At 41.2% G+C, this 144,179-nt stretch overlaps 1 protein-coding gene across 2 annotated transcripts; it reads right to left on the reverse strand.

The window, feature by feature from the left end:
- Positions 1-8,523: 8,523 nt before the first annotated feature.
- LOC134342832 (cadherin-like protein 26) lies at positions 8,524-121,216 on the reverse strand. Of its 2 annotated transcripts, none has more exons than XM_063041444.1 (18): positions 120,999-121,216; positions 81,035-81,160; positions 80,438-80,584; positions 79,392-79,539; positions 67,198-67,355; positions 66,131-66,262; positions 60,840-61,025; positions 58,091-58,359; positions 50,041-50,183; positions 48,118-48,351; positions 47,718-47,939; positions 45,775-45,890; positions 40,014-40,082; positions 37,529-37,606; positions 32,623-32,703; positions 27,326-27,397; positions 26,103-26,150; positions 8,524-18,906 (listed from the first exon to the last, which is right to left on the reverse strand). In XM_063041444.1, exons 1-18 carry the CDS (start codon positions 121,044-121,046, stop codon positions 18,706-18,708), a joined length of 2,478 nt encoding a protein of 825 aa, XP_062897514.1. In that variant the 5' UTR covers positions 121,047-121,216; the 3' UTR covers positions 8,524-18,705. The 2 variants fall into 2 exon arrangements, with proteins under 2 accessions (XP_062897514.1, XP_062897515.1); XM_063041445.1 differs by lacking the exon at positions 120,999-121,216 and adding an exon at positions 100,322-100,484.
- Positions 121,217-144,179: the final 22,963 nt, after the last annotated feature.

Here is a 144,179-nt window from a genome sequence, read left to right on the forward strand (position 1 = left end):
GTTGTGATCGTAGGTGATGATAATTTCCACATATTGACTGGGACTCCCATTATTGTGAAAAGGCTGGATGGCACTATTCCCTCTAAACTGCATGGGTATGCAACCATGCAGTAAATGTAATGCCCCACACACATAGCCTTTGTTGCCGCACAGCTGGAATTGTCTTAATATTTAAACATTTTTAAGTGCCGCGCTTTTTTCAGGCTGTGTAAAAATAAATAAATAAATAAATAAATTCCTGCTCAGGTTGATGGTTTGTCCATGCAGCTGTAAAAATAATTCGAGGCAACATTGATGGATGTGACAGAGTTTCTCAGATATGTTTGGGTAAATTTCCTTAATTGAAGTCCCAACTACAGAGTGCGATATAGGGCAGATGTAGCTTGTGTAGGGTGACACTTTGCATCTAGTGATCATAATTCCATTGGTTTCAAGATAATTATGGAGAAGGATAGGTTTGATGTTCGGGTTAAGATTCTAAGTTGGAGAAAGGCCAATTTTGACGGTATCAGAAAAGATCTAGATTGGAACAGATTGTTTTCTGGCAAAGGTGTACTTGGTAAGTGGAAGGCCTTCAAAAATGAAGTGTTCAAAGCACAAAGATTGTCTGTTCCTGTCAGAATAAAAGGATAGAATAACAGGTTTAGGGAACATTGGTTTTTGAGAGATATTAAGGGTCTGGTTAAGAAGAAGGGTGTGGCACGTGGCCAAGTGGATAGGACGTTGGACTAGCGATCTGAAGGTCATGGGTTCGAGCCTCGGCCAGGGCAGCATGTGTGTCCTTGAGCAAGGCACTTAACTACACAATGCTCCAGTCTACCCAGCTGAGAATGGGTACCGGCAAAAATGCTGGGGGTTAACCTCGCGATAGACTGGCATCTTATCGGGGGTCGGGGGAGTGGGGGGGGGAGTCTCGTACTTTCAGTCCCTTCACGCCACGGAATAGGCACCGGCCTGATGGCCACAAGGCTTGTGACAGACTTTAAGAAGAAGGAGGTGCATAGTAAGTTTTGGCAGGAAGGAGTAAATTAAGTACTTGAGGAGTATAAGAAATGCAAGAAGGAAATTAGGAAGGCAAGAGGTTGCTCTAGCAGACAAGGTGAAAGAGAAACCCAAAGGTTTTGACCAAAATATTAAGATCAAATGATATCAAGAGACAAAATTGGTCCTCTGGAAAATCAGAGTGATCATCTAAGCATGGAGCAGAAATAAATGGGAAGATCATAAAATAATTTTTTGCATTTTTATTTACTCAGAACAGACACAGTCTATAGAAGTGAAGCAAACCAGCAGTGAGGTCATGGTCCATATAGAATTTACAAAATTTTTTTAAAAATTTACAAAAAAATTTATTTGCTGGCTTAAGGCAAACTAAGATGAATAAATCCCCACAGCCAAACAAAGTTCTCCCTTGCATCTTGTGGCAGGCTAGTGCAGAAATTGCAAGGGCCCTAGCAGCGATATTTAAAACATCCTTCACTTTGGGTGAGGTCTGAATGATTGGAGGATAGCTGATGTTGTTTCAGAAAGGCTTTAAGAATAAACCTGTAAATTATTGGCCAATGAGCCTGACATCATTAGTGGGCAAATTATTAGCGATATTCTAAGGGAATGAATATATAAGTATTTGCACAGACAAGGACTTATTCAAGGAAGTTCCAGGAAAGTTGATGATGGTAAGGCAGTGGATGTTGTCTACACGGACTTCAGCAAGGCCTTTGATGAGGTCCCACATAGGGGTTGGTCAAGCAGGTTTGCTCATTTGGCATTCAAAATGAGGTACTAAATTAGATCAGACATTGGATTTGCAGGAGAAGCCAGATAGCGATAACAGATGGTTGTATCTCTGACTGGAGGTTTGTGACCAGTGGTGTGCTGCAGCAACGTTTGTCCATTGTTGGCTGTCATTTATATCAATGACCTGGATGATAATGTAGTAAACTGGATCAGCAAACTTGCAAGTGATACTAAGATTGGGGGGTAGAGTGGACAACGGGCAAGGCTAACAAAGCTTACAGTTCAATCTGGACCAACCTGACAACTGGGCTGAAAAACGTCGGATAGAATTTAATGTGGACAAGTATGAAGTGTTGCACTTTGGGAAGACCAACCAGGGTAGGACTTGCATGATGAATGGTAGGGTAGCGAGGTGTGTGCTAATAACAGGGATCTGCAAATATGGATATACAATTTCTTGAAAGTGGTGTTGCAGGGAGGTAGGGTGTTAAAGAATACTTTTGTCATATTGGCCTTCATAAATCAAAGTACTGGGTACAGGAATTGGGATGTTATGTTCAAGATGTATAAGACATTGATGGGGCCTAATTTGAAGTATTGTGTGCAGGTATTATCACATGTCTGTCTGTCTAGGGACCATATCCGATGCGAATTTTGGTGACCATGGTTTTCCATATAAATCTATCCTTCGTTTTTTGGATGACTTCCATTTCTTCGATGTGTAGCCACCTGGCTATGCTTTTGATGTACATAAGCCGAGGTCTTCCTCTAGGTTTACTCCCCTCAATCTTTCCAGAGAGTATGAGTTTTTCTAGTTTATCTTTCCACATGATGTGTCCTAGGAATCTAAGTTGTCTTTCTCTTATTGTTGGTATGAGTGATCGAACTGCTTGGGCTCTTCTGAGAACTTCTTCATTTGATGTGTGTGTGGTCACATACCTATAGGAAATATGTCAATAAGATTGAAAGAGTGCAGAAAAAAATGTATAAGGATGTTGCCAGGACTGGAGCAGCTGAGTTACAGGGAAAGGATGAATAGATCAGGACTTTATTTCTTAGTGCGGAAGGGAGAACTGATAGCATAATACAAAATTATGAGGGGTATAGACAGAGTAAATACAAGCAGGCTTTTCCACTGAAGTTTGGTGAGGTTAGAACTAGAGATCATTGGTTAAATATAGAAAACCTACAGCACCATACAGGCTCTTCAGCCCACAAAGCTGTGCCGAACATGTCCTTCCCTTAGAAATTACCTAAGGTTATGCATAGCCCTCTATTTTTCTAAGCTCCATGGTCCTATCCAGGAGCCTCTTAAAAGACCCTATCATATCCATCGTCGGCAGCCCATCCCATGCATTCACCACTCTCTGCGTTTATTAAAAAAAATCTTACCCTAACATCTCTTCTGTGCCTACTTAAAACTGTGCCCTCTCTTGCTAGCCATTTCAGCCTTGGGAAAAAGCCTCTGACTATCCACATGATCAATGCCTCTCATCATCTTGTACACCTCTATCAAGTCACCTCTCATCCCCCATCGCTCTAAGGAAAAAAGACCAAGTTCAATCAACCTATTCTCATAAGGCATACTCCCTAATTCAGGCAACATCCTTGTAAATCTCCTGTACACATTTTCTACGGTTTCCACATCCTTCCTATAGTGAGGCAACCAGAACTAAGCACAATATTCCAAGTGGGGTCTGACCAGGGTCCTATATAGCTGTAACATTACCTCTCGGCTCTTAAACTCAATCCCATGATTGGGATTGCCTTCTTAAACAAAGTCAACCTGCACAGAAGCTTTGAGTGTTCTATGGACTCTGACCCCAAGATCCCTCTGATCCTCCACACTGCCAAGTGTCTTACCATTAATACTATATTCTGCCATCATATTTGACCTATCAAAATGAACCACCTCACACTTATCTGGATTGAACTCCATCTGCCACTTCTCAGCACAGTTTTGCATTCTATCAATGTCCCACAGTAAACTCTGACAGCCCTCCACACTATCCACAACACCCCCAACCTTTGTGTCATCAGCAAATTTACTAATCCATCCCTCCACTTTGTCATCCAGGTTAGTTATAAAAATCACGAAGAGAAATGGTCCCAGAACAGATCCCTGAGGCACACCACTGGTCACCGACCACCATGCAGAATATGACCCGTCTACAACCACTCTTTGCCTTCTGTTGGCAAACCAGTTCTGAATCCACAAAGCAATGTCCCCTTGGATCACATGCCTCCTTACTCTCTCAATAAGTCTTGCATGGGGAACCTTATCAAATGCCTTGCTAAAATCCATATACACTACATCCACTGCTCTACCTTCTTCAATGTGTTTAGTCACATCCTCAAAAAAATCAATCAGGCTCGTGAGGCACGACCTGCCTTTGACAAAGCCATGCTGACTATTCCTAATTGTATTATGCCTCTCAAAATGTTCATAAATCCTGCCTCTCAGGATCTTCTCCATCAACTTACCAACCACTGAAGTAAGACTCACTGGTCTATAATTTCCTGGGCTATCTCTATTCCCTTTCTTGAATAAGGGAACAACATCCACAACCCTCCAATCCTCTGGAACCTCTCCCATCCCCACTGATGATGCAAAGATCATCGCCAGAGGCACAATAATCTCCTCCCTCGCCTCCCACAGTAGCCTGGGTTACATCTCATCCGGTCCCGGTGACTTATCCAACTAAAGCTTTCTAAAAGCTCCAGCACATTCTCTTCCTTAATATCTACATGCTGAAGCTTTTCAGTCCACTGTAAGTCATCCCTACAATCACCAAGATCCTTTTCCGTAGTTAAGATTGAAAGGTAAAATGTTTAAGTGGAACATGAGGAGGAGCTTCTTCACTCAAAGAGTGGTGAGAGTGTGGAATGAGCTGCTTTCAAAGGTGGTGGATGCAGGTTTGATTTGAACATTAAAAGACTTTTGGATAGGTATATGGGTGGGAAGGGTATGGAGGGCTATGGTTCAGGTGTAGGTTGCTAAGACTAGGCAGATTAATAGCTATTCATAGACTAGATGGGCCAAAGGGCCTGTTTCTGTGCGGTAGTGTTCTATGATTCTATGATTCTAGAATTTCAGATTTATTAAGTCCAGAGTTTATTTGCAATGTTCTGACCACATGATATATATAATTGATATAGAATCATAGAAGCATGCATGGAAGCTGGCTTTTTTTTACCCAAATCAACCATGCCAACTATAATGCTAGCCTGTGCTAATCCCATTTGTCCACACTGGGCCCATTTCTCTTTTCGCCTTTCCTATCCAAGTACTTGCCTAAGCACTTGTTAAATGTTGTAATTGTATACTTTTATTTGTGTATACAATTGCCTTCTCCTGCTTACTCTCTTTTCAGATATTGCCCATCCTCTCAGTGGTGGAAAACTTAACCCTCAGATCTCTTTTAAATTTTGCCCTCCTTTCCTTAATCTGTGCTCCTTAATGCTTGACTCCATTAATGTGGGAAAAGTTCTGACCATCCATGACCTTAACACATAGGAGCAGGATTAGGTCATTGATTCTGCTCCATTATTTCATCATGGATAACTTATTAGCCCTCTCAACCCTATTCTTCTACCTTCTCCCTGTAATCGTTGATGCCTTTATCAATCAATACCCTATCAACCTCTGTTTTAAATATACCAAATGACTTAGGCTCCACAGCAGTCTGCGGCAATGAATTTCACAGATGCACCACCCTCCAGCTAAAGAAATTCCTCTTCATCTCTGGTCTAAAGGGACATTCTTGTATTCTGAGGCTGTGCCCTCTGGTCCTAGCATGTGCCTCTATCAGAAACAACCTCCCAATGTCCACTCTAACAATGCCTTTCAATATCAATATTAAGATACCCCTGCCCCCCCATCCCATCATTCTTCCAAACTCCAGCAAGTACAGGCCCAGAGCTATCAAACCTCATTCTCGTAAATCTCCTCTGGATCCTCCCCAATGCCAGCACATTCTTTTTTAAAAATGGGGCCCAAGACTACTCAGAGTAGTGGTCAGCCCAATGCCTTATAAAGTCTCAACGTTATATCTTTGCTTTTATATTATGGTCGTCTTAAAATGAATGCAAACATAGTATTTGCCTTCCTCACACCGATTCAACCTGCAAGTTAACCTTTAGGGAATCCTGCAATGGGATTCCCAAGTCCCTTTGCATGTCTGATTTCTGAATTCACTCTCCTTCATTTCTTCTACCAAAATGCATAACCATACACTTCCCTACACTATTTTCCATCCACCGTTTCTTTGCAGATTCTCCTAATCTATCCAACTCCTGCAGACTTCTTGCTTCCACAGCCTGCCTGCCCATCCACCTATCTTTGTATCATCTGCAAACTTGACCACAAAGCCATCAATTCCATTATTTTGCATATACTGTGAAAATTAGTGGACCAAACACTGACCCTTCCTTAATGCCACTATTCACCAGCAACCAGCCAGAAAGGCCACATTTATCCCCGCTCTTTGCCTTCTGCCAGTCAGCCATGATAGTACCTTACTTTTAATACCATTAAGCAACTTCACGTGGCATCTTGTCAGAGGCCTTCTGAAAATCCAAGTAAACAACATCCACTGACTATTGTGACTGTCATTTTAGAAACATAGAAACATAGAAAATAGGTGCAGGAGTAGGCCATTCGGTCCTTCGAGCCTGCACCGCCATTTATTATGATCATGGCTGATCACCCAACTCAGAACCCCGCCCCAGCCTTCCCTCCATACCCCCTGACCCCCGTAGCCACAAGGGCCATATCTAACTCCCTCTTAAATATAGCCAATGAACTGGCCTCAACAGTTTCCTGTGGCAGAGAATTCCACAGATTCACCACTCTCTGTGTGAAGAAGTTTTTCCTCATCTCGGTCCTAAAAGGCTTCCCCTCTATCCTCAAACTGTGGCCCCTCGTTCTGGACTTCCCCAACATCGGGAACAATCTTCCTGCATCTAGCCTGTCCAATCCCTTTAGGATCTTGTACGTTTCAATCAGATCCCCCCTCAATCTTCTAAATTCCAACGAGTACAAGCCCAATTCATCCAGTCTTTCTTCATATGAAAGTCCTGCCATCCCAGGAATCAATCTGGTGAACCTTCTTTGTACTCCCTCTATGGCAAAGATGTCTTTCCTCAGATTAGGGGACCAAAACTGCACACAATACTCCAGGTGTGGTCTCACCAAGGCCTTGTACAACTGCAGTAGTACCTCCCTGCTCCTGTACTCGAATCCTCTCGCTATAAATGCCAGCATACCATTCGCCTTTTTCACCGCCTGCTGTACCTGCATGCCCACTTTCAATGACTGGTGTATAATGACACCTAGGTCTCGTTGCACCTCCCCTTTTCCTAATCGGCCACCATTCAGATAATAATCTGTTTTCCTATTTTTGCCAAAGTGGATAACTTCACATTTATCCACATTAATCACATTTATCACATTTTCTCAAAAGAATTCCAACAGATTTGCTAGACAAGATTTCCTCTTAAGGAAACTATGCTCCATTTTATTGTGTGCTTTCAAGTACCCTGAAAACTCGTCCTTAATAATGGATGCTAATATCTTACCAAACACTGAAGTCATGTTAAATGGCTTGTAATTTTCTATCTTTTGCCTCCCTCCCTTCTTAAAGAGCAAAGTGACATTTGTGATTTTCTGGTCACAGGAACCATTCCAAATTCTCGTAGTTCTGAAACTATGATTACCCCACCCTCCATAATCTCTGCAGCTACCTCTTTCAAAGCCCTGAGGTATAGTTCATCTATTCCGCGTGACTTACACTCAGTAGCCACTTAATTAGTTACACCAGTACACTTGCTTGCTAATGGCAATATCAACTCAGTCAATCATCTGGCAGCAACTCAATGCATAAAAGTATGCAGCATTTTCAACAGGTTCAGACCAAACATCAGAATGAGGAAATAAAGTGATCTAAGTGACCGTGGAATAATTATTGTTGCCATGGTGCCAGACAGGGTGGATTGAATTTCTCAGAAACTGCTGATCTCCTTGGAATTTCACATACAACAATCTCCAGAGTTTAGAGAAGGGTGCAGAAACAGCAAGTGAGTGGCTGTCCTGTGGGAAAAGATGCCTTGTTAATGAGAAAAGTCAAAGGAGCATGGCCAGACTGCTTCAAGCTGACAAAAAGGGGAAAGTAACTCAAATAACCACCTGTTACAACAGTGGTGTGCAGAAGTGGATGCACAACATGTCGAGCCTTGAAGTGGATGGGCTACAGCAGCAGAAGACAATGAACATACAGTCAATGCTCACTTTATTAGGTAGAGAAAGTCCCTAATAAAGTGGCAACTGCATGTATATTCTCATTCATTCCTCAAAGAGCAAAGGATATGGATAAAGGAATTTGAGCACTGGCAGGGTCCATGAAATTATGAACTTGTCTATTTTAAGTGAGTCCAACCTATGGACTCACTTAAAATAGATAAGTTCATAATTTCATGGACCCTGCCAGTGCTCAAATTCCTTTATCCATAGGTTGTGGGAACAGTTCAGTAATGGGGCAAGTCAAGTTGAATGAAGTTATCCCCTCTGGTTCAAGAGCCTGATAGTTCAAAGTTTTCAAAGGTACATTTCAGGTCAGGAAAATGTGTACAATATACATCCTGAAATGCTTTTACTTCACAACCATCCATGAAAACAGAGGAGTGCCCCAAAGAATGAATGACAGTTAAATGTTAGAATCCTGAAGTCCCCCTAACTCCCTTCCCTCCCACATGTGAGTAGCAGCAAGCAACAATCACCCCTCCCCCTTCCCGCAAAAAAAAATATCAGCACCCGCCACCAAGCACTCAAGCGTGAGCAAAGCAACGGCAAAGACACAGACTTGCAGTTACCCCAAAGACTACTTGTTCCGCCAGTATTCAGCATACTACAGTCTGTCTCTTTCTCCCTAATAAGCGAGAAAGAGATGTCTCTGTTTCACAGTGAGAGGGGAGACATAAACTCACTGATTTACGATGTTGGAAGTCCATTGCGTCACTTTTTCTGAGCTCTGTGCCCAAAGATCTCGGGTCTCTGAGCACACAGTCTGAGATCTTCCATCTCCAATGACACACCGATCTACTGCAGAGGCACCTACCTCCGATACCGCGTTCCACACCTCCACCCCCCCCCCCGCCTCCAGAGCCACAAAATCTCAGTCTTCCGAAAGTGAGCGGAGCTCTTAGGCTGAGCCCTTGGCGTGCTGAACAACGGCCATTCATGAAACCCTGAGAGCAGGTCCCATTCCCACAAAGAACCGTAGTTAGCATGTAACTCCAGGTCAGGGTCTTCAAAAGAACCCTGAAAGGGAAAAGTAGAGATATTAAAGATGGAGCTCTTTCCAAAGATGCAAGCAAAGGAGTCACAGTTAGGTGCCATTAATCCTCCTCAGCTCCTCCCTGTGTTGAGGGGTAATAACTGTTCCTGGTGTGAGTCCTGAGGCTCCTGTATTTGCTTCCTGATGGCAGGTCCCTGTTCTCTCTGTCCTACCAGGAGTACCTCACACCTGTCTGTATTAAAATCCTAAACTGAAATTCAACTGACATCTGTTGCCTCGTGGAAATCAGGAGCTAGTTGTATGATTCACTCTGTTTACCCGTTCTCTTAATAACTGGAAAATCAGAAACAATTGATGCAGTGAATCTCCTTTGTTTATTGCCCTGCTGGCACACTGACTGGCCGGAGGTGGCATTGCAGAAGCTGCAGCAAAGCAAGGGTCAAGGTAATGACCAGGCAGGACAGTTTACAGATAGTGTACAGTCAGCCCAATGCAGAGAGGCCTTTGAAGAGCATACCTTCCCTTTGGAGAACAGGGAACCAGAGCCATTTGGCATAATAAGATTCTGCAAATAAGGAATTTGAGCATACACAAGGTTACCAATTGATCAGTATCAGTATACAACTAATCAATTCTGTATAAGAATGGCATTTCTCTGTTCAGACTTCAGATCAGTGTGGTGATGCCGTCGATGCTTAACTGCACTCTGAAAGTCACCCAATCCTCAATCACACCTTATTTTACTTGTGCACAAGGGGAACAGCATGACCCCTGTCAAAACGCTGTTCGGAATTCTGAAGAGAGAAGCACACACAAAATGCTGGAGGAACTCAGAAAGCCAGGCAGCATCTATGGAAAAAAGCACAGCTGAAGTTTCAGGCAGAAACCCTTCGGCGGGACTGGAGAAACAAAGCTGAGGAGTAGATTTAAAAGATGGGGGAAGGGGAGAGACAACCACGAGGTGATAGGTGAAACCTGGAGGGGGAGGGAGAGGGATGAAGTAAAGAGCTGGGAAGTTGATTGGTGAAAGAGATGGAAAGCCATGGAAGTAAGAAAATGGAGGAGTACCAGAGGGAGGCAATGGGTGGGCAAGGAGATGGGAAATAGTGAAGGGGGTTGGGGGGTGTTACCAGAAGTTAGAGAAATTGATGTTCATGCCATCAGGTTGGAGGCTACCCAAATGGAATATAAGGTGTTGTTCCTCCAACCAAAGTGTGGCCTCATCATGACAAGTGAAAGAGGCCATGGATGGACGTATGGGAATGAGAATGGGAAATAGAATTAAACTGGGGCCACTGGGAGATCCCGCTTGTTCTGACGGACAGAGCATAGATGCTCGGCAAAGTGGTCTCCAAATCTACATTGGGTCTCACCGATGTACAGGAGACCACACCAGGAGCACCAGATACAGTATATGACCCCAACAGACTCCCAGATGAAATGTCGCCTCACCTAGAAAGACTGTTCAGAGCCCTAAATGGTAGTGAGAGAGGAGGTGTAGGGGCAGGTGTAGCACTTGTTCCGCTTGCAAGGGTAAGTGTCGTGAAGGAAATCAGTGGGGAGGGACAAGTGGACAAGGGAGTTGCCTAGGGAACAATCCCTGCACAAAGCAGAAAGTGAGGGAAAAAGGTACTTGGTGGTGGGATCACATTGGAGGTGGTAGAAGTTTTGGAGAATTATATGATGGACTTGGAGACTGGTGGGGTGGTAGATGAGGACAAGAGTAACCCTATCCCTGGTAGGGTGGTGGGAGGATGCGGTAAGAGCAGACATGCGTGAAATGGAAGAGATGTGGTTGAGGGCAGTGTTGATGGCAGAGGAAGGGAAGCCCCTTTCTTTGAAAAAGGAGGACATCGAAAAAAGTTGACTGTACTTTTTTCCATAGATGCTGCCTGGCCTGCTGAGTTCCTCCAGCATTTTGTGTGTGTTGCTCAGATTTCCAGCATCTGCATATTTTCTCTTGTTTGTGATCTGAACAGAGAAGTTCAATTTTCATACAGAATTGGCTAGCAGCTATGGATATTGATCACTTGATAAACTATGTATGTTAGAATTCTTTACTTGCAAGAACAAGTTAAAAGTCAGTGGAAACTACAAGCTGACAACTGCTGATACCTTGAAGTTAGTAAAGCAATTAATTTGTGTGTGTGCCTTGGATTACTTATCTCATCTTCAAACCCCTGGTGTGCAAGGGGAAGCAATGCTCTTCGAAGGCCTTTCTTGCCTGGACAATCTGCACTCTATCTGCAATCTAAGTGTGTTCAATTTTTTTTCTCTCAGGTATACATATCAGAGCCATTGGAGCATAAGTACATGTCATGTGTAGCAGTGACTTTGTGGCCATACTTACCAGGCAGGAGAGAGACTGAGATCAGAAAGACGGGAATCATAAAGGCCAATCTACTTAGGCTGATTCATAGGTGATCTCCGTACACTCAAATTTTGGAGCAGGAAGACAATATTGACTCTTCACGATCAAGTGGCTACCTAATGAGAGCTGCTGTCATGGGGCTGGATGATAATGTTGAAGGGGAAACCAACCTAACACTTCTTTTCAGTAATAATAACCAACCAGCTCCATCAAGATGGCTGCAGCAACAGTCGCCTTGGGAAGAGGACAAGGGAATTGCAATCCTGTTAGAATGACAGTGAATGTTCTCAATGAGGAGAATACTTTCACCTGAGACCTTTTCACTAAGAAAATCCTGTTGGATTGCTGCATGTCTGAGACAAAGGACACCTATTGCCTCTAGGATTTCTCAGATAATAAGAACTTGACTTCAAGCACCCAGTGGGATGGTAGAAGATGCTACAGGACTTTTGAAAGAAGCTCTGCTGCCAGTTGTCACCCTCCCCACTCAGAAGGAGCATGTTTAATCCACATGTGCCTTTTGTGGATGTCCTCACCTTCCTGGTTTCTTACATTGAGGGGGAGGAAGCTATGTGGGCAACAAGGGCCTGTTTGGGATCTGGATGAGCAGGTGCCAGGTGAAGATCAAGATCATCCATCCTCCCTCAGTGCTTGCTATTGGAGAGAACTGTGGATGCACTACAACCTAGACAGCGTCATAACTGCAACAAGCCTGGACATGTGGTGACCCAATGCAATGCAGTCATCTGCAAGAAATCTAAGCAGGAAGGCCACCAGACCAAGGACTGCAGAGAAAACAGAAATTGCAATCGATGTGAAGAGATGGGCCATCTCTACAAGTTCTGCCTAAAACTTGCCTGTACCCATGCACAGGCAATAAAAGGGGTCAGTCAACCCCAGAGGAACACCAACACACTACTAACCAGTGCAGGCAGTATCAACCAATACTGAGGAAAGGCCATCTGGCTCAAGCTCCCAATCCCCCAGACACCTCCTCAAGAGGAATAGTCAATGGAAGAGGGAATGTCAGGCGGACAAAAATGGGAATGGTTGGAGTTAAGAGGAAGAAGTCATAGGGACACTGAGAATAAGAGTAAGGGAAATAAAAGAGGCCGATGGCAGCAACCTCTTCTCTTTGCAGGACAAAGTAAAAGTGGGAAGTTGACAGAAAGAGGAAGCATAAAAATGAAAGGGACAATGAGAAGGAGGAAAGCCTTGAGATAAGCACAAGTGAAGGAAGAAATAAGCCCAATTCTCTCGGCTCTGGGATATCCAGATGCAATACAAAGGCTTTTGTCCTTTGCTCTTTGGCTACAGAACAGTCGAAGGCCGATACAAGAACACAGACTGATTTCTCCACGATGACACCAGCTGCATCACCACAAAGGACACCACTCCCTGGGGCAACCTTTCCAGTACCCGAGCTCACAAGCAATATTGTAGTTCACCAAACCTGTGGAGCTAGGGCTCAGGCTGATTGACAATGGACTGTATATTGTCAACATGTGCAGCGTGAAAACCACTGTGCAATACACTTATGTCTTGCAATGCATTATCAAGGTGAAGATGAATGTGACTTTCCTGCAAGAGTGTGGATTTCTCTACCTCTGTAACTATCAGAGAAAGACACAGTGGGTTGTCTATACAGTCAGGGGAGGGGCAGCAACAATTGCTACACTTCTGCCCCAGGGATTCTGCTGCAGGGAGGCTACTTTCCAATCACTCAAGTCAAATAGTACATATATAGACAACATGTACTATATAATACTCCACTTTGAAAGTCATGGAGCAAGTGGCTGGCCATCCTTTGACAGTCCCCACTACTGCTAAGGATGGCCCAACTCATCATTCTGGCCAATACCATCAACTGCATCTTCAAAGCAGCTGCACTATCCAACAGCGTCGGCAGGAGACCAGACAGCAGCTCCAGACTTCAGATGGAACTGGTAAAAGAATGCAAGGCACTACTACAGACAGAGCATAGCCAGACACAACACAAAGCTCAGTATGCTGAAGGCAGTCACGGTCTAATCCGCTGGCATCACACTAGAGTTCACTATCACTGCCTCCTTCATTCCTCCTGACATCTGCAGATTCCAGAAAGCAGCAAGACATGGAAGTTGAACATCAAGCTGCTGATCCCAGAGAGCATAGAGGACTAAAGAGAAGAGCAAAGATTCAGTCTTACACCTTTAACACCAGTCAAGTCTTTACTGGAACAGATGATCTATCCAGAGCAAACCTGTGATGTACCAGGCAGGAAAATTTTTGACAGCCTCGTGCTGCTCAGAGAATGTCATTGCTTACATGCAGGGCAGAGGGGTAGTGCGAGTAGGAAAGGGGTGATAACATGGATGAATGAGTAGCTGTGGAGATGGTGCAGGGGACAGGGTTTTGAGTTCTTGGAACATTGGAACTTTTGCTGGGGAAAGATTGACCAGTATACAATGTTCAGCTTTCACCTGAACTGGAGGGGAACCAATCTCCTGTCCAGGAGGTTTGCTGATGCAACTCAAGAGGGTTTAACTTGCTATGCAGGGGGCTGGGAAATGGAGCCCCAGGTCACTAAGGGAAGGATCGGACCAGAAAGTAGATATTAGGAAAAGTATTGAAAGGCAAAATCAAAATAACAGGTATGTTGGGTCGGATAGTTTGAAGTGTGTATATTTTAATGCTAGGAGTATCATGGCTCAAAGATGTTTGCAAGAGGGACATGAAGTCACTGAAAATGAACGTCAAGAGGTGGGAGGGCATCGCAAACGATCGCTCTCACTGGAGGCTGGAACTATGCAGAGGTCTAAAAAGAGAAGAGAAGCTGAGACTTGCTGCTGAAGAAAAGCGCACTCGTTGGAAAAACAGCACCAAGATAACACCAGAGGACAGCGCCTTCAAGTGCAGTTGATGCAACTGAGACTGTCACTCCCATGTGGGCCTCTACAGCCACAACAGACGCTGCTCTAACACAGATGGAAGCAAGACCTTCCAGGCGCAGATCCATAGTCTCACGAGACTAACGGATGCCACCACCACATTATGGGTAAGGGTGATGAACTTAGAGCATGGATCAGTACATGGAACTATGATATTGTGACCATTGCAGACACTTGGTTGAGAGAGGGGATTCATGTGCCAGGTTTTTGAAGTTTTAGAAAGATAGAGGAGGAGTTAAACGAGAGGTTGGATTTGTACAACTGATCAGGGGCAATATCACAGCTGCAGTCAGAGGAGACATAATGCAGAGGTTTGACACTGAATCCATTAGGGTGGAACTCAGGAATAGAAAGAGTGCAGTCACACTGAGGGAATTGTAGTACAGACCCCCCAATAGCCACCAGGACATTGAGGAACAAATTAAATTAATAATCAGATTAATATGTAAAAATAGGGCTGTTGTCATGATGGATTTCAATTTCAACTTCCCTAATATAAACTGGGACCTTTTTATTGTAAGGGGTTTAGATGGGGCTGAATTTGTTAAGTGTATCCAGGAAAGTTTCTTAAATCAGTATGTAGACAGTCAAATGAGGGGAGGGACCAGACTGGAGCTGGTGTTGGGTAACGAGCCTGGCTAGGTGACTGACCTTACAGTGGATGAACCGTTAGCAAACAGTGACCAAAACTCCTTATCTTTCAGACTAGCTATAGATAAGCATAGATATAGTTCTTGTGGGAGAGTTTTAAATTGGAGTAGGGCAAATTACAAAGGGCACTAGGCAGGAACTAAGTGTTAATTGGGAGCACCTTTTCTCTGGCAAGTCCACATCAGATATGTGGAGGGTATTTAAAGATGAACTGCACAGAGTACAGGAAAGGTATGTTCCTGTTAGAAGAAAGGATGGGGATGGAAAAATTAGAGAACCTTGGATGTCCAGAAAGGTTATGAATCTAGTCAAGAAGAAAAAGAAAAAATATGTAAAGCTCCGGAAGGCCAGATCAAACGAAGCACATGAGGAGTATAAATAAGCCAGAAAAAAACTAAAGGAGGGAATTGGGAAAGACAGGAGGAGCCATTAAAAATCCTTGGCAAGTAGGAATAAGGTGAATCCCAAGGCAATCTATATATACATACATAGGATAACTAGGGAGAAGGTGAGACCACTCAAGGATAAAGAGTGGAACATTTGCTTAGAAGAGAGTGAGGTACTTAATGAGTACTTTGCTTCAGTATTTACCAAGGAAAGGGATATGGAGGACCAGGAGATCAGTACTGAGTGGATAAATGTGTTAGGGCAATGAGAGGTCAAGGAGAGGGAAGAGCTGGGCCTTCTAAGGAGTAGAAAGGTGGATAAGTCCCCAGGGCCTGATGGGATATACCCCAAGTTATTGAAGGAATCTCACATCAGTTGTAGGGAAATTGGTGGAGAAAATTCTTAAGTATGGGATATATGAGCATTTGGAAACCCATGGCTTAATTAGGGAGAATCAGCATGGCTTTGTGTGTGGGAAGTCATGCCTTACTAACTTGATTGAGATCTTTGACAAGATAACAGGAGAGATTGCTGAGGGTAAGGCAGTGGATGTTGTCTACATGGATTTTAGTAAGGCATTTGACAAAGTCCCTCATGGGAGGATAATCCAAAGGATTTAATGCATGGGGTCCACGGGGAATTGGCTAGTTAGATTTAGAACTGGCTTGTGCATTGAAGACAGACGGTAGAGGTTGAAGGGACTTATTCGAGCTGGAGATCCGTAATTAGTGGAGTTCCGCAGTGATCTGTGCTGGGACCTGGGCTGTTTGTATATAAATGACCTGGATGAAATTGTAGATGGTTGGGTTGGTAAATGCCAAGACTGGTGGAGTTGTGGATACAGCACGATATATAGACCAGTTGCAGATGGAGTATAACCCAGACAACTGTGAGGTGTTGCACTCAGTATGGCAACTGCAAGGAGACGGTACTGCTGAGCAGAGAGATCATGGGATCCAAATTCATAGCTTCTTGAAAGTGGCTACACAGGTTGAAATGGGTGTAAGAAGGCTTATAGAATGCCTACTTTTATGAGTCAAGGCATTGAGTTTGAAAGTCAGGAGGTTATGTTCCTGCTTTATAAAACTCTGGTTAGGCCTCATCTGGAGTATTATGTACTGTTCTGGTTGCCCCACTATTGGAAGGATATTGAGGCTTTGGAGAAAGTGCAGATGAGATTCACCAGGATGCTGCCCGGTTTAGAGGGTGTGTGCTATCAGGAGAGGCTGGACAAACTTGGGTTGTTTTGTCTGGAGTGTCAGGCTGAGGGGAGATCTGATAGAGGTTTATAAGATTATGAGAGGCATAGATAGAGTGGACAGAGAGTATCAGTTTTCCAGGATAGAAATATCTAATACTAGAGGGCATGTGTTGATGATGAGAGGGGGTCGATTCAAGGAAAATGTAAGGGGTAAGTTTTTTTTACTGAGGGAGTCATGAATGCCTGGAATGTGCTGCCTGCTATGGTGGTAGAGGCAAATATAATAGAGGCTTTTAAGAGAGATTTGGGTAGGCACATAGATATAAGAAAGCTGGAGGGATATGGACATGATGTAGGTAGGAGAGATTAGTGTTTGGGTGTTTTTGCTTTGCCTTTAAACTGCGTCGGCGCAACATTGAGAGCCGAATAGCCTGTTCCTGTGCTGTACTCGTCTATGTTTTATGTTCTATGTTCAAACACCTTTAACAACAAGTCCATCAGACAACGGTCAGCAAAGGATATCCTACAGCCACCGCAGGACTGGTGCTCTATGGATACTGTGGGATGGTTCCCTGATTAAACCAACCAAATCACCTGAATGTCTCATTGTCAGAGTCTTCCAGTGAGCTCCAAGACCTTGCTTGGCTGGTGGTGGTTGGCGGTCGGGGTGTCCTCTGAAAATCAGATCCTTCCTGTATAGACTGTGAATTTGCTAGGAACATGTGAAGGCAGATGCAAGGGTCCTTGTCTCAGTTCATCCCAAACAGCTGTGGAACAGAGGTCTTCTCTGATCTACGGGCTGTTCCCAAGATCACACACCAAGGCAGACATCATGTGCTGCTGGAAGGTCATCAACTCAGTGAAAGATGCCCTTTGGTCTGCACAGAACTTCCAGCACATTGTGATGTCTGTCAGGAATGCTGCTGACAGGCACGTTCCAAGGTGCAGGAGTACATGCTTTTGGGATGCACTAAAGCTCAGTGCAGCCAATGATGTATCACCCCAGTGGCAATGGTGCTATGGTTTAAAAATAAATGTCAACACTACTAAAGATATTAACCATATGACATAAAGAATATAAAACATTTATCCTTTTGTAAATATTTTTCATTATGAACAAAATTTATTTTTGCAATTTAAAAAAAAACAATGGCTTTATCTTGTGAGAGGCATATAAGTGTTCTTTTTCCACATTAAATTGCAGGTTCCTGCCAATGGAAAGATTCAGTCTGTACTTGTCTCCACCTTTTACTAGCATAGTTACTTGACTCCTAGTCTGCCAATGACCTTTATACTTATGCCTGATAAAACATGCACTTTGTCTCAAGAACATATATACTGCCGGAGCCTTGAATCTTCTTCAAAATGATTTGTTTTACCAGAGGAATGCAGATGCAAATAAAACTGAAAATGTGGGAAATACGCAACAGTTCTAGCAACATCTGAATGGAGAGGAACAAATGTAATGGTGTATATTAACGGCTTTTTATCAGGACTGAGAAAAGTCAGAGATGAAATGTTTCAAACTGCAGATAAATAGGGAGAGGAAATAGAATGGAAGCTCTGTAACTGGGTGGATAGGACGGGGCAGCATGTTGTAAAGTGAGAAACGTGTGTTTCTGCCAACTTTATCGCTATACAGATCTGATTTACACTCCCTTTCACTCTTCTCATTAACTTGCAAACAATCCCTGTTGTTTTGGGAATACTAATTTCAAACTTTCTGATATCCAACGGTATTGGTAAGTGTGTCTCTCAATAGAAGGTACTAAGTCTCTAAACTGCTTTTTTTCCCCATGGTATTTGTATGCTAGGTCCTGTCAAGTTTCTGAGCAATGGTGATCCCTCAAACTGTTAATAACAGGAAATCAGCAATGGTAGTGTCATTAAATGTCAAAGATAGGTGGCTAGATTCTCTCTTTTTGAAGATGGTCACTGCACAATATTTATGTAGCATGAATGTAGTATGGAAATTGCTGCCAGAGGAACCTGCAGAGGTAGGTACAACGACATTGTTTAAAAGACATTCTAACAGCCATACAAAATGAAAATAGTAATTGAATTTCTTGAAATTGCTGGGTGAGTTTCTTAGCTGAGATTGAAGACATTTAAATCTGAGGAGTATCAGCTGCGTCATTTTTGACCATTTTTTTGACAAATTTTTGCCAGTGTTTTGAACCTGGAGTCCAAATTATCTAGAAAACTGTTTCCATATTCACTTCCAATAGTGATGGAATCTAAAGATCCTCTTCTGTTTTCTTCACCTTCATACTTGTAAGCACGGAGCAGATCATCTTCACACGTAGTTTGCATGTCATTGTAAGCATTCAGTTTCTGACAAATAAAGAAAAAAAATCAATGCTGAACAATTTTACCATTATGTGTGGTTTATTTAATAATTTCATTTTTCAGTAAGTTTGCTATTCCAATTGTAATTCTCGGTTCGCAAACAGCTTAATCTGGCCAAATTTAAGAGATCTCATTTGGGTAGATGCTTCACAATGTGTCCCCTGTTACAAATCAGTATCACCAAATAACAAACAGTACACAAAATGAGATTAAACGATTGAGCTTTATAATTCTTAATTTGACTATATGGTTAGTAAAAAAAAGGAAAGGTACGTTGCATCTGGAGTTTCTCCGGTTAGCGGACGATTTCCCTCTGCACTTCTCTGACGCAGTGGGGAACCGCGTATGAGGCAAGTTACAGCAGTGGTTTGCCATTGCCTTCTGCCAGGTGATTTTCCAAAGAGATCACCAGCTCATAACCCAGCACGGATGGAAAGCGTGCAGGGGAGCCGGTTGGATTCGAACTCAGGACCTTTCGTCCCGAAGTCCGACGCTGATGCCACTACGGCACCAGCCATAAAGAAACAAAAAAAAAAAGAAGAGGGCCCATTCTCATGAAATAGTCTAATGCGCAATGTTGGAGCTCACTAATAAAACTATTCGTCCACCATCGACCTCCTCCAATCGTCGCTGACCTTTGGACCCTCGCTCCAAGTCCACTCTGTCCAGCAGTCTACCAACTCTCTCCATTTATGTCTTCTCTCCTCATCTCTCCCCAGCAAGAAGACCACGAATTCCCGCTCCACACAAGAAAGAACAACATCCCACTCATTGGCTAACATGCCCCATTATCTCTAGTTGTAACCCAAACGTTGCTGCTACAGAGAAACCATTACCTTAGCAGTGAAACATTACAGAGAGGCCATTGCATTAGCAGTGAAACCTTACAGATTGTTACACTCTCACCCCACCAAACTTAATCATGTCCTCATGACATTGAGATAATTCACCAACCTTTGCTGCAAAACAAAGTCCAATCCAGGTGCACAAGGCAGTGACATAGCTCCCCAAAATGGTTGAGGTCACACTCTGCTTCCCTGGTGCTATATAGGCCAGCCTATCCAGTGGTCTCCTAATTCTCTGAGACCTCCGCACCCCCTCACCTAACTCCAGAGGGAGAAGGGCCGGGAGTCTCTTCCTCAATCGATGGGGAGTTAGCAAAAGGTGGCATATACCACACATCCAGGTCCTCATCCTCCAAATCAGTATTCCTCTCAGGGGTGGGGACCAGCCTAACTTCACATGCTATGGGCCCTGCACTCTCCCCACATTTCCGCAGAGTCTTCTTGCTAGGTGTAGGCTCCAAGTCAGTCTCTGGGACTACCTGCATCTCTTGTCCCAGGGGCAGCAGGTGGTTCTGATGGAGAATCTTGACAGGCCCCTTCCCATCCTCTGGTTTCATCCAGAAAACTGTTACATTTGGCATCTGACTCTCCACCACATAGGGTGTGGCCGCCTAGTGGTAAGCAAACTTATGCTTTCCGGGTAGCCCCAAATTCCTTATGAGGACTCGGTCTCCCAGCAGGAGTTGAGAGAACCTCACCTTTTGATCATACCCCCTCTTATTTCCTTGATTTTGCTTGGCAGCCGCGACCCCAGCTAATTCATAAGCCCTTTTCAGCTCTCCTCTCAGATCAGACACGTGCTTCAGATAAATCTTCGGTGGTAAGTCACCCTCGTCAGTCCCAAAACAAAGGTCAATAGGCAACTGTGCCTTGCGCCCAAACATCAAATAATATGGTGAGTACCCAGTAGCTTCATGTCATGTACAGTTGTAACTGTGAACCAGATGCCCAATATGTTGACTCCACTTGCTCTTCTTGTTGATCTCCAGGGTCCTGAGCATGTCTAGCAAGGTCCGACTAAACCTCTCTGGCTGGCGATCACCCTGAGGGTGACAGGGCGTGGTCCTCGACTTCACGACTCCAAACATGCCCAGTAACTCATGGATGAGTCTGCTCTCAAAATCCCGTCCCTGATCACTGTGTATCCACCTGGAAAGGCCATGATAGATGAACTACTTCTTCCGTGACATTTTTGCCACCGTAGACGCCCTCTGGTCCTTGGTAGGGAAAGCCTGAGCATATCTGGTGTAGTGGTCCATGATGACTAAGTCATTTGTCGTGTTACACACCAGATCCAGAGGCCTTGCACTCTCTGTGGGCAGTGTCTTCCGCCATATGCATCAAATACACGACTTGCAGTATTCTTCGATCTCTGATTTCATCCGGCGCCAGTAAAACCGGTCTCTGAGCAATCCATAGGTCTTTTCCACCCCCAAATATCCAGAATCATCATGAAGTGACTTCAACTCAATCCTCCTATACTTCTCAGGCAAAACCAGCTGGCAACGCCAAGGTCAGTCTGAGGGTGACGTGACCTGATATAAGATCTGGTTCTTCAACTCCAACCAAGGCCATTCTCGCGGTAATGGAGACACTGATTCGTGTTTCGTCTTCTCCGTCTGAGCAATGTCTCCCTTTTCAACCACTGCCCAAATGGTACCAATGCTGGGATCATCTTGCTGAGCAGCTGCCACTTCCCCAGAACTCAATTCCGGCAGCTGATTTGTCTTCAGAGCAGTCAGGTTACAGTAAACTTGGGGGATGGCGTCATCAGAAGCTCCCAATTGATCCACTGCTCAATCCTGCCTCCCCTTTTTCTCTGCCTTCACGGTGATGGCAAACTGACACAGGGCCTTCACCCCCCGGGGCAGGAACGCTCTCCCACTCCTCGTCCCTGACCAGTCCCTCATGCACCCGTTGGGACAAAGCATCAGCATCAACGTTCCTGCTTCCCGGCCGGTACTTCAGGCTGAAATCATAGGCAGACAACACCGCCAACCACCGATGGCCTGTTGCATCCAGTTTCACCAATGTCAGGATATAAGTTAAGGGTTGTTGTCTGTCCTCACCTCAGACTTGGCCCTCTAGAGGTAGTCACTCAGCTTATCCACCACTGCCCATTTCAACAGCAGAAATTCTGACTTGTGCGTCGGATGGTTTTTCTTGGAGGGCGACAGACTCCAACTGACAAACACAATGGGCCTCAACCCGGAGTCCTGATCCTGAAACAGGACACCCGCTAAGCCCTCTTGGCTGGCATCCATGTGTAGCATATACAGCAATCGGGGTTCCGCAAAAGCCAGCACCGGCGCTTGGGTCAGCAACTCCTTCAGCGACCGAAAGGCCTCCTCACATTTTGCATTCCACCTCAGTACAAAAGGCTCCGATGGGCTAAGATACTATCCACTCTCTTGTCCTTTTTTCTCCTCCCTTTCTTCCCTAAGGGAGGGTAACCACACAGAAGCTGATTCAACGGGTGACTCACTTCTGCGTAGCCTTTCACGAACCTCCAATAGTAACCACAGAATCCAAGGAACGCGCGCAAAGCGCTCACAGTCTAGGGTCTTGGCCAAGTGGTAACCGCCTCTATTTTAGCTGAATCTGTAGCTACTCCACCGTGAGACTATGTGCCCAACATAGCTAACAGACGTTTGGCAGAACTGACACTTGTCCAGGGAGAGTTTTAACCCTTCAGCTTTCAGGTGGCCCAGCACTTTCAGCAGCCTCATTTCATATTCTTCCAAGGTGGATCCAAACACTATGAGGTCATCCAGATATACCAATACCTCAATCCAGTTCATATCCCCCACCATCTTCTCCATGACCCGCTGGAAGGTTGCAGGAGCTTCCAAGATGCCCTGGGGCATCCTTTTGAACTGGAAAAACCCCAGAGGACATATAAATGCCATTTTCTCTTTGTCGGCCCCACTCATGGCAATCTGGTAATATCCACTCCCCAAATCCAGCACCCTGAACCATTTTGCACCACTCAGGCAGGCCAACGCATCTTCAATCCTCGGGACAGTATAACGGTCAGGGACAGTGTGCCTGTTCAGAGTCCTATAGTCCACACACATCCATACCTTCCCATTCTTCTTCCTGGCCACTACTATTGGGGACGCATAGGGGCTTCAGGACTCGGTGATGATCCCAGATTCCTTCAACTTACACAAATGCTGCTGAACGTCCTCCACCTCTACAGGGGCCAGTCGCCGCAACCTTCCTCTGAATGGGGTATCCTCGGTCACCCAGATAGTGTTACTCGTGCTCTTGGAACTACTCATCAGTGGAAAAGAAACCTTCAACATCTTCTCTACCCACCTCCTCTTCCAATGCGCAGGAACCAGGGAGTCCCCAAAGTTGAATGACTCAGCGGTCAACCTTCCCCCTTTTTCCAATAGTTTTTCCCCAATTTGTCTCACAGAGACACTAGACATTACCGTCAACAGGAACAAATTCGCTGGGGCATCCCCTGCTTGAAGGTGACCCCCCTCTTTGTAGTGTTCCTGACACTCACTACCATCCTGCTCGCCTGTACAACTGAGGGCTTCTGCAATTCAGGCCTCACCAGTACCCCAGCAGGAAATCCCAACTCCCCCTTGTGGTCTTCCGGAGCGTCCACTAAGAGGGCCTCGCCCTCAGGCACTTCGGGAAATTTGGGTGTCCCCATCACTCTTGCTACCTCCCGGGGCTGTACTACCATTGGCTTCGACTGGGTGAACCATACAGTCCCTCGTCTAAATTCGGTATCCAGCCTAATGCAGCCACTCACTTCCTCAAGAGCAGCTCGAAACACCGGGTGCACAGACAATGTTCCCAGAAAGCTCTCACCAGCCTTCTCCTTGCAGGCCCCCATGTGCCTCCTCACAAGAGGGGTGTTGGTCCCCACCAGAACTGAAACGCCGCTCTTCTCAACGGGGTCCGGACAAGCCAGCACTAGTTTATCAAGGACATCAGACACTCCCACATCGTCCCTCCGAGAACTCCAGCTTCACTGATAAATAACCGTCATACGGATAATCACTAGCACCAAGCCACCAGATCTCTAGTGCCCTGAATGGGGTCAAGGGTAAATCCCTTAGAAACTGGTTGTAAAACGAACAGTACAATGACAAGACCTGCAACCTGGTGTCGCGAATGGCTTTAGCATAAACACCCTCTATCCGTAGAGGGTTCCACGAAGCCTTCAGGAATTGGGCCTTTCACTTTCCGGGGTTCCTTGGTACATTGCTGTGAACATGTTCCCCCAAAAACACCAGGCCATTCCCTCACTGGGTCTCCTCTAAGTTTTCCCAACAACTCTCTCTGCTTAGGTACCCCGGGGCTCACTCTCCTTCTGGCGTGACATCCACTGCCAGCAGCCCTCCACATTGTCCGTCCCCTTAGGGGATCCGCACTCCCATCAGCTCTATCATATGGGGGGGGTCACACCCGTTGATAACAGCCGAAACATCTCCGTTCTCAACTACCACTCCTGGGGTAGGCTATCTGTGGTCACTTCACCTTACGGGACTACTACCGAGGACTGTACCCTGCTGTTGGAGCCCTCCCGCACATCTGACGCGTTCTCCTCTTCCCATACCTCTCTGATCAGCTCAACGAAAGATGGAGGGGGGAGCGCCTCTTACAAGACTGTCAGAGACCCCAAGCAATCGGGTCATGGGGCTGGGCACCCCTGGCTATCGGGTCCATTCTTAACTGATCCACCTCAGCCACCTGAATGGACCCTCTGCGCTGCAAGCAATTTAACTGCTTCTCTAGCCAAAAAATAGAAGCAGAAAGCTTTTCACCTTCTCCTGACGCATGTTCTGAAATCCCACCATGAACTCCACTGGGCTTCCTGTCGGGCTAAAAGCATTGTCCAGTGCTTGCATGTAATTGACAGCTGTCGCTACGGGACACTTTAACCTGACAGCTCTCACAATGTCAGCGGCCCGCCCATTCAAACTTTCAACCAATCTCTGTCACTTTACGTCATCAGAGCACTGCCACTCATCTAACAACTGAGCGGCCCGCTCCACCCAAGTCTCATACTCTTTCTCCCCTTTAGGGGTGAGTGTAATTCCAAAGAATAGGTGGAACCTACAATAGCTGGGACTTTGAACCTGATTTTTCCATTTATTCACCAGAGAAGTAAGGGTGGATACTACCTCAGAATTCTCACTCTTCACTGGGGGACGTGGACTAAATAAACTTTCCAAATCCAACCACTCCTTCCCCTCACTCCTCAGAAATGATAGAACCCTGTCTTTGAAATCTCCGCCCCCAGCTACCACTACATCAGCGTTGGTCTGCATTAACAGGAGAGCTGCGCCAGCCATTTTATCAAACCTCTGTCCACAATCACAACTTTAACAGTACTTGACAGACAAATTAACAATTCATCTGGAGTACGAATATCTACCCCACTGGTTTAAAGCTCAGGATAACCACCAGTGGAATCAATCATGAACGTAGCCCCCACAATTGTAACTCTTGGTTCGCTAGCGGCTTCATATAGGAGATGATAGCTCCCGGCCTAGCCAAACTTAAGAAATCTCGCTTGGGTGGATGCTGCGTGATGTGTCCCCTGTTACAAATCAGTACCACAAAATAACAAATAGTACACAATATGCGATTAAACGACTGAGCTTTATAATTCTTAATTTGACTATATGGTTAGTAAAGAAACAAAAAAAGAAAAGGGCCCATTCTCACGAAACAGTCTAATGTGCAAGCGTTGGAGCTCACAGTGTCATCCACTTGTTCCCATCAACCTCCTCCGAGCGTAGCCGACCCTCGGACCCACGCTTCTCAGTCCAGTCCATCCGGCAATCTACCAACTCTCTCCATTTGCGTCCTCTTTCTTCATTGCTCCCCGACAAAAGACTGCGAAATCCCTGCTTCCAGACCCACAAGAAAGAACAACATCCCGCTCATTGGCTAACATGCCCTGTTATCTCTAGTCATAACCGAAACATTGTTGCTACAGAGAAACCATTACATTAGCAGTGAAACCTTCCAGCACTTTTGGTTCAAAGAGCAATTGTCTTTGCCACGTGCAATAATAAAAAAAACAGCAGAGATATTATTATCCACACAGCAAGTCATTGATATCAGGATATAGGTGCTTCATCAATAGATCCTTCAAGAAGTACAATGAAGGGTCTACAGATTTCTCAGTTTGCAGGTTTGACACCTGCCCACCAAGCATGCCCCAAGTCTGACAGCAGCACTGTGATAATGAACAGAAATATTCAACTTCTCATCTGAAAGTTAAGTAGAACTTTGGATATGATGCATTTAAATTAAAAAAAAATTACCATTTCTCATAAAACCGAATAATTCTTCTCTTACCCTGTTTATGTAGTTTCCTGTGAAATCCATTAGAATTGTTAAGTTATCCTGAAAGAAAATAGCATTATTAAACAGCTCATTTATGTATTTTTAATTAAAATATTGCATATCTGGAATTCTCTGCCAACACATAATTAGTGTTAAACTTTGAACTCAGTGATCCATCTCTGACACTAGATCACATTTTCTCAGAATTTGAGAAACATGGCAAAAGCAATCAAAGTTAATATTGGAAAGACAACGAGATGCTCACCGTCAACAGTGCTGCTGTCTTGTAGATCTACACACACTCACTCACATGCTACCACTAACACAATTGGGTACTTCATTCATGACCCCATATGCCCTACCCTGCACTAACCACCCTTTATTCTTCCTCCACTGGCCAAGCTTCAAATTACATCATTTAATGAGCAGAGTGAAATTTCAGAGAGATGCCTCTGTTCCTCGAAGAGCAACTCCATCTTCTCCGGTCTGTCTATATACACGGACCTGGACCTGGACCTGGGAATCATGTTTACTGAATTCTATTCAAAACTTTTACATCTTTGCTAAAGTGTGGTGCTCAGAAATGGTTATAATACTCCAGTTGCAGCCAAATCAGGTGTTTTATATTGCTGAAAAAGCATCACCAGGCTTTGAATAAGAAAGTAGAGGAGGCAAGTACATTTCCAGTCTTTAAAATATATTTAAACAGGCGCATGGATTGAGAAGGTTTTGAGGGATGTGGGCTATACACAAGCAAATAGTCTGTGGGGTTTCACAATAATTAGGATGCTCCAGAGTTCAGAATTCAAATCCTGCACCATTCTGTAAGGAGTTTCCCTACATCCTCCCCGTAGAATGTGTGGCTTTTCCCTGGGTGCTCTGGATTCCTTCCACAGTCCAAAGGCGTACTGGGTGGGTTAATAGGTCTTTCTAAATTATCCCATGATTAGACTAGGATTAATTGGGGCTGTGGATATGCTGGGAGGGGTGGGACAGGCCTGAAGGGCCAATTCCGCATTGTATCAATAAATAAATAAATAGATAGATAGATAGATAGATAGATAGATAAATAAGTCTGTCTGGGTTAGGCAGCTTGGTCAATATGAATATGTTAGTCCAAAGAGCCTATTTCTGTGCTGCATACCATGATTATGACCTACAATTATGTGTTCCATAACATCCTATCAAAATGAACAGAAGACATCATTAACTAGAAATTAAAGATTTGTTCTTACTGAACTGAGCCGATAAGTCTGAGATCTGGAATCATCCATGAATCGTCCGAAAATCCCCTTCTTAGTCATCTCCTAAAGCGAAAGAAAGTCAAATGTATTTATCTATGTTCTTCAAATTGGTTTATTAAAACACTTCATAATCACAAAATAATCTGCAGATGCTGTTGTCAAAGGAACACTCACAATGCGCTGGAGGAACTCAGCAGGTCAGTCAGCATCAGTTGAAAAGATTAGTCGACGTTTCGGGCCGAAACGGTCGACTAATCTTTTCAACTCTTGCTGACTGACCTGCTGAGTTCCTCCAGCGCATTGTGAGTGTTCCTTATTAAAACACTTGTCATGGTTACATATACAAATGTGCTAACAGCTTTGAGAGTTTCTAAAATAAGAGGCAACCTATAAGTTTGAAATTTAATTAGTGAGGAAGTGGGATATTGAACTGTGTCATGAGTATGTAATGAATTCTTGTTATGTGTTGAGTAGTGTTCAATGCAGACTTGTAACGGAACAGCAATGACTGAAGGAAAAGAAGTCCTTTTATCCAAGGGTATTGATGATACTAAGATAATAGGTAGCCAGAACAGAGAGTGGAGGCATTAAAAAAAACTTGTAAAGGACTAGACATAGATGGCTGTCAGATTTGAACAGTTGTTTCACACATTTAAATATACTTCCATAGATTAAAAACAAATTTCTCAGAAGCGTTGGATTAGAAACATTAAAATTATTAGCATTAGTTGCAAAATGTTTCCAACTATATCAATAATACATTCCAGATTGCCAATTACATGAGGAGATATTTTTAAATAGAAGCAATTATGGTCTAAAGCATTGTCTAATTGCATAGGTTTATTGTAAACATAGTCAATGATAAGAAATGAACTCAAGGAAAATCTCAGAAGTTATTTCACTTGTCAAAAAAATGAATGCAATTTTGACCCCAACTTGTATCCTAACCAACTATTCTGCTCAGTTGAAAATTTTATCCTGGTGATCACAAATAACACCCTTTCTCAACTGACTGCTGGCTATACAATATTCTTGTAAACAACAGGAATTCTGCAGATGCTGGAAATTCAAGCAACACACATCAAAGTTGCTGGCGAACGCAGCGATGCTGCCTGGCCTGCTGCGTTCGCCAGCAACTTTGATGTGTGTTGCTTCAATATCCTTGTAGGCTGATTTCAAGATCAGTGGGGAGACCTGTCTCATGACCACTAAGCTTAAAATCCTCATCATTAGCTTCAGCCACTTTCAGTCATTGTGTATGAATGTATGAGCTTCTTTTAAGTGGTTGAAATCTATTCAGCAGTAAACATGCCATATTTAGGGTCAGTAGACCTTGATAAGAAAGGAAGAAAATCAACCAATAAACTCTGCTGCAAAATATGTTTTCATAGGTCTTGAAAATCAAAACCATGTGGTGTTCTGCACTGATAAACATATGACTGTCATTCAATGTCTAATTGAGGTATGAAGGATGATACCCAATTTAATGAAATGTTAGTGCTCTGTGAATTTTAATTCAATGTCAGCAAGCCCAAGGAGCTGATTATTGACTTCACGAAGTGGAAACCAGAAGTCCATGAGCCAGGCCTCATCAGAGGATCACAAATGGAGTTGGTCAGCAACTTTAAGTTCCTAGTGTTATTACTTTGGAGGACCTATCCTGTGCTCGCACGCAAGTGCAATTATGAAGAAAGCATGACAGCATCTCTACTACCTCAGGAGTTTGTAAGTTTCAGACAACATCTAAAACTTGGACAAACTTCTATAGATGTGTAGTGGCTGCATCATAGCTTGGAAAGGAAACACCAATGCCCTTGAATGGTAAATCCAATAAAAAAGTAGTGGATATGGTCCAGTCCATCACAGGTAAAGCCCTCCCCACCACAGAGCACATCTACATGGACTGCAGTAACCAGAAAGCAGCGTCCACCCTCATGGGCCCCCATCACCCTTTCTTCTTATTGCTCCCATCAGGAAGGTGGTACAGTAGTCTCAGGACTCACACCACCAGGTTCAGGAACAGTTATTACCTCTCAACCATTAGGCTCTTGAACCAAAGGGGATAACTTCACTCAAATTCACTTGTTCTATCACTGAAATGTTCCCACAACCTACAGATTCACTTTCAAGGGCTCTTCATCTCATGTTCTTGATATTTTTTGCTCATTTATTTATTATTATTGTTACATTTTATGGCTCGCATGAGAGGGCACAGTTTTAAAGTGCTTGGAGGTAGGTACAGAAGAGATGTCAGGGTTAAGTTTTTTTTATGCAGAGGGTGGTGAGTGTGTGGAAAGGACTACCAGCGATGGTGGTGGAGGGGGATATAATAGGGTCTTCTAAGAGACTCCTGGACAGGTATATGGAGCTCAGAAAAATAGAGGGCTATGGGTAACCCTAGGTAATTTCTCAGTTAACGACATGTTTGGCACAGCTTTGTGAGCGGAAGGGCCTGTATTGTGCTGTAGGTTTTCTATGTTTCTATGTTTGTGACGAAGGCTCGTCACTGATTACAGATGGCACATGGCACACTCGGTGAAACACTCATCCCCAGCAGTAATAGTGACTGGGTCTGAACCAGAGCTGTCTCATATAGAGGCAGCAGCAACCTGCACAGGTGTGCTGATGGTGGAGGATACCATCTTTAATTGGATAATTGAGTTAATTAGCTTTTGGTTGGTCTAGGGGGAGGGGCTTAGCAGTTATAAACCTCAGGTTACGAAGGCTTTGGGGTTAGTTTTCTTTTGTGTTTAGTCTGAGGGTGGCTATATATTTTGTCCTGTCCCTGTCCCTGTCCCTGTCCCTGTCCCTGTCCCTGTCCCTGTCCCTGTCCCTGTCCCTGTCCCTGTCCCTGTCCCTGTCCCTGTCCCTGTCCCTGTCCCTGTCCCTGTCCCTGTCCCTGTCCCTGTCCCGTTTTTGTCCTGTCTTGTCTTGTCTTGTCCAGTTTTTGTCTTGTTTTGAGGTAAGTAAAAGCACCTCAATCTAGTTTTGTGACTCAAGCCATCTTGTTATTTTTCTTAAACAATTAACCACAGTTTTTTGTGACAATGTTTATATATTACTTTTTGTATTTCCACAACTTTTTGCCTTTTCAATGCTGGTTGAACAGCCAAGTTGGAGGGGTTTTTCATTGATTCTATTATGGGTTAGTGAGTATGCCTGTAAGAAATGCATCTCAGAGTAAGTGACCTCATATAAGTGACTTTGGTAATAATGTTCTTTGAACTTTGAACTTCAAATGTTTGGAATTAAAGTGCAAATTCAAAACTTTTGACATGATTGATAGTTGGCTATTTGAAATGATGCTGCTTATCTAACTCACAATTATTTTTATGGGTACACCTGTACCAGTATTCTCCTCCTTCTCCTTCTCTCCAATTGTCAGTATGCCATTCTATTATGCAAGAACATGCCACAATAGGGTGTTGGCATTAAAAATTGGCACAGTTTAGAAACCAAGATCAGTAGAAAGGGTTATTCACAAACTCCCACTTATCACAGTAATCAGCTGTGAAAACAGATAGCTTTTCCAGGACGAAGGAGATGTTCTCCTTTTTTAAAGAAAGGGGCTTCCCTTCCTCCACAATCAACTCTGCTGTCAAATGTATCTTTCCCATTTCATGCACATCTACTCTCACCCCATCCTCCTGCCACCCCACTAGGAACAGGGTTCTCCTTGTCCTCGTCTACCACCCCAACAGCCTCCAGGTCCAACATATTATTCTCCGTAACTTCCACCACCTCCAATGGGATCCCACCACTAAGCATATCTTTCCCTCTCCCACCTCTCTGCTTTCCACAGGGATCGCTCCCTACGCGACTCCTTTGTCCATTTGTACCCCCCCCACCCCACCCCTTCCCACTGATCTCCCTCCCAGCACTTATCCTTGTAAGCCAAACAAGTGTTACACATTCCCTTACACTTCCTCCCTCACCACCACTCAGGGCCCCAGACAGTCCTTCCAGGTGAGGTGACACTTCACCTGTGAGTCGGCTGGGGTGATATACTGCAGCCGGTGCTCCCGATGTGGCCTTCTATATATTGGCGAGACCCGACGCAGACTGGGAGACCATTTCGCTGAACACCTACGCTCTGTCCGCCAGAGAAAGCAGAATCTCCCAGTGGCCACACACTTTAATTCCATGTCCCATTCCCATTCTGACCTGTCTATCCATGGCCTCCGCTACTGTAAAGATGAAGCCACACTCAGGTTGGAGGAACAACACCTTATATTCCGTCTGGGTAGCCTCCAACCTGATGGCATGAACATTGACTCCTCTAACTTCTGTTAATGCCCCACCTCTCCCTTGTACCCCATCTGTTATTTATTTATCTTATTATTATTAACAATCCCTCCCCCTCTCTCCCCCCTCCCTCTCACTATACTCCTTGCCCATCCTCTGGGCTTCCCCGCCCCCCCCCACTTCTTTCTGCCTAGGCCTCCCATCCGTCCCATGTCCCCCTCATATCCCTTTTGCCAAGCAACTTTCCAGCTCTTAGTTCCATCCCTCCCCCTCCTGTCTTCTCCTATCATTTTGGATCTCCCCCCTCCCACTTTCAAATCTCTTACTATCTCTACTTTCAGTTAGTCCTGACGAAGGGTCCCGGCCCAAAACGTCGACTGTACCTCTTCCTAGAGATGCTGCCTGGCCTGCTGCGTTCACCAGCAATTTTTATGTGTGTTGCTTGGAATTTCAGCATCTGCAGATTGCCTTGTGTTTGAGCTTTTGTTACTGGTAACCAAATAACCTCTGGATTTCATAGTGTGATCAGTAGCAGTGGCTTCTATAGAATCAGCAAAAGGTGCCACTGTGGTTGTATTTAGCTGACATTCTACATGGGCTTGTCATCTTGTATGTGTGAGCTCTGGGCCCGGGGTGGTCGGGGACATTGCACTCTTTCGGGGGCGGTGTGGAGCACCCCCCCCCCACCCCCGGCTCCCCACAGTGCTGCTCAGATGGAAACAGGATCTATTATGGTCAACCGTGGATTAATGGCACAAGTTTTGGTCTCTTTTACTGCGTGATTGTGATAACACTGTATTTGCTATCTTGTGTGTGCCTTGTGCTGTGTGTGACTGTTGGCATTGTGTTTTGCACCCTGACCCCAGACTAACACTGTTTCCTTTGACTGTATTCATGAGTATTTATGTATGACAATTAAACCAATTAAATTGTCCTTTGCGCTGTATGACTCCTTGTCTATTACCTACAACATTGTATTACCTGACACCCTACCAAAATGAAAAGAAAACATCATTAAGTAGCAATTAAAGATTTGTTCTTACCAAATCATGCCTATAAATCCAGTTTCCCGAATCATTCATGTTGTATTGTCCAAAAGTCCCTATCATAGTTCCTGTCATCTCCTAAAGTGAAAGAAAGTCAAATGTAAATGTATTTATCTAGGTTCTTCAAATTGGCTGATATAAACCACATGCATGATTACACACACAATGTGCTTTGAGCGTTTATGAAATAAGAGGCAACTTACTAAGTTTGAGATTAAAGGAGGTGGGAAAATGAATTGTGTCAATATTACGTAATCAATTCTTGTTATGTGTTGAGTGGTGTTCTTTTCCTTCACTTGTAATAAGTGAAGGAAAAGAAGGCCTTTTATCCAAGTTTATTGATGATACTAAGATAATAGGTGTCTAAAATATAGAGTGGAGATATTTTTAAAAACTTGTAAAGTACTGGTTATAGATGGCTGCCAGATCTGGACAGCTGTTTTGCACATTTAAAGATATTTCAATAGATTCAAAATCAAATTTCTCAAAAGCAGTGGATTAGAAGCATTAAAATTATTAATATTAGATGCAAAATATTTGCAACCATATCAATAAAACATTACAGATTGCCATTTACATGAGATATTTTTAATTTAAAGCAATTATGGTCTAAAACATTGTCTAATCACATAGGTTTATTGTAAACATAGTCAATGATAAGAAATGAACTCAAGGAAAATCTCAGAAGTTATTTCACTTGTCAAAAAATGAATGCAGTTTTGAGCCCAACTTGTATCCTAATCAACTATTCTGCTCAGTTGAAACTTTTACCCTGGTGTTCACAAATAACACCCTTTCTCAACTAACTGCTAGTTATACAATATCCCTGTAGGCTGGTTTCAAGATTAGTGGGGAGACCTGTTTCATGGCCACTAAGCTTAAAATCCTGATCATTAGCTTCAGCCACTTTCAGTCATTGTGTATAAATGAATGTGCTACTTTTAAAGATGCATCAAAACAGATATTTCTAGGGATTCGTCATTAATTTTTGAATTAACTGTGAATTGGCTCTGGATGGGGCAGCGAACAGTAGGCACACCATATTTAGGGTCAGTATACCTTAATAAGGAAGGAGGAAAACTAACCAATAAACTCTGATGCAAACTATGTTTTCATAGATCTTGAAAACCAATTTCCCTCTGGTGTTCTGCATCGAGGAACATCCAACTGACATTCAATGTCTAATTGAGGTATGGAGAATGATACCCAATTTAAAGAAATGTTAGTGAAACATAGTGTAGCAAGAATCAGTGCATTTGCGAAAAAAACGGGAGGAAAACCTGAATTCCGACAAATGGAAATGTCACAATTTCTGTATAGTATTGTTGCTATTTAAACTTACATTAAGATTGGTGTAACATCTAAAACTTAGACAAACTTCTATAGTTGTGTGCTGGAGAGTATATTGACTGATTGCATTATAGCCAGGAAAGGAAACATCAAAGCCCTTGAATGGAAAATACTACAAAATACTACTGACTGTCACCCAGGTCATGCTCTATTCACACTGCTGCTATCGTGGGCCCCTGTCACCCAGGTCATACTCTATTCGCGCTGCTGCCATCAAAAAGAAGGAACAAGAGCCTCAGGACTCTCACCACCGGGTTCAGGAACAGTTATTATCCCTCAACCATCAGGCTCTTGAACCAAAGTGTATAACTTCACTGAAATTCACTTGCTCTGCCATTGAAATGTTACCACAACATACAGACTTCAAGGATTCTTCATCTCAAGTTCTCAATATTTATTGCTTAATTGTTTATTATTATTATTTCTGCACACAGACTGGAGCATATTTGCTGCCCATACCACCACAGACTCTCAGGTTAACATCGATTTATATACCAACTCTGTCCTTGAGCACATCAACAAGTGTGTAGATAGAGTGACATCACAAAAACAAATAAAAGTTTTCCCCAATCAGAAACCATGGATGAACAGAGAGGTTCACCTCCTGCTCAAAGCCAAAGATTCAGCCTTCAGGTCTGGAGACCGGGAGGCTTACAGCTCAGCCAGGGCCAACCTGAGAAAGGGAATCTCTCAGGCTAAACACATATACAAACAGAGAATCGAGCAGCATTTCAACTCCTCGGACCCCCAGCGCATGTGGCATGGCATACAGGTCATTACAGACTTCAAACCTCCTGGTACTAAGCCCCCTCCCTGATGAGCTCAATTGCTTCTACGCTCGCTTTGACCGAGAGAACAAGGAGGCCACCCTCAAAGCGGATCTCCCACCTGGTGAACTGCCTCTCTCACTTTCTACCTCCGATGTTTGTGCCACCCTGAGCAGGTTGAATGTACAGAAGGCAGCTGGTCCGGATGGAATACCTGGTCGTGTGCTCAGAGCCTGTGCAGGGCAGTTGGCCGGGGTCTTCACGGACATTTTTAATCTGTCCCTGGCCCAGGCAATTGTCCCCACAAGCTTCAAGAACGCCACCATCATGCCAGTGCCGAAGCATTCCACTGCCACAGGCCTGAATGACTTCCGCCCAGTTGCACTCACCCTCATCATTGCAAAGTGCTTTGAGAGACTGGTTCTATCACATCTGAAATCCTGTCTGACCTCTACTCTGGACCCCCATCAATTTGCCTATCTCACCAACAGGTCAACAGAGGACACCATCTCCACTGCACTTCACTCTGCCTGACCCACCTGGACACTCTTACGTCAGAATGCTGTTCACTGACTTTAGCTCGGCATTCAATACTGTGATCCCCTCCAAGCTGATCACCAAACTTCACCAGCTTGGTATCAGCTCATCCCTCTGCAATTGGACCTTGGATTTTCTGACTAACAGACTCCAATCAGTTAAGTTAGACAACCTCTCCTCCTCCACTCTCACCCTGAACACCAGTGTGCCTCAAGGCTGTGTGCTGAGCCCTCTTCTGTACTCCCTTTTCATCAATGACTGCGTTCCTGTACATGGTTCTAACTCCATAATCAAGTTCACAGATGACACCACGGTGGTTAGTCTGATCAGAGGGGATGACGAGACGGCCTACAGGGATGAGGTCCAGTACCTGGCTGCGTAGTGTGCTGACAACAATCTGGCCCTTAACACCCAGAAGACCAAGGAGATCATTGTGGACTTCAGGCATGCTAGGAGTCACACTCACATCCCCATCTACATCAACGGAACTGTAGTGGAGTGTGTATCAAGCTTCAAATTCCTTGGTGTCCACATTTCCGAGGATCTCACCTGGTCCCTGAACTCCTCCATCCTGATCAAAAAGGTGCAACAGCGCCTTTATTTCCTGCCAAGCATGAAGAAAGCTCACCTCTGTCCCAGGATACTGACAGACTTTTACCGCTGTACCATTGAGAGCATACTCACCAACTGCATCTCAGTGTGGTATGGCAATTGTCCCATATCAGTCCGCAAAGCACTCCAGCGTGTGGTGAAAACTGCCCAGCGGATTATCGGCACCCAATTGCCCACCATTGAGAACATCTACCATAAACACTGCCTGGGCAGGGCGAAAAGCATTATCAGGGATGCATCTCATCCTAACCATGGACTTTTTACTCTCCTCCCATCCGGTAGGCGCTACAGGACCCTCCGCTCCCGCACCAGCAGGCACAGGAAGAGTTTCTTCCCTGAGGCTGTGACACTGCTGAACCTCACATCACAGTGCTAAGCAGTATTGCATCCGTATTGTACTGTCTCAGTACTTATACATTTGTGTGCTGTAGCACTTCTTTTATTCGCAGTTATTTTGTAAATAACACTATTCTTTGCATTGTTAGTCAGATGCTAAATGCATTTCATTGGCTTTGTATCTGTACTCGGCACAATGACAATAAAGTAGAATCTAATCTAATCTTCTTTCCTTTTGTACTTGCACCATTTGTTGTCGTTTCCACACTGGTTGAATGCCGAAGTTGGTACGGTCTTTCATTTATTCCACTGTGGTTATTATTCTATTATGGATTTATTGAATATGCTTGCAAAAAGGAATCTCAGAGTTTCATATCGTGACATCATATATGTAGGCACTTTGATAATAAATTTGCTTTGAACTTTAATTGATAGGAATTAAAGTGCAAATTCAAAACTTTTGACATGATGGACAGTTGGGTAATCGAAATGTTGCTGCTTACCTAACTCATAATTATTTTTTAAGGGTACACCTGTACCAGTATTCTCCTTGTCCTCCTCTCCAATTGTCAGTATATCATTCTATTATGCAAGAGTATACCACAACAGGGCATTGGCATTAAGAATTGGCACAGTTTAGAAACCCAGATGAGTAGAAAGGATTTTTCACAAGCTCCCACTTTTCACAGTAGTCAGCGGTGAAAACAGACAGCTTTTGTTGCTGGTAACCAAATAATTTCTGGTAACATAGTGTGATCAGTAGCAACGGCTTCTATGGAGGGTCAACAAAAGATGCCACTGTGGTTGTATTCTACATGGGCTTGTTATCTTGTATGTGTGAGCTCTGGGCCTGGCGGGGTGGGGGGTAGTGGTGGGTTGGGTGGACGTCGGGGCCATTGCACTCCTCTGGGGACAGATTGGTGCACCGTTTAGCCTGTAGCCTTCCACCCCCCCCACCCCACCCTTGCAGTGTTTGTTCAGATGGAGACAGCATCTATTGTGGTCAACTGTGGATTGATGGCCTGAGTTTTGTCTCATTTATTGCCTGATTGTGATAACATTGTGCTTGCTGCCTTGTGCTGTGTGTGACTGTTGGTACTGTCTTTTGCACCTTGATCCCAGAGTAACATTGTTTCCTTTGACTGTATCCGTGAGTATTTATGTATGACAATTAAACTTCAATTGAATTGCCCTTTGTGCTGTATGACTCCTTGACTATGACCTACAACAATGTGTCACCTGACACCCTACCAAAATGAAAAGAAAATATCATTCAGTAGCAATTAAAGATTTGTTCTTACCGAATCATGCCTATAAATCTGGATTCCTGAATCATTCACGTTGTATTGTCCAAAAGTCCTCATATTTCCTGTCATCCCCTAAAGTGAAAGAAAGTCAAATGTAAAGTGTATTCATCTATGTTCTTCAAATTGGCTTATACAAAGCACTTACATGATTAAACACAAATTGCTAATAGCTTTCACACACAAAAAATGCTGGTGAACGCAGCAGGCCAGGCAGCATCTATACGTTGACTGTACCTCTTCCTATAGATGCTGCCTGGCCTGCTGCGTTCACCAGCATTTTTTGTGTGTTGTTTGAATTTCCAGCATCTGTAGATTTCCTCGTGTTTGCTAACAGCTTTGAGAGTTTATAAATAAGAGGCAACCGATTAAGTTACAAATAAAATTAGTGAGGAGGTGGGATTTGGAGCTGTGTCATTAGTGCATAATCAATTATTGTTGTGTGTTGATTGGTGTTCTTCATGGACTTGTAATGGAACAACAATGAATGAAGAAAAAGAAGGCCTTATATCCAGGTTTATTGATAATACTAAGATACTAGGTAGCCAGAATATAGAGTGGAGGCATTAAAAAAACTTGTAAAGGACCAGATATAGATGGCTGTCAGATTTATACATATGTTTTGCACATTTAAAGATACTTCCATGGATTTAAAATCCAACTTCTCAGAAGTAGTTGATTAGAAACATTAAAGTTATAGCATTAGGTGCAAAATATTTCCAACTATATCTATACAACATTACAGGTTCCACTTACATGAGGAGATATTTTAATGGAAAGAAATTATGGTCTAAAATATTGTCCAATTACACAGGTTTATGGAAAATATAGTCAATAATAAGAAACTAAATCATGGAAAATCTTAAAATGTTTGGAAAAATGAATAAAATTTTGGCTCAATTTTTATCTTGAACATTTTTTCTCAACCAGTAATTTTATCCTGGAGTTCACAAGTAACATCTTTTTCCAAGTAACTGCAAAGCATAGTAAATCCTTGCAGGCTGATGTGATGATCAGTGGTGAGACCTGTCTCACAACCACTGAACTTAAAATCCTCATCAATAACTTCAATCATTTTTCACTCAGTGTGTATGAATGAATGTGTTTCTTTTAAAATTCCAGTAAAACAGAAATTTCTAGAGTTTGACTGTCAATTTTTAAATTAAGTATTTGAAAACTATGCAACAGTAGATGCACCACATTTATGCTCAGTATACCTTGATTAGGAAGAGGAAGATCAATCAATTGACTCTGCTTCAAAATATTTTTTCAATGACCTTGAAAATCAAATTCCTTGTGGTGTTCTGCATAGATGATCATCAATATATAACTGAGGTATGAAGAATACTACCCAAGTTAAAGAAATGTCAGTGAGGCATAGTGTAGCGAGAACCAATGGATATGAAAAAAAAGGGGGAAGAAACCCTGAATTCCAGCAAATGGAAATACCGTAATTTTGTACCAAATTGCTGCTGTTTAAGCTTAGACATGGTGCAATACTGAATGGAAAGTGGAGGAAAGATTGCAAGAAAATATGTATTAAATTATTTACTGATTGCTTTAATTTGTGCTTTGTGAATTTTAATCATTTGGAATTAAAGTGAAAGCTCAAAATCCTTGACACGATTGATGGTTGAATAATGGTACTGCTCAGATTACTTATGGGTAGATCTCTTCTACCATCCGCCTCCCCCTCTCCATTTGACTAAGGCTCTCCACTGAGAGGGTTCGATCACGGACGTTGTGTCTCAGCTGTCTACATGATACACCAGCCAGAGCACTACAATATGGAGGGCAAGCGATTGCCCATGGAGTGGCCTCCCAATCTCCATGTAGATGATGAATCCAAATGAATCGCGGAGACCAAAACAGTTTAGCACCAGCGGAGTCACAGGAGTTGCCAATCAGCATTGAGCTTGATGTAGGACTGCCTTAGGGACTCCAGCTCTGGATATTTCCCTTGGGGTTTACTCCCGAAGCCTTCCCCATGAGTGGCAATAGCTGCAAGGCAGCAGAGACTTGAGATCAGAGTTTTCCTTCTCTTAGATGAGTTGCCAACCACGGCTGATAGTCCTATCTGCCCAAAGTGACTGGTTTTAAGGTGCCAGTAAAAGGCCCTAAACCCTTCACTGGTCAGTAGAAACAGAAGACCAGGAACTGGACTTGGTTGTCAGAGGCTATTTCAGATGCACGCAATTGGAAGCCTTTAACAGGTAGTGGTAGCTTTTCCCTACTACCACCTCCAGCTATAACAACCTTATCAAACCACCATGTGACAAGTTGCCCATTTCCAGTACTGCCAAAGTGCATATATCTCATTATTTAGGCAGTACTGACCTTGTGAGAAGGGCTAAAAGGGTATTTTGAGCTTCAAATGTTTGCACTAACCAATTTATTACAACATCTCATCATTTTTCCTAATGCTAAATTTTCTATGTCAAAGACGATATCATTTACATTCTACAGAAATTATTTTACTTACGTTATCTTTTTCAGAACTATTGTAGTTCAAACTTGATTCTTCAGGCAAAGGCAGCTTATCTGACAATTTCTGAAATCAAACAAAACCTCTTAAGCACCCAAGACCTGTTTTGAACAATGTCCATTACAGTCCTATTAGTTTGACTTATTAATTACACCCATTCCTATAAAAAGTATGGCATCAACTTTAAATTATTAAGTAGGAACATTTTTCAGATCCTGGAAATCTGAAATAAAATTAACACTAATTCATCCTCTTTTATATTAAGTAATTATATTACTATGTAATCTATTGCAACAATTTTTTGCTTCACTTGGAGTTCATTATATTCCCCAATGAATGAGGATGAAGAAAATAACTGAAGAGAAGTTGTAAGCTTGTACATAAATGGCAAACCAAATTTGGAAGCCTGTTTTTTTTCATTGACAAGTAGGATTTTTTTAAAGGCATCGTTGGATCTGGCCCACTGCTCAGTCATCATCTGTGGTTCCTACCAGTCAACATGCACCTGCTGAAGATGCAGAAAATTGATCTCTCACACTTCTGCACCTTGCGGGGAGGGGGGCAGTGAACTTTGGAGACATCTAGATGTCATGGTCTGGTCTGTGAAGTCCGCATTCCGATTCACGGTCCGGTCCGTGGACTCAGGACTCCGGGTCTTCCAGCTGTCCCTTGTTTTGATTGAGTTAAGCATAGGCACCTGATTCCCATCTTGGGGCTTGGAATATAAGTAGCCTTGGGGTTGAGTGTGAGCTGCTGGTTTGTCTTGTCAGTCCTCCTTGGAGCAACCTGCTGATGGAAGGCTAGTGAAACAATTTATGATCTCTAGGCCTGGTTGGAGGACCACTGCTTCATGGAGCCTTGTTGCCATTTGTCAGAGCAGTCATCGTGGTATGGATTCGGCTGTTTCTGTAGCCAGCCAAGGTTGCTGGCTGCCCCGAGACTCAGAGCCACCCCGGATTTAGCTCCTTTCCTGTCCTTGCCTCCATTGGGTAGGCCAGGTTGTAATTGCCATTACCCTACGGTTGGTTCTGTCCCTTGCCTCTGTCGGGTAAACCAGGCTGATTGCCGTTACCCTGCGGTTGGTTCTGTCCCTTCCTGACACTTGCTTCCGTCAAGTAAGCAGGCCGTTTGCCGTTACATGACAAGGTGCAGAAGTGTGAGAGATCAATTTTCTGCATCTGCAGTTGGGTCTGTCCCTCCCTGTCCTTGCCTCTGTGGGGTGAAGTTCCGCATCCTGCCCAGGAGTTCCGCGTCCTGCCCAGAAGTAGCTCCAAGAACCCGAGCTCCGAGACCCCAGGCCAAGCTCCGAGACCCCAGTCTGCCGCACCAAGCCACTAGACCCCAGCCACGTCCTGTCCCCATTATGTTATGTCATGTCCATGCCTGGTTCTGGGGCCTGAGCCTGAGGCAAGACCCAGGTTCTGGGTCCTTGTCCAGTCTCTGGCTTGGAGCCCAAACCCAGGCTCCTAGTGCATACTTCCTTGTCCGGGTTCCCTGTCTTGTCCATGCCCTAGCCCAAGTCTGCGTTCTTGTCCCTGCTCCTTGTCTGTATCCTGTCACGTCCCTTCTCCAGTCAAGTCCTGTTCCTTGTACTTCAGTGTCTGTGCCTCGCATTTGGGTCCGTTCCCACCCCCCCATTGCGACATTAGATTCATGAGGTGTACTACAAAAGCTCTCTGTCCAGAAATGAACTTTAACAGAAAGCAGCGTTGAGGGCTGACTTTCATCTCCTGTCAAAGAACTGAAAATTTCCGACTGTTCTTAAATGCTTGAGATAGTCGGATAATTAAAAACTGTTCAAATTGAAGTAAATGATTTAAAATTTATGTTAAAAAATGCTTGTTAAAAACTCAAAGATCTTGGGAATATTGGGGATAAAAGTAAACTAATTTAACTTAACTAAAATATATATTTTCCCTTTATGTTCTAAACCACATATCTAAAATTTTTTTTGAAATCACTGGAATTCCCAAGAGTGTGACAGCTTACTTCCAAGCCTACACCCCTTCCCTGGACTCCAAATGAGGTTCAGTAATTAAGCACAGTGATTGACATGGCATTATTTGGCACTAAATAATATGATAATATGCACAACATACATCAAAGTTGCTGGTGAACGCAGCAGGCCAAGCAGCATCTATAGGAAGAGGCGCAGTCGACGGTTCAGGCCGAGACCCTTTGTCAGGACTAACTGAAGGAAGAGTGAGTAAGGGATTTGAAAGTTGGAGGGGGAGATGCAAAATGATAGGAGAAGACAGGAGGGGGAGGGATAGAGCCGAGAGCTGGACAGGTGATGGGCAAAAGGGGATATGAGAGGATAATGGGACAGGAGGTCCGGGAAGAAAGACAAGGAGGGGGGCGGTGACCCAGAGGATGGGCAAGAGGTATATTCAGAGGGACAGAGGGAGAAAAAGGAGAGTGAGAGAAAGAATGTGTGCATAAAAATGAGTAATAGATGGGGTACGAGGGGGAGGTGGGGCCTTAGCGGAAGTTAGAGAAGTCAATGTTCATGCCATCAGGTTGGAGGCTACCCAAACGGAATATAAGGTGTTGTTCCTCCAACCTGAGTGTGGCTTCATCTTTACAGTAGAGGAGGCCGTGGATAGACATGTCGGAATGGGAATGGGATGTGGAATTAAAATGTGTGGCCACTGGGAGATCCTGCTTTCTCTGGCGGACAGAGCGTAGATGTTCAGCAAAGCGGTCTCCCAGTCTGCGTCGGGTCTCACCAATATATAAAAGGCCACATCGGGAGCACCGGACGCAGTATATCACCCCAGTCGACTCACAGGTGAAGTGATGCCTCACCTGGAAGGACTGTTTGGGGCCCTGAATGGTGGTAAGGGAGGAAGTGTAAGGGCATGTGTAGCACTTGTTCCACTTACACGATTAAGTGCCAGGAGGGAGATCAGTGGGGAGGGATGGGGGGGACGAATGGACAAGGGAGTTGTGTAGGGAGCGATCCCTGCGGAATGCAGAGAGAGGCGGGGAGGGAAAGATGTGCTTAGTGGTGGGATCCCGTTGGAGGTGGCGGAAGTTACGGAGAATATTATGTTGGACTCGGAGGCTGGTGGGGTGGTAGGTGAGGACCAGGGGAACCCTATTCCTAGTGGGGTGGTGGGAGGATGGAGTGAGAGCAGATGTACGTGAAATGGGGGAGATGCGTTTAAGAGCAGAGTTGATAGTGGAGGAAGGGAAGCTTTCTTTAAAAAATGAAGACATCTCCCTCGTCCTAGAATGAAAAGCCTCATCCTGAGAGCAGATGCGGTGGAGACGGAGGAATTGCGAGAAGGGGATGGCGTTTTTGCAAGAGACAGGGTGAGAAGAGGAATAGTCCAGATAGCTGTGAGAGTCAGTAGGCTTATAGTAGACATCAGTACATAAGCTGTCTCCAGAGACAGAGACAGAAAGATCTAGAAAGGGGAGGGAGGTGTCGGAAATGGACCAGGTAAACTTGAGGGCAGGGTGAAAGTTGGAGGCAAAGTCAATAAAGTCAACGAGCTCTGCATGCGTGCAGGAAGCAGCGCCAATGCAGTCATCGATGTAGCGAAGGAAAAGTGGGGGACAGATACCAGAATAGGCACGGAACATAGATTGTTCCACAAACCCAACAAAAAGGCAGGCATAGCTAGGACCCATACGGGTGCCCATAGCTACACCTTTAGTTTGGAGGAAGTGGGAGGAGCAAAAGGAGAAATTATTAAGAGTAAGGACTAATTCCGCTAGACGGAGCAGAGTGGTGGTAGAGGGGAACTGATTAGGTCTGGAATCCAAAAAGAAGCGTAGAGCTTTGAGACCTTCCTGATGGGGGAATGGAAGTATACCATCCCTCATCAGGAAGGTCTCAAAGCTCTACGCTTTTTGGATTCCAGACCTAATCAGTTCCCCTCTACCATCACTCTGCTCCGTCTAGCGGAATTAGTCCTTACTCTTAATAATTTCTCCTTTTGCTCCTCCCATTTCCTCCAAACTAAAGGTGTAGCTATGGGCACCCATATAGGTCCTAGCTATGCCTGCCTTTTTGTTGGGTTTGTGGAACGATCTATGTTCCGTGCCTATTCTGGTATCTGTCCCCCACTTTTCCTTCGCTACATCGATGACTGCATTGGCGCTGCTTCCTGCACGCATGCAGAACTCGTTGACTTTATTAACTTTGCCTCCAACTTTCACCCTGCCCTCAAGTTTACCTGGTCCATTTCCGACACCTCCCTCCCCTTTCTAGATCTTTCTGTCTCTGTCTCTGGAGACAGCTTATCCACTGATGTCTACTATAAGCCTACTGACTCTCACAGCTATCTGGACTATTCCTCTTCTCACCCTGTCTCTTGCAAAAACGCCATCCACTTCTCGCAATTCCTCCGTCTCCGCCGCATCTGCTCTCAGGATGAGGCTTTTCATTCTAGGACGAGGGAGATGTCTTCATTTTTTAAAGAAAGGGGCTTCCCTTCCTCCACTATCAACTCTGCTCTTAAACGCATCTCCCCCATTTCATGTACATCTGCTCTCACTCCATCCTCCCACCACCCCACTAGGAATAGGGTTCCCCTGGTCCTCACCTACCACCCCACCAGCCTCCGGGTCCAACATATTATTCTCCGTAACTTCCGCCACCTCCAACGGGATCCCACCACTAAGCACATCTTTCCCTCCCCCCGCCTCTCTGCATTCCGCAGGGATCGCTCCCTACACAACTCCCTTGTCCATTCGTCCCCCCCATCCCTCCCCACTGATCTTCCTCCTGGCACTTATCCGTGTAAGCATAACAAGTGCTACACATGCCTTTACACTTCCTCCCTTACCACCATTCAGGGCCCCAAACAGTCCTTCCAGGTGAGGCATCACTTCACCTGTGAGTCGACTGGGGTGATATACTGCGTCCGGTGCTCCCGATGTGGCCTTTTATATATTGGTGAGACCCGACGCAGACTGGGAGACCGCTTTGCTGAACATCTACGCTCTGTCCGCCAGAGAAAGCAGGATCTCCCAGAGGCCACACATTTTAATTCCACATCCCATTCCCATTCTGACATGTCTATCCACGGCCTCCTCTACTGTAAAGATGAAGCCACACTCAGGTTGGAGGAACAACACCTTATATTCCGTCTGGGTAGCCTCCAACCTGATGGCATGAACATTGACTTCTCTAACTTCCGCTAAGGCCCCACCTCCCCCTCGTACCCCATCTGTTACTCATTTTTATACACACATTCTTTCTCTCACTCTCCTTTTTCTCCCTCTGTCCCTCTGAATATACTTCTTGCCCATCCTCTGGGTCACCCCCCCCCCTTGTCTTTCTTCCCAGACCTCCTGTCCCATTATCCTCTCGTATCCCCTTTTGCCTATCACCTGTCCAGCTCTCGGCTCTATCCCTCCCCCTCCTGTCTTCTCCTATCATTTTGCATCTCCCCCTCCCCCTCCAGCTTTCAAATCCCTTACTCACTCTTCCTTCAGTTAGTCCTGACGAAGGGTCTTGGCCTGAAACGTCGACTGCGCCTCTTCCTATAGATGCTGCTTGGCCTGCTGCGTTCACCAGCAACTTTGATGTATGTTGCTTGAATTTCCAGCATCTGCAGAATTCCTGTTGATTGATAATATGCACAGCAGGCTTGGTCCAAACAAGTGTTGTGGACTTACTAAACATGCAAAAGTCCAACATCAGAAGCTCCATTCAGAATCATCATCTCAAGGTTTACTTCAATATGTTAATGTATCTTATTGATACACAAAGATATTTAAATTGTAGCCCAGTTTTACTCACTTTAATGTCAATATGAGCTCCCTCCTGGTCACATTGCATAATTGATCCACAGGCATACTCAGTTCTGAACGGGAAGAGACTTCTCTTTTTCATGGAAATAATCAGACAAAGACCCACTATGAAAAAGAAAAGTATTTATTTAAGTCTGCAAGAATTAATAGATTAAAAATGTTCAGTGGGTCAAACAATGTTTTTGCCAAAACTTAATGAAATTGAAACTTTAATTCAAAAAGGGAAAATTAAAAAATTTATTTCTTGTATGTATAATTTGATTCAAAAACAGACAATTAAACAAGGAATCCAGAAGTCAAAACAAAAATGGGAAACAGATCTGAATATTAATATTGATGAAACAAATTGGTGAAAACTCTGTCTTGACAGTATGACAAATACAATAAATGTTTGACTTAGATTAGTACAATATAATTTTTTACACCAATTATATATTACACCACAAAAAATAAATAGATTAAATTCAAATATATCTGATAAATGTTTTCGGTGTAATCAAGAAATTGGTACTTTTTTACATTCTACTTGGTCTTGTTTTAAAATTCAACTCTTTTGGATAAATTTAAGAGTCTTATTGGAACAAATTACTGGAACTCAACTTCCACATAACCCTGTATTATTTCTATTAGGTGATATTGAAGGGATAAAGCTGAAACTTAAATTGAATAAATATCAGAAAGAATTTATAAAAATTGCATTGGCAGTAGCTAAAAAGACTATAGCAGTTACTTGGAAATCTGATTCGTATTTAAGTATGAATCGTTGGAATAATGAAATGGCTAGTTCTATTCCATTCGAAAAAATTACTTATAATTTAAGAGATAAATATGCAACATTTTTGAATATTTGGCGCCCTTATTTACGAAAGATAGGATGGCATATTTAAGTGCTCCGATAAAGATCTTGGTCCCTTGGGGAAAGTAACGAATAAGTATACCAAATTTATTTTGAATTCCATGGAGCATGTGGAAACCTTCCAATACCCAGGCAGCTCTTCTGTTTTCTTCTTTTCTTTTTTAGGTAGGACTTTATATGGGGGGGGGAGGGTTAAAGGGAGGGGAGAAGGTAGATATTATCTTTTCATGTATTCTTTTTGAAAACTCAATAAAAATTATATTTTAAAAAATGTTCAGTTAGCCAAAATAGTATCTAAATATTAAGTGCAAATAGTGATTGTAAAATTTTGATATCTACAGCACAATGGAAGGAAAACAAATTTAGGTAGGTTAGCTATATGAAGGAACATACTTTTTCGATCAAGTGCAAAACGAACTGAATAATTAATGAGATTTGTTTAAACAGTACATTTCACTAAATTTATTAACATTAAAGCCACTATAGAGGACCAATTCTTCCTGACGTGATTAATAGCTGAAATAATCACTCAAGATAATGGAAGTGAAAAATCTACTATCATTCAAAAGGCAATAGGGTGGTGTAGTAAATGAACCATGAAGCTCCAAATGGAAGTTTATCACCCACAGAAACACTTACATACAGGTTATCATCAATTATCAATCACCTTAAAATAGGTCAGATTATTTTTTTGTGATACTGATTCCTAATCAGAAATCCTTGTTCATTGGAAGACAGAACAAAAAATTAAATTCTGATGTCAGCAAATATTTGTTAAATTTAATCCATTAATGTGTAAAGCACACAATATGACTTAATCCTTATCTGGAATTAGAGAGAATTGAAAGTAAAACAAATGGAAATGCTTAGCAAGTCAAACATTGTCAGTGGATAGAGAACCAGGGTTTAATTGGTCGCAAACACCCCACCCTTCCCCTAGTCTCTCGGATCTGAGGCAATCATTTTGATAAATTAGATAATTAAAAAGCTTGACATGTATTATTAAGAAATCTTTCACATTGAGTTTTACTGAATCACAGTTTGAGTATGTGGTTACAGTGCAGCAATTTACTTACATAACAAAAGCAGCAAAGCTACAAACATAAGGAAAACAGCAACAACGCTCAGAGCAGCAGTTGGTGGCTTAGGAGCAGGGCATCTTTTTCCATCAGGACAGGAACAGACCCATACATGTAATGTGTTCCTTTCGACCAATCCCTGTCTATCTTGAATGGTCAAAGGTATGGTGTAGTTTCCAATTGGAATTTCCTTTCTTCTTAAGAGATTAACTGAATAACCTGCCATGAAAGTACCAACATTTATTGACACAAGATTAGTCAGTAAATACAACTATCAATGACTGAAAAAGCCCATTCCAAGTTAAGCGTCTGTCATTATATATTAATCAGAACTAAATGTCAATATTCTAAAAAGAATAAGGTGACTTTGGCTAGCAGCATCAAGTTTACCACCTACCAGTCAGTGTATCCAATTCCCACAGTTCCTTAACTTTTGGTTCATTATCCAGAAGTGAAAACTTAAATGGCCCTGCAAATGGACTCAAGTCGTCATCTTCTGCTTTAACAGTCACAAACTGAGTTTTGCTATTATAGCACAGTTTTTCATACGTTGAGAGCAAATAGGGCTTATTGTCATTGACATCATTCAACATAATATTCAAAGTAGCAGTGCCTGTTAAAGGTGGTGTTGCTGGAAAAAAAGCAAATCATAAATAATGAACTGTACTTATAATAAAATATATAAATTTATCTTAAGCAACACACAAAATGTTGAAGGAACCTAGCAGGTCAGGCAGCATCTATGGAAATGAATAAACAGTCAACATTTTAGGCTGAAACCCTCCTGCAGGACTAGAAAGGAAGGGGGAAGGCAAAAGAGGAAGTTTATCTTTCTTTTGAATAAATAGTCAAATATCATCTAAATTCACTTCCTTTCTTCTTTTCTTTTATCCTTGAGCAAGCCCATTGGTTTGGAATTACCAGTCAGCTGAGCTCTTGCTTTGGAAGCATTTCACTCAAAACTGGTACAAGTGCAATTTATATTGGAATCATAAGTAAAATTTACAATCAGTTCTGCTGTGTGTGTTTGTGCGTGCGTGCGAGAGAGAGAGATCACATGATGTAGTTAATATGAATGATCCATCATGATCTAACACCAGCATTCAGCCTGTTTTGACTGTTTTTGATATTGATATCTAGTATTAGAAGCAACAATGAACAATTCAAACTCAGCAGGGGCCCAGCCATGTAAACAAATACTCCACTCCTACCTCTAATGATGGCAGTATAGATCTGTGACGTAATTCATTCTAGAAACTAACCACAGTATTTATCCTGGCTGAAGGCTACGGTTACCTTATAAGGTAACTGGAGAATGCACCCTAACAGGTGTATGTAACAAGTAACAAGATACAGACCTCAGTGCCCTAACCATTCTCAATGGGGATTTCAGTACAGGAGAGCAGCAGTCCAATCAGTGGCAATCAGCTAGGGGAAAATTTTGGACTTTTGCCTTCATGTACAAGTCCTAAGTTCCCGCACAATTTTTTAAGTAAAAAAGCGAAAACCTCTGTGAAGTGGTTGGTCTTTTAGCAGAAGATCCAGTCCTATCATATTAGGACTTTCCCTATATTAAGACTAAACACTTTCCCCAAGATATTCATCCAAATTAGAGGCACCAACGAAATCCGAGGGTAAATTGCTATGGCACCTAGTTCCAAAACTCATCGGAGAAGAACCACATGTTGATTGAAAGAGGAATTCAAAAACAAAATGCAATGAAGTGGAAAATCCTGCACTGCATGAGATCAGATTCGAATAATTGTAAGAGCTAATATAAGTCTCAAAGAGCAGATTCAGAAAGACAAAATTAACACATCTTGAAATGTACCAGATCTAATAATAGATTTTAAGAGAATAAGTTGAAATCCATCGAAATTCTCTTCTTTTATCTTTAAAGTCAATGAAAAATGTTTAGGGAAATAATGCAAATTGCAGGTGTGGAGAAAAATTAGTTGTAATTGAGTTACTGTGGGTTGCTTAGAAGATAGAAATTTCTAATGCGTCATATTAGAAATTTTAACTTCAATGGGCAAAATACTGAAGTAACTGCCACCAACCACAATCAATTAAACCAAATAAGTGCCCATTGTGGAAAATAATAAATTATTGTGTTTAAAATTCTTCTTAGATTAAAATAGATTTCCAAAGCAATGAGGCTTTAAAGATCTGAAAGTAATCTCATTATCATTGATTTTTACAGCAAGATCATCATTAAAATTCATCTGGAAGTTAAATAAGAGGAAAAGATTGCTAGTATGGAGAACACAAACAAATCTTCTAGTAAAAATATAAAGGCAATTGGTATATACTGACTTACCATCATCAACAGCATGAATAATAACTCTGTAAATACTTCCATTAACATAAGGAGACTCACGATCCATTTCATGTAAAGCTCTAACAACACCAGTCTTTTCATTTATCGTAACCCAATCTTCTGGATCGTATGCCTTAGTGAACCTTTTAAACAAACATCATAAGTTTGTTCTTCAATACTACAGAAAATTATAACTGCATACAAAATGATACAAATATCCCATTTCCTACAGTGTCATTTTAAGCAACTCCCATTTGATCTCCAATAATATTCGTAATAGATTTGGAAGATTGTCTGGGTTGATGAAATGAAGAACTAAAACATGTGTTTTCATACTCAGCCAACAAGAAATGTGGCAAATATTTATCACTTCAAATTTTTGAGCAGGAAAGGTGAATAAAATTTGCTCTTGCTTCTGAGATATATTCAGCGGTTTTATGGCCTTGCCAATTACATCATGCTCCAAGATTTTCTCATGCACTACAGACATGCAACATTTTTGTATGTACAAATATTTCAAATTGTTAAGCTCAAAAGTGAAGTAATCTCATTAAGTATTTTGGCCCCGAGACAAGGCATGTGTGATAAGATGTTCAATCAACAAGTTGACTCTCCAAAGTTCCCTAAAACGGCAAAGGGAAGTTGTGGGATAATGGTGACTAGGGAATTGAGGTAATATACCTGATGAGTTTTTGACAAGCATCACAGACAGAAGGGGGCAGTTTAGTTTTCTCTATACCTCTGTCTATAAACTGGAGATCCAATAACTCATAGCAGTCTCTCTCCCTGCACGATGGAAATGTTGAAGAGCATTCAATAGATCATCACAAATTTGGATGTTCACTCTGCTGAATTATGCCAGGAGTGCCCCAGGAGGATACATCCAATAGAAGCTTCACTTCGCACCCAGTACTCTAACCTTACAGATATTATATCCCTCAATGGCATGGCTTTCATTGTACATATGTTGCACCTGTCTTACAGCTTGTTCTTGTTGCCCATCAGATAGTCAATAAGGCCCAAGTACAGCCGGCACAACATTGCCATAGAAAGAAGCCATTTTGCCTGGCTCCAGGAAACTAGGCACTGACTTATTACCTTTCATTGGCCAAGTGGAATCTGTTTTTTGTCAAGAAGGACAAAAGTTGACAGTCAGCACACACAGCAACAACAAATGTCCAAAAAAATATTTCCAATCAGGATAGTGAGTGGATTGGAGGGAAACCTGTAGGTGATGGTGCTCCGACACTCCCCTTTCCCTCCCTTGTGGTAGAGTTTATGGGTTTTGAGGTGATTTCAGAGTGGCCTGGCCAAGTAATCACATTGCACATTGTAGAAGGCACTCATTGCAATCACCACTTGCTGATAATGGAGCAAATGTATGTTTAAAATGGTTAATCCTGGCTGACGTGGAACATAGAGGTGCTGCACTGGCTAACAGAGTGTATCACGTTGTGTCTTATAGATGGTGGAAAGGACTTTAAGGTCACATTCCATAGGATACCCCTCCTCTGATCTGCACATAGAGCCAATATATTTATGTAGCTGGTCAGGTTGAGCTTCTGATCACTGATAATTCCCAGGACTTCAGTAGAAAGCCTACTGCGCAATCAACTGTAACAGAAGTTGATTTGCAGAGAAGCCTTGAAATCAGCAAATTGCCCTCTAGCACTTTACACAATCCAGATTCCAGCAACTTGAAACAATACTGGAGATGAAGAACTGTAGCAAAGGCCAGACATAAACTGTCAGTAACTAACCTGTAATTAGCTAATCATCCTTCTAATTAAGGGTGTGACATTCGTAATTTGCTGCTGAATAATTGCTTAGTTATGCAAGTTTAAGATTGAACTCCAAACAGACAATTTTGGAACCTATCAGATTTGTACAAAATTTACCCTGACCTTTCTACTGCATATTTCCAGGAAATAATTTAGCTTCTGTTGCTATTTATCCTATAATTATGGATAAACAGTGGATGCCTTTACGAATTCCTAAGGGTCACCTTAGCACTATTATACAAAGAACATCACCATGCCTTAAATCTTATCAATGACATCTACATACTTTCCCCAACAATTTGACCTTGTTTATCACATACAGTATATTCCTTCAAATGATTACAAATCTTTAATTTCCTTCTTCCCAGCATGGTAAAACTTCTGTGGGTTCAACTCAGCAGAGGTAGAGACAGGATATTCAGAAGTTAACTGCTGAGATGCTAGTGTCCCTGTTTGTATTTGGGCCTCATGAGGGCTATATAATGGATTCTTCACCAGATTCATGCAAGGACAGACACTGAGACATGAGACAACGTGTAGAGTACTACAGGGAGAAACAATATGCTGGAAGTAATTTGTGATTCACCACGACAATTGACTCATAGTTATCTTAAGAAACATCCACACTCCTCAATAGCAATGATGTGGAGAACACATGACTGCAATTGAACAGGATGATTGACAGACAAGGCTAAATATCTTCCATTTTAAGTGGTGCATATAGTTTGCAGATGGTTGAAGAAATGACTATACTTGTTTGACGGCATATTGGATAGTCTATGTAGGGACAACGACATCACTGCAAACACACGCCACATATATTATAAATAGACTCCCCCAAACTCATCGGGAGCAGTTGCCACATCAGCTGGTGCCTCACACTTTCTCTACTACAGTTCCACAGGTTTGCAGTGGTCCCGGTACAGCACCCAGCCCCAGATGAGCACAGCTTGCAATGCTGGCTTCCTCAAGATTTCACTGCTTGTTGTCTATCTGTGCCACTTTCTACGATTCAGTTATGGTATGTTAGTTGTTAGGGGAAACCAAAGTAGTTCATTAAAGCAACATACATCAAAGTTGCTGGTGAACGCAGCAGGCCAAGCAGCATCTATAGGAAGAGGCGCAGTCGACGTTTCAGGCCGAGACCCTTCGTCAGGACCCTTCGTCTAGTCCTGACGAAGGGTCTCGGCCTGAAACGTCGACTGCGCCTCTTCCTATAGATGCTGCTTGGCCTGCTGCGTTCACCAGCAACTTTGATGTATGTTGCTTGAATTTCCAGCATCTGCAGAATTCCTGTTGTTTGCGTTTTAGTTCATTAAAGGGCAGGTGACATTTATAGTTTTTATAGATATTTTAAATTATGTACTGCAGTGTCCTGTTGTCGCAAAACAATAGATATCACAACATTACCAGTGATCTTCAACCTGATTCCAATTCTGACAAGTCTGTTGCTTTAGGCTTGGAAAAGCAAGGTGATTGGGATGAATAGTCTATCAGAAAATAGATCAATATGTTACTGTATTCAGCTTCCCTACCTCACTGATGTCACTCAGAGGGCTTTGGGATTAAGCCACTGAGCCAGGCACCACATTTGCTACTGAAATTACTGTCATTCTCCAGCTAGAATGCTTCACCAATTGATCTCTTCTCGCTATCAGCAAATTGAGAGCCCTGACAATTTCCCCTGCAATGGATTAGGCAGTCTTCGATGATTATGGAAGTAACATTGAAAAGCTGGACTCCATTTTGTTTATTCCTTCAGTTCAAAAGTCATGCAACTGGATGGTTAGAGAACCTTTTTAATTACTGGAGAAGATACACAAGCATTTATACAGTATTATTCTTCATTTCAGAACAATTCAAAAATACTTTCAAAACAATAAGACACCATTAAAGTGTAAGGTCAGAAACTTGCCTGCTAAGTTCCTTTAGCATTTTGTGTGTGTTGCTCTGGATTTCCTGCATCTGCAGAATCGCTTGCGTTTATGATGATCTAATTCCCATGTTTGATCATGGAGACCATGAAATACAGAATGATGTCACACAATTGCCACAATTTCAGCTATCATGTTAATCCTTCCTGGAATCATGAGCACTAGCCTTTTTGGAATTACCATAAATTTCCACAAGGTTGTTTGTCTTTTGATGCAGAGAATAATGGCTTGGACTGTATTTCACCAGGTAATTAGATGTGCTTTACTAGTGTATGGTAGTCTTCTGGACCAAAGGTCTGTTGTATAAGTGGAATGGAGCTCAAAAATATTGTTCACAACTGGCTGTTAAAAATCCATTTTACAGTTATGTTAAAGAATAGATATCAGCCTTCATCATGATTGAAAGTTGCCATTAAAAAGATTACATTAACTTAGTTTCAGTCCGGTTTCGCTTGTTTCTCTCCTCCCCCATATCTATTTGCAGTGTTTCCATGGTGAGCTGATCACAACCTGTCACGTGGTAACAATGGCTACAATGGGAAAAATGTTACTCAGTGAAAAATAAATGTTAACTTACGTCTCCATAGAAAGAATGGGCAGAATTAGGATGGGCAACATGTGAGTCATAAGTCAAAAGTAAAATTCAAGGTGCCTATTTTTGCATACATCTCAAGCGTCAATAATAAGAAATATGCTGAATATGGACAGCTTGCCAAACAGGAACCGTGGTTGCAAAGGGAAGTCAAAGCTAATGTAAAAGCAAAAGAGAGGGTGTACAGCAAAGGAAAAGTTAGTGATAAGGCAGAGGATTGGGAAGCTTTTAAAAATCTACAGAGAGCAACTAAAAGAATCATTAGGAGGGAAAAGATGAAATTTGAAAGCAAACTAGCAAACAATATTAAAGAGAATAGTAAAAGCTTTTTCAAGTATGTAAAAAAATAAAAGAGAGATGAGAGTGGATATAGGACCACTGAAAAATGAGGTTAGAGAAGGGACAAGGAGATAGCAGATGAACTAAATGAGTATTTTGCATCAGTCTTCACTGTAGAAGACACTAGCAGTGTGCCAGTCATTGAAGGGGGCGAGGGAAGAGAAGTGAGTGCAGTTACTATTACAAAAGAGGAGATGCTCAAAGATCTGAAAGACCTAAGGGTACATAAGTCACATGGGCCAGATGAACTGCACCCGAGGGTTCTGAAAGAGGTAGCAGTAGAGATTGCGGAGGCATTAGTAATGAACTTCCAAAAATCATTGCACTCTGACATTCTGCCAGAGGACTGGAAAATTGCAAATGTCACTCCACCCTTTTAGAAAGGAGGAAGACAGCAGAAAGGAAACTATGGATCAGTTAACCTGACCTCAGTGGTCTCAGTGGTTGGGAAAATATTAGCGTCAATTGTTAAGGATAACATTATGGAATACTTGAGGACACAGGATAAGACAGGACAAAATCAGCATGGTTTCCTTAAGGGAAAATCCTGCCTGACGAACCTGTTGGAATTCTTTGAGGAGATTACGCATAGGATAGATAAAGGGGATGCAGTAGTTGTTGTATATTTGGACTTTCAGAAGGCCTCTGACAAGGTACCAAGTGGCTGTTAACCAAGTTAAAGCCCATGGTATGACAGCAAAGCTACTGACATTTTGAGAGCATTGGCTAATTGGTAAGAGGCAGCAAGTGGGAATAAAAGGATATTTTTCTGGTTGACTGCCAGTGACTAGTGGTGTTCCACAGGGCTCAGTATTGAGACCACTTCTTTTTATGCTGTATATAAAATGATTTAGATGATGGAATAGATGGCTTTGTTTGTCAAATTTGCAGATGATTCAAAGATTGGTGGAGGGGCAGGTAGTGTTGAAGAAACAGATAGGCTGCAGAAGAGACAAATTAGCAGAATGGGCAAGAGAGTGGCAAATGAAATGCCATGTTGGAGAATGCATGATCATGCACTTTGGTAGAAGCAATAAATGTGCAGACTATTTTCTAAATGGGGAGAAAATCCAAGAATCTGAGATGTAAAGGGACTTGGGAGTCCTTGGGCAGAACACCCTAAAGGTTAACTTGCATGTGGTGAGGAAAGCAAATGCAATGTTAGCATTAATTTCTATTATACAACAGCAGGGATGTGATATTGAGGCTTTATGAGGCACTGGTAAGGCCTCACCTTGAGTATTGTGAACAGTTTTGGGCTCCTCATCTAAGGAGAGGCCAGATTTAGGAACAGCTTCTTTCCAACTCTGATAAGACTGCTGACTGGATCCCGACCCGGATCTGGGCCATACCCTCCAAATATCCGGACCTGCCTCTCGGTATTTTTGCACAACCTTACTTTCCCTTTTCTGTTTTCTATTTATGATTTATAATTTAAATTTTTAATATTTACTATCGATTTGTACTCCAGGGAGCACGAAGAGCAGAATCAAATATTGCTGTGATGATTGTACGCTCTAGTATCAATTGTTTGGCGACAATAAAGTATAAAGTAAAGTAAAGATGTATTAGCATTGGAATATGACTCAGAGGAGGTTCACAAGGTTGCTTCTGGAATGAAAGGGTTATCATACGAGGAACGTTTGAAAGCTCTGGGGTCTGTACTCATTGGAATTTAGAGAGATGGGTGGGGGTGGATCTCATTGAAACCTTTTGAATGTTGAAAGACCTAGACAGAGTAGATGTGGAAAGGATGTTTCTCATGTTGGGGGAATCTAGGACAAGAGGGCACAGACTCAGCATAGAGGGATGTCCATTTAAAACAGAGATGCGGAGAAATTTCTTTAACCAGAGGGTGGTGAATTTGTGGAATTTATTACCACAGGCAGCTGTGGAAACCAGATCGTTGGTGTATTCAAGGCAGAGCTTGATAGGTTCTTGATGGGACATTCCATCAAAGGTTATGGGGAGAAGCCAAGGAGTGAAGCTGAGGAGGAGAAAAAGGATCAGCCATGATTGAATAGTGGAGCAGACATGATGAATCAAATGGCCTAATTCTGCTCTTATGTCTTATGGAAATAACAAATCAGATGCTGCAATAGATTCTCAAAGGAATGGAGCAGCGCAAATGGGAAAATGTACACCATCTGACCGTAGTGTGGTGTGTAGTGGCAGTCAAGCATACTGCAGATGCAGGCTGAAATTAGGTGGTTTTCAAAGATCAGCGAAGGAAGCAGTTGTGGAGCAAGTGACTGGGAGAGGGAACTGCATTCCCCCCTCCCCACCGTGAGAGATCATTTGAACTGGCGAGGTTTTAAAAATGCAACGGTGAGATATTGTAGATGCTTGAAATCTGAGATAATAAATGGAAAATACTAGAAATACAGAGCAGAAAAATGGAGAGAGAAAAACAGCATTTCAGGTCTGTGACCTCACAACTAATTCAGATGAAAAGTCAATGAACTGAAACAGTCTACTCCAACCTGTATTTCCAGCAGTTTCTGTTCCTCTTTTCAAATTTTCAGTCTTTCACTTTTGTAATTTACAAAATGAAACTGCTCTGAGCAACTGGTAAAATGCCTTCCAAAACGCCACAGATTAGACGTTGCCCTTACGCGCAAATTTTCAAGCTGTTAATTACTATGTGGCCAGCGGGTACACGTGCTTGCCTCCATTATGGATGAAGCCCAGCAAATCTTAGAATTGACAATCAAACAGAAACAAGCTTCAGTTAGTTCAGTAATCTCAGAAACCCCACTCTTCCACTGATCACTGGAGCATCATGAATTCCACCCAAAAAAAGAGGAATTTCGTAATGAAAATCAGTGTTTTCTCATTCTCATAATGAGAAATCTGTGACCTTGTTACTGTTTAGAATGTTGTGATCATGAGTCTTCAGCAAAGAAACATAATGTTGTTAAACAAAAATGTGGCCTAAAGACGCATGGAATCTTTATGCTGAATATGTTCCAGATGTGTACTCGAGCTGAAAGTGCATCTGCTTTATCCAATGTGGCAGGTAACTCTTTCAGCCATATCTACATACGGTCAATGGTTCTTATCCATCATACTTCAGTTTAGGAGGGCACTTGGCATTCAAATACAACCAAATGTACATGCTAATTCCTTTTGAAATGCTATTGCTTTTTCACAGAACTGCGGTTAATATGTTCAGAAGCATATCTTGCAGAGTATCAAAGTAATGAAGGTTTTGCAAAGTAATGAAAGGTTTGCAAAGTTCTGTGTGTTTCTGATTCCGGACTGTAAAACCTATGGCTGCAGTTACTTCAGAGAAAAAGTGACAAACGACAATAGGCAAAATAATTACTTGCCAATGGGGCAAAATATTTTCTTTTTAAAATGTAATTTTGTCATTACATGCTTCAAAATTGAATACCCCTTACCTGATTTTCTCAGGATTAGAGTTATCTGGGTCGGTAGCTTTAAACTTCACCAGGTCATAATCCGGTATTTTATTTTCAAATAGAGTAATTCTCACTTCTGGAGGGTGGATCACAGGTGCATCATTGATATTTTCCACAGTGATATCCACAGAGATACTCTCTGGGGTTGGCATTTGTGCATTAGGCACTTCTGAACAAAAGTAAAAGGGTTCCTCATTTTCAACAGTGATATTCAGCGTTCCTTTTGAATGCTTTTCAAAATCTAAATGCTGTAAATAAAAGATAATTAGTACTTCCAACATGTCAGTCCATGACCTCCTTTTCTGCCACAATGAGGCCACGCACAGGCTTAGAGGAGGAACACCTTATATTCTGTCTGGGTAGCCTCCAACCTGATGGCATGAACATCAATTTCTAAAACTTCTGGAAATTGCTGCCCCTCCCTCCTTCACCATTCCCCATTCCTGTTTCCCTCTCCGACCTACCCATCACCTCCCTCTGGTGCACCTCCCCTTCCCTTTCTTTTATAGTCTCCTACCTTTTCCTATCAGATTACCCCTTCTCCAGCCCATTATCTCTCACACCAATCAACTTCCCAGCTCTTTACTTCGCACCCTCCCCTGCTCCTGGTTTCACCCATCACCCACCTCCTTGTACTTCTTCCTCTGCTCCCCCCTCCTTCTTACTTTGACTTTTCCTCTTTTATTTCCAGTCCCGATGAAGGGTCTCAGCCCAAAATGTCAACAGTTTACAATTTTCCATAAAATATGAAACATTACAGCACCATGCAGGGCCTTCAGCCCATAATGTTGTGATTATCTTTTAACCTACTCTCAGACCAATCTGACGTCCATCCTGCATTGTCCACCATTTTTTTATCTTGTGCATTCCATTTAAGTGGAACATATCAGGACCAGTACATTTTGGCCTAATTAAGCAATTGTCCCAATTAATCTAAGCTTCATAGACAAATTAAAAAGGTATAATGGTTAGTTTGAATGGCTCAGCACAGACTAGATGGGCGAAAAGTCCTGTTTCATTCTGTATTTTTCTATGAATCTATGACGGTATAAAATAGCACAAACTACCATTTAACTGAGCAAAAAAATATGTATTTAAATGAAATACGTAACAATTTAGAACCCTACCAAAACTACTACAGTACTATAAAACTGTGTATTGGTTCCTAATAGTTATCGATGGAGGAATTAATCGAGTGTACACTACCATATACTTTTGATTGACTGTAAATGAACAAACACCTAGCGCAGATAATGGACTGCCTTCAAACAGTACTTTCAATGATAGTATTCTCCAAATCTTCATTTTCATTCCAGATGATTGTCAACACCTGCAAATTCTTCATATTTCCTAACATGTTGAAGGAGTGATGTTGTTTCAATTTCACTGTTTCTGACATCTCCAAGTCTGGATGTTTGAAAATGCAGTGAGCAAATCAGTTCTGAATTCTCGTACTGCTTATTGCTTGCCAATTGTCAGTGACAAAAATCACTACTTTTTGAATACAAACACGCAAGTGCCACTATTTAAAAACTATTCGCTCTAAGCACTGTGTAGTGTCTAACAGTCACATGATGTTCATGTGACAGACACTAGTTAGAAACTGTTAGGCTACAGTCTCCTGCCCCAATTAAGCAGCACAGTGTCCCAAATGAACAAAGGGAATCCCAGCTATTTTCTCTTTTTTTGCACTTTAAGAGTTGTCCCAAATAAGCGGGTGCGCCAATTAACTGATGGCTCAATTAACCAGAATTCATTTTATTTAATTTTGAGTCTTAATTTAAAGCATAGTACACACCTATTGGTTAACCCCTTCATTAAACAACCAGTTCAAAAGACTATTGCGTTAGATTCCTAAATGTTTGCTGTAACTTAAATGTAACTTTTTGTGTCTGAGGCAGATTAAGTTCCCTTTCCAGTGGTTAAACACATTATTTCGGCTGATATTCCAGTTCAGTGTCAAGGGAGCGATACACTGAAGCAGTGTTTTGGATGAGGTATTTCATTGGACATAAAAGAAATCTTAACATTACCAAAAAGCAGACAAACTTAGCCACAACCTGTAACATCAACAATCTCTTTGCCTTCACAGATGCTGCTCAACTCCCTGTGCTCTTCAAACAGTTTGTTTTGCTCCAGTTTCCAACATCTGTGGCAGGAGAATTCTACTTTCTGTTCCATAAAAATCTATATTTTATGAATCAACCAACAACTTAATAGAACATAGAACAGTACCTCACAGGAACAACAACTTAGCTCTCAGAGCTGTGCTGAGCTAATTAAACAAGCAATTAAATGCCTAACTAAACTAGTCCCTTCTGCCTACATAATGTCCATATCCCTCCATTCTCCACATATTCATGTGCCTCTTAAACACCTCTTTCACATTTGCCTCCACTGCCATCCCTGACAGAGCACCCCAGGCACTCACCACTCTCTGCGTAAAAAAAATTTGCCCTATACATCTCCTTTGAACTTGCCCCCACCCAATTTAATTGCTTGTCCTCTTATAGTAGAACACAAACATATTTCCAAATATAAAACACATTGCTGTTAGTGAGTTTGGCAAAAAAAAATTAAGATATTAACTTCTAATCCACAGTGACAAATATTGTGTGAAATCAGACTTGATTCAACCTCGAAACGAATGGAGATTTCCTAGATCAGCTTCACTCGGAGAAAGCCAAGAGGCCAGGTACTAAACTGCTAAATAAAGCAAGTTGTTTACCTTGACTAGAGATAGAATGCCGTCATTTGTTTTTGGATCTGTTTCAATCTTGTAATTCCCATTTTCATTCCCTTCTATTATCTTATACTTAGCTCTCCAGGCTGGGGTCTGTGGAACATCATCGTCAGTAACGCTTACTCGGAGTATAACCACATGCTCAGCATTTTCTTTAACTTTACCTAAAAACTGAAGATTTCAATGTACATTTGTAAAAAAAAATCAATATTTACAAGTATCAAAATGAAAATTCTTATAATCAACAACAAACCAATTCAAATTTAAGACTACACGCAATAAGTGATCAGTAGAACATACGAGAATGAGATCTGCATCGGAGAAGGTCATTTGCAGCTTTGAGCCATCTCCAACTTTTAAAAGGATCTTGGCATATCTGCTACCTCAAAACCACTTGCTTGTGTTTCCACATATCCCTTGATTTCTTCAATAACTAAAATCTGTTGTTTCTGTTTTGTATATCCAGACCAATGAGCTATATTACAGATGTGGACTCAACAGAGTCACAGCATAACGATAGTGTGATATTTCTATTTTGTACTTAGTTTTCTTTTATAATTTATCATCAAAGGTATTCTGATCTCTAAATTTCATCCTATTTCAAAATTTCCTTAAAGATTTGTTGAATACGGCTTACCTTTCATGTTGACTTTGCCAAATACTGTTTTTACTTTCCAATTGTCCCACTTCTTGAATCACATTCTCTTGTAACTTCCCTTCAATCTTCCCTGTTGACTCTCTCCTTTCTTTAAATATTGTTAGTACATGTGGGAGTTACTTAGTACCATAAGATATAGAGGTCGCCGGTGGCAAGGAGTCCACAAGTTCACCACTCTCTGGCTAAAGAGATTCCTCTTCACCTCTGTTCTAAAAGGACACCCCTCTATTCTGAGGCTGTATCCTCCAGTCTTAGACTCCCCCACCAAAGGAAACAACCTCCCCACATCCACTCTATTGAGGCCTTTCAACATTTGATAGGTTTCAACGGGGTCACCCCTCATTCTTCGGAATTCCAGGGAGCCTTTCAATCCCAGAATCATTTTTGTGAACTTTGAATCTTCTCTAATGTCAGCACATACATTCTTAGATGAGGGGCTCAAAACTGCTTACAATACTCCAAGTGAGGACTCACCAGTGTTTTATAAAATTGCAGCATTACATCCTTGCCTTTTTATTCTAGTTGTCTTGAAATGAATGCTAACATTGCATTTGCTTTCCTCACCATTGACTCAACCTGCAAATTAACCTTTAAGAAGTCCTGCACAAGGACTCCCAAGTCCCTTTGCACTGCAGATTTTTGAATTTTCTCTCCATTTAGAAAATAGACTACCCTTTTATTTCTTCTACCAAAGTGCATGACCATACACTTCCCAACACTGTATTTCATCTGCCACCTTATTACCCATTAAGTCCTGCTGTAGCTCTCTACATCCTCAAAGCTATGTAACCCTCCATCTCTCTTCATATTGTCTGCAAACTTTGCCACAAAGCCATCAATTCTGTATCCAAATCATTGGCACTTAACGCAAAAAGTGGTCCCAACACAGACCCCTGTGGAACACCACTAGTCATCAGCAGACAACCAGTAAAAGATAAAGGCTCCCTTTGCCTCCTGTCAATCAGCCACTGCTTTATCCATTCTAGAATCTGTCCTGTGACACATGGTCTCTTAAGTTGTTAAGCAGCCTCATGTGGGGCACCTTGTCAAAAATTTTCCTTGCTGGCTACGACCTACCATGCGCTTCCAAGTACTCCGAAACCACATCCTTAACAATTGATTCTAACAATTTCCCAACCACTGTGGTCAGACTAACTGGCCCTTAATTTCCTTTCTTCTGTCTCTCTCCCTTCTTGAAGAGTGGAGTGTCATTTGCAATTTTCCATTCCTCTAGAAACATACCAGAATCTAGTGATTCTTGAAATATTATTGCTAATGTCTCCACAATTTCTTCAGCCACCTCCTTCAGAATGTTGTGATGTATACCATCTGTTCCAGGTGACTTAACTACCTTCAGACTTTCCCAAGAACCTTCTCCGTAGTAATGGCCACTTCACAAACTTCTGCCTCCTGACACTCTCAAACTTCCGGCATGCTACTAATGTCTTCCACAGTGAAGGATGATGCAAAATATTCTTTCAGTCCATCTGCCAATTCCTTGTCCCCATTACTATCTCTCCAGCATTGTTTTCCAATGGCTTGATAACCACTCTCACCTCTTTTTTACACTTTATGTACCTAAAGAAACTTTTGGTATACTCTTTAAAATTATTGACACCTTACTGGCTGCTCTAAAAAGCCATCTCATAGGCACTCTAGAAATTCCCTCTCTTGGGATCCAACACCAACCTGATTTTCCCAATCAACCTGCATATTGAAATCCTCCATGACTATTATACCATTGCCTATTTGGCATCCATTTTCCATGTCCCATTGTAATTTGTAGACCACATCCTTAATACTGTTTGGGGTCTGTATATAAGACCCATCGGGGTCGTTTTACTGTGAATAGACGGCGACATTTGGGAAAATGACAACCTTTCCATCTGTCACATTCATAAACACATCCTTCAAACCCTGGGATCCAGATTGTCCGGTTCTTGGGAAGTATTACCTTTCATTTTGATTAATCTATCTGATATTGCTAATTTCTTTTCCTTATTTATTGTACACTATTAGTCCTGTACCATTTCAGAAAGGGTTTCTGTGACGTATTCACAATGGTATAAACAAAATATTTAATTTTGGTGCCTTATTCCTTAAAATAATTTCTCTTGGCTCTGTGTATGGAGGACATAATTGAAGTTTTGCTAATCTTTTCCTTTACACAACTTATTCTTTTGTCACTTTCCAGCATGTTCCTTTACACAACTTTTTCTTTTGTCACTTTCCAGCATGTTCTTTTTTCTTTCTTTTTTCAATCTTTTTACTGATTTTTTAAAAAAAGTGTGCATACAAACAGGAGGAGAATATCTCTGACCATATGTCAATAACAGTACATTCAGAAGGTAAAATACACTATATCAGAATCACACATAATATTGATCTACAAAGTATAAATTTGATATAGAATGTATAATACAGAAAAAAAATGTAATTCATTCTTCTGTTATCAATTTATGAAGAAAAGAAGGACTATTAGAAATTTTTATTTAAAAAAAAACACTATTCTAAACAGAAGGAAAAAAAAAGGACTGGACAATCCATCCTGAGTGAAAAACCAACAAAAGGGAGACTCTCTGATCAAGTCCAAGATTCTGAAAAAATAGCTGGAAGAGAATCAGTACAAAAATCAGATCATATGAAAATATTGGATAAAAGGTCGCCAGATTTCTTCAAATTTAAAGGATGTATCCAGTGTCCGACTTCTTATTTTCTCTAGACTTAAACAGGACATGATAGAGGAAAGCCAATAAAAGGCAGTAGGAGGTTTAGGGTCCTTCCATTTAAGTAAAATAGCTTTCCTAGCCAATAAGGTTGAAAAGGCTATCATCCACTGAGCGGATCCTGCTTCCAATGGAATAATCCCAAAAAACTCATATTCTAGGCAGCTTATATTCTAGGATGCTGCCTGATGCTGCGTTCACCAGCAACTTTGATGCGTGTTGCTTGAATTTCCAGCATCTGCAGAATTCCTCGTGTTTAAGCTCATATTCTAATTTCCTTTCCGTATCATTGTCTTGGTCCTCGTTGGCTGAATTCTAAAATTTTCACAATCCTCAGACTTAATGTCTCTGTGGCAACACTATGAGACTTCTCCTTTAATCTCATACCATCTTTAAATTCACTTGACTCATTTGTCATAGGGCAAACTATGTATTGTAAACATTGTACTTGTTACCTGTTAGACATTGCTTGTTTATAGTCATATGTACTGATGTGGTGTCACTATCTATCATAGCCAATTCACACCTCATGTATTCATTATTTGAATTACTCATATTTATACATCAGGATTCTCATTAAAAAAATACATATTTTAGTTGTTTAGATAAAATGCCAATCTATTCTTATCTCAATTTCTTAAAAAGGAATCTTTAACTAACCTGTTATCATTATGATAAAATATATCTAAAATTGTGTGTTCCTTTGCTGGTTCCTCAACACCCTGATCTAAAAAAAAATAAGCATTCAATCACCCTGGTCACTACTAACTTGGTCTGCTCAGTATATGAGTAGATTAAGGTCCTCTGCGATTAAGTATTAATGTTAAAGGAAAAAAATGTAAGTAAAAGCAGCAGATATCTGAAAAAGCAGACATGACTATTTTGTTTCTCATTATGTTTTCTCAAGATGTGCATCATACCTCGATAAACCTGGCTGGAGAAGACACATTTACCATCCCCCAGCAAAAAGGCAGAAATGATTCCTCTCATTCAACCTTTCCGTCAGGGTCAATGCATGGTAGAATCTCAGAGAGTTACACTAAATGTTCCATAATGAATGCAGTTGCCCAATAAGAAAGAACATTTTTGTAGTATTGTCTAAAACCAACACAAAAGTGACAACTGTAACATTAATCTCACCACAGCTGCTCCCTGACTTTCTGTGATCATAGAAACTTTGAAACACAATGGTTCACCCTTTTATGGGACCCAACTAACCTCTGCTGCAAGTTGAGTGAAATTCATGAAACAGTTTTAGGGAGAAAACTACTAATATAATAGATATATTTTTGTTTAACATATTTACTTACTACATATACTGTAAATATTAAGAAAATATTTACCGTAAGTATGTAGTAAAGTGACCATTTAGTTTTAGTCTTTTTTTCTAATGCATTTGGGCTGTTCTCTTCATTTGGTCTAACAAGACTTAATTGTAATAAGAAAAGTGACTTGCAAAGCATCATACTCTAATTTGAAAATTCTGAATAATGTAGTGTATTTTGAAATATGCCACATTCAAAATCAAACGAAAAAAGATCAATTCTTTTTAAAGCAGTTCAGTTGCAATGTAAAGGCATTTTTGATTTGAACCATTTATGCTTTATACATGTAGAGTATAATTTGTACTGAGATGCTTTTTATTTAGATTTGAGCAGCGATGATTATCACCCCAGAAATGTAATTGATTTTTCATCTATGGCATTCAAATAAGGCAGTTATTTTTTCCGAGATCTGAAAAATTACATTCCTTTGCAAGTATGATCATGTACTTTCTGATCCAGTATAGGTAGGTCTTTTAAAAGAAAATCCACACTGAAAAATCAGATTAATGACTTTATCAGTATATTTCAAAAATCACACGTACGTGCTTGAAAGTAAACATGACTTACATTGCCAGTTCTTTTAAAAACTGGGAGATGATCGTTTGCATTCAAAATATTAATCTTCACTGTTGTGCTACTGCTAAGAACAGGATGACCATCGTCCCTTGCCCTCACAGTGAGGGTGTAAGAATTCTTCTTCTAAAAGTAGAAAAATTAAGTTAGAAGAAATACAATGAGAAACATTATAACAATTTTTTTTCGAAGCATGGGCACAGACAAGAGATAAAAAAAAACAAAATTTGGAATTCAATATCAAACCAGAAGATACAAGACATGAACAGCATGTCAGCCAGCCTTAGAAATGATAGGTTAGTGCTTTGGTTGACCTGCTTCATCAGAAGTCATGCATTTTGTGACCACATTCCTGATAGACCGGTCAAAGTTTTGGATGTTGGATGATACAAAACCAAATCATTATGTTCTTGATGTCTGATGATTGAACTTAGACAAAAAAAATGCACATAAAATTTATCCATAAGAATTAAATCTCTGGAAATACTGCACACATTTCCATACTACAGCCTGCTGGTGGCGTAGTGGCATCAATGCCAGGCTTCAGAGTGAAGGATCCTGAGTTCGAATCCAGCCGGCCCCCTTGCACACTTTCCACCTGTGCTGGGTTGGGCGTCAAGCTAGCAACTCGGCCTCATAAAAATAAGAAAGCCTGCTATAAAAAACTCCATCATGACGGCGGCCCGATGACTCCACTCGGAGTTAAGGGCTTTCTTCTTCTTTCCATACTACTCTATATATAACAAGTGTACACTGGGGAATAAATAGATGCTATGAAAATAAACTCTGAGTATTGGATTTTGTGCCAGTGAACTTGCACAAAATAGTTTTTGTCTACCAAATTATTTTAAGCAGGTATCAGGTTATACACTAAGAGCACAACATTGATTTCTGCAGGCAGACTTGACAACTGCAGTCAGGCAAAGTTTCATTGGATTTGAATAAATCAGAACAAAACCTTATTGAAATAATGTAATTTAAAAGGGTCTTTTTCACATGTCCTGCTAATTTTATCATGTTACTAACATGGCGCCAAAAAGAACATTTAAAACTTGACGTACCTTATAATTTAGACATTTTTTTAAACTTATTGCTCCAGTCGAAATATTCATTTGAAAATAATTTGAGAATTTCTGAGTTGTCAAATAGTACGAAATTCGCGAGTTGGGTGTGTTAATCTCATCTGCATCTGTGGCATTAACTCTGAAAAATTCTTCACCTGAATGGGACAAAGGACATTTGATGAAATAGTTATCCTGTGTCAAGTCACATTCCTCAGTATCTGATCTATTACATTCTATAGCATCACAAGAATTTCTTGTAATATATTTTAACGTTGGCATGTTTAACTGAGTTATCTTGAATCTCATTGCAATAGATTTTATTGCTAAAAACAGCTATAGTTAAGTTTCACACCTTAGAGAGTCATAGAGTCAATGGGAAGTACAGCACAGAAATAGGCTTTTCAGACCATCTAGTCCATGCCATAATGATTTAAACTGCCTAATCCCATCGACCTGTGGGACCATAGCCCTCCATACCCCTACCATCTATATACCTATCCAAACTTCACTTAAACATTAAAATCAAGCTCACGTGCTCCTCTTGTGCTGGCAGCTCATTCCACACTCTCATGACCCTCAGAGTGAAAAAATTTCCCCTCATGTTCACCTTAAATATTACACCCTTCACCCTTAACCTTGACCTCTGTTTGAAGTCCTACCCAATCTCAGTGGTAAAAGCCTACTTGCATTTACCCTATCTATACCCTCACAATTTTGTATACTTCAATCAAATCTCCTCTCAATCTTCTACATTCTAAAGAAAAAAATCATAACCTATTCAACCTTTCCTTATAATTCAAGTCCTACAGACCTGGCAATATACTTATAAATTTTCTCTGTACTCTTTCAAAGGTTTAAGGGTTCAAAGGTTCATTTATTATCAAAGTATGTACCCATATACAATCTTGAAATTTGTCTTTTCCAGATAGCCACGAAACAAAGAAAGAACATGAAAGTTGTTCAGAGAGAATGACTTTTTAAACCTTATATACATCTGTCCTGTCCTACACACAACACTCAAAATTAGGCCTCACCAATGTCTTACACAACTTCAACATAACAACTCCATCTCCTGAACTTAATATCTTGATTTATGTAGGCCAATACGGCAAAACCTTTCTTTATAACCTTAGCTACCTGTGATGCTACATTCAAGGAATTATGGACCAGTATTCCCAGATCCTTTTGTTCTACCACTCTCCTCAGTGCTCTACCATTCACTGTATAAGACATCCCCTGGTTGTTTCTATCAAAGTGAAACACTTCACGCATGTTTGCATTAAATTCTATCTGCCTTTTTTCAGCCCATTTTCCATCTGATCCAGATTCCTCTGCAAGCCATGATAGCCTTCTTCACTGTCAACTATACTTTCAATCTTGCTGTCATTCGCAAATTTGCTGATCCAGTTTACCATATAGTCATTCAGATTGTTGATATAGATGACAGACAAAAATGGAGCCAGCACACCACTAATCACAAGCCTCCAGTAAGAGAAGCAACCACCTGCTCTGGTTTCACCGTGAAGCCAATATCTAATCCAATTTACTACCTCATCTTGCATGCTGAGTGTCTGAATCTTTTGACAAAACTCCCATGTGGGACCTTGTCAAATGCCTTGCTAAAATCCATGTAGACAACATCCACTGCTGTCCTTCATCCACATTCCCAGTAACTTCCTCCAAAAAACTCCATTAGATCAGTTAGACACAGCCTAACACACACAAAACTGTGTTTACTATCCTTAATCAGTTCATGTCCACACAAATACATATATATATGATCCTTTAGAATATCTTACAACAATTTTCCCACTATAGACTCACCAGCCTATAATTTCCTAGTTTATATTTAAAGACTTTCTTAAACATTGGTTCCAAGGTTGTCAAGCCAAGGAGTGGTAGTGGGGACAAGCTCCCACTACCTAAAAGTGCTCCTCACGGCATGCGCCTTAAATAGCCTCTGACAACCAAGTCCAGCTCCTGGCCTTCTCGTGTGACTTAGCCTCTAAGCCCGGCGAAACTGTTTCTACTGACAGGAGAAGGGGCAAAGGTGGGTCCTGGTGCCCTAAAACCAGTGCTTCGGATAGATGGAGCTCGTCAGCCTGGGAAGGCAGTCCATCTAAGAGAGGGAGAACTCTGATTTCAAACCTCCGCTGCCTTGTGGCCATACCCACTCATGGGAAAGAATTCAGGAGTAAACCCTGAGGACAAATCCAGAGCTGGAGTCCCTAAAGCAGTCCAATATTGCCTTCAACCTCATTCTGGCAACTCCTCCGATGACGCTGATGCCAAGCTGTATCGGCTCTTGCCCTTCCTTTGGACAACATCGGTGTCATGGAGATGGGAGACTTGCTACATGGGCAACTGCCGGTCTTCCGTACAACCTTGCCCAGGCCTGCACCCTGGAGATTTGACACTAGACTTTCCAGGCGTAAATCCATGGTGTCGCAAGACTAACGGATGCCACCACTGTTCTTAAACATTGGCTATCCTCCAATCATCAGGTACCTCCCTAGCCACCAAGGATGATTTGAATATCTCTACAATTCGTGCAACGGCTTTCCATAGGTCCAAGGGAACACCTTATCAGGCCCTGGGGATTTATTCACCTTAATTTGCCTCGGGACAGCAAACACCTCCTTCTCTGTAATCTGTACAGGGTCCATGAACTGGATGACACAGTGCCTGAATTCTGTAGATCCTGTGTTTGTCTCTTGAGTAAATACAGATGCATAAAAATGTTTACTATCTCCCCCATCTAGTCTGCCTCCACACATGGATTACCATTCTGATCTTCCAGAGGACTAATTTTGTCCCTTACAATCCATTTGTTCTCCTTCACCATAGATGCTAAGACAGTCTCATGACTTTTTTAGCACTCCTGATTTCTTTCTCAAGTGTTCTCTTACATTTCTTATACTCCACAGCACCTCATTTGTTCCTACCTGCCAGTGCCTCAATATTTCTTGGAAACCACCGTTCCCTCCACTTGTTATCTTTACCTTTTATTCTGACAGGCATATACAAACTTCATATTTTCAAAGTTTTATTATTGAAGGCTTCCCACTTACCAAGTAATCCTTTGCCAGTAATCCTGTCCCAATCCTTTTAGATGTTTTTATTATATCTTTCCCAACCACTTCCTCTGGCAGCTCATTCCATATTGCATCTCCCAATGAGTGAAGAGGATACCTTTCAGACTACTATTTTCTATACAGTAACTATTTCAAAACCCATGGAATTAATAGAATTATGGTCCCAAGTCCCTTCCTCCTACACCAAGTCCTTAGCCACGTGTTAAACTGTATAATCTTCCCTATTCTGGCCTCACTAGCAAGTGGCAGGGGATAGCAGTCCTGAGGTCATAACCGTGGAGTTCCTGCCCTTTAACTTAGCACCTAACTCCCCGAACTCACTTTGCAGCAGAACCTCGCCACTCTTCCTACCCATGTCATTGGTACCTACATGGACCACAACTTCCGGCTGTTCACCCTCCCACTTAGTCATAGTCATACTTTATTGACCCCGGGGGAAATTGGTTTTCGTTACAGTTGCACCATAAATAATTAAATAGTAATAAAACCATAAATAATTAAATAGTAATATGTAAATTACGAGTCCTCAGCATTGGTAATTTACCAATGCTGAGGACTCAATCAAAGGACCCAGACCTTAGCAATGAGAGGCAACATACCATTGGGAATCTCATTATCATCCACAGAACCTCCTTTCTGTACCCCTAACTAAAGAATCCCCTATCACCACAGCTTGCCTTCTCCCCCCTTCCCTTCTGAATCGCACGGTCAGGCTTAGTGACAGAGACCTGACTGCTGTGGCTTTCCTCTTCTAGGTCATCCCCTCCCCCAACAGTATCCAAAGTGACATACCTGTTGTTGAGGGGCGTAGCAACAGGGGTTCTCTGCACTGGCTGTTTAACCCCTCTCACCTCCCCGACTGTCACCTAGTTTCCTGTGTCCTGCACCTTGTGTGTAACTACCTCTCTATATGCCCTATCTGTCGCACCTTCAATCCCACAAATAATCCAGAGTTCAATAAATTCCTGCTCCATCTTCTTAGCTTAAAGTATTAGAAGCTGCTTTTGGATGCATTTCTCAAAATTATAGTCATCAGGGATACTGGAAGTCTCCCTGCCTTCCCATATCCCACAAGAGGAGTATTCCACTAACTTGCCTGGCATCCTTACTCTTCTGACTAACCAAATGCTAAGAAAGGGGGGAGTGGGGAAACTCTACCGACAGCTTTTGCCTTTTGCCTTCTCTGACTGAAGCCTCTAAGAACTAAAGCTTCAAAATCTCCACTCTAACTCTGTCCACTTGCCCCAGTTTTACTTTAATTTGTTCTTGTCAATAATATCAAATGCGGATGGTCTGCTGCTCAAAGCTCCAAAGTTATTATCAAGTTCAAGTTCAAGTTTATTGTCATTCAACGAGACACGTGTATACAGCTAAACAAAACATCGTTCCTCTGGGGCTAAGTCTCTGAATGGCATGGCATGGCCTGAAAATTGACAGTTTGACGTGAAGTGTGAGGTGCATGTTTATATCAGACTGTACAATTCTACTGGCGCTAATATAATAAACAAGCAGTATTATAAATATGTGAAACAGCAGCAGTAAAAGATGAAAAGTGACCAGTGCAGGATGGAAGTGTGGCTGTGAGTTGGAGAGTTGGGGGAGGGGAGCAGGGCATTCAGACATGGTGTACGTGTGTGCTACCGGACATTGGGGTATTAAAAAGTCTAACAACTTGGAGGAAGAAGCTGTTACCCAGCAACCTGACAGTTCTGGTTCTTATGCTATGGTATCTTCTGTCTGATGGCAGGAGGTCAAAGAGTTTGTGGGAAAGATGGGAGGGGTTTTTAACAATGCTGGAGGCTCTGCGTATGCGGCACGTCTGATATGCGTCCTGAATGGGTGGGGGGAAGGAGGAAGAGACCCCGATGATATTTTTGGCAGTCCTCACTGTTCTTTGCAGGGATTTGCAACTTGATACATTGCAATTCCAATATCAGACAATGATACAGCAAGTCAGCACAGTCTCGATGATGCCCAGTCAACACTCTACCCTACCTCCTCCCTGTATGATGTTTCATCATTGTTGCTGACCACTATTGTGTAGTCTGTGAACCTAATGATGTGGTTAGAACTGGATTTGATGGTACTATTAGCATTAGCAATGTGAACAGCAATGGGCTGAGCAGACAGTCCTGGGAGGTACCAGTGCTCAGTGCAATAGAGCCAGAGGTGTTGCTACCAATATGGACTGTCTGTGGTCTCTTCGTGAGGAAGGCCAAGATTCGGTTACAGAAAGACATATTGAGACCCAAAATGCACAGTTATAGACAAGAACTACTACCCTGCCTTCATCAACCTCTCAAAATACTCCATCAGAATTGTGAGATATGGTTTTCCTAATATGCTCCAATACTTAGAACATAGAACATAGAATAGTACAGCACAGTACAGGCCCTTCAGCCCACATTGTTTTGCCAACCTTCAAACCCTGCCTCCCATATAACCCCCCACCTTAAATTCCTCCATATTCCTCAATATACTTCTAGCACTTTTTTATTCCTGAAGTAGATGTGCTCCTGAATATCAACATACTTCACCTTTAACTTTCCAGCCTTCTCATGCTATTCCCCGCCGAATAATAGTGAGTATGTGTTTAAAATCGTACTCAAGTCCCTTGGCTCCACACATCGATTACTCCTCTAGCCTCTGAGAGGACTTATTCATCCTTAGGTAACCTCTTACTTCTAATATACTTATCAAAGTTTAGAATTCTCCATAATCCTATTTGCCAAGACCATTTCACAGACCCCTTTTGCCCACCATGATCAATGACTATTTTGATGCCCTCCAAAAATCTCAAACGACTTGTTTGATATCAATTGCCTACACCTGATATACACTCCCTTCTTATCTTCAGCATCCTTCAGCATCCTTCATTAAATTGGGACATTCTATTCTGAGGCTGTGCCCTCTAGTTCTAGAGTCCCAACATTTGAAATATTCTCTCCACATCCACTCTATTTAGGCCTTTCAATATTTGGTAGGTTTCAATCAGATCCTCTTCCATTTGTCCAAACTCCAACAAGTACAGGCCCAGAGCTATCAAATACTCCACATTTGCTAGCTAACCCTTTCATTCCTGGGGTGATTCTCGTAAGCCTCCTCTGGACCCTCTCCAATGCCATCACATCCTCTTTTAGATATGGAACCCAAAACAATTCTCAAAATGTGGTCTGACCAATGCCTTATAAAGTTTCAACATTACATCCTTGCTTATATATCCTTGTCCTGTCGAAATAAATGCTAACATTGCAGTTGCCTTCCTTACTATTGACTTATCTTGCTAGTGAATCCTACACTAAGACTCCTAAATTTCTTTGCAACCTCAATGTTGTAATTTTCTCCCTGTTTAGAAAATAGACCATACCTTTATTCAATCTACCAGACACATTTAGGTTAGTAGATTAGTTGGTCACGTGTGTGTAATTGGGCAGTGTGGGCTCATTCGGCTAGAAGCCCAAGTCCAAGTCCAAGACATGCAACAGTCTGCTTGCTTCCCAGTATTATCTGGCCCTCCATGTATCTTTGTTTCATTCATAAACTTAGCCACAATTCCATCATCCAGTTCACCAAAGGTCACTGGCAACCAAACAGAAAAGACCCCCTTTTTTCCACTCTTTGCCTTCTGTCAGTCAGCCAATCTTCTAACCGTGCCAATGTCTTTCCTGTAAAACTATGGGCTCTTATCTTGTTCTGCAGCCTCATGTACAGCCCTTTGTCAAAGGCCTTCTGGAAATCCAAGTATACAATATCCACTGACTCCTTTGTCTATCCTAACTGCTATTGTATTTCTTCAAAGAACTCAAACAAACTTTCCCCTTAAAGAAATCCTGCTGATGTCACCCTATTTTATTGAGCTTGTTATTGTGTTTAATTGCCTTTGTTCCCCAAAACGTCATTGTTAATAATTGAAGTTAACATCTTGTCAACCACTAAAGTCAGGCAAAATAGCTTATCACTTTCTGCCCTTTGCTTTCCTTCCTTCTTACAAATTGAGTGACATTTGTGATTTTCCAGTCCTGTGGAACCATTCCATATTCTTGAAAAATGTCTACTAATGCCTCTATAATCTCTTCACCTACCTCTTTCAGAACACTGGTGTGTAGTCCACCTGGCCAGTGACTTATCAATGTTTACAGTTTCCAGCTTCCCAAGCATCTCTATCCTTAGTAATATTAACTTCCACCCAATGACACTTGAATTTCTGGTATGCTGCTGGTGCCTTCCAAGTGAAGACTGATGCAAAATACTTTTTCAGTTAATCCTTCATTTATTTGTTCCTCATTACTACCTCTCCAGTGTCATTTACCAGAGGCCATTTGCCCAGTCTCGTCTCTCTTTTGGTATCAACTTTTATATTATTGGCTAGCTTCCCTTCACACTTTACCTCTCTTTCATTTTTGCTTCTTTAGTTGTTTCCTGTAGTTTTTATATTTTTTCCAATCTTTTAACTTCCCATTATACTGCATGCCCTGTCTTTTGCTTTAATGCTCTCTTTGACTTCCCCTGTCAGCCACTTTGCCTTATCCTTCTTTAGAATGCTTCATCTTTTTGGTGAACTGATCTTGCGCCTTCTGAATTACTCCTGAAACCCCAGCCATTTCTACTCTATTGTCATCCCTGCTAGAGCCCTTTCCAATCAGCTTTGGTCAATTCCTCTCTGATGCTTCTGAGTTACCTTTACTCAACTATAATACCAATACGTCCAATTTCAGCTACTCCCTCTCCAACCATGGGGGAAATTCTATCATATTATGATCGCTTCTTCCTAATGTTTTATTTTACTTTAATCTCCCTAATCAAATCTGGTTCATTATGCAACACCCAATCCAGAATTGCCTTTTCCCTAAAACACTTGAAAACAAGCTGCTGTAAAAATGCCACCTCATAGATATTCTACAAATTATTTTTCTTGGGATCCAATACCAATTTGATTATTGGCTTCATCCATCCCCCTCCTGTCTTCTCCTGTCATTTATTGTCTCCCCCTCCCCTCCTCCCACTTTCAAATCTCTTGCTGTCTCTTCTTTCAGTTAGTCCTGACGAAGGGTCTTGGCCTGAAACGTCGACTGTACCTCTTCCTATAGATGCTGCCTGGCGTGCTGCGTTCACCAGCATTTTGTGTATGTTGCTTGAATTTCCAGCATCTGTGGATTTTCTCGTGTTTATCAATTTGACTTTTCCAATCTATCTGCATATTGAAATCCTCAACCTCCCCCTGCCCCTCCACAACCATCATATAATTACCCTTTTTCACATGCCTTTTCCATCTCCTATTGTCATTTGTACCCCATATCCTAACTACTGCTCGGAAGCCTGGATATAACTTCCATCAAGATCATTTTACCTTTAGAGTTTGTTATCTCTACCACAAGGATTTTACATCTTCTGATTCTATGTCACTTCTTTCTCAGGTTTTGATCTCATTTTTTAGCAACAAAGCCACCCCATAACCACTGGCTACCTGATTTTCCTTTCAATATCATGTGCATCCCTGAATATTAAGCTCTCAGCTATGTTCTTTCTCGACCACAACTCTGTGATGGACAAAAGTCATACCCGCCACTTTCTAACAGCACTACAAAATCATCTGCTTTATTTTGTATATTACATGCATTCAAATATAACACTTTCAGTCCTGTACTTTCTGCCCTTCTTCTCAGTTTTATCTCCATGTTGCCCGGGCTTAAACTCTTATCCCTTTCTAAACTTTTTGTCTTATTCTTTATTCTGGAGATTTCAGTCACTTCTCCTGCACTCTCTTTGCCCTCTACTTTATCCATACCTTCCTAAGATATTAAACCCACCCCTTCCCCATATTATTTAGTTTAAAACCCTATTCACAGCCCTAGGTATGGGATTTACCACAACCCTGGCCTCAGCGTGGTTCTTTCTGGTGGAGTCCACCCCATTGGACTACCTCCCCCTTTCTCCAATTCTGATGCCACTGTCCAACAAATTTAAACACACTTCCATCAGTTTTTGAGTCAAGTATTTAGTTCCTTGATGTTATTAACCCTGTGCCAATTGACACATGGCTCAGATGACAATACAGAGAAATTATTACTTTTTTGATTCCACATTTTCATTTAGACCCTAGCTGCTCAAATTCCCTTTGCAGAACCAATTTTCTTGTCCTACCTATGTTGTTCGTACTCACATGGACTACAATAACTAGATTGTTCCCCTCCCACTCCAAATGGTCTCCCTATGCAAGAAATTATGACTAAGTAAGTGAAATTTCACAGATTGATTCCAATCAGTTAGGTCACGTAAAGAAACTGAACCGAAACTCATATTCAAAAGAATAATAAGTTATCTCTTTCAAATGTACAAAATCTTCAAGAGACTTGGCAAGTAGAATACATGATTTAATTCCCACTGTCTGGTTTGTATACAGCAGCAGTTTCAAAATAAGGACTTACCTATTGGTGATTGAGCTAAGAAGAAATTTTGTTTCACTCATAGTGAATCTTTGGAATTTCCCACCCAAAAGGGTTATAGGGGTTTAATTGTCTGTGCAATCCAAAATGGCAGTCAAAAAGTTGTTAGATATTAAGGAAATCAAGAAAATGAGATGATAGCAGGAAGGTAGCACTGAGTTAAAAGGTCATGTTATTAAGTGGTAGAATAGGTCTAAGGGGCTGAATATGAACACGAGATTCTGCAGATGCTGTAACTTTAGAGCAACACACACAAAAAGCTGGAGGAACTCAGCAGGTCAGGCGGCATCTATAGAAATTAATAAACAGTCAAAGTTTTGAGCTGAGACCCTTCAGGACTGGTAAGGAAGCAGGAAGGTTTCAGAATAAAAGGAGGGGAAGGAAGATTAACTAAAAGGTAACAGGTAAGGTAGTTGGGTAAGGAAGGTAAAGGACTGAAGCAAAAGGAATCTGATAGGAGAGGAGAGTGAACCATAGGAGAAAAGGAAAGAAAGAGGAGCACCAAGGGTAGGGGATAAGAAGTTCAGAAGGGGTAAGATGTCAAAGTAGGGAATAGGAGAAGAGTGAAAGAGGAGGGGAAAAAATTACCAAAAGGAGAAATCAATGGTCATGCCATCAGGTTGGAAGCTACCTATTCAGTGTTCCACAGGGATCAGTGTTGGGGCCGCTTCTTTTTACATTGTACGTCAACGATCTGGATTATGGAATAGATGGCTTTGTGGCTAAGTTTGCTGACGATACAAAGATAGGTGGAGGGGCCGGTAGTGCTGAGGAAACGGAGAGTCTGCAGAGAGACTTGGATAGATTGGAAGAATGGGCAGAGAAGTGGCAAATGAAGTACAATGTTGGAAAGTGTATGGTTATGCACTTTGGCAGAAAAAATAAACGGGCAGACTATTATTTAAATGGGGAAAGAATTCAAAGTTCTGGGATGCAACGGGACTTGGGAGTCCTCGTACAGGATTCCCTTAAAGTTAACCTCCAGGTTGAGTCAGTAGTGAAGAAGGCAAATGCAATGTTGGCATTCATTTCTAGAAGAATAGAGTATAGGAGCAGGGATGTGATGTTGAGGCTCTATAAGGCGCTGGTGAGACCTCACTTGGAGTACTGTGGGCAGTTTTGGTCTCCTTATTTAAGAAAGGATGTGCTGACGTTGGAGAGGGTACAGAGAAGATTCACGAGAATGATTCCGGGAATGAGAGGGTTAACATATGAGGAACGTTTGTCCGCTCTTGGACTGTATTCCTTGGAGTTTAGAAGAATGAGGGGAGACCTCATAGAAACATTTTGAATGTTAAAAGGCATGGACAGAGTGGATATGGCAAAGTTGTTTCCCATGATGGGGGAGTCTAGTACGAGAGGGCATGACTTCAGGATTGAAGGGCGCCCTTTCAGAACAGAAATGCGAAGAAATTTTCTTAGTCAGAGGGTGGTGAATCTATGGAATTTGTTGCTACGGGCAGCAGTGGAGGCCAAGTCATTGGGCGTATTTAAGGCAGAGATTGATAGGTATCTGAGTAGCCAGGGCATCAAAGGTTATGGTGAGAAGGCGGGGCAGTGGGACTAAATAGGATAAAATGGATCAGCTCATGATAAAATGGCGGAGCAGACTCGATGGGCCGAATGGCCTACTTCTGCTCCTTTGTCTTATGGTCTTATGGTCTAATATGAAGAGTTGCTTCTCCATCTTAACAGTAGCCATATCACGGCACAAGAGGAGGACATGGACCGACATGTTGGAACGGGAATAGAAATCGGAATTAACATGGTTGGCCACTGGGAAACTCTGCTTTTGGCAGATGGAATGGAGGTGCTTGACAAAGCAGAACCCTAATTTACATTGGCTCTCACAAATGTAGAGAAGGCTATATTGGGATCACCCAAATCCAAAGTAGAGGAACTATGTAAGAGGATGAATGGCCTACTCTTGCATTTATTTCTTAAGTTCAAATGTGAATAAGTGTGACATGGTTGACAACTTTGAATTTTAACCTGATTTAAAGTCAACCCAACTCTTCTGTGGTGTCGTTTCAATCCATTACATCCTTCCTATTGAACATTTTATATATCTGCTAACTTAAGACCATAAGATGTAAGAGCAGAATTAGGCCAATTGGCCCATCCAGTCTGCTCTTCCATTTTATCATGGCTGATCCAATTTTAACTTAACTTCATAAATTTAGTATTTTAAATATTTAATTATGACATCAATGCAAAACTATTTGGAAGAAAAATGAAAATAAATCATATTTTTGAACGTAGTATTTTGTTCTTAAATTTGTGGCCTTCAGAATCATTTCATGGTGGGTCAATGTGTTACATTTCATTGGCTCACCGGTAAGTTTAAAGCATGAGTGCTATGACCAGTGAGAACCTTAATTCCCTATGGCATCTGATGACTGGTTTAGCACAGTCCTTCCTGAGGCTATTTTTTCACCCATCTGTGGCAATTAGTTTGGACTTGATTTGCAAGTATAGGAATCTTTAAACGAAAACAACAAGCTGCATTGGGAGTATACTGGTGACCCTTAACACCATTCCATTGGTAAATGCTGGTCAAAGCTTTACAGTTAAAATTTTTCTCCTCTTCAGTCATCCTCCTTTGTCTTTGGCCTAATTTTTTATATCAAAGAATTAAATTAAAGACACTCACCCACAGTTGTATTTTCTGATATTTCTACTTTGTATTCAGATTGATTGAAGATTGGTGGATTATCGTTGATGTCTTTCACCAGAACTTGATACATCAGATCTTGACTTACTTTCTTAAGTGTAGTTGCACTGAAAGCACTAACATATAACTGAAAATAAAGATAATTTAAAATATATAACGAATCACTTGTAATGTAATCAAAAACAAAAATTATTCTGCTTTGAATTTCATTCATTCACGGGTCCACCTGGCTGGACTAGAATTTATTCCCACTCCTTTGCCTGAAAATTGAATGGCTTGCCAGATCATTTCAAAGTTCAGGTAAGGATGAATCAAATTACTGCCAGTCTAGTACTGCAGATGAAGTAGGAGAGAAGACTTCTTCACCTACACAGGGTACAAATTAACTAATTGAGTTGTTATGATAATCCAGTATTTCTATGCTCACCATTACTCTTACAAAACTCTTTCCCCGTATCTATTGCTCAAGGTGGTGGCACAGTAGCATAGTGGTTGGTGGGTCACTAATACAGCATCAGAAGCCTGGGCTCAGTTCCACCACTGTCCGTAAGAAGTTTGTACGTTCACCCCATGTCCACGTGGGTTTCTTTTGGGTGTTCCTGCTTCTCACTTTCCAACAATGTACAGGTTCATAGGTTAATTGATCACATGGGTATAATGGGGCAGCACGGGCTGACTGGACCAGAAAGGTCTGTTACCATGCTGTGTCTATAAATAGCAATAAAATAAATAAATATTAGCTTAATTATTGATATTTGAACTAATTGTTAGTTCAAACATCTCTAATCATTAGTTCAAATGTATGTTTAGTTTATCATCTTCCTTTAAGGTGGTACCATTTACTTGAGGGGACTTGCCTGTTCTCTAATAAAATGGAAAATTGTGTCACTGCTCAGATGAAGTTTTGTGGAGGTTTTCTTTGTACAGTTTTAACTCACAATATTTAAATCTTATTTTATGTCACAGCAATTTAACACCATGAAATTCAGTAAACAAGAACAGATGAAAATAAAGTCAAACTTTACTGTAAATACTGGGGTTTTTTCACGATCAATTTTGCGTGAAACTAGTATCACATTCGAGCTTTCGTCCAGATAAAACAAGTCATTCACAGTTCCATTTCCACTTAATTTGAATATAACTTTCTCTATAGCTGTCTTAATATGGTGTATCTAAAACAGAAGAAAAGGAAGACCACAAATTATTTCAAGTCAAATCCACATCTTTTTCAACCATCATCATAAAAACTTAACATCTCTCTAGTCTTATAAAAATGAAATGAAAACTAATTGTAACGAAGTAGTTTTCAGAACAGGCAATGCCAAAATTGAGCAGACTGTTACCTCACAGAGCCATTGGTAAGAAAAACAACAAAATATAGAAGGTAACTGTAACAAGCACAATGAAGTTAATGGACAGAATGCTCACATTGAATCAATGAGATATAATATAAAAAATAAGCTGAAGGTTAAAACTTCCCTTTGTAGAGTAAACATGGGGACTAATAAATTTCTGATTAAATTAAGAAAAACGTTTGGATGATAACAATGGCAACATTTTGGTGAATGCAACATTATAAATGTAATCCTCTACAAAGAACTTTGTAGCAAATACTGACTTACTTCTACTGCAACTTTGGGAAAAGGCCCTTCATCTTCTTCAGTGATATCAATACTACCAAGAACCCACGTCCTCTTCTGGCGGTGTAAGATCGCAGGTCCCAACTCTTCAGTTTGCATGCCAAAGTACTGAAATTAAATTTTTTTCCCTTTAGATACAACATTCTCAAATCATTTTATGCTTTTTTCACGTTTTACTCTGGAATAATTTAATATGATACCAACCACTCAATAGAACTCACAGCAAGTTATTTCACTTACCATACTCTTAGGTAAACTTATCAAACTCAATATATAATTTTGCTGATGACACAACAATTGTAGGCCGTATCTCGGGTAATGATGAGTTTGAGTACAGAGAGGAAATTAAGAACCTGGTGGCATGGTGCGAAGACAATAAACTATCCCTCAACGTCAGCAAGACGAAAGAATTAGTTGTTGACTTCAGAAGGAGTAGCAGACCGCACGACCCAATTTACATCAGTGATACACAAGTGGAACAGGTCAAAAGCTCTAAATTCCTCAGGGTCAATATCACAAATGACCTGACTTGGTTCAACCAAGCAGAGTTCACTGCCAAGAAGGCCCACCAGCGCCTTTACTTCCTGAGAAAACTAAAAGAAATTTAGCCTGTCCCCTAAAACCCTCACTAATTTTTATAGATGCACTGTAGAAAGCATTCTTCTCGGGTGCATCACAACCTGGTATGGAAGTTGTCCTGTCCAAGACCAAAAGAAGGTGCAGAAGATTGTGAACATGGCGCAGCACATCATACAAACCAATCTTCCGTCCTTGGACTCACCTTACACCGCATGCTGTCGGAGCAGTGCTGCCAGGATAATCAAGGGCACAACCCACCCAGCCAATACACTTTTTGTCCCTCTTCCCTCCGGGAGAAGGCTCGGGAGCTTGAAGACTCGTACAGCCAGATTTGGAAACAGCTTCTTTCCAACTGTGATAAGACTGCTGAACGGATCCTGACCCAGATCTGGGCCATAACCTCCAAATATCTGGACCTGCCTCTCGGTTTTTTTGCAGTACCTTACTTTCCAGTTTTCTATTTTCTATTTATGAATTATAATTTAAATTTCTAATAATTACTAATTTTTACTCTTTTTAATATTTAATATTTGTAATCCATGGAGAGGGAAGCACTGAATCAAATATCACTGTGATGATTGTACGTACTAGTATCAATTCTTTGGTGACAATAACGTATAACGTATAGATTTCCAATTAATCTCCAGATATTTTCATTAAAAGTGGTTAACACCTATTATTTTACTTCACTGGATAAATTATGATGCTGTTCCCCATAGTAACAAATATCATAGAAACCATAGAAAAACTACAGCACAGAAACAGGCCTTTTGGCCCTTCTTGGCTGTGCCGAACCATTTTCTGCCTAGTCCCACTGACCTGCACACGGACTATATCCCTCCATACACCTCCCATCCATGTATCTGTCCAATTTATTCTTAAATGTTAAAGAAGCACTGGCATTTACCACCTCGTCTGGCAGCTCATTCCATACTCTCACCACTCTCTGTGTGAAGAAGCCCCCCCTAATGTTCCCTTTAAACTTTTCCCCCCTCACCCTTAACCCATGTCCTCTGGCTTTTTTCTCCCTTTGCCTCAGTGGAAAAAGCCTGCTTGCATTCACTCTATTCCCTGGAGCGTAGAAGAATGAGGGGAAATTTGATGGAGGTATATAAAATTATGATGGGTATAGATAAAGTCCTAACCTATTCAACCTTTCTCTGTAACTAAGTTTCTCAAGTCCCGGCAACATCCTTGTAAACCTTCTCTGCACTCTTTCAACCTTATTTATATCCTTCCTGTAATTTGGTGACCAAAACTGAACACAATACTCCAGATTCAGCCTCACCAATGCCTTATACAAACTCATCATAACATTCCAGCTCTTATACTCAATACTTTGATTAATAAAGGCCAATGTACCAAAAGCTCTCTTTACGACCCTATCTACCTGTGACACCACTCTTAGGGAATTTTGTATCTGTATTCCCAGATCCCTCTGTTCTACTGCACTCCTCAGTGCCTTACCATTAACCCTGTATGTTCTACCTTGCTTTGTCCTTCCAACGTGCAATACCTCACACTTGTCTGTATTAAACTCCATCTGCCATTTTTCAGCCCATTTTTCCAGCTGGTCCAAGTCCCTCTGCAGGCTCTGAAAACCTTCCTCACTGTCTACTACACCTCCAATCTTTGTATCATCAGCAAATTTGCTGATCCAATTTACCACATTACCATCCAGATCATTGATATAGATGACAAATAACAATGGACCCAGCACTGATCCCTGTGGCACACCACTAGTCCCAGGCCTCCACTCGGAGAAGCAATTCTATACTACCACTCTTTGGCTTCTTCCATTGAGCCAATGTCTAATCCAATTTACCACCTCTCCATGTATACCTAGCGAATGAATTTTCCTAACTAACCTCCCATGCGGGACCTTGTCAAAGGCCTTACTTAAGTCCATGTAGACAATATGCACTGCCTTCCCTTCATCCACTTTACTGGTAACCTCCTCGAAAAACTCCAACAGATTGGTCAAACATGACCTACCACGCACAAAGCCATGTTGACTCTCCCTAATAAGTCCCTGTCTATCCAAATGCTTGTAGATTCTGTCTCTTAGTACTCCCTCCAATAACTTACCCACTACCGACATTAAACTTACCAGCCTATAATTTCCCGGATTACTTTTCGATACTTTTTTAAACAACAGAACAACATGAGCCACTCTCCAATCCTCCTGCACCTCACTTGTAGACAGCGACATTTTAAATATTTCTGCCAGGGCCCCTGCAGTTTCAACACTAGTCTCCTTCAAGGTCCGAGGGAACACCCTGTCAGGTCCCAGGGATTTATCCACTTTAATTTTCCTCAAGACAGCAAGCACCTCCTCCTTTTCAATCTGTACAGTTTCCATGATCTCACTACTTGTTTCCCTTAATTCCATAGACTTCATGCCAGTTTCCTTAGTAAATACAGACGCAAAAAACCTATTTAAGATCTCCCCCATTTCCTTTGGTTCCGCACATAGCTGACCACTCTGATTTCAAGAGGACCAATTTTATCCCTTACAATTCTTTTGCTCTTAATATACCTGTAAAAGCGCTTTGGATTACCCTTCACTTTGACTGCCAAGGCAACCTCATGTCTTCTTTTAGCACTCCTGATTTCTTTCTTTCTTTCTTTTTAAATCTTTTTATGAATAAGTATACAAAAAGGTAAGCCATATAGACAATAATACACTGTTAGAATATAATAAAATTACAGAAGATATTAATACAAAAAAATATTACAAACAATGTAATTTAAACATAACATACCAAGGTAACATAATAGTATACTAATTTTTATATATATATATCAATAGAGAAAAGGAAAAAAAAAAACCCAAAAAAAACCCACCGTGCAACTAACTGAAAGCAAAGCAAAGCAATGGGCTAACTTGAAACCAAACAGAGTTAAAAAAAACTTAAAATCACGTCCTCAATCCCGACCTCCATTAAAAACAGTAAAAAAAAACAAGAAGGGTATATATTACATTAAATGAAAATATTGAATAAAAGATCTCCAAGTCTGTTCAAATTTAAATGAGGAATCATAAAGATTGCTTCTAATTTTCTCCAAATTCAAGCATAATATCGTCTGAGAAAACCAAAAAAAGGTAGTTGGAGCATTAAGCTCTTTCCAATGTTGTAAGATACATCTTTTCGCCATTAAACTAAGAAATGCAATCATTCTATGGGCTGAAGGGGAAAGATTACTGGAACTTTTAGGTAGTCCAAAGATAGCAGTAATAGGGTGAGGAGAGATATCTATATTCAATACCTTGGAGATAATATTAAAAATGTCTCTCCAAAAAGTTTCCAGAGTAGGGCAAGACCAAAACATATGAGTTAAAGAGGCTATCTGCCCCGGACATCTATCACAAAAAGGATTAATATGAGAATAAAAGCGCGCTAACTTATCTTTGGACATATGTGCTCTATGAACAACTTTAAATTGAATTAGGGAATGTTTAGCACAGATAGAGGAAGTATTGACTAATTGTAACATCTGCCCCCAATCATCCACGGAAATGATAAACCCCAATTCCTGTTCCCAATCTACCCTAATCTTATCAAATGGAGCTTTCCTAAGTTTCATAATAATATTATAAATCATAGCCGATGCACCTTTCTGACATAGATTAAGGTTAATTATAGTATCTAAAATGTATGTAGGAGGAAGCATTGGAAAGGAAGAAAGTATAGTACTTAGGAAATTTCTAACTTTTAGATATCTAAAAAAATGTATTCTTGATAAGTTATATTTATTAGATAATTGTTCAAAAGACATAAGGGAACCATCTAAAAATAAATCCAAAAACTGTGAAATACCCTTAGTCTTCCAAATTTGAAAAGCACGATCCGTAAAAGAGGGAGGAAAAAATATGTTACCTAAAATAGGAATCGCTAACCCAAATTGATTAAGATCAAAAAATTTTCTGAATTGAAACCAAATACATAAGGTATATTTAACTATTGGGTTAGACACCTGTTTAAGGCGTTTCAAATCAAAAGGAAGAGAGGAACCTAAAATAGAGCCAAGTGTAAAACCCTGAACAGATTGTAATTCCAATGCTACCCATTTAGGAACTGATTTATTTCTTAAGTATTTTCTTGCACTTCTTATACTCCTCAAGCACCTTATTTACTCCCTGTTTCCTATACATGTCATACAACTCCCTCTTCTTCTTTATCAGAGTTGCAATATCTCTTGAGAACCGAGGTTCCTTATTCCTATTCACTTTGCCTTTAATCCTGACAGGAACATACAAACTCTGCACTCTCAAGATTTCTCCTTTGAAGGCTTCCCACCTACCGATCACATCTTTGCCAGAGAACAACCTGTCCCATCCACGCTTTTTAGATCCTTTCTCATTTCTTCAAATTTGGCCTTCTTCCAGTTCAGAACCTCAACCCTAGGACCAGATCTATCCTTGACCATGATCTAGTTGAAACTAATGGTGTTATGATCACTGGAACCAAAGTGCTCCCCTACACAGACTTCCATCACTTGTCCTAATTCGTTTCCTAACAGGAGATCCAATATTGCATCCCCTCTAGTTGGTCCCTCTATATATTGATTTAGAAAACTTTCCTGAACACATTTTACAAACTCTAAACCATCTAGACCCCTAACAGTATGGGAGTCCCAATCAATATATGGAAAATTAAAATCCCCTACCACCACAACTTTATGTTTCCTGCAGTTGCCTGCTATCTCTCTGCAGATTTGCTCTTCCAAGTCTCGTTGACTATTGAGTGGTCTGTAATACTTCCTTTCTTTTTAAATCTTTTTATTGAATAAGTATACAAAAAGGTAAACCATATAAACATTAATACAATGTTAAAATATAATAAAATTCCAGAAGGTATCAATACCAAAAAAAATACTACAAGCAATGTAATTTAAACATAAAAAACCAAGATAACATAATAGTATACTAAATTTTATATATATATCAATGGAAAAAAAAAGAAAAAAAAACCCCAAAAAAAAACCCACCGTGCAACTAACTAAAAGCAAAGCAAAGCAATGGGCTAACTTGAAACCAAACAGAGTTAAACTTAAAATCACGTCCTCAATCCCGACCTCCATTAAAAACAGTGAAAAAAAACAAGAAGGGTATGTATTACATTAAATGAAAGTATCGAATAAAAGGTCCCCAAATCTGTTCAAATTTAAATGGCCCTATTTATTTAAAGTGCTTGAAATGTTTAATTTTAGCTTGAAATTTATATCCTGGATTAAACTGTTATATCATTCCCCTGTAGCCTTGGTCCGTACTAACTCTTTAAACTCACCTTTTTTTCCTCTCTTTCGAGGTACTCAACAAGGCTGTCCTCTTAGTCCCCTATTATTTGATATTGCATTAAAACCTCTTGCAATTGCCATTCGAGAATCTTCAAATATTACTGGGATAACTCGGGGATTAAAGTCCCATAAATTATCACTCTATGCTGATGATTTACTGTTATATATTTCTAATCCTGAGAAATCCATTCCTGCTGTTTTAGAGCTATTAGCACAATTTGGTTTTTTTTCAGGTTATAAATTAAATCTTAGTAAGAGTGTACTCTTTCCGATTAATAAACATCTTCCCTTATATTATAAATTTCCATTTAAATTGATTGATAATTATTTTTCTTATCTTGGGATTAAAATTACTTGTAAATATAAAGATTTATTTAAGATTAACTTTTTACCATTAATAGAGTGGTCTGTAATACAATCCCACTAATGTGGCCATACCTTTCCTGTTTCTCAGCTCCACCCATAAGGACTCGGTAGACAAGCCCTCTAATCTGTCCTGCCTGAGCATTGCTGTAATATTTTCCCTAACAAGCAATGCTACTCCCCCACCTTTCATTCCTCTGCCTCGATCACATATGAAACATTGGAACCCTGGAATATTAAGCTGCCAGTCCTGCCCCTCCTGTAGCCAAGTTTCACTAATTGCTATAACGTCATAATTCCACGTGTCAATCCATGCCCTCAACTCATCCGCCTTCCCCGCAATACTCCTAGCACTGAAATATATACACTTCAGAAGATATTTACCACCACTCACAACCTTTCTATTAGCGGATTTGCTTGAACTTTTAACATCATTTATTTTCACCCCAGCCACACTGTCAGCTCTGGCACTCTGGTTCCCATTCCCCTGCAAATCTAGTTTAAAGCCTCCCCAACAGCACTAACAAACCTCCCTGAAAGGATATTGGCCCCCTGTAGTTCAAGTGTAACCCGTCTCTCTTGTACAGGTCCCACCTGCCCCAGAAGAGGTCCCAATGATCCTGAAATCTGAAACCCTGCCCCCTACACCAGTTCCTCAGACACTTGTTCATCCTCCATAGCATCCTATCCTTACCCTCACTGGCACCTAGCACAGGTAGCAATCCTGAGAGTACCACTCTTGAGGTCCTGCTTTTCAACTTCCTTCCAAGCTCTCTATACTCACTGTCCAGGACCTTCTCACTCTTCCTTGCTGTGTCATTGGTACCGATGTGCAGCACGACATCTGGCTGGTCACCCTCCCACTTCAGAATGTCATGCAATCGATCAGAGACATCCTTGACCCTGGCACCCGGGAGGCAACAAACCATCCTGGATTCTCTGTCACGACCACAGAACCTCCTATCTGCACCTCTAACTATCGAGTCCCCTATCTCTACCGCTCTCCTCTTTTTCCACCCTCCCCTCTGCACTGCAGAGCCAGATTCAGTGCCAGAGATCTGGCTACTGCAGCTTGTCCCAGATAAGTCATCCCCCCCGCAACAGTATCCAATGCGGTATACTTGCTTGTTTTTTACTCTAGGTTTAATGTGCCCTATGCAAACTAATGGAGGCAGTCAATAACTACAGAAATTCAAGTTGATAATGCTACAAAACTCTGGGAGAATTCTAGGATTATCACAGGGGGCATAAAACAAAAATGTCAAGAATTAGTAATGAGCCTCTGTAAACAATTAATGTACTGGTTAAGAGCATTGTTTGCAGTATTAATTTTATGACTGAAAGGATGTTGAAACAAATGAAAAAATGTACTTGCCACCCTAAAGTTTAATATAAAACTTTGTAAATCAAAAAGTTGTAGATGTAGGAAATTTAATATCAAAACAAAAACATTGTTGGTCAAGCAGAAAGAGAAGCAGTTATTATATCAGGCTGAAGATCTATCATTCTGGTGGAATAGTTTTCAATCCACTTTGTAATGTTGGAAACATGATCAATTTAAACACAATTAATTTCCATAAGCAGCAAAGTGATGAGGACTGGATAAAGGCTTTTCTTATGTCAGCTAAGAAATAATAAATGGGAAGGAGACAGGGGTTACTCTTTTGAAGTAGTGCTGCGGGATTTCTTTTAACCATATAAACATATAACAATTACAGCACGGAAACAGGCCACCTCGGCCTTTCTAGTCCATGCCGAACTCTTACTCTCACCTCGTCCCACCGACTTGCACTCAGCCCATAACCCTCTCTTCCTTTCCTGTCCATATAGCTATCCAATTTAACTTTAAATGACAACATTGAACCTGCCTCAACCACTTCTGCTGGAAGCTCGTTCCACGCAGCTACCACTCTGTGAGTAAAGAAGTTCCCTCTCATGTTACCCCTAAACTTTTGCCCTTTAACTCTCAACTCATGTCTTCTTGTTTGTATCTCCCCTACTCTCAATGGAAAAAGCCTATCCACGTCAACTCTATCTATCCCCCTCATAATTTTAAATACCTCTATCAAGTCCCCCCTCAACCTTCTATGCTCCAAAGAATAAAGACCTAATTTGTTCAACCTTTCTCTGTAACTTAGGTGATGAAACCCAGGTAACATTCTAGTAAATCTTCCCTGTACTCTCTCTATTTCATTACCATCTTTCCCATAATTCGGTGACCAGAACTGTACACAATACCCCAAATTTGGCCTTACCAATGCCTTGTACATTTTCAACATTACATCCCAACTCCTACACTCAATGCTCTGATTTATAAAGGCCAGCAAACCAAAAGCTTTCTTCGCCACCCTATCCACGTGAGATTCCACCTTTAGGGAACTATGCACCATTATTCCTAGATTACTCTGTTCTACTTCATTCTTCAATGCCCTACCATTTACCATGTATGTCCTATTTTGATTAGTCCTACCAAAATGTAGCACCTCACACTTATCAGCATTAAACTCCATTTGCCATCTTTCAGCCCACTCTTCTAACTGGCCTAAATCTCTGTTCAAGCTTTGAAAGTAATAAGCAGGAGGAGAGAGAAGCAGCACGTCACGCATGCGCAGCCCTCCAATGAAAAATGATATCGTATCTGTTAAATAGGGGCCGTGGACAATTCTGATTTGACGTGAAAGCACAGAGGAACATCTGGAAAAATTTCTGAAACACATCGTTCGCTGCTGTGGTTACTGCACGGTCTGGAATCTTTCGGAGGGTAGGCCTCAAAATCCCCAGCTTCGCCTGCTGTTGGCGACCGAGAAGGAGATTGAATTGTTGGGGTAGAGATGGCACTCATACTCGGTGTCGGACAGCTGATCAAAGCTTGAAGTTTTTGGATGACTCAGAGTCAGACCGTGGTCAGGTATGGCAGGGAGAGTTTTTCTTTCTTCTCTCCGTCTGCGAAAGATGTGGGACATTTGAGAGACTTTGAACTTTTACTGTGCTCATGGACTTCTTCATCAAGTTATGGCATTGTTGCACTGTTGTAACTATATGTTATAATTATGTGGTTTTGTTAGTTTATTTCAGTCTTGGTCTGTCCTGTGTTTTGTGATATCACACCGGAGGAAATATTGTATCATTTCTTAATGCATGCATTAGTAAATGACAATAAAAGAGGACTGCGTGTCTTCATAATCTAAAACCTACTTCATTATCCACAACTCCACCTATCTTAGTATCATCTGCATACTTACTAATCCAATCTACCACCCCATCATCCAGATCATTAATACATATGACAAACAACATTGGACCCACTACAGATCACTGAGGCACACCACTAGTCACCGGCCTCCAATCTGACAAAAGTTATCCACCACTACTCTCTGGCGTCTCCCATCCAGCCACTGCTGAATCCATTTTACTACTTCAATATTAATACCTAATGATTGAACCTTCCTGACTAACCTTCCATGTAGAACCTTGTCAAAGGCCTTACTGAAGTCCATATAGACAACATCCACTGCTTTACCCTCGTCAACTTTCCTAGTAACCTCTTCAAAAAATTCAATAAGATTTGTCAAACATGACCTTCCATGCACAAATCCATGTTGACTGTTCCTAATCAGACCCTGTCTATCCAGATAATTATATATACCATCTCTAAGAATACTTCCCATCAATTTACCCACCACTGATGTCAAACTCACAGGCCAATAATTGCTAGGTTTACTCTTAGAACCCTTTTTAAACAATGGAACATTGACGGTGCTTGCAATGTAGATGCATTAACATGCATCATTGCATGTGGAAATATAAATGAAGAACTTTACATTGGAACAACACAGTTCTCATGATGTTTTGATGGAAGTGCTTAAAGTTGTGAAAGAGCAGGATTGAACAAATACAAATGCTGTAATGGATTTTGTCAAGCTCAGGTTGTTAAACACAGCAGTTCTGAACTACTAGAGATCAAAGTGTTGTTCTTAAGTAGGTTAAACGTCCAACCAATATTCTTTGTTTAGCTTCTTGTCATACTCGGGAGCCAGTCATCAGTTCTTAACGTAAATGGAAAGCAATAATTAGTCTGAAGATAAACGATGAGCTTTGCAAACAAACAACACTGCCTATAGAGCCAGGATGCTTACTACTCAAGGATGCAATGTAAGATATTGAGTTATGTTAGTTGGGCTTGTATCAAAGCAGACAATGTTGGCTATGTTATTTATTTCAAGGAAGCTTGCTTGATGCTATCACTTAACACATCAAAAATATTTTCTTTCAAGATGGCACTGGTGAATCAGGGCGACATTCTCTGGGCTATGTACAATACTTCTAAATATACTTCTTTTGAGTTATTCTCACTGCAAACTGCAGCATGTAATTTCCCTTTAAGCAATGTACTTTTGTATCAACTTAATGAACTATAGATATCACAATCTTCTGAAGGACTCAGCGGACTTAAATCTAATGCAAGCAGGTACGGCTCCTTTAAACGGACAAAGGCTCATCACCATGGCCAGAAATGAGGTGGGAGAGGGGACTCCCAGCCAGGCTGTAACTCTCTATCCAGCATCTTGATGGTAAATGTGGAATCTCTGGAGAACAAGACAAGGCATCTGAGCACAAGATTGCTGTATCACAGGGAAATGAGGAATCGTTGTATTCTGTGTTTTACTGAGACATGGCTTACTCTGAGCATGCTAGATTTGTCATCAGACCTGAAGGCTTCTCAATACGTAGGATGGACTGAACTGCTGATTCAGAAAAAGCAAAAGGTTAGCGCGGGTAGGGGGTGCGGGGGATTGGTTCATGATAAACTCGCACTAGTGCTCTGTCATATTGGTGTTCTTCTGACCTGAAACATCTAACAATCAAGTGCTGACCATTCTGTTTATCAAGAGACTTCTTTCTCCATGATCCTGACGGCCATTTACATACCACCATCAGCCAACTGTATTCAGGAATTTGAGATAGTACACGCTGCTATCACCAAACAAGAAACAGTCCAACTCAACGTATTTCAAATCATAGTCAGAGATTTCAACCAGGCTTGTTTGATGAAATCTGTGCCCAATTACCATCGGTATATAACCAGTAGCACCAGAGGTCCCAACGTACAAGACCACTGCTGTACTATGATAAGGAATGCCTACTATTCCAGCCAGAACTACATTTCAGAAAATCTGACCAATTGGCTGTCTCTCCCCTACCTGCATTCAGGCAGAGGCTAGAGATCAAGGCTGCAGAGATAAGTACAACAGAGGTGTTGGCAGGAAGCAGAGAAGCAGCGATGGATTGCTTTAAGTCTGTGGACCAGGCAGTCTTCAAGGATGCCTCAGTGGATCTGAACATATACACCATGGTCATTGCAGACTTTATAAAAACAGTTGTACATGAGTGTGTCCCCACAAAATCATTCAGAGTCTTCCCTAACTAGAAGCCCTGGATGGCACTTGAGATCCACAATCAGCTGAGGGCCAGATCAAAGGCATTCAGGTCTGGCAATTAATTAAGGTACAACATTGCCAGGTATGATCTCCAGAAATCCATCCTATATGCAAAATGCCAATTCTGGACCAAACATGAATCAATAAAGGATGCTCAACAATTGTGTCAGGTTTTGAAGGCTACTACATCATACAAAGTGAAATCAAGTGACATAGGTGACAACAGGGCTTTGCTTTCAAATGAGCTCAATGCCTTCTGTGCTGGCTTTGACCTTCAAAAGATGGAGGACCATTCATGAACTCCCAAGACCCCGATAACCCTGTGATTTCAGTCCCTGAGGCCAACGTGAGAGCATCCTTCAGGAGGGTGAACCCACAAAAAAAGCACAGATGTGGTTCCTGGCCAAGTACTAAAGCCTTGTGCAGATCTACTGGCTGGAGTGTTCACCAGTATCTTTAACCTCTTTCTTCTGCAATCTGAAATGCCCAACTTCTTCAAGCAGGATTCAAATATGCCAGGGCCTAACAAGAATGTGGGAATGTGATAACTTGCCTTAATAACTATCACCCAGTAGTACTTACAGTGGCATGCTAAAGTTTGGGCACCCCTGGTCAGACTTTCTGTTACTGTGAATAGCTAAGTGAGTAAAAGATGAACTGATTTCCAAAAGGCATAAAGTTAAAGATGACACATTTCTTTAATATTTTAAGCAAAGGAACTTTTTTATTTCCATCTTTTACAGTTTCAAAATAACAATAAAGGAAAAGGGCCCGAAGCAAAAGTTTGGGCACCCTGCATGGTCAGTACTTAGTAACACCTCATTTGGCAAGTATCGCAGCTTGTAAACGCTTTTTGTAGCCAGCTAAGAGTCTTTCAATTCTTGTTTGTGGGATTTTTGCCCATTCTTCCTTGCAAAAGGCTTCTAGTTCTGTGAGATTCTTGGGCCGTCTTGCATGCATTGCTCGTTTGAGGTCTATCCACAGATTCTCGATGATGTTTAGGTCAGGGGATTGTGAGAGCCATGGCAAAACCTTTAGCTTGTGCTTCTTGAGGTAGTCCATTGTGGATTTTGAGGTGTGTTTAGGTTCATTATCCTATTGTAGAAGCCATCCTCTTTTCATCTTCAGCTTTTTTACAGACGGTGTGATGTTTACTTCCAGAATTTGTTGGTATTTCATTGAATTCATTCTTCCCTCTACCAATAAATGTTCCCTGTGCCAATGGCTGCAACACAAGCGCAAAGCATGATTGATCCACCCCCGTGCTTAACAGTTGGAGAGGGGTTCTTTTCATGAAGTTCTGCACCCTTTTTTCTCCAAACATACCTTTGCTCATTGGGGTCAGAAGGTTCTATTTTAACTTCATCAGTCCACAGGACTTACTTCCAAAATGCATCAGGCTTGTTTAAATGTTCCTTTCAACCTTTTGAATAGATGGAATGACATTTAAAACTTTGACAAACTTCTGTAGATGTGTGGTGGAGAGTATATTGACTGGCTGCCTCATAGCCTGGTATGGAAACACCAATACTGTTGAACAGAAAATCCTACAAGTAGGGGGTATGGCCCAGTCCATCACGGGTAAAGCCCTCCCACCATTGAGCACACCTACGTGGAGCGCTGCTGCAGGAAAGCAGCATCCATCATCAGTGGACCCCACCACCCAGGTGATGCTCTCTTCTTGCTGCCACCATCAGGAAGAAGGTACAGGAGCCTCAGGGCTCACGCCACCAGGATCAGGAATACTTATTACTCTTTAACCATCAGGCTCTTGAAGCAGTGGGGGTTACTTCATTTGCACCAACTGTTCCCACAACCTATGGATTCATTTTCAAGGACTCTTCATCTCATGTTCTCAATATTTATTGCTTATTTATTTAACATTATTATTTCTTTTTTCCTTTATATTTAGAGTTTGTTGTCTTTTGCACATTCATTTTTTGCCCACTCTGTTGTGTGTGGTCTTTCATTGATTCTGTTATGGTTCTTGGATTTACTGAGTATGCCCACAAGAAAATGAATCTCAGGGTTGTATATGGCAACATATATGTTCTTTGATAACAGACTTACTTAAAACTTAGAAATAGCGGATTTATTAATAGTTAGAAGGTTTGTGTGCTCAGAGAGTCAGCTTCACAGAATTAATTGTGGGAACCTTTGTCCCCTGTGACTTTCAGACCACTTGTGTGAAAAGATAACTGGAAAAATACCACATGTGTGAAATCACCCAAGTGGCAGAAAAACAACATATATGTAGAGAGCAGACAGGCTTATTAGGAATGTTCCAACAACATCAAGAAGAGTGACAGAAAGACAGGACACTAGAATCTAACCCCAGCCTTCAATTTCTGTGATGGATGATTCATTCATCTGCAACTGGTTGACTAGCTGCTAGAAAATTGCCCCTGCGTTTTGGAGATCCTTTGTGTTTTAGAATTGGATTGTAATTTGAAAATCTTCTATATGATAATAATTTTCAGTGAGTTTTAGAAGTGTTTGAAAAACTCAATCTAAATTTAAATGTGTATCACTGAATCTAAATGAACCATTTTTAAACTACTTTGTTAGATGGAAGTATATCCTCCATGTTAGGATACGATGCTCAAACTTTGGGTATTGGCAACTAAACTTGCCATGAAGGATAAACAGGACAGTGAACTAGCTTTTAAACAGCAGGTGGATACAACATAAACTGCCTTTAGTTAGGATACCTATAACTATCTATATCGAAGAGGGCTAAGATTTTAATTTCAGTTTAGAACTTCATGGTCTGCAAAACCAATACCATCATACTGTTTGCTTCAAACTGAGCTGAGATCATGAATATGAACAACAGATTCATAGATAAAGAGATTTGGAACAAGAGCAAAAATGTTTTTACACAGGAAGTTGTGAGAATAGAGAAATTATATCCATCTGTTGTGGTTAGGATAAAAATCCTGATGATATTGAAGACTAAAATGCATGGGAAATTGAAGGAAAGGAGGCAAAGGGGAATAGGACAAGTAAATGTAATTGTAATTATGCAGCTGTGTAGAGAACAAGCATGATTTCTGGTTGGGTTAGTCAGATATATTTCCATATCTAGTACCCGCATTTTGTTTCACTCTGTCTGTCTTCTTCCTGACTTATCTCTTCTACCATTTTAAATCATATCAAACATTTCTAACATTTCCAAAATATTAATGACATTCATTTTTTCTTCGTTTGTTTTTCCAAGCAACCACTAATTTCACAATAAATTATTAATGTGAGTAAAACTTGAGAAGCAGGCCCAGCATGAACATAAAACGTAGAACATAGAATAATACAGCACAGTACAGGTCCTTCGGCCCACATTGTTGTGCCAACCCTCAAACCCTGCCTCCCATATAACCCCCCACCTTAAATTCCTCCATATACCTGTCTAGTAGTCTCTTAAATTTCACTAGTGTATCTGCCTCCACCACTGACTCAGGCAGTGCATTCCGCGCACCAACCACTCTCTGAGTAAAAAACCTTCCTCTAATATTTCCCTTGAACTTCCCACCCCTTACCTTAAAGCCATGTCCTCTTGTATTGAGCAGTGGTGCCCTGGGGAAGAGGCGCTGGCTATCCATTCCATCTATTTCTCTTAATATCTTGTATACCTCTATCATGTCTCCTCTCATCCTCTCTCTCTCCAAAGAGTAAAGCCCTAGCTCCCTTAATCTCCAACACCTCTTCTCCCTTAATATCAACATGCTCCAGATCATCAACCTCACTCATATTGTCCTCACCGTCATCAAGTTCCCTCTCATTGGTGAATACCAAAGAGAAGTATTCATTGAGGACCTCGCTCACTTCCACAGCCTCCAGGCACATCTTCCCACCTTTACCTCTAATCGGTCCTACCTTCACTCCTGTCGTCCTTGTTTTCTTCACATAATTGAAGAATGCCTTGGGGTTTTCCTTTACCATACTTGCCAAGGCCTTCTCATGCCCCCTTCTTGTTCTTCTCAGCCCCTTCTTAAGCTCCTTTCTTGCTTCCCTATATTCCTCAATAGACCCATCTGATCCTTGCTTCCTAAACCTCATGTATGTTGCCTTCTTCCACCTGACTAGATTTTCCACCTCACTTGTCACCCATGGTTCCTTCGCCCTACCATTCTTTATCTTCCTCACCAGGACAAATTTAACCCTAACATCCTGCAGGGATCTCTGAACCTGATTTATTTGCACAGCATTTCCTGACTGGGAGACATCAGTCAGTCCGGATTGAGAGCAGCATCTCCAACACCATCACACTGAGCATGGGGCCCCCCCAGGGCTGTGTGCTCAGTCCACTGCTGTTCACTCTGCTGACCCACGACTGTGCTGCAACACACAGCTCGAACTACATCATCAAGTTCACCGATGAACGACCGCAGTGGGTCTCATTAGTAAGAACGACAAGTCAGCATACAGAGAGGAGGTGCAGCGGCTAACAGACTGGTGCAGAGCCAAAGACCTGTCTCTGAATGTGAACAAAGCAAAAGAGATGGTTGTTGTCTTCAGGAGAGCATGGAGCAACCACTCTCTGCTGAACATTGATGACTCCTCTGTTGCGATCGTTAAGAGCACCAAGTTTCTTGGTGTTCACCTGGCGGAGAATCTCACTTGGGCCCTCAACACCAGTTCCATAGCCAAGAAAGCCCAGCAGTGTCTCTACTTTCTGTGAAGGCTGAGAAAAATCCATCTCCCACCCCCCATCCTCACCACGTTCTATAGAGGTTGTATTGAGAGCCTCCTGAGCAGCTGCATCACTGCCTGGTTCGGAAATTGCACCATCTCGGATTGCAAGACCCTGCAGCGGATAGTAAGGCCAGCCGAGAAGATCATCGGGGTCTCTCTTCCTGCCATTACAGACATTTACACCACATACTGCAGCCGTAAAGCCAACAGCATTGTGAAGGACCGCACGCACCCCTCATACAAACTCTTCTCCCTCCTGCCATCTAGCAAAAAGTACTGAAGCATTCGGGCTGTCACAACCAGACTGTGCAACAGTTTCTTCCCCCAAGCCATCAGACTCCTTAATTCCCAGATACTAGACTGACATCTACATCATTTGTTATCATATTGTAATTTGTTCTTTACTATGCCTATTGTCCTGTTTATAATTTATTGTACTACCCTGCACTGTTTTGTGCACTTCATGTAGTCCTGTGTAGGTCTGTAGTCTAGTGTAGTTTTTGTGTTGTCTTATGTAGTCTAGTGTGGCCTTGTGTTGTCTCACTTAGTCTAGTGTAGTTTTGTGTTGTTTCATGTAGCACCATGGTCCTGGAGGAACGTTGCTTCATTTTTACTGTGTACTGTACCAGCAGTTTATGGTCGAAATGACAATAAAAAGAGATTTAAATTGACTTGACTTGACTTGACTATTATGGCAACACACAAAATAATTGCTGGAGCAATTCAGCAGGCCAGGCAGTGTCTATGGAAAAGTGGAGACAGTTGACATTTCAAGCCAAGTCTCTTCATTGGTACTGGAAGAAAAGATGAGAACTCAAAGTAAGAAGGTAGGGAGGGGAGGACGAAGTACAAGGTGGCAGATGATAGGTGAAACTGGAAGAAGGGGAGGGGCTGAAGTAAAGACCTGGGAATTTGATTGGTGAAAGAGATAAAGGGCTGGAGGAGGGGGAATCTGATAGGAGACCCTCTTGTCATGCTTATGACCTCCTATGAGCCACTATGTTCGCCCTCTACAGGCACAGATGTATCCTCAGAAGTGGGGCAGGCAATCTGTTCAAACAGTCCAGTACTTCCACCTCTAAATGCCCACCTCGGCCAGACCTAGGAGCAGACCCAACAAAGTTCCTCAATTGTTCGGCCATGTCCACTCTGTGTCGCCAAAGATCAGGAGCGTGGGGCTACAGCAAAACCAGAATTTAATAAGCATTCCCCTCTAACATTCAGGGAGGGACATTGACCTTCCACATTCCATTAACACATGTAGCGCGTGTTTGGCCCTTGCAGATCTGATAACAGCAATCAGGCGCCAACACCTCATCTAACCTGTTCACTGGTCTAGCCTGACAGGCATTGCCTTCAGAATGATTCACAGCTCCACCCATAGTTTGTTGCTGCTGTATAGGAAATGAGGTTCTGTGCAGGGATCCAGCGAAATTATGTCAACAGCTCAGATGGGTTTTGAGTGGAAAAAGGTCTAACGAACATTAACATTATCACCTTCTTTCCCTCCCGGATAGTCTCCAACGTATAATCGCACCAATTGCTGATAACTCAATGCTCTGTAGTTGTTTATTTCTGCTCCTCCTATTATATCGCACATCAAGCGGTGAGTTAACATCTCACTGTAAAAAGCCAGCAATTTGCAAGAACACAAGAACAAGGGACTAGAATAAAGGAGTGGAAAAGGCCACAGGATATTAATGACTACAGAACTAGCCACCTCTGCATCTTGAAAATGGTTGTGTTGATATAATAATGCCGGAAACTCTTTGACTTTTTATTTAAGTGGATGTGCAGTGTGAAATACTTAGAAGGATGCATCGCAACAAAATCTTTCATAGATTCCACCTCACAGTGTTTGATATGATGGTGCAGAGGGACGGCGGTCTTGTGGTAAGATTGCGGCATTTGTACACACAGCAGGCTCTCGATAGACAATCAAAGGTGTTTATTTCTTTGTTGAATGTGTTTTTATACATAGTAAGACTATTCTTAACTCCAATAACTATATGTACAATAGGTTTACCACATCAGTGAGCTGCTCCTTGTGTGGAGTAGCAGACCAGGGTGTCGTAAGAGCCAGCCAGCAGTTCAGAGAAGGCAAATCAGTTTGGGTAGTCAGGTCGAAGGATTCTAGTCGTGACAAGTGGTTTGCCAAATTGGGTTCAGAGGAGCTGACCTGGGTGCAGATCATGCTACTGCCTGCTACTTAGAGGCAACGGAGTTGGTGCCTTCAAGTTGGCATGAAGGTGGTGTGTAGTGAAACTATGAGTGACTGTCTTGTTCATTTCTTTTGCGATCGCAAGACTTTGTTGGACGTTGATTGCTGCAAGCCGATTCTCCAGGAGGCGCTCGTGGAGTGAGGTTACTTCTTGGCTTCGCTGCATTACTGTTTCATATTATATCCATGAGCACCTCTATTTAATCTACTTTTATCTACACTAAAAGACTCTTACAATAGAATTTTTTTTTCTTTTTTCTTTTTTGTAAGTTTGGATTCTGAACTTTGAAGATATGAGTAAAGAAACAAGTACAAAACCTAAACTTTGAGACCCTAAATCTGTAAAAGACGCCAATGGCAACGGGAAAAAGAAATCTGATCCTAAACAACCTGAAATAACCTATGATATAAAGTTGAATTTGTTTCGTGAACAATCTGAAGAAATACGTCGAAGTGTGAGAGAAGAGATTAGGTCAATTACAGATTCTATTAATCTTCTTGACCATGAAATTAAACAGCAACAAAACAAAATTACCGAATTGGAGGAGGAAGCACAGAAAAGGGATCAAAAAATTGAGAGCTTGGAACTAAAAGTTTCTTCGACAGATAAACAGCTGGAGAGTCTTAAATCCAAGATTATTGATCTTGAAAATTGATCCAGAAGACAGAACTTACGTATAATCGGTCTCCCTGAGGACGTCGAGAAAGGAAACTCTAGAGTATTCTTTTCTGATCTTTTAAAGGTTGCGTTCAGCTCTGAATTCCCGGATGATCCTCCATTACCTGATCGTGCTCATTGTATTTTACGTCGAAAACCAGATTCTCTATCTAATCCGAGACCAATAATTATCCGATTTCATTATGTTCGTCAAAGAGCAACTCATCCGAGTTGCCCGATGGCAGGGAATGATTAATTTTCAAGATTATCAGTTCCGATTGGTTGAGGATTTCAGTCCCGAAGTGATGAGGGCGCAACTGGTTTTCAAACCTCTGATGTTGGAATGTTACCAAAAAGGTCTCAAACCAGCGTTATTGTACCCTGCTGGTTTAAGAATTTCTCCTCCGAACAGCCAGCGATGTTTCTTTAATTCTAAGTGCTGCTCGAAGTTTCTTGAGAAATTTTAATCAGGTGACACGGCCTAATTAATGTACAACTCTTGTAATATTGGTTTCGATTTTACGTCTTTTCTCACAACTTATGACCCTAACCCCAATCCCACTGACCCCCCATTGCCGAGGGTGAATAGCCGTCAACCCCGCCAACAGTGCAATTGCTTTCGTGCTGATAAGGTGTGAGTCACCTAATGATCAGCCATGAAACAAAATACCAAGTGCGAGTAAATAATCATACTTTATAGCAAATGTTTGGTGTTGGGTTAGTAGAAACAACTACAAGAAATGGTGCCACATAAGTAACTTATCAGTCTTGTGCACATAATATTTTAATACGTTGGTGCTCATGCCTCCGATTCCATCCACAACATCCTTCCCAGACTCTGGCCACCCTCCGAACCCCCGAGGTTCAGTTTCCATCACCCGGGAACCCCGTCCGTTCCTCACACGTCTGTCCTTTCCGCTCGCCTCCCGAAAAAGCCCGCGCTCCTCAACTCAACACACATATACAAGATAACAGAACATGACTTCCATTGGCTAACAAATGAATACAATTTCCATTATCTCCCTGTATAACCCAAACATTGCAGTTACAGAGAACCCCTTGTTCAGCAGTTAACATTATGAGAAGCCATTTTAATATAACACTTCAGAGAAGCCATTTTGGTAATAAGCGATCAACAGTTAAAAGTCCACCTATTTTACTGAGAGCCCTACACCTATAATTCATTTATGAAGGTTGACTTCTATAAGTTTAAGATTTTTGGTTTTGATTGGTAGTGTAGGTATTTTTTCGTATTTTACCTAAATTTTCCTTTATTGGCAGATTCATTTTTTTTCCTTTCCTTTCATTTTGTTAATTTATAAAGTTATGATTTCTGAAACAGTTGTTACCGGTTGGATCTTAAATCTTTTATTGTATGAGGGGGAATATCATGTTTTTATCCTTTGTATAACCATGATGGCATTTTGTCTTCTTCCCACAATACCTTTTGTTTTCTTTTACTGCACCATCTTTTTGGGTTCTTCTTCCCATAATACTTTTCTTTTTCCTGATAACCCTTTTTTTCATTTAACTTTCTGCCTTAAAAATATTCAATATTTAATAATATGTATTGGTGTCTCTTTTTATTATTATTCCAGAAACTATAATATGAAGGTATTTTATTTTATTGTATCTGTTAATTTTTTGTCTTTTTCGTTGTTATAGTGTAGTTTTTTTTTCTGTTTTGGATTTTAGGTGGTCTTAGACAATAGACAATAGGTGCAGGAGTAGGCCATTTGGCCCTTCAAGCCAGCACTGCCATTCACTGTGATCATGGCTGATCATCCACAATCAGTATCCAGTTCCTGCCTTATCCCCATAACCTTTGATTCCGCTATCTTTAAGAGCTCTATCCATCTCTTTTTTGAAAGCATCCAGAGACTTGGCCTCCACAGCCTTCTGGGGCAGAGCATTCTATATATCCACCACTCTCTGGGTGAAAAAGTTTTTCCTCAACTCCGTTCTAAATGGCCTACCCCTAATTCTTAAACTGTGGCCTCTGGTTCAGGACTCACCCATCAGTGGGAACGTGCTTCCTGCTGGTAGCGTGTCCAATCCCTTAATAATCTTATATGTTTCATGTGCCCTAATTTTGCCCACTAATCTCCTATGCGGGACTTTATCAAAGGCTTTCTGAAAGTCCAGGTACACTACATCCACTCGCTCTCCCTTGTCCATTTTCATAGTTACATCCTCAAAAAATTCCAGAAGATTAGTCAAGCACGATTTCCCCTTCATAAATCCATGCTGACTCAGACCAATCCTGTTACTACTATCCAGATGTGTCGTAATTTCATCTTTTATAATTGACCCCAGCATCTTTCCCACCACCGACGTCAGGCTAACCGGTCTATAATTCCCTGTTTTGTCTCTTCCTCCCTTCTTGAAGAGAGGGACAACATTAGCCACCCTCCAATCCACAGGAACTGATCCTGAATCTATAGAACATTGGAAAGTGATTACCAATGTGTCCACGATTTCTAAAGCTACCTCCTTAAGTACCCTGGGATGCAGACCATCAGGTCCCGGGGACCTATCAGCCTTCAGACCCAACAGCCTATCCAACACCATTTCCTGCCTAATATAAATTTCCTTCAATTCATCCATTAGGTCCTTTGGCCACTATTACATCTGGGAGATTGTTTGTGTCTTCCCTAGTGAAGACAGATCCAAAGTATCTGTTCAACTCGTCTGCCATTTCCTTGTTCCCCATGATAAATTCACCCGCTTCTGTCTTCAAGGGTCCAATTTTGATCTTAACTATTTTTTTCCTTTTCACATACCTAAAGAAGCTTTTACTATCCTCCTTTATATTCTTGGCTAGTTTACCTTCGTACCTCATTTTTTTCTCCATGTGTTGCCTTTTTAGTTACCTTCTGTTGCTCTTTAAAAGTTTCCCAATCCTCCGGCTTCCCACTCGTCTTTGCTATGTTATACTTCTCTTTTATTTTTATATTGTCCATTACTTCCCTTGTCAGCCACGGCCTCCCCTTACTCCCCTTAGGATCTTTCTTCCTCTTTGGAACAAACTGATCCTGCACCTTCCGCATTATTCCCAGAAACACTTGCCATTGCTGTTCCACTGTCATCCCTGTTAGGGTATTGTTCCATTGAACATTGCCCAGCTCCTCCCTCATAGCACCATAGTTCCCTTTGTTCAACTGTAATACTGACACTTCTGAGTTTCCCTTCTCCCTCTCAAATTGTAGATTAAAACTTATCATATTATAGTCACTACTTCCTAATGGCTCCTTTACCTCGAGGTCCCTGATCAAATCCGGTTCATTGCACAACACTAAATCTAGAATTGCGTTCTCTCTGGTAGGCTCCAGTACAAGCTGTTCTCAGAATCCATCTCGGAGGGAGTCCACAAACTCCCTTTCTTGGGGTCCAGTACCAACCTGATTCCTCCAGTCTACCTGCATGTTGAAGTCCCCCATAACAACTGTAGCATTACCTTTGCGACATGCCAATATTAACTCTTGATTCAACTTACACCCTACATCCAGACTACTGTTTGGGGGCCTGTAGATAACTCCCATTAGGGTCTTTCTACCCTGTGAATTTCTCAGTTCTATCCATACTGACTCTGCGTCTCCTGATTCTATGTCCCCCCTCGCAAGGGACTGAATATCATTCCTCACCAACAGAGCCACCCCACCCCCTCTGCCCATCAGTCTGTCCTTTCGATAGGACATTAATCCTTGAATATTCATTTCCCAGGCCCTGTCCACTTGAAGCCATGTCTCTGTTATTCCCACAACATCATACTTACCAATTTCTAACTGTGCCTCAAGCTCATCCACTTTATTTCTTATACTCCGTGCATTCATATACAATACTTTTAATTCATTACTCCCCTCACCTCCCATTTCAATTCCTATTTCACTTGGCCATACTGTACGATCCCTTCTTGAGCTTTCTGCTCTGTTGATTCAGCTGTCATTCTTAACTTTTCTTATTCTACCTTTCCCTTTATCTCCATCCTTATGTTTCCATTTCGTCTTCTTACCAACATATATTTTATGAGCTGCCTTCTGGAGAAATGGAGGTAGATTTAGTGTTAGTTAGCTCTCTGGCCTTTCCTTGGCTTAGTTCTGGGTTTTTTCGGGTGGTGAGTGGGGGACCTTTACTATTAGTTTGTTTTTCAATTGGGCTAATTTAGAACTACAAAAATGTCTGCAGTGTCATAACTTCTGTTTCCTTTCTAAATGTTGGTTCCTCTTCCGATTTCATGAGTTTACGTTTTGGTTAACTCTTTACATACAATAAGGTTGATTTTTGGTAAATATGGCTCAGAGGATTAATTTTGTTTCTTGGAATTCAAATGGATTAAACCATCCAATTAAAAGAAAAAAGATTTTTAAAGCATTCCAAAGAATGAATGCTCATATTACTTTTGCACAAGAAACTCATGTGAGGAAAGAGGATAATCAGTGCTTTTTTAAGTTTTGGAAGAAAAATCAGTATCATTCAAACTCCAAAGCTGAAGTGCAAGGAGTTTCAATTTTTATAGATTCCTCAGTTGTATTTCTGTGTCAAGATACTTTCTCTGACCAGAATGGTAGATTGTTGTTAATAACTGGTTTACGTTTTAATAAAAAAGTTGTTATGGTTAATGTTTATGCCCCAAATGTGGATTACCCTGAATTTATCAGGCAATTATTTACCTCCTTTCCTAATTTAAGTGATTATATGATGATAATGGGTGGTGACTTTAACTGTTGTTTAAATCCATCAATGGATAAATCTATATCGACTCAGGCTTTACCGAACAAGTCGGTTACTCTTATCAACTCGCTACTGATTGATTCCGGAATCTCAGAGATCTGGAGATTTCTACATCCTAAGGATAAGGAATTTTCATTTTCTCACATGTACATCAGTCTTATTCTAGGATTGACTATTTTTTTATAGACTCTCGTTTAATTCCATCCGTGATTGACTGTAATTATGACATTATCGCCATTTCTGGTCATGCACCATTGAATCTCTCTATCAAGTTAATGGACATATCTTCTAATACTAGACAATGGTGTTTTAATTCTAATTTGCTTCAAGATTCGGATGTTGTAAAATTCATTAAGGATCAGATTGACTTCTTTTTTTTAACTAATGCTACGGATGAAATCTCCAGTGGGGTCATATGGGACACTTTTAAAGCATATATCCGCGGTCAGATTATTTCCTACTCTGCTGGATTGAAAAAACGTATTAAGAATGAAATACTTGTGTTGATTGATAAGATTAAAGATATTGATAAAAAAATATGCTACTGCTCCTAATGAGGAGCTTTACAGAGAACTGAACTTCAAATGGAGCATCGTTTACTCTTAACATCGTCAATTGAAAACCAACTAATGAAAACAAGAAGTGAGTTTTATATATACAGTGATAAATCTGGTAAATTATTAGCTAATCAATTAAAAATAGCTTCGGTTAAACATCAAATTATTAAGATTCGTAAACCTGATGATACATTGACAGTTGATCATGATGAGATAAATAAATCTTTTCAAGAATTTTATACATTTTTTTATCAGTCAGAATTCCCTCATGATCCCAATGAGATGTATGACTTTTTAAGGAAATTGAACTTTCCGAAATTGATGCCCGAAGAATGTTTAAAATTAGAAACACCTACTACAGATGAAGAAATAAAGGGTGCTATTTCTTCAATGAATTCTGGCAAATCACCTGGTCCAGATGGCTATACAGTAGAATTTTTTAAGTCTTCCTCTTCTATTCTTTCCCCTTGGTTGTGCAGAGTTTTTAAAGATGCAGTTAGTATAGGTAAACTACCACAATCATTTTATGGAGCCTCTATTTCCCTAATTTAAAAAAAAGGATCCTACTGAATGTGCATCATCTAGAACGATATCCTTATTCAATGTAGATTCTAAGATTTTTTCTAAAATATTAGCATCTAGGTTAGAAAAGGTATTACTTCAAATTATTTCTGCGGATCAAACCGGATTTATTAAAAATTGTTATTCATCTTTCAATATTAGGAGATTAATGAATATTGTTTATACTCCTTCACTTAGAACTCCAGAGTATGTCATTTCATTAGATGCTGAGAAAGCCTTTGACAGAGTTGAATGGCCATATTTATTCAGTACGCTTGAAAGTTTAATTTCAGTCCGATATTTATATCCTGAATTAAATTGATGTATCATACTCCTCTAGCTTCGGTTTTTACTAATAATCAAAGATCTCCCTTTTTTCGATTATTTCGTGGTACTAGGCAGGGTTGTCCTTTAAGTCCTTTATTATTCGCTGTTGCTTTAGAACCTTCAGCAATTGCTATCAGAGATTCACCAAATATTTTTGGTATTATTCCTGGGAATGAGATACATAAGTTATCATTGTAGCTCCCCTGGCCAGCCTTAGGGTCGCTCAGCTCGCTGTCGTCTAGGGAAACAGCCCTCGGCCCCGGCAAACTGGGTAATTAGTTTGTGTGGATGCTGTGTGATGTACCCCACCCCGCCCAAATAACAGACAATACACCAGATACAATTAAATGATTTACCGTTTATAGATATTACTGGAACTATATAATTAATAGAGAATAAAATATAAAAGGAAAATAAAAGACACCACACTTATCAAAATTCGATCTCTTCATGTACAAACAGTTGGAGCTCAGGACCCATCTTCCTCACACTGCGACCCCTCGGACCACCTCGACTGGCCACCTGGGACCAACAACGGTGGTCAACCAGACGCTCCACATGAGTCTGTCTCTGTCGCCTTTCCTTGCCGAACGCCCCGCTCGGGGTCCGACCCCGTTAGTGGACTCACAGCACCTGGTCCATCCTCTGTCTCTCTCTCCCGCCTTCTGCCCCAAAACCCCATGCATACTATATCTTCAGACACACCAAAAGCATAACAACTATCGCAATTGGTTCATTCGTCCTCTTATCAATAGATAATCCAAAACAGACTGGTAGTGGGAAGGACTTTCTCAGCAGTTAACATAACAAAGAAGCCCTTTCAATTATAACATAACAAAGAAGCCATTTTAATTAGACTACACAGTGACATAAAAAAAGAAACCCCTTACATCATTATATGCAGATGATTTATTATTTTATATTTCTGACCCAGAGAAATCCATTCCTGCAATTTTATCTTTTATCTAAGTTTAGTAATTTTTCTTGCTACAAACTGAATCTTAGTAAGAGTGAACTTTTTCCGTTATATATACAGGTTCCAAATTATAAATGCTTACCATTTAGATTAGTTACTGATTACTTCATTTACTTAGGAGTAAAAATTACCAAGGAGCATAAGGATTTATTGAAGGCTAATTTTTTACCTTTATTTGATCAGATTAAATGTTTGTTTACCAAATGGTCACCAATGTCTTTGTCATTAATTGGTCGGATCAACGCTGTCAAGATGATTATTTTACCTAAGTTTTTATATTTATTTCAAGCATTGCCAATTTTTATCCCGAAATCCTTTTTGATATTGTTGATTCAAAAATTTCTTCATACATATGGCAGAATAAAAATCCTAGACTAGGTAAAAGATACTTACAGAAGCCCAAAAAGGAGGGCGGTTTAGCATTGCCAAACTTTAGATTTTATTATTGGGCAATTAATATTCGTTATTTAAAATTCTGGATATGGAATTTAGACACAGTTTCAAGTCCACAATAGGTTAATCTTAAATGTAAATTTGTTTCAGGGTCTTAATTGGGCTCTATTTTAGGGACCCCGCCGCCCTTTGATTTTTCTAAATTGGATAAACAAATGGATAACCCGATAGCTAAATATACTCTATGAATATGGTTTCAGTTTCGAAAAATTTTTGGATTGAATCAATTTATTTTAGCAAGCCCTATTCTATCCAATTTTCTTTTTCAATCCTCTTTTTTGGACCAAGCCTATCTAGTCTGGAAAACAAAAGGTATAATATGATTTTCTGATCTATTTTTGGATAATTGTTTCATGTCTTTTGAACAATTATCTAATAAATATAATTTACCTAGATCCCATTTCTTTAGATATTTACAGATTAGAAACTTTTTAAATACTGTTCTTATTACCTTTCCGATTTCATATTCAACGGATATAATGGATAAAATTTTAGATTTAAATCCTTTTCAGAAAGGTTCAGTAGCAATTATTTATAATATGATTATGAAAATAAATCCAGATGTATCAAATACAATTATGAACGTCTGAGAAAGGGAACTTAAGCTTACTTTATCTACAGAGAAATGGCAAAAAAAATTTCAGTTAGTTAATTCTTCTTCTATTTGTGCTAAACATATGTTGATACAGTTTAAAGTAGTACAGGTTTCCCCCGCCATCCGAAGTTAGAGCATTCCTATGAAATGGTTCATAAGCCGGAATGTCATAAAGCGAAGAAGCAATTACCATTTATTTATACGGGAAAAATTTGTGAGCGTTCGCAGACCCAAAAATAACCTACCAAATCATGCCAAACAACACATAAAACCTAAAATAACAGTAACGTATAGTAAAAACAGGAATGATATGATGAATACACAACCTATATAAAGTAGAAATACTTTTCCACAATCATTGCTGCACTATCCTCCGTAGCAAAAATCTCACACAAGCGCCATCGGCAAAAACACGGTGCAAGCGCTCTCCAGTAACCATTAAGCTATGAAGCTGCCAAATCATACCAAATAACACGTAAAAATATACAGCCGGTATAAAGTAGAAATAATGTATGTACAGTGTAGAATCACTTACCGGAATTGGAACAGCGCCGAGCACACTGATGATGGTGTGTTAGGCTGAGTCGTCGGAGGATGGGGTGGTGCAGTGGCCCCACCCTCCGGACAGCAGATAGATACCAAAGATACCGATCCGCAAAGCATGCAGGGGTACAGCGGTAGCCGGGACGCACCCAGCACATCTTTAAGAAAAAAGCCGAAACAAACAAGCTAATTAATTAGGTGTCGCCCAGCATGTAAATGTCAGCCCAGATCAGAGGGAACGCAATCGGCAATCACCTCTGATCTGGGCCGACATTTACATTCCAGGCAGCACCTAATTAATTAGCTTGTTTATTTCAGCTTTTTTTCTTAAAGATGTGCCGGGTGCGTCCTGGCTACCGCTGCATTCTTCGCGGATCGGTATCTGTCCGTGGCCCGGAGGTTGGGGTGGTGGGACGCTGGGGTGTCATCTCGTCATCTGTTTCCATCAGGGCAGGAAGGTCATCTTCTTCTATGTCTGCCTGCCTCGATGTCGAAGGTCAAGGTTCATTGTCTGCTGTGGCTGATGTGGAAGGCTTGCTTGACTGCTTAGCCTCGCGCATTTTAAGATCATATAGTTCCTTGTAAGCACTCAAACCATCCTGCAAATATGCCCTAAATTGACGTACTCTTTCAAAATTAAAGTCGTACTTTATCATTGCAGCAAAAATCTCACACAGTTGCTTCACGCTCAGTTCCTGGACGACTTCACTTTCGGTCCGTTCGCTACTGCATTCGGTTTTGATTGTTATCCTTTCCTCTTCCAATTGCATCAGCTCTTCATCTATCAGTTCTTAGTCATGAGATGCCAAAACCTCTTCAACATCATCTTCGTCAACTTCCACAAGCCAAACTCACTTTGTCCTTACTTCGTTCACCACGATTGAAACACTTAATTATGTCTAGTTTTAAGTGTAACACCCTTACGAGCTCTTTCAGGCTTTTCGGATACCTTAGAACTCATCTTGCTAACTGCTGCTCACAGGCACGTGTTTAAGCAACGCCGGCTAGAATGCAGTTCCAAATCCAGGGGAGAGCGGCTGCTCAGGGCGCAGACTGCCTTTTATCGCACGCTGCTTTTTCCGCATGCTGCCTTTTTTTGTAACCGTGAAAACACCTTCTGTTAGCGAAAACAGGGAACTAATGTAGGTCTTTCATAACAGTGAGGTTTCGTAAAGCAAACGTTCAAAAAGCGGGGGACACCTGTACACAGGGCTCACATGTCCAAGGATAAATTAGCTCGTTATTACTCTAATATAAATCCTATATGTGATGGATGCCATTCTGAGACAGCTTCATTAACTCATAAGTTTTGGTCATGCCCTTGCCTGAAGAAATATTGGGATGACATCTTTGATATTATTTCAACTGTTTTGAATATAGATCTACAACCTCATCCTATTACTGCAATCTTTGGTTTATCAATGATAGACCAATGTCCTCTGACCTCTTTAGCTTATCGGATGATTGCTTTTGTTGCACTAATGGCTAGAAGATCCATATTATTGAATTGGAAAGAGATCAATCCTCCTACCTTCTTCTTTTCAAATCTTTTTATTGTTTTATACAGGAAAAATAACATTGAAGTAACAACACTTACAATGCCTCAAAAAAAATTATCTTAAAGATTGAAAAAAAATTTTGTGGTAACAAAAAAAAAATCTACTAAGCAGAAAAGTGAGAAAAAAAAAGAACCCATTAGGTATACAACCCCGGAGTCATGTGTCATACAAAAAGCTTCTAAAAATAAACATCAAACCGCCAGCAAGAAAAGAAAATATACTAAAAAACCTTACAGTTAGATCATGGAAAAATTATATCAATTAACTCAAATAATAATAACGAGCTAATGAGCCCCATCTTTTCTCAAAATCAAATAAAGGTTCAAAGGTTCGACTTCTAATTTTCTCCAAACTAAGACATGGCATAACTTAAGAGCACCGTTGTGACTATGTGGGAGCTGATGTATCCTTCCACTGCAACAAAATGGCCCTCAATGTAACAAATGCAATAACGTGTTGGTCAGACACAGAAGTACCATGTAGGTTGTAAATTAATTTTAAGTCCTTTAGAAATTGTTGAGAAAACCAACTTCCAGAACTGTTCCAATATAGAACAAGATCAAAACATATGTGTCAGTATAGCTATCTCAGTTTTACATCTATCACAATGACTATCAACATAAGGAAAGATTTTAGAAAGTCTTTCTTTTGTCAAATGATAACGATGTACAATTTTAAATTGAATCAATGAATGGTTAGCACAAATTGAAGAGTTAACCAACTTCAATATCTGCATCCAATCAAATTAAGTTCCTTTTCCCAATACTGTTTAATCTTAGATAAAGGACGCTTATCCCATTGTAATAATAAATTATAAATTCTTCCAATAGAACCCTTCATCAAAGGGTTCATACTCATAATAGTATCTAACAGGTCAGCCTCCAATATGTAAGGAAAATTACTTAAATATTATTGTAAAAAATATCTAACTTGAAGGTATTGCAGAAAGTGTGAGTATGAAAGAGAATATTTATCAATTAATTGTTCAAAAGACATCAATCTATCTTCTTTAAATAAATCCAGAAAAGAATTAATACCTTTATTTTTCCAAAGTAAAAAAAATGGATCACTCAAAGAAGGCTTAAAAAAGTAATTTTGGTAAATTAAACTACAAAGTTTAAATTTTTTAAGATTAAAAAAATTGCGGAACTGGAGCCAAATTTGTAAAGAATACTTCATCACAGGATATAGGTTTAAATTAACAACTTTACCTAATTGCATAGGTAAAGGAGCTCCCAATAATGAGGTTAAATAAAACTGTTTTACAACTTTCAGTTCCAGATCTACCCAAATTGGCCGATCACTCTTATCAACCCAGTATAACCAAAAAGACATATATCGCACATTAACAGCCCAACAATACATTCTAAAATTAGGCAAAGCAAGACCTCCATCCTTTTTCAATTTTTGTAAATGACATTTACTAATCCTTGGTCTTTTATTATTCCAAATAAAAGATAAAATAATAGAATCAATCCAATCAAAAAACTCCCTAGTCAAAAAAACAGGAATATTCTGAGATAAAAATAAAAATTTCAGTAAAATCATCATTTTAACTATATGAATACGACCAACAAGTGAAAATGTACTCCATCTACTAAATAAATAAAAATTTCAGTAAAATCATCATTTTAACTATATGAATACGACCAACAAGTGAAAATGTACTCCATCTACTAAATAAATACTTCATAGAGTCTACTAAGGGAATAAAATCAGCTTTATAAAGATCCTTATTTTTTTTTAGTAATTATAATACCTAAATATCTAAAAAATTCTGAAACTTTAAAAGGAGTATTATCATACATACAGACAGAATCATTTAAAGGAAACAATTCACTTTTATCAAAATTTATTTTATATCCTGAAAAACCTCCAAATTCATTAAATAATTTTAGCACGGCAGGAATGGATTTGTCAGGGTTAGATATATAAACCAATAAATCATCAGCATGAAGAGAGACCTTATGCATGGTCTCATTCACAAAGATCCCATGGATATTTTTAGCCTCATGAAGAGCAATAGCAAGGGGTTCTAATATTAAATTAAACAACAAAGGACTTAATGGACAGCCTTGCCTTGTCCCCGTGAAAGCTGAAAAAAAGGAGACCTACGATTGTTAGTGACAACAGTAGCAATAGGGGCTTTATATATCATTTTAATCCAATTATTAAAATTAACACCAAAGCCAAATTTCTCTAAAACATTGAATAAATATTTCCATTCGACTCGGTCGAACGCTTTTTCAGCATCCAAAGGTACAACACATTGTGGAGTTTTAGAAGAGGATGAATATATAATGTTAAATAGTCTCCGAACATTTGAAAAAGAATAGCGATCCTTTATAAAGCCTGTTTGATCTTTACAAATAATTTTACCCAAAATATTCTCCAACTGATTGGCCATTATCTTTGACAAAATCTTAGCATCAACATTCAGTAACGAAATAGGTCTAGATGAAGCACAGTCAGTAGGATCTTTATCTTTTTTAAGAATTAAAGAAATAGAAGCCTCATAAAAGGTAGAGGGTAAGTCAACTTTCACAAAAGAATCCTTAAACATTTCCGACATATACGGAGAGAGCAACTTTCTAAATTTTTTATAAAATTCTACAGGATAGCCATCAGGTCCTGGGGACTTACCAGATTGCATTGAAAAAATAGCTTTATGAATTTCGGCTTCAGTAATTTGAGCATTGAGAGTTTTTTGATCGTCAGCTGAGATTTTAGGAAAAACAATCTTTTGTAAAAAAGCATTCATTTTAGAGGAATCTAACAGACATTGAGATTTGTATAGCTCAGCATAAAAATCTTGAAAAATCTTATTAATTTCTTCATATTCCTGAGATAAGGTACCATACTTCCTTCGAATTTTCATGATTTGCCTTTTGGCTGCAGCCATTTTTAATTGAGATGCGAACAGTTTCTTATTTTTATCTCCAGACATATAAAATTGGCTCTTTAACTTAAGCAAATAACCTTCAATGGGATGAGTTAATAACAAGTTATATTGTGATTGAAGTTCCACCCTTTGTTTAAATAAATCAGTATTGGGGGAAATTGCATAAATATTATCCAAATCTTTAATTTGTTTTGAAATTCTATCTAATTCTGCTTTAGTTTGTTTTTTAAGTTTAGCTGAATAAGAAATAATCTGACCATGTAAAAATGCTTTAAATGTATCCCATATAACTAATTTAGACATACTCCCTATATCATTAAAAAGAAAAAATTCTTTTATCTGGGTTTCAATGAAACTGACAAAGTCAGCGTTTTGCAATAATGTCTGAGACATGTGCCAAGGTGGCAAGAATGACATCATCAAATGCAAAAGACAAACTCAGAGGCGCATGATCAGATATAGCAATAGTGTCATATTCACAAGTTTTAACACTAGGCAAGAAGCGGGGATCGATTATAATATAATCGATCCTCGAATATTTTTTATAAACATGTGAGAAGAAAGAATATTCTCTATTATCGGGATGAAGATACCTCCACAAATCAATCAACCCAAAATCAATCAAAAAAGAATTAATAAATGACGCGGATCGATTTGGAAGTCGCTGATTGGTTGAGCTCTTATCAATCATAGGGTTTAAACAGCAATTAAAATCCCCACCCATTATGAGCATATATTCATTTAAGTCAGGCAGTAAAGCAAATACCTTTTTTAAAAAAAAGGATCATCTAAGTTAGGACCATACAAATTAACCAAAACAACTTTTCTGTTACAGATTGTTCCTTTATCAATTAAAAATCTACCATTAGAATCTGATTCAATATCCTCTTGAATAAATACATTATGTTTAATGAAAATAGACACATCTTTTGTTTTACTCTGAGAAGTAGAGTGGAATTGCAAACCATTCCACCATCTAAAAAATCTATTTTGATCTCCCGCCCTGATATGTGTCTCCTGAGTAAAAATTATATCAGGTTGGAATCGGTTAATAATTTTAAAAATCTTCCTTCGTTTAATAGGATGATTCCAACCACGTACATTCCAACTTATTATATTAATCCGTTTGAACACCATACTATAATTTTATTCTACTTTATACATGCACAGAGCACATACCAATACGGGATGATCAAAGATGGCGGTGATGAAGAATACAACCAAATAAAAAACACACACGCTCCGGAACCACACAAAAGGAAAAAAATCCTAACTCTAAACCCACCCACCCACACCCGGAAACCCGAAAGAGGCAAGTGATCTACAATAGAATTCAAAGCTGCTGACTGCTCTGTCTGTGTTTTCTTTCCCTCCCCACAGTTAGTAAAAAAGTAGAGTGACCTTGTGAAAAAAACAATAAAGTCTTGGCAAAAAAAGGTATTTACATTCCATCGACTAATAAACAAGAAAGAACCAAAATAATGTTATCTCTTAGAGAGAAAAACCAACAATATGCAATAAAGAACAACTCTCCGTCTTCCATAATTAGTCTCTCGATGAAATATACAAGTGACCTTCATAAATCTTCTTTCCAAAATGCAAATAATATACAAATAGCCAAACAGCCTTTCAAATGGATCATTCAACAGCGGTATCAGTGACAGCGGCAGGTAAAGTCTAAACAAAATCCAGTGCAGCTTTTGGATCAAAAAAAGTACGAGGAGGAGAATTAGCAGGGAAAATTTTAATTCTTGTCGGGTACTCAGAGACGGAAAAAGTTTTTTATCATATGCCTGTTTCATTACCAGGGCAAATTTTGATCTTTGTTCCACTATCTCTCTTGGATAATCTTTGTAGAAGCGGAGCTCAGATTCCATAAATCTAAAAACTCTGTTTTCTTGCCTGTCTCATGATTTGATCTTTAATTTTAAAGTGATGAAAGCAAACCAGAACAGATTTTGGTTTACTAGGATCCATCGATTTCGAGATAAACGCCCTGTGTGCCCTTTCTATAGCAGGCTGCTTTGATAGAATGGTAGGAAATAAAGTGTGGAAAAGCTTACCAAAGTAAGCCGTTAGATCTCCATTTTCAGCTCCTTCCTGCAGCCCAACAATTCTTATATTCCTTCGTCAAGACCTAGTTTCCAGATCTATAATCTTATTTTGGTATCTATCCAAACAAGTTGTAGCTTTAGACAGCTTTTGCTTAGTTATCTTCAATTCCTCTTCGTGTGAAATAACTTGAGTTTCCAGGTCTTTAAGTTTTCCCAGAAATGACTTCATTTCATTAGTATTCTTTTCCAGTTGGCCTTTAATTGATCCATTGTCATAGTCATAGTCATAGTCATACTTTATTGATCCCGGGGGAAATTGGTTTTCGTTACAGTTGCACCATAAATAATAAATAGTAATAGAATCATAAATAGTTAAATAGTAATATGTAAATTATGCCAGTAAATTATGAAAAAAATCCAGGACCAGCCTATCGGCTCAGGGTGTCTGACCCTCCAAGGGAGGAGTTGTAAAGTTTGATGGCCACAGGCAGGAATGTCTTCCTATGACGCTCGGCACTGCATCTCAGAGGAATGAGTCTCTGGCTGAATGTACTCCTGTGCCCACCCAGTACATTATGTAGTGGATGGGAGACATTAACCAAGATGGCATGCAACTTAGACAGCATCCTCTTTTCAGACACCACCGTCAGAGAGTCCAGTTCCATCCCCACAACATCACAGGCCTTACGAATGAGTTTGTTGATTCTGTTGGTGTCTGCTACCCTCAGCCTGCTGCCCCAGCACACAACAGCAAACATGATAGCACTGGCCACCACAGACTCATAGAACATCCTCAGCATCATCCGGCAGATGTTAAAGGACCTCAGTCTCCTCAGGAAATAGGGACGGCTCTGACCCTTCTTGTAGATAGCCTCAGTGTTCTTAGACCAGTCCAGTTTATTGTCAATTCGTATCCCCAGGTATTTGTAATCCTCCACCGTGTCCACACTGACCCCCTGGATGGAAACAGGGCTCACCGGTACCTTAGCCCTCCTCGGGTCTACCACCAGCTCCTTAGTCTTTTTCACATTAAGCTGCAGATAATTCTGCTCACACCATGTGACAAAGTTTCCTACCGTAGCCCTGTACGCAACCTCATCTCCCTTGCTGATGCATCCAACTATGGCAGAGTCCATAAGACCATAAGACAAAGGAGCAGAAGTAGGCCATTCGGCCCATTGAGTCTGCTCCGCAAAACTTCTGAAGATGACAAGACTCTGTGCGGTAGTTGAAGTCTGAGGTGTAACTGGTGAAGAGAAAGGGAGACAAGATAGTCTCCTGTGGAGCCCCAGTGCTGCTGATCACTCTGTCGGACACACAGTGTTGCAAGCACACGTACTGTGGTCTGCCAGTTAGGTAATCAAGAATCCATGATACCAGGGAAGCATCCACCTGCATCGCTGTCAGCTTCTCCCCCAGCAGAGCAGGGCAGATGGTGTTGAACACACTGGAGAAGTCAAAAAACATGACCCTTACAGTGCTCGCTGGCTTGTCCAGGTGGGCATAGACACGGTTCAGCAGGTAGATGATGGATCCTCAATCCATTCTGATCCTTAATTGAATTCAGTGTCTGAACGATATCTTCAGCCCACAATGGCATTCCATTAGATCTTTCCTTTTGCACCTTTCCTTTCCCATTACCTTTATCACTAGGTTCAGGTAAATTCTTCCCACTTCTTGTAGACATAGACATATTGATCCCCCTCAAGAATCAGCAAGTAAAATTTTTAAATTCAAAGCTTAAACTAGGGGGAGAGAAAGAAAACTAAGAGTAGCACAAAAATACTGCTACTCCATTTGCAGACAGGGGTGGTCCTCAATCCTCCTACTACATTTCAATGGTTTTCTCAAACTATGTCTTGTTTAAATTTAGAAAAAATTAGAAGCATCATTTATAGCCCTTCTATTAAATTTGGAGAGATTTGGAGACCATTTATTCAATACTTTCATATGATGTAATTTGACCCTTTCCAATTCTATTTTGTTACTTCAATATACGGGGAGAGGAGTGGAGTTAATGACACTAATGATTTTATCTGAGATATCATAATAGCCCATTCTTTTTCTTTTTTTTTCTTTAGTTTAGTTTTCTTCTAGTTGGTTAGATTAGTTTTTTTTCTTTTGGGGTATATATTTTTTTCTTTTACTTCCTTGATTTTTTTTGTATTTTCACTTTATATTTTTACTATACTATATTTGTACTTTGTGAGTTTTTGGGAGGCTCATTAATTATGTGTCAATTGATTTTATACTTGTATAAACTATGTATCAATAACGTAATTTCAATTGTTCTGTATCTATTTTCTGTAATGTTTATGATGCTGAAATTAATAAGATTGAAAAAGAAAAGAAAGATGGCTGCAAGCCCGTTTCTCTCGCTTGGTGGGGAGACAGGCAGCAAGGCAGCAGTGTGGCCTCGGTTGGAGCAAGGACTGGGCCTCATGCTTCAGGCTTTCATTTAGCATGGCACCTGGCCTCTCTCGTTGGTGCGGTCCTAAAGTGTTGGATTGGTGGGATTACAGGCTGAACTGCCAGGAACCATCAATTTGCGGGACTTGTTACTCAGGGTTTTGGACTAAAAATGTGCTTCAATAATTTTCTTTTTTTTCCCCCTCTTTCTCGCTATTTTGAATGCGCCTGTATGTTTCTGCAACTTGGCCCCAGAGGAACACTGTCTCATTTGCCTGTATCCATATATGATTGAATGATAATTAAACTTGATTTGATTTGATTTTGCTTTGGCTCTATTATATCCTGCTGCACATTTTTAAATGTTGCTTGTTATAATTATAATTGGGATATATAATGTTGTCATTTATTTTGATTTGGGGATTGATTGTGCTTATTTCCAAATTCATAATTTTAAAAAAGGAGGGAGAGAGAAACCGGGGAATTACAGACTGGTTAGCCTAACGTCGGTGGTGGGGAAACTGCTGGAGTCAGTTATCAAGGATGTGATAACAGCACATTTGGAAAGCGGTGAAATGATCGGACAAAGTCAGCATGGATTTGTGAAAGGAAAATCATGTCTGACGAATCTCATAGAATTTTTTGAGGATGTAACTAGTAGAGTGGATAGGGGAGAACCAGTGGATGTGGTATATTTGGATTTTCAAAAGGCTTTTGACAAGGTCCCACACAGGAGACTAGTGTGCAAACTTAAAGCAAACGGTATTGGGGGTAAGGTATTGGTGTGGGTGGAGAATTGGTTAGCAGACAGGAAGCAAAGAGTGGGAATAAACGGGACATTTTCAGAATGGCAGGCGGTGACTAGTGGGGTACCGCAAGGCTCAGTGCTGGGACCCCAGTTGTTTACAATATATATTAATGACTTGGATGAGGGAATTAAATGCAGCATCTCCAAGTTTGCGGATGACACGAAGCTGGGTGGCAGTGTTAGCTGTGAGGAGGATGCTAAGAGGATGCAGGGTGACTTGGATAGGTTGGGTAAGTGGGCAAATTCATGGCAGATGCAATTTAATGTGGATAAATGTGAAGTTATCCACTTTGGTGGCAAAAATAGGAAAACAGATTATTATCTGAATGGTGGCAGATTAGGAAAAGGGGAGGTGCAACGAGACCTGGGTGTCATTATACACCAGTCATTGAAAGTGGGCATGCAGGTACAGCAGGCGGTGAAAAAGGCGAATGGTATGCTGGCATTTATAGCGAGAGGATTCGAGTACAGGAGCAGGGAGGTACTACTGCAGTTGTACAAGGCCTTGGTGAGACCACACCTGGAGTATTGTGTGCAGTTTTGGTCCCCTAATCTGAGGAAAGACATCCTTGCCTTAGAGGGAGTACAAAGAAGGTTCACCAGATTGATTCCTGGGATGGCAGGACTTTCATATGAAGAAAGACTGGATGAACTGGGCTTGTACTCGTTGGAATTTAGAAGATTGAGGGGGGATCTGATTGAAACGTATAAAATCCTAAAGGGATTGGACAGGCTAGATGCAGGAAGATTGCTCCCGATGTTGGGGAAGTCCAGAACGAGGGACCACAGTTTGAGGATAGAGGGGAAGCCTTTTAGGACCGAGATTAGGAAAAACTTCTTCACACAGAGAGTGGTGAATCTGTGGAATTCTCTGCCACAGGAAACAGTTGAGGCCAGTTCATTGGCTATATTTAAGAGGGAGTTAGATATGGCCCTTGTGGCTACGGGGGTCAGGGGGTATGGAGGGAAGGCTGGGGCGGGGTTCTGAGTTGGATGATCAGCCATGATCATAATAAATGGCGGTGCAGGCTCGAAGGGCCAAATGGCCTACTCCTGCACCTATTTTCTATGTTTCTATGTTTCTATAATCAAAATAAAGGTAACATTTTGAATATCAGTATAAAGGTTTCTACCATTGAAATGGTGTGAATTCAGCAGAGCCTTTACTTACTTCTTAAGAAAAAACTCAAAGATAAAAATTAGGGAGGGTGGGCATGGGCAGGGGAAGGGCTTTCACATACATCACACTCTGCAGAAGGGTCAAGAATATCACCTCCCCTAGGCACATATGTCAGTCTTTAGAATGGTTCCTGAACATCAACAGGAGATCAAAAGGATCAGTAAAGCTTTGCTAAGCTGTGTAAAATGTTTTTCACACTACTGATGAACTTAATCAGACATTCCAGTCCAAGTTAATCATTGTTTATTTTATCACAAACAAGAAAAAAATTGTGAATCCTGGAAATCCAAGCAACACACTCAAAATGCTGGGGGAACTCAGCGGGCCAGGCAGCATTTATGGAAAAAAGTACAATTGACATTTCAGGACTGCTGAGTTCCTCCAGCATTTTGTGTGTGTTGCATTATTTATTTTAAACTGTTCTTATGAAATAGAATATCAGACACAGAAAACTAGCCAGCTTACTGCTTCTCCTATTTCATATAATCTATGACCTTCTGGCTAATCCTCCTTCTCCTCCCCTTCCCCACCTTTTCATTCTTGCATCATCCCCCTTCCTTTCCAGTCCTTAAGAAGGGTCTTGGCCAAAACATAGACTGTTTATTCACTTCCATGGTTGCTGCCTGACCTGCTGAGTTCCTCCAGCATTCGGTGTGTGTTACAATTAAAGGTGGTATTTTGACATGGTGCATTTAGAAAGATTGATTTCACTATATATGTGGATAAGCGATGCCAAGATAAAGGAAAAAAATCTCTGAATTAAGAATGCGTACTACATTCAACGTTTCAGTTGTTCACACAAACACCTTAAGAATTAGAGCTTTCACATATTACGATCCTCTTCCAAAGTTCAGTTTGTCAAGGTCAGTCTCTCAACCTGAGAGTTCAACCACACCACACAATGTCCATGAAAATGTAAATATGTTTGCATTCTAAACAATTATTTTCAACAATGATCTTAATACAATTACGGCTGATATTTTAACAATTACTCAGGCATTTTCTTTCAAATTAAAGATAGAATTGTAGTAACACTTACCGTGGGAAAAATCAGCAGTAGAATCCATAGTTGCATGATGAAATACATGATGCAGTAGTGAAAGTTATGCAGATCTACACTCTTTTTTATAGAAGTCTGTCCAGTTTAGTTCTGGAGACACTTACTCAGCAGAATAGAAACCTGTGACAAAACATGAAATGCAGATGTTCGTTAAACTTTAACATTAATCTGCATATAAAAAAATCATTGGTCCACAGAGACCATGGAGCTCCAGTGTCTTAACAGAATATACTTCCTGATAAAGAAAAACTGAAGCCAATGGGGAACATAAACATGAACTGCAGTTTATGACAGAACTTTGAACCATTTTTAAATAGCATATCCACTCCTCTTGAAAGGGTGAGATAATTTTTAGTTTGACAGGCAGTGGAAGGTGAGGGGTGGCAGCCTATGATCAATACAGAGGAGTTACTTTTGACAAAGGGTTGACCAGTTCACGTTATTTCCAAGAATTTAGAAGAATGATGTGGTTAGATACAGAGTACAGTAATATGCACTTCAGGCGAAATGAGCATGCTCCACCCAATCACACATAGGGGAGAAGTTAGATTAGATTAGATTCAACTTTATTAAATTAAATATTAACCCATATGTCTTTCAGTTAAAATGATAAGACCATAAGAAATAGGAGCAGAATTAGGCCATTCAGCCCATCAAGTCTGTTCTGCCATTTCATCATGGCTGATCCCAGCTCCCACTCAACCCCAAACACCTCCATTCTCACCATATCCTTTGATGCCCTGACTGATCAGGAAAAGATCAACTGCCGCCTTAAATATACCCACGTACTTGAGCTCCCCTGCAGTCTGTGGCAGAACATTCCACAGATTCACTACACTCTTGCTAAAAAAAATTCCTCCTTGCCTCCATTCTAAAAGGTTGCCCCTCAGTTTCGAGCCTGTACCCTCTAGTTCTGGATACGCCAACCATAGGAAACATCTTCTCCATATCCACCCTATTGAGTCCTTTCAACATTCAGTAGGTTTCAATGAGATCCCCCTGCATTCTTCTAAATTACAGTGAGTACAGGACCAAAGCTGCCAAACTCTCCTCATATGTTAATCTCTTCATTGCCAGAATCATCCTCTTGAACCTCTTCTGGACTTTCTCCAATGACAACACATCCTTTCTGCGATATGGGACCCAAAACTGTTGGCAATACTCCAGGTGCAGCCTGACTAATATCATATAAAGGCTCAGCATTATCTCCTTGCTTCTATATTCCAACATTGGAAATAAGTGCCAACATTACATTTGCCTTCTTTACCAAAGACACAAACTGTAAATTAACCTTCTAGGAGTCTTGCACGAGGACTCCTATGTCCCTCTGCACCTCTGATGTTTGAATTTTCTCCCCATTTGGATAATAGTCTGCACTTTTGTTCCTTTTACCAAAATACATCATCATACATTTCCCGACACTGTATTCATTTGCCACATTTTTGCCCATTCCTCCAATTTGTCTAAGTCCTTCTGCAATTGTATTGCTTCCTTAGCACTACATACCCCTACCTATTTTCATATCATCTGCAAATTTTTCCACAAACCCATCAATTCCATTACCCAAATCATTGACAAACAATGTGAAAAGTAGCAGTCCCAATACTGACTCCTGAACAGCATGACTCGTCACTGGCAGCCAACCAGAAAAGATCCCCTTTTTTCCCATTCACTGCCTCCTATCTGTCAGCCATTCCACTGTCCATGCTAGTATCTTTCCTGTAATGCCAGAGGATTTTATCTTATTAAGCAGCCTCATGTGTAGCACCTTATCAAATGCCTTCTGAAAACCCAAGTAAATGACATTTACTGCTTCTCCTTTGTGCACCTGCTTGTTACTTCCACGGAGAACTCTAACAGATTTGTCAGGCAAGATTTCCCTTCACAGAATCCATACTGACTTTGACTTATTTTATCATTAGTTTCCAGGTGCTCCGAAACCTCATCCTTCGTAACAGATTCCAACACTTCCCCAACCACTGAGATTAGGCTAACTCGTGATTAGTTTCCTTTCTTTTGAATTCTTTCCTTCTTAAAGAGTTGAGTGATATTTGCAATAGACCAGTCCTCCAGCGCCATGTCAGAATCAAGTGGTTCTTGAAAGATCATGACTAATGCATCCGCTATCTCTTCAATAACCTCTTTCATGACTCTGGGATGTAGTCCATCTGCGCCAGGTCATTTATCTACCTTAAGACCTTTCAGTTTGCTTAGTACTTTTTTCTTTGTAATAGCAGTGGCACACTCTCTGCTCCCTGACACTCACGGACCTCTGGCACACTGCTAATGTCTTCCACAGTGAAGACTGATGCAAAGTACCTATTAAGTTCATCTGTCATTCCTTTGTCCCTCATTATTACTTCACCAGCATCATTTTCCAGTGGAACAATATCAACTTTCACCTCCATTTTATTCTTTATATAACGGAAAAGACTTTTAGTATCCTGTTTTAGATTATTATTGGCCGGCTTTCCCTTGTATTTCATCTTTTCCCTTCTTATAGCTTTTTTAGTTGCCTTTTGTTGGATTTTAAAAGCTTCCCAATCATCGAACTTCCTATTCATTTTTGCTACCTATATGCCCGATGCAGTCTTTAACTTCCCTTGTCAGCCACAGTTGCCTACCCCTGCCATTCCACACCTTGTGAACTATTCCCAGAAATGGTTGCCACAAGAGAGCAAAGGTTTAAGGTGCTGGGGAATAGGTACAGAGGAGATGTCAGGGGTACGTTTTTTACGCAGAGAGTGGTGAGTGCGTGGAATGGGCTGCCGGCAACAGTGGTGGAGGTGGACACAATAGGGTCTTTTAAGAGACTCCTGGACAGGTACATGGAGCTTAGAAAAATAGAGGGCTATGGGTAACCCTAGTAATTTCTAAGGTAGGGACATGTTTGGCACAACTTTGTGGGCCAAAGGGCCTGTATTATGCTGTAGGTTTTCTATGTTTCTATGTTTCTAACTTCAGCCACCTCTGCTCTGAAGCATCCCTGCCAGTATCCTTCTCCAATCCACTTTGGCAAGCTCCTATCTCATGCCTCTGTAATTCTCTTTATTCCATTATAATACTGATACTTGTGACTTATGCTTCTCTCTCTCAATTAGCAGTATGAATTTAATTATATCATGATCACTGGTTCCTAAGGGTTCCTTTACATTAAGCTTGCTAATAAGATCCGGGTTATTACACAGCATCCAATCTAAGATAGACTTTGCCAGAGTAGGCTCAAGCTCAAGCTGTTCTAAAAAAGCCATCTTGTAGGTACTCAACAAATTCCCTCTCTTGCGATCCCACACCAACCTGAATTTCCCGATCCTCTTGCATATTGAAGTACCCTATTAAAATTGTGACATTACCTTTCTTACATGCCTTTTACAACTCACTTTGCAATCTCAACTCCACATCTTGGCTACTATTTGGAGGCCTATATATGATTCCCATAATGCTTTTTTTACCCTTGCAGTTTCTAACTCTACCCATAAAGATTCAACATTCTCTGACCCTATGTCACCTCTTTATAAATATGTAATTCCTTCTCTTACCAACAGAGCCACACCACTGCCTAAGCCTTCCTGCCTGTCCTTTCGGTACAAAGTATATCCCTTGATGTTAAGCTCCCACTGATGGTCTTCTTTCAGCCATGACTCAGTGCTGCCCACAACATCATACCAACCAATCTCTAATTGCGCCATGAATTCGTCCATCTTTTTTCGGAAAGGTACCGAAGCATTCGGGCTCTCACGACCAGACTGTGTAACAGTTTCTTCCCCCAAGCCATTAGACTCCTCAATTCCCAGAGTCTATTCTGACACCAACCTACACACACACACACGCACACACATGCACACTCAGCTGGACACCACTCCACTCCCTTTGCAGTTTTTGCTCATTTCTTTCTCAATTCCTGCTACAACATTGTTTACATTTACATTTACATTTACATCATTTATTATTATATTGTAATTTGTCTTTTACTGTGCCTATTATCTTGTTTATCAACTATTGTACTACCTTGCAGTGTTTTGTGCACTTTATGTAGTCCCGTGTAGGCCTGAAGTCTAATGTAGTTTTGTGTTGTTTCACATAGTCTAGTGTAGCTTTGTGTTGTTTCATGTAGCACCATGGTTCTGGAGGAACGTTGCTTTGTTTTTACCATGTACTGTACCAGCAGTTATGGTTGAAATGACAATAAAAGTGACTTGACTTTACTTGAATGCTATGTGCATTTAAATACAACATCTTCAGTTCTGCATACTTCCCCCTTTTGAATTTTACCTCTGTGGTACAATTTAACTCTTTATTCTGTCTGCATTTGTACCCATTCATCGGCTTGCCCTTCCTTACATTCATTTTACACCCATCATCTACTTGTAAATCCCACTGGCTCATGCGCAGCTCTATCATACTGGTTCCCATCCTCCTGCCATACTGGTTCCCATCGCCCTGCCATATTAGAACATAAGAACATAAGAAATAGGAGCAGGAGTAGGCCATCTGGCCCATCGAGCCTGCCCCACCATTCAATAAGATCATGGCTGATCTGTTCGTAAACTCAGCTCCATCTACCTGCCTTTTCCCCATAACCCTTAATTCCCCTACTATGTAAAAAATCTATCTAACTGTATTTTAAATATATTTAGTGAAGAAGCCTCAACTGCTTCCCTGGGCAGAGAATTCCACAGAGTCACCACTCTCTGGGAAAAAAAGTTTCTCCTTATCTCTGTCCTAAATCTTCTCCCCTGAATCTTGAGGCAATGTCCCCTAGTTCTAGTCTCACCTACCAATGGAAACAACTTTCCTACTTCTATCTTATTTATCCCTTTCAAAATTTTGTATGTTTCTATAAGATCCCCTCTCATTCTTCTAAATTCCAGAGAGTATAGTTCCAGGTGACTCAATCTCTCCTCATAGGTTAACCCCTTCATCTCTGGAATCAACCTGGTGAACCTCCTCCACATTGCCTAAAAAGCCAGTATATCCTTCCTCAAGCAACACACACAAAAAATGCTGGTGAACGCGACAGACCAGGCAGCATCTATAGGAAGAGTTACAGTCGACGTTTCGGGCCGAGACCCTTCGTCAGGACTAACTGAAAGAAGAGATAGTAAGAGATTTGAAAGTGGGAGGGGAAGGGAGAGATCCGAAATGATAGGAGAAGACAGGAGGGGGAGGGATGGAGCTAAGAACTGGAAAGTTGATTGGCAAAAGTGATACGCGGCTGGAGAAGGGAGAGAATCATGGGATGGGAGGCCGAGGGAGAAAGAAAGGGGGAGGGGGGAAGCCCAGAGGATGGGCAAGGAGTATAGTGGGAGGGACAAAGGGAGAAAAGGGAGAGAGACAGGGAAACAATGAATAATAAATAAATAAATAAATAAATAAATAATGGATGGGGTACGAAGGGGAGGTGGGGCATTAGCAGAAGTTAGAGAAGTCAGTGTTCATGCCATTAGGTTGGAGGCTACTCAGACGGAATATAAGGTGTTGTTCCTCCAACCTGAGTGTGGCTTCATCTTGACAGTAGAGGAGGCCATGGATAGACATATCAGAATGGGAACGGGATGTGGAATTAAAATGTGTGGCCACTGTGAGATCCTGCTTTCTCTAGCGGACAGAGCATAGGTGTTCAGCGAAATGGTCTCCCAGCCTGAGTCGGGTCTCACCAATATATAGAAGGCTGCATCGGGAGCACCGGCTGCAGTATATCACCCCAGCCGACTCACAGGTGAAGGGTCACCTCACCTGGAAGGACTGTCTGGGACCCTGAATGGTGGTGAGGGAGGAAGTGTAAGGGCATGTATAGCATTTGTTCCGCTTACAAGGATAAGTGCCGGGAGGGAGATCGGTGGGAAGGGATGGGGGGGACAAGTGGACAAGGAAGTCGCATAGGGAACGATCCCTGCGGAAAGCAGAGAGGTGGGGTAGGGAAAGATGTGCTTAGTGGTGGGATCCCGTTGGAGATGGCAGAAGTTACGGAGAATTATATGTTGGACCCGGAGGCTGTTGGGGTGGTAGGTGAGGACAAGGGGAACCCTATTCCTAGTGGGGTGGTGGGAGGATGGGATGAGAGCAGATGTGCGTGAAATGGGAGAGATGCATTTGAGAGCAGAGTTGATGGTGGAGGAAGGGAAGCCCCTTTCTTTAAAAAAGGAGAACATCTCCCTCATCCTGGAATGAAAAGCCTCATCCTGAGAGCAGATGCGGCGGAGACGGAGGAATCACAAGAAGGGGATGGCATTTTTGCAAGAGACAGGGTGAGAAGAGGAATAGTCCAGGTAGCTGTGAGAGTCCGTAGGCTTATAGTAGACATCAGTAGATAAGCTGTCTCCAGAGATAGAGACAGAAAGATCAAGAAAGGGGATGGAGGTGTCGGAAATGGACCAGGTAAACTTGAGGGCAGGGTGAAAGTTGGAGGCAAAGTTAATGAAGTCAATGAGCTCAGCATGCGTGCAGGAAGCAGCATCCATGCAGTCGTTGATGTAGCCAAGGAAAAGTGGGGGACAGATACCAGTATAGGCCTGGGATGTGGATTGTTCCACAAAGCCAACGAAAAGGCAGGCATAGCTGGGAACCATACGGGTGCCCATGCCTACACCGTTAGTTTGGAGGAAGTGGGAGGAGCCAAAGGAGAAATTATTAACTGCACACAGTACTCCAGGTGCGGCCTCACCATTGCCCTGTATAGTTGCAGCATGACTTCCCTGGTCTTGAATTCAATTCCTCTAGCAATGAAGGCCAACATTCTGTTTGCCTTCTTAATAACCTGTTGAGCCTGCAAGCTAACATTTTGTAATTCATGGACAAGCACTCCCAAGTCCAAGCATGCTGCAATCTTTCACTATTTAAATAATAATCTGCTCTTCTATTATTTCTTCCAAAGTGGATGATCTCGCTTTTACCAACGTTGTATTCCATCTGCCAGACCCTGGTCCACTCACTTAACCTATCTATATCCCTCTGCAGACTCTCCACATCCTCTGTACAATATGTTTTTCCTCTCAGTTTAGTGTCATCAGCAAAGTTTGCTACACTACACTCAGCCCCCTCTTCCAAATCATCAATGTAAATGGTAAACAGCTGCGGGCCCAGCACCGATCCCTGCAGCACCCCACTCACCACTGACTACCAACCCGAGAAACGCCCATTTATACCAACTCTCTGCCTTCTATTAGTTAACCAATCCACTGTCCACTTCCTCCGACTCCAAGCATCCATATCTTATTTATAAGTCTCTTGTGCAGCACCTTATCAAATGCCTTCTGGAAATCCAAGTACACAACTTCCACACGTTCCGCTCTATACACTGCACTCATTATGTCTTCAAAGAACTCCAGTATGACTGTCAAACAGGACCTGCCCGTTCTGAATCCATGCTGCATCTGTCTAATGGAACCACTCCTTTCTAAATGTTTTGCTATTTCTTCCTTAATGACAACTTCAAGCGTTTTCCTGACTACAAATGTTAAGCTAACTGGCCTACAGTTGCCTGTCTTTTGCCTACGTCCTTCTTTTAAAAAGTGGCATGACATTTGCTGTTTTCCAATCCACCAGGACCTGCCCAGAGTCTAGAGAGTTTTGGTAAATGATTACCAATGTGTATACTATAACCTCCGCCAATTCCTTCAGCACCCTGGGATGCATCCCATCTGAACCAGGGGACTTATCTACCTTCAGGCCCTCTAGTTTGCTCATCACTATCTCTTTAGTGACAGTGATTTTATCGAGGTCCTCATCTCCCATTTCGTCCATAACATCATTCTTTGGCATATTAGATGTGTCCTCCACTGTGAAGACTGACACAAAATAGTCGTTCAATGCCTCAGCCATTTCCTTATCACCCAATATCGATTTCCCCTTCTCGTCTTCCAAAGGACCTGCGTTGACTTTAGCCACCCTCTTCTGCTTTATATATTTGTAAGAACTTTTGCTATCTGTTTTTATATTTTGTGCTAATTTACTTTCATACTCTATCTTCTCTTCCCTTATTTCTTGTTTGGTTGTTTTTTGTTGCTTTTTAAAGTTTTTGCAATCCTCCAGTCTCCCACTACTCTTCACAAATAGTTTAAACCACTCCCAACAGCTCTGGTAAACCTGCCCACAAGAGTATTGGTCCCCCTCAAATTCAAGTGAAACCCTTCCCTTTTGTACAGGTCACATCTGCCCCAGAAGAGATCCCAATTATCCAGAAATCTGAATCCCTGCCCCCAGCTGCAATTCTTCAGCCACATGTTTATCTGCCACCTCATTTTATTCCTGCCCTCACTGTCGTGTGGCATAGAGAGCAAACCGAAGATTGCCATCCTTGAGGTCCTACATCTCAGCCTCCTTCCTAATTCCCTGTATTCTGTTTTCAGGACCTCCTCCCTTTTTCTACCTATGTCATTGGTACCAATATGTACCACGACTTCTGGCTACTCACTCGCCCTTTTCAGGATATTGTGGAGATGCTCAGAAACATCGCGGACTCTGGCACCTGGGAGCCAAACTACCATCCATTTTCTTTTCCACAGAATTGCCTATCTGTCTCCTTGACTATAGAGTCCCTTATTACTGCTGCCATCCTCTTTTGTTTCTAGCCATTCTGAGCCACAGGGCCAGACTCACGGCCGCTGGTGCTTCCCCTAGATAGGTTGTCCACCCCCAACAGTACTCAAAATGGAGTACTTATTGTCGAGAGGGATGGCCACAGGGGTACTCTCCAATATCTGATGTACCTCCTTACCTCTCCTGACGGTCACCCATTTACCTGTCTCCTGTAGCCTTGGGGTGACTACCTACCTGTAGTTCCTGACTATCACCAATTCACTTTCAATAACAAGCTGAAGGTCATCAAGCTGCAGCTCCATTTCCTTAACACAATCTCTAAAGTGCTGCATCTTGGTGCACCCGGTGCAGATGTGGCCATTGGGGAAGCTGTCATCTCCTGGAAATTCCACATCTGACACCCAGAACAGAACATTGGCCTTGCAGACATACCCCCTATTCTCTCAAGTGTTAAACAAGAAATAAGGAATAAGGAATGAACTTACCTTCTCACCTTGCCTCTACCTGTTCTAGCCGAATCCTGTTGAGCCACAGCCTTACCACTCTGACTCAGACCAGCCCGCCGACAACCACACCCACAAGGACCACTCTGCTAGACAATACTCCTCTTTTACGGAGACTGGTTTTTTAAAGGACCTGCACAGGAATGCTTCAACTGCGTTTGTGGAGCAATCCAATCAACGACTCCCACTGGAAAAACTTCCTACTTTTTAAGGCTCTAAAAAGGCTTTAAGAAGCTTTGGGACGAAATTGGAGCACCTGGATGAAGCCCATGCAATCACAAGGAGAATGAACAAACTTCTTACAGACAATGGTGGAATTAAGCCCGGATCTTTGATGCCATAATAGCAATTACACTGACTACTATGCAACCGCGCTGCCCCAGGATGTAACTAAAGCAAACAGTATTCTTCATGAGCTGAACTGAGAAAAGCTGGATGCTTTTCCTAGATAAAAAGATCAGACCCAGAGATATAAGGAAGAATTTCTTCTCAAAGAGACTTTAGAATTCCTTGCCCCAGGACACTATGGGCATGATGGATTACTCAAGAAGAAGAAGAAGGAAAAGTATGTAAAGCTTCGGAAGTCCAGATCAAACGAGCACATAAGGAGTGTAACGGAGCCAAAAAAGAAGGGAATTAGGAAAGCCAGGAGGGACCATGAAAAGTCAAGATTAAGGTGAATCTCAAGGCATTCCATGCATACATAAGAGCAAGACGATATTTCAGGAGAAGGTGGGACCACTCAAGATTAAAGGGGGAAACATTTCCCTGGATGCAGAGAATGTGAGTGATGTACTTAATGAGTACTTTTCTTCAGTATTTACCAAGGAAAAGGATATGGAGGACCAGGAGATTAGTACTGAGTATATAAATACTTTAAGGCATTTAAAGGTCAAGGAGGAGGAAGCGTTGAACTTCCTAATGAGTATTAAGGTGGATAAGTCCCCAGGGCCTGATAGGATTCACCATAGCTTATTGAAGAAAGCAAGAGACAAGATTTCTGGGCCATTGACCAGTACATTCATATCCTCTATAGCCATGAGCATGGTCCCGGAGGACTGGTGAGTGTCTAATGTTGTACCTCTGTTTAGGAAGGGAACAAGGGTAAATCCTGGGAACTATAGGCTGTTGAGTTTCATGTCAGTTGTAGGGAAATTGCTGGAGAAAATTCTTAGCGATAGGATACATAAGCATTTGGAAACTCACGGCCTAATTAGGGAGTGCCAGCATGGCCTTGTGCGTGGCTGGTCATGCTGTAGGGTAATTGGTGGAGATGTACATAATTCACAGAGTTGGGGTTTCCCTACAAGAGGCTCGTGTAATCTGTTTTATGTTCAGGTTTTGAAGTTCAATGAAATGTGTTGTTTTTTCTTCAACATAAAATGCCTCACATGGTTTCATTTCTGAAAACCTACATTGGTGACCCCAATACTCCAAGACAATTCTAGAGTTACTAAACATATTGGCCAACATTGTTCCTTTGAAACTGCTGGAGTTTTGGGAGCAAACTGCCATTGCTTGGTTTGTACAAACCAAGGCGCAATTCGCACTGCAAGAAATCACCACTGACAACACCAAGATTTTTTATGTGGTAGTGTCGATCAGTAATTCCATGGCTGCAAGCGTGGTGAGTCCACTGGAATGCCCACCTGAACACGATAAGTATCGATTGCTGAAAACTCACTTTTCAGACTTCTGGACTATCGGAGTCTGAATGCGCCAAACAGTTGCTCTGCTTGCCTAGCCTCTGTGATGCCAAGCCTTCAGAGCTAATGGACCACATGATGACTTCCCTGCAAATCACCATCCTTGTTTTATTTTTGAAGAGCTCTTCATGCAGCAAATGCCTGATCAAGTTTGCATAGCCCGCACTAATGCATCTGTGAAAGACTATTGGGAGCTTGCTAAAATGGCTGAGAGTCTACATTCAGCTAGACAACAGCACATCATTCCTCCTCCTCCCTCTACCTCAATAAGCCTGGTCAGCAAGGCCCCAACATATGGATCCCCATGGCTGCAATATAGACTGTGCCAGATCTGTGTTTTGGCAGGTCTTGTTTTGGTATGAATAGTAGGAAGTAATGACCACCTTGCAGTTACGACAGGGCCAGCATAGTGGGACATCAGAGGTCTCTGAACACTGTGGGTTCCAGCTGCCAGGGACACCTACTGTTCATTACGGACACCGTTTCAGGGCAATGCCTCCTGTGTGACACAGGTGCTCAAGTGAGCGTGCTGCCAGCATCACCTATTGATGAGAAGGCAAGGAGTGACAAAACCTCACTGGAGGCTGCCGACAGCAGCAAGATACAGACTTTCAGGACACAAAAAGTGACACTCTGCTTCAGTGGGCAACATGTGGGACTTTGTCCTGACCAAAGTGGCTAGGCCTCTGTTCAGTGCATATTTCCTGTGTGCCTAGATTTCCTGTGTTAGTTGATCTTAAGAACTGCTGGCTTGTGGATGTCAGGGACTTTGGGTCATTACCTGCTCCCCCAGTGAGTTCCCCATAATGACTCTGTGAAGCACATGCACCAGCGCATGTGAGTTTACTCTACTGTTGGGCAAATTCCGAGACCTCACCAAGCCCACATTCTCCACTACAGTCACAAACCATGGCGTCAAGAAACACATTCCCACTATGGCTTGCCAGTCCATGCCCAAGCACATAGACTGGAACCAGAAAAGCTGGCAACGGCGAAGGCTGAGCTTCCCAACATGGAAAGACTTGGCATTGTATGCTGGTCAAATAGCCCCTGGGCTTTGCCCCTCCATATGGTCCCTAAGACCAATGCTGGTTGCCTCCCATGTGGTGACTACCGACACCTCAATGAAGTCACCAACCCTAATACTTACCCCGTCCTACACATCCAAGACTTTTCAGCATGTTCAGCTGGAAAGTAAATTTTTTCCAAAGTTAATTTAATTAAGGACTACCATCAAGTGCCTGTGTTCTCAAAGGACATTCCCAAAGTAGTTGTGATAACCCCATTTGGACCCATTGAGTTTCTGCACAAACTATTTGGGCCGAAAAAGGCAGCATAGACTTTCCAACGGCAGATGGACTCTATATTAAAAGACTTAGATTTTCTGCTTTTTCACCTGGATGCCAGTGCATCCAAATCTGAACACTTATGCCATCTCCACACACTTTTCCAGTACTTAAGCCAACATGGGTTAATTATTAACCTTGCTAAATGTCAGTTTGGGTTGTCAATCATTGACTTTCACAGCCATCGCATCTCCACAGAAGGTGCGAAACCCCTCCCATCAAAAAGAGTTTTTAGGTATAGTTAATTTTTATCTCTGCTTCATTCCGCGAGCTGCTGAACATGCTCCCACTAAACAGTGCGCTTAAAGGTAACACCCCTAATCAAGAGCTTGACTGGTCAGCAGACATGACCTGGACAATCGATGATACCTAACAAGCTCTGTCTAATGCAACCCTACCAGTGCAACCCCTCTCAACGCACCTATAGCCATTACTACTGATGCTTCAGACTATGCTGCAAGTGCTGTGCACAAACGATCGGAGACATGTGGTAGTTGTTCGCCTTCTTCAGCTGCTAGCACTGTTTCCACAAAATACAGCATGTTTACAGCATATGTACAGCACGTTTGACTGCGATCTTCTTGGCCTCTATCTGGCTGTCTGCCATTTTTGTTTTCTTCTTGGGGGGGGTCACCATTTCACAGCATTTTTTGGCCACAAACCCCACCCCCCTGTGCACACAATGGCCAAAATATCAGACCTGTGGTCTGCACAGCAGCAACACCAACTGGCCTACACATCCAAGTTCACAACTGATATACAACCTATCAAGGGGAAAAGTAATGCCATAGCTGATTGCCTCTCACAGCCAGCCATTGAGGGCATACACGTACGGAGTGACTATCACAGTATGGCAGCTGACCAAGCTACTAACCCAGAGATCCAGGCTTACCAAATAGCAGTCACAGGCCTGTGGTTGGCTGACATTAAGTTCAGGGAAGCTGGGATTTCTCTCCTGTGCAATGTCTCAACCAGTTGCCCTCACCCCATCAGAAACTGGAGATAGACTGTTTTTGACTCCAAACATGGCCTCTCACATCCGGGCCAGAAGGCCTCACAGAAACTGGCTACACTAAAGTTTGTGTCGCACAGCTTTCGAAAGGGCATGCGTGATTCAACTCCAGCCTGTGTGGAGTGCCAGTACGCAAAAATTAACTGTCATGTTGAGGCACCCATTAGCATCTTCTGAGGTCCCTAAGTGACAGTTAGACCATGTCAATGTGGATCTTGTTGTTCCTCTTCTCCCTTCCCGCGATTTCATGCACCTCCTTACCATGGTGAACAGTACCACCAGGTGGCCAGAGGTCGTTTCCCCCCCCCCACCCCAGCATCAATAATGGCTGCAGACGTGGCTCGAGCATTCTTCAGCACCTGGGTTGCTCAGTTTGGCAGTTTGGCATCCCATCTGATATTTAACTATGGTCCTCAATTCTATCAGACTTCTGGGCTGCGATGGCCCAGAACCCCGGTGTTAGGCTACATCACACCACAGCGCATCACCCACAGTCCAATGGCCTATGCAAGCGGTTTTAACGCCCCTGAAAGGCTGCTCTGAGGGCTTCCCTTACAGATGAGTGTCGGCAAGATCGTCTCCCTTGGGTCCTGCTGCGGCTCAGAATAGCTCCAAAAGAAGACTGGCAGTCATCCGTGGCTGAATTGGTATATGGACAGCCGTTACAAGTGCCATGTGATTTTATTCCTGACACCATGACTGCCTGGTTGGCCTCTCAGTAGTACTCCACCCTCCTCTATAAATTCAATTCCTTTTTACCTATTCCTACCATAATGCTGTACGACACTCTTGTGTTCCTGTTGACCTACATTCTGCCTCATTGTTTTCGTCCTCCATGATGTACACCAATATCCCCTTAGCATCCCCCCCCCCCCCGCCCATACGATGGCCTGTTCCACATTTTGGAACAGAGAGAAATGACTTGTAAACCTGAGTGTATTTCAGTAGATCGCTTTAAAATGGCCCAGCAGTATTTGGAACTATTCCACTACCATGCCCCTGCTGTCACGACATGACCATGAGTGTGTCAACACACCCCTGGATGAGCCAGAGGCACCTGCGGTTCCTCCACCCTTGGAACACGGGGCACAAGCCAGTTTGCTCGTCCAAGCTCCTGGCAGGCTCACAATGCCCAGAATTTAGTGAACCCTTGTGGGGGAGGGGGGCGCTGTAAGGAATGCCTGTGTGTGGAAACATAATTGGTAGAAATGTACAGTATGTAATTCACAACCACCAGCATTGAGTTGGAGTTTCACTTTAAGAAGCTGATCTGACATGATGGCGTAATTATGTAAAGAGTTCTTGGCACATTTTATGTTTAGGTTTTGGACTTATATTTTTTTCTTCAACAGAAATTGCCTCACATAGTTTTACTTGCAAAAACCTACAGTGCCTTAGCAACTTGACTGAGATTTTTGATAAGGTGATAAGGAGAGACTGATGAGGGTAGGGCAGTGATGTTGAATATCCAGATTTTAGCCAGGCATTTGACAAGATCCTTCATGCGAGGCTGATCTAGATTAAGATGAATGGGGTTCTCAGAAAATTGGCTGCTTGGTTTAGAACAGGTTTGCGCATAGAAGTCAAGCTAAGTCAAATTTATTTATAAAGCACATTTAAAAACAACCCTTTGACAAACCATAACAGATAGCTAAAATCACAAATACAAGAAACACAGATATAGCCCAGCCCAGATCGATCGATTCTGATCAGATTTCTCAGTTACAGAACGAAGGAAGAGGTGCTTAAAAGAGCATGGCAAAAGAAAGGTTTCATGTGGAACAACTGTAAAGTCAGTTTAGACCACGACTGCGCACCGGGGATTCTTGCCGGACGGAAGGAATATACGGAAACACGGAGAGTCCTGAAGGAAAACAACATCAGATTCCAGACCCTGTACCCAGCTCGGCTGAGAGTCTTTTACGACGAAGGGACAAAAACTTACGCTACGGTCGAGGAGGCAACGTCGGACCTGGCGGACCGGGGACTACCTATTAAAGTTATCACCCAACCGGAGTCGCTACTGGAGAGGATTCGGCAGAAGTCGTGGCAGTTAGTGGGGCGAGGACGCTCCACACGAAGCAGAGTGTCAAACTACAAGGAAAAGCTGCAAATATTCAGACGCGAATGTACAGAGAATACAGATTAATTAAGAGAAATGACTGAAAAGAGTAAATCGGACTTAAAAGTAAAATGAAAACTGGTAACTGAAAATAATCTAGGCGGAATAACTTGAATGATAGCAATATGGTCGAGACATAAATAGGAGAAAATTCTCTATGATTATTCAAACTGCTGAGGGCCCTCTAACACAGGGTGAAGATAGAGGTTATCCCTCTGAACTGAGGCGGGTCGGTGCTCAGGCCTCACTGTGGGAAGTCGGGGAAAATTTTCAAATGTTATACGTTCAGAAATGTCTAGGGTGTGGTTATATGTCTTGGTTTACTGTTGAGAAGGGATTGCTTACTGTTTGGTTAGAAAAGGAGAGTGCTTTTTTTCTACTAGAGAAAAATGCAAACTGAATTGGTAAAAATAATTTCCTATAATGTTAATGGGGTTTTGAATCCAATTAAAAGAAATAAGATTATGTCTAAATTGAAAAAAGAGAGGGCACAAATAGCTTTCCTCCAGGAAACACATATGAGCCAATCTGAACATGGAAAATTAAAAAGAATGGGCTTTAAAAAAAAAGAAACACAGATATAAACAACAAGGAACACAGCTTATAGGCACCAAATAAACACATGAACCTAGGCACAAGCCAAAAATCAGCCACATCAGGAAGATTCAAACATTAGTGAATAAAGGTAAGTTTTGAGCCTGGACTTAAAAGAGTCAAGGAAGGGGGCAGATCTGATAGGGAGGGGAATGCTGTTCCACAGTCTAGGGGTTACAACAGCAAAGGCACGGTCACCCCCGAACTTAAATTTAGATCGTGGAATAGTCAGGAGCCCCAAGTCAGCTGACCTGAGGGACCTGGAAGTAGAATAAGGGGTTAGAAGATCTGAGATATAGGAGAGGGGCAGCCCATTTAGGGCTTTATAGACAAACTTTAAAATCAATTCTAAGCTGTACTGGTAGCCAGTGGAGAGAGGCCAGGATAGAAGTAATATTGTCCCTCTTCCGGGCAGCTGTCAGGAGCCTGGCTGCGGCATTCTGGACCAGTTGCAGGTGGGACAGGGACGACTGACTAATCCCAGTATACAGGGAGTTGAAGTAGTCCAAGCGGGAGGATATAAGAATGTGGATTACTTTCTCGAGATCTTTGAAAGAAAGAAACAACTTGATAGAAGACAGAGGTTAGTGGTTGAAAGGACTTATTCAAGCTGGAGGTCTGTTATTAGTGGAGTTCCACAGAGATTTTTGCTGGGACCTCTGTTATTGTGATGTATATAAATGACCTAGAGGAAAATGTAAACGGGTGGGTTACTAAATGTGCAGATAACGCCAAGATTGATGAAGTTGTGGATAGTGTAGTAGACTGGCAAAGTCTTCTACACTATACAGCAAAATACAGCACGATATGGACTGGTTGCAGATATGGGCTGAGAAATGAGTTTAACCCGGATAAACATGAGGTGTTACATCTCAGTAGGGCAAATGCAAGGAGACAGTACACTGTTAAAGCAACATCCTTAACAGTGTTGTTGAGCAAAGGGATCTTGGGATCCAAGTCTATAGCTCCGTGAAAGCGGCTACACGGGTCGATAAGGTGGTTAAGAAGGCTTGTTTTTATTAGTTGAGCCATTGAGCTCAAAGGTCAGGAGGTTATATTGCAACTTTGTAAAACTCTGGTTAGGTCACACCTGAAGTGTTGTGTATAGTTCCGGTTGCCCCACTATGGAAGGATGTTGAGGGTTTTCTAGAGGGTGCAGAGGACGTTTACCAGGATGCTGCCTGGTTTAGAGGGCATGTGCTATCAGGAGAGGCTGGATAAACTTGGGTTGTTTTGTCTGGCATGTCAGAGGCTGAGGGAAGATCTGATAGAGGTTTACAAGATTACACAGGGCAGATTATGTGGACAAAGAATCTGTTTCCAGAGTTGATACATCAAATACCAGAGAGAATGCCTTGAAGGTGAGAGGGGGTAGGTTCAAGGGGGATGTGAGGGGTAAGTTTTTACTCAGAGGGTCGTAGATGCCTGTAATGCGCTGCCTGGTATGGTGGTAGAGGCAAGTACATTAGAGGTGTTTAAGAGTTGTTTGAATAGACACATGGATGTAAGGAAGATGAAGTGATATGGACATGGTGTAAGTAGAAGGGATTGTTTGGGTGTTTTTGATTTACTTTTTAGCTGGTTTGGCACAATATTATGGGCCAAAAGGCCTGTTCCTGTGCTATACTGTTCTATAATCAATCTTGAGTACACTCAAAGATAAGTTAGATACCTAATTAGTGAGGGAATCAAGAGTTATGGAAATTGAACAGGGAAGTAGATTTGAAGAAAGACGGATCTGCCATGATGTTATTGAATCCAAAGATTGAATCTGTGGATTGTCACCTTGTCGTGGTGGAGAAGCTTGTGTGGCCCTGTGATCCCGAGAGCAATGCCGTCTGGAACTATGCTCCTGGTAGGGCCACCCATGGCGATAAGGTCGAGGGTGAAGTCCCTGACAAAGAACAATCCAACCAAGACCTCAACGGTGGAACAGGCGTACGAAGTTACTTCGAACTCAACGGCTGTGAAGGCAGATGAAGACTGCAACAAATCCATCAGTTCCAATCGTCGTGGTTTCCATGTCACTGGAATCAGCTGGTTGATTTGTGAAGTATCATGTGTTTCTTGGAGTGCAACATCTTCTACACGTTAAACAAATACACGCACAGACGTCTTCGCTCTGTAGGCCACTTCTTCAGAACGAAGACCATCATCCTCAACCTCAAGGGATAACCACGAATATTGAATCCAAGAGTAGGCTTGGCCTTAATAGTCAACTCTTCCTATCTCTTACACTTCACAGGAGACGGCCTATGAACATTGTATGATTGTGACTGACTCTTGAAACAACAGTATTTCTGAACTGGTTGGTTTACTAATGAACTGCAGCTGATAGTTCTCAGAGTAATGTGATTGAAAACCTTGCTACTGAATTTTGGGGCATGCAAAACTATTCTTGTTACTTTTGGGATTTTCATGCCAGAAAATAAAGTACCTAAAAATGAGGATTTCCGACAAACACAAAAATACTCAGACCTGTTTAGAAAACTGTGCCACACTAGAAAGTTGGATATTAATACATAGCCTTTGGGGTTATACAATATATTTCTAGTCTGATTCCTCCCACTGCTAGACTTCTCAACTAGTGTAAACACTGGATTAACTCTCCCATGTCTCTTTTACCAATTCCATCTCAAGATCTAGCTACGGATTCTGCACGATGGAAAATTTAGGCTATTAGTCAACTATTATTCAACTTAAGATGAAATCAAAGTTGGCAAGATCTTGTTCAAGGCATAGCTTGACATACATAGTTTGTTCCACCTAAGGGATGCCTTGAGGCATCATTCCACTCCCTCATGAGCTATTATCCAACAACCTCTTGAAAACCCTTTCAGTGCATTTACACATTTGCTTCTGCTACTCATCAATGTGCCTCTTTAACAAATATGGTAATATGACATGGCTTAAAGCAAGTCAAGGATAGAAAGACTGTCAGCTATTTGAATTATTAAGCACAATGATAAATTGACTGGAAAATGTGTGGGAGTATGATGCATTCTTATGCTGTTTACTTTCATGTTCTATGAGCTTTTTCAAAAACAACTTTGTGAATTTGAACATTATGCAAGGATCATATATTACCCAATCTTTCTTCTTACTTTCTCATGTTAATTTCACTTTTTTCTTTCACATCATAAAGAAGAGCTCAAGGCAATGGCCAAATGGTCCCAAAAACCTGCTCCACCATTCAATAAGATCATGATCCGATCTTAGCCTTAACACATATTCTCACACACTCCCAAACAGCTGAATCCCTTGTAATTAAAACTTTTTTCAGTCCTTTCTTGTATACATTTAAAGTCACAACCTCTGTAGCTCTCAGATGGGTACCTCCTTTGAAACAGTGCTAGATTTCTGACCCCCACAATGCTTCAATGAAATCATTTCTCATCCCTCTAAACAGCAACGAGTACTGATTCAATCTGTTCAACCTCTTCATATCTCAATCATTACATCCCAGAAAACTTTCTCTGTGCAAAAGCAAGAACAAAATTCCTTAAATATTGTGATCAAAACTGGTCACAATAGAGCTTGTGTGGTCTCATGGGTGCATTGTGTATTTGCATCAAAACTTCCCTACTTTTGTATTCTACACCATCATCATCATCAGGTGCCATGCCCAGTTTGAGCTTTGACTGCCATGGCCCACACACTCCTGTTTCGGGTCAGGTGGATCAATTCATTGGTATTCATTTCCAATTCTCTGGCTGCTGTCTCCTTCATCATTTGTCTTTGTCTTCCTCTTGCCTTCTTCCCTTCAATCTTTCCCATAATTACCATGCATTCAAACTCTTCTTTCCTAATCACATGTCCAATGAAGATACGTTGCCTTTTCATGATCTCATACATTATTTCTCTTTTTGTGTTTGCTCTGTTCATGACATCCTCGTTAGATATTTGTTTTGTCCATGATATTCTTTGCATCCTCCTCAAAAACCACATTTCTGCTGCTACAATTTGTTTCCTCTTGTTACTAAATATTGTTCAACATTCTGAGCCATATAACATAACTGGATAAACATAACAGATCAGTACTCTGAGGCAGGTTGTCATGTCTAGTTTAGTATTGGTCAGTATACTCTTCATTCTTGTAAAGGTGTCTTTTGCCATCCCTATTCTTCTTTTGATGTCCAAGTCACATCTGCCATCTGATGTCACCCAGCTTCCTAAGTAGCAAAAGTTCTGTACTTGTTTTATGTCTTCCCCATTTATTCTCAGCCTGCAGATAGGATTCTCCTTCTTTTTGGATATCACCATACATTCTGTCTTTTTGCAATTGATAGATAGACCCACTTTTGCACTTTCTTCAACAATTATACCAATTAAGTTTTGTAGTTCTTCCTCCGTATTTGCAATTAACACAGCGTCATCTGCAAATCTGAAATTATTGATGTTTTCACCGCCAACTTTGATTCCCAAGATGCCTCTTATTTTTTGTAATATTGTTTCACTGTACACGTTAAATAAATCAGGGGAGAAAACACTCCCTTGTCTAACGCCTCTCTTGATTTTCGTAAACTGACTCACTTCTCCATCTATTCTTACAGTAGCAGTTTGTTCCCAGTACAGATTTCTGATTAGACAGAGGCCTTTCGAATCTAGATCTAGAGTTCTCTGTAATATTTCAAATAACTTATTGTGCTTCACTTTATCAAATGCTTTTTTGTAGTCGATAAAACAAACAAATCTTTTTGCACTTGAATAAGTGCGGAATAAGGGCTATGTGCGGAACCAAAAGAAATGGGGGAGATCTTAAATGGGCTCCTTGCATCTGTATTTACTAAGGAAACTGGCATGAAGTCTATGGAATTAAGGGAAACAAATAGTGAGATCATGGAAACTGAAAAGGAGGAGGTGCTTCCTATCTTGAGGCAAATTAAAGTGGATAAATCCCCAGGACCTGACAGAGTATTCCCTCGGACCTTGAAAGAGACTAGTGTTGAAATTGCAGGGGCCCTGGCAGATATATTTAAAATGTCAGTGTCTACGGGTGAGAATTGGAGAGTGGCTCATGTTGTTCCGTTGTTTAAAAAAGGATCGAAAAGTAATCCGGGAAATTATAGGCTGGTAAGTTTGATGTCAGTAGTGGGTAAGTTATTGAAGGGTGTACTAAGAGACAGAATCTACAAGTATTTGGATAGACAGGGAATTATTAGGAAGAGTCAACATGGCTTTGTGCGTGGTAGGTCATGTTTGACCAATCTATTGGAGTTTTTTGAAGAGGTTACCAGGAAAGTGGATGAAGGGAAGGCAGTGGATGTTGTCTACATGGACTTCAGTAAGACCTTTGACAAGGTCGCGCGTGGGAGGTTAGTTAGGAAAATTCATTCGCTAGGTATACATGGAGAGGTGGTAAATTGGATTAGACATTGGCTCAATGGAAGAAGCCAAAGAGTGGTAGTAGAGAATTGCTTCTCAGAGTGGAGGCCTGTGACTAGTGGTGTGCCACAGGGATCAGTGCTGGGTCCATTGTTATTTGTCATCTATATCAATGATCTGGATGATAATGTGGTAAATTGGATCAGCAAATTTGCTGATGATACAAAGATTGGAGGTGTAGTGGACAGTGAGGAAGGTTTTCAAAGCCTGCAGAGGGACTTCGACCAGCTGGAAAAATGGGCTGAAAAATGGCAGATGGAGTTTAATACAGACAAGTGTGAGGTATTGCACTTTGGAAGGACAAACCAAGGTAGAACATACAGGGTAAATGGTAAGGCACTGAGGAGTGCAGTAGAACAACGGGATCTGGGAAAACAGATACAAAGTTCCCTAAAAGTGGTGTCACAGGTAGATAGGGTCGTAAAGAGAGTTTTTGGTACATTGGCCTTTATTAATCAAAGTATTGAGTATAAGAGCTGGAATGTTATGATGAGGTTGTATAAGGCATTGGTGAGGCCGAATCTGGAGTATTGTGTTCAGTTTTGGTCACCAAATTACAGGAAGGATATAAATAAGGTTGAAAGAGTGCAGAGAAGGTTTACAAGGATGTTGCAGGGACTTGAGAAACTCAGTTACAGAGAAAGGTTGAATAGGTTAGGACTTTATTCCCTGGAGCATAGAAGAATGAGGGGAGATTTGATAGAGGTATATAAAATTATGATGGGTATAGATAGAGTGAATGCAAGCAGGCTTTTTCCACTGAGGCAAGGGGAGAAAAAAACCAGAAGACATGGGTTAAAGGTGAGGGGGGAAAAGTTTAAAGGGAACATTAGGGGGGGCTTCTTCACACAGAGAGTGGTGGGAGTATGGAATGAGCTGTCAGACGAGGTAGTAAATGCGGGTTCTTTTTTAACATTTAAGAATAAATTGGACAGATACATGGATGGGAGGTGTATGGAGGGATATGGTCCATGTGCAGGTCAGTGGGACTAGGCAGAAAATGGTTTGGCACAGCCAAGAAGGGCCAAAGGGCCTGTTTCTGTGCTGTAGTTTTTCTATGGTTTCTATGGTTTCTAATAGCTCGTTCTGATAGTATCCTTAACGTCAATATTGATTTTCTTGTACCTTTGCCTTTCAGAAAACCACATTGTTCTTTGCCTGTTTCAGCTTGTATCTTACTTTTAGCTCATTCTCAAAATTCTTAGAAGTATCTTGGAGGTATGACTCATTAAATTTATGGTCTTATGTAATTCACATTCTATTGCTCCAGCTTTCTTTGGAAGAGTGATAAATACTGATTTTTTTCATCTCTTCTGGTATTATTCCAGTCTCATAAATGTCAATGATTAAATCAGTAAGTTTTTCAATTCCACAATCTTCAAGGGCAATAGTTTGTTCTATTATTAATTCATCAGCACCTGCTGCCTTTCCTTTCTTCATCTTATTTATTGCATTATGAACTTCAGATTTTAAAATACTTGGACCTTCAATGTTTTTCTTAATTTCTGGTTTTTCGCCACCCTTTCAAATAAAAGCCAAAATTCCATTAGCCTTCCTAATTATTTGCTCCACCCACATGGCTTTGTGCTCCATGCGTTAGAGCTCACAAATATAAGCCAGTGGGTAATGGTGGAAAGGTATCTTTCTTTTTGACTGGATGTCAGTGGTGTTCCACAAGTAGCAGAGCTGGAACCTATAGCGCTGGAAGGCAAAAGGTGAAAGTAGATGGAGAGTATTCTGCCTGCAGGTTGGTGACCAACGGTGTTCCATTGGGATCTGCTCTGGGACCCCTGCTATTTGTGATTTTTTATTGATAATGTGGATGAGGATGTGGAAGGGTGGGTTAGTAAGTTTACAGATGATATCAAGGTTGGTGGAGTTGTGGATAGTGTGGAGGGTTGATGTAAGTTGCAACAGGGCATTGACAGAATGTGGAGCTGGTCTGAGAAGCAGC

The sequence above is a fragment of the Mobula hypostoma genome, chromosome 2, assembly GCF_963921235.1.
Source record: "Mobula hypostoma chromosome 2, sMobHyp1.1, whole genome shotgun sequence".
Taxonomy (NCBI): Eukaryota; Metazoa; Chordata; class Chondrichthyes; order Myliobatiformes; family Myliobatidae; genus Mobula; species Mobula hypostoma.

Coding starts and splice junctions, on each gene's coding strand:
- LOC134342832 (XM_063041444.1), bottom strand. CDS start 121,046: ATGTATTTCATCATGCAACTATGGATTCTACTGCTGATTTTTCCCACG. Junction 61,026..66,130: donor TTTTTAAAAGAACTGGCAAT/GTAAGTCATGTT, acceptor TGAAATCTTCAG/TTTTTAGGTAAAGTTAAAGA. Junction 58,360..60,839: donor GCATTCTATCTCTAGTCAAG/GTAAACAACTTG, acceptor TTTTATTTACAG/CATTTAGATTTTGAAAAGCA.